General features: G+C 36.6%; 2 protein-coding genes across 3 annotated transcripts; one reads left to right on the top strand and one right to left on the bottom strand.

The window, feature by feature from the left end:
- Positions 1-26,402: 26,402 nt before the first annotated feature.
- GUF1 (GTP binding elongation factor GUF1) lies at positions 26,403-53,945 on the top strand (the record flags this gene model as incomplete). Of its 2 annotated transcripts, XM_079699945.1 has the most annotated exons (17): positions 26,403-26,567; positions 28,486-28,597; positions 28,755-28,903; positions 29,184-29,264; positions 30,163-30,240; positions 31,868-31,951; positions 42,023-42,087; positions 42,615-42,818; positions 44,291-44,430; positions 45,546-45,669; positions 46,020-46,152; positions 46,962-47,105; positions 48,050-48,183; positions 50,504-50,605; positions 51,464-51,583; positions 52,892-52,928; positions 53,755-53,945. In XM_079699945.1, the coding sequence occupies 17 exons, from the start codon at positions 26,403-26,405 to the stop codon at positions 53,890-53,892; spliced, it is 2,010 nt and encodes a 669-aa protein (XP_079556071.1). In that variant the 3' UTR covers positions 53,893-53,945. The 2 variants fall into 2 exon arrangements, with proteins under 2 accessions (XP_079556071.1, XP_079556072.1); XM_079699946.1 differs by lacking the exon at positions 51,464-51,583.
- Positions 53,946-56,386: 2,441 nt separating this feature from the next.
- Positions 56,387-81,235, bottom strand: GNPDA2 (glucosamine-6-phosphate deaminase 2). Its single transcript, XM_079707733.1, is given in 7 exon segments — positions 56,387-57,359; positions 57,361-57,419; positions 63,608-63,782; positions 69,635-69,819; positions 75,613-75,795; positions 76,852-76,953; positions 81,079-81,235. Coding segments are annotated over 7 exon segments (861 nt in total). The 5' UTR covers positions 81,203-81,235; the 3' UTR covers positions 56,387-57,326.
- Between the last annotated feature and the right edge of the window lie 62,944 nt (positions 81,236-144,179).

The raw sequence follows: 144,179 nt of genomic DNA on the forward strand, positions 1-144,179 counted from the left end.
ATAATATTTGTTTGATTTTCTCATAGAGCTTTAAAGTGTGCTAACAGCCTCACTTCTCCCCAAAACATAGACAAAACTCTAAAAAGTAATCTCCTAGTTCTACTTTATAATTCCTAAAAGGTGTTTGAAACATTTTCCTTTTCTCTTGCCCTGCCTGCTGCACTTAGGCTTATGCTAAGTCAGAGGGAGAAAGGCTCAATTCTGCTACAGGAACAGAGTCTATCTTTCCATACACTGTCTACAAAGTTTTTATTCACTTCTGGGAATGAAGAGGAGTGCATGATCTTGATATAGACCTAACGGCTTAGAATAGCAGAGGGAAAAAGAAAGACTTGACAGGAGGAAAAGGTGGGGAAAGAAAACAATAGCAAAGTGGGTAATAGTGTCTCTTTGGATGAAAATTAGAGAATGGAGTAAAGAATCTTTTCAACCTGGCAGATATGGTTTCCAACTCAACATTTTAAACTTTATTTTTTCTTTGAAAAGATTTCTATTTCAAAAGAATGAATTTAAAAATCACTAGCAGTAATCCATATAATTATAATAAATCTATGGGATACTACTTATAATAAATTTCAAATGAAACTGCATAAACAGCCTTAGCTCTAAGGGCCTCATTAATCAGAAATATTCGGGTAACAATTGTCAAATATATCAAATTTTTTTCAGCTCAGTAAAAATACAGAAAGCTTTTCGAAAATTAGATTCATACATCTGATATAATGTCAAGATTTTTCATTAGTAATGTGTATAGAAGTAACTATGATTATATAAACTAAAATCAGAACTAGGAGAGTGTTAAATCTTTTAACAACTTATAATTTAAAGAATTTAAAGTTTAAGAGCAGAACTTTCTCAGTCCATGAAAATATGTTATTATAAAGCATACAGAGTAATTTTACTGGAAAATACAGTAAGTTTTCAGAACATGCAAAGCTTAATGTAATATGACTATAGGTATTAAAGTCCTTATGTAACCCAGCTTCATATTTTGTTTAAATGCCAATTTTTTTAGAAGGATCAGACACATACCTTTATATTATTTTAGTCGAAAGATCCTCCAACAAATGTAGCTTTATTTGAGAAATTTTTAACAAATCAGCTCATGATAAGATGACCTGCTGGCTATATATATAAGCTTCTAAATTTGTACTCTGACACTCTGAACAGATGCTACAGCCAAAAAAAAAAAAAAAAAAAAAAAAAACCTGCCAAAAGCCAAACACAGTATCTTGTAATACTTGTTAAAGTGTATAAACACAGTGAATGGTGTAGAAACAATTTGATAAAGTAAATGGTGGATTCAGTTTCCTTCTGTGACTAATATACCCTTAAACAATGATTTAAAGTCATTTATTTGAGGCAAACAATAAAGAGGCCTTAACACTCCTTCTGTTTTTTAGCCTATGAGGGTAATTCACCCTAGACAAGATTTCCTAATAATATGTAGTAAAAATCAATATATGGTACATGATCTTAGCATGATGATCTTAGCAACAATCTGAAAATGAGTGTTATCAATTTTATCCAAATCTGAACCATTCAATTTATATAAACAATGTTTAGGAAGACTACCCATGATCTACCTCTGATATTTTTCCCTACTTCTTACTTCTCCATCACAGCCCCAAATGGATATACTAATGTGATCTAGGAGCACTCCTCATTTATAGGGCATGTTCTCTCTTATTTTTGACCCAATCTTGACCACTGAAATGCACGTATGATATTGTGGCTTATAAGAAAAATATATATCTGGTCATTCAGTTGACCAAAATACATTTCTCATATATATATTGGGTCTTTGCTCATGGTTCCTCACTCATAGCTCCCAAAACCCTTGGAATTTTCTAAGTGTTGAGAGTGACAAAGTTGTCTCGATATGTTAATGAGGTAATTTTGGGACATCACCTTAGGAATGGGGGCTGGCTGCCAATGGAGCCAATAATGTGATTAGAGGGTTGGAACTGTCATTCCTATCCTAACCTCTGAGGAGGGACGAGGGTCTAGATGTTGAATCAGTTGCCAATGGCCAATGATTTAATCAATCATGACTATATAATGAAGCTTTCGTAAGACCCCAAAAGGATGGTGTTTGGAGAGCTTCTGGATTGGTAAACATGTGGAGGTGCTGGGAGAGTGGCACCCTTGTGGAGAGGGCATGGAAACTCTGCACCCTTTCACCATACCTTGCCCTATGAATCTCTTCCATCTGGCTGTTCCTGAGTTATATTCTTTTAAAGTAAACTAATAGTCTAGTAAGTAAATTGTTTTCTCTGAGCTCTGGGAGCCACTCTTGCAAATAAATTGAATCCAAGGAGGAGATCGTGGTAACCTCTGATTTATATCCCATGGGTCAGAAGTACAGGTAACAACCTGGTCTAGCTACTGGTATCTGATGGGGTGGGGGGGACATTCTGTTGGGACTGAGCTCTTAACCTATGGAATCTGATGCTATCTCTAGGTAGATACTGTCAGATTGAGTTGAATTGTAAGACACCCACCTGGTGTCCCAAGAATTGCTTGGTGCTTCATGGGAACCACCCCCCTGCAACATGTTGGAATTGGTACCACAAATAATTTAGCAACACATTAATTACCATCCCAGGAAACTGTCTGAATTGGTTCCCTTTACATCTGAAGTTTACTTCCAGGAGGTTTCTCCCTAGTTCTGACCCAGGTACCCTGGCTAATACTCCCAATACATATCTGGATCTGGTGGTTTTGTCCTTAATATCAACAACAGGGCTGGAGGTCAAGTTCCCCTGCAGTCTGCTTCTTGCTGACTTTCCTTTATAGAACGTGAGACTCCCCATGTATCCAGATCTCAGTAACTGAAATCTACTGTTCAAGGGTAGATTATGTGGCATTTTGGAACTTTCAAACAGAGCCAACAACAGAATGGTAAAGTAAATTTTTCCACACTATTTTAAAACATTTGGAATTTGAATTTCTTTAATCATAGGTATCTTTTGCCAGGTCACCAGTCAGGTAATAATGAGTCATGCATTTTTTGAGGATCTATTGAATACCAGACTGTATTCTAGATGTTGTAATTACAGAAGTAGATGAACTAAATAGACCTGCATTTCAAGAGTTATATTTTAGCATCAATTCCACTATATCTACAATAAATAACAATGACTAGCCAGGTACTGTTCTATGAATTTAAGGTTTAAGTCATTTAAGTTTCACAACAACCTTATGAAGTATTATTATCCCATTTTACAGAAAAAGAAGTAGAGATTAAATAACTTGCCCAGGTGGAAGCTAGTTGGTGGAAAAGCCAGTGTTCGCAACCTGGTAGGCTGAGTCCAGAGTTCACAATTTATCCAAGACAATTTCATGAATTAACCAAAATCAATCAAGAAGTAATCATATACTATTAAGATGGAGAGTGAAAAGGGGAGAAAACTGGAGTGTTCAGTGAAGTCCTCTTAAGAAGGTCATTTGAATTGAGACCTGGTTGATGAGAAGAAGCCACTTGAAAGACTATGTGAAAAGGATATAAAGCAAATGCTCTGAGATGGCAAGGAATTGGCAGTTTGTAGCTTAGGGAAAAAGCCATGTGGTTGTGATTTTGAATCAAAGAAAAGTTGAAGGAGATGAGGTAACAGACGTAGGCAGAGGCCAGATCATAAAGGCCATGGTAAGGAGTCTAGATTTTATTATGATTGAAATAAGATGCCACTGCAGGTTTTTAAGCATAGGATGATATGATCAATCTTGTGCAGAAGGAGACTTGTTAGGAGGATGTTGTGGCAGTAACACATGCATGATATACAGGTGGCTTGGACTAGGGTAGCAGTGGAAGTGGGAGAACTGGTACAAAAGTCTTAGCAGCTGAGGAAAGTGAAATGGAGCAGGACCCTATGGTCCTCCCCCCACCCCCTGTGTCCTGCCTGCTTTTTGTCTGTGGAAAAACTTTAGCCAAAGAATAAATTTAATCAGAGAAGTGAGAAAATGCAGAAGCAAAGGAAAACAGTCAAAAGAGACCAAATAATAATAGTTTAGTCATTAAACATAGTCAAGGACCTCTAGTTCCTCCTCAAGGGCTGTAGATGATATTCTGGGCCATATCCTGTGAGCTGTCTTACAGATACTGAAACCCACACCAGGTGGAAGAAGTTAACTACATGATGACCTGATGGTAGCCATGACATAAGCTGCCACAATTCCAAGAATTGGCCTCAAAGAAATGAGAACAAACAGACCCTCAAACTGAAGACTAACTGTACCTAAAGCAATCAAGATGACGCTGGTCTGACCACTGCATGACCAATTTCAAGATGGCTGTCAGAGCTGAGTGTGCTGTTTCTGCATGTAGCCCCTCCCTCTGATTGTCGGGGGTTGGGGGGGAATCGGCCTTTGGACGGGAGTCCCCCCTCCCCACCACCATGCCGGTTGCCGACATCCAAAATAAAGCAAACTTTCCTTTCCATCAACCAGGTCTCTTTATTGGCTTTTGAGCAGCGAGCAGCAGGACTCCACTTTCAGTTACAGAAGGATGAATTGAAAGGGTCAGGACCAGAGCAGGTGCTGAAGTAAGGAAGAGAGTTCATTCCAGGGAAATGATGTGAAGTTGTGTGAACTGGGGAGGGTCCAGTGCAGGTGGAGAGGACTAAACAGGTACAAAAGATATGTGGAAAGAAGATTTTATAGGATTTAATTTCTATTGGATAAGAGGGAGAAGAGAGGGATAATTATTGAAGATGATTTCTAGAATCCTGACAACTTCCCCATCCTAGTGTATCAGCATTATGGAAAAAGGCCAAGTTGCTCTACGGTAGCCAAATTTAGATCATCATGCTTTCTATTCCTCCTTTCAAAGCTTTTTATGTGAGAACATAAGTCCCTCCCTGTAACAGCAAGGACTCAGAGTGCATTCTTTTTTCTGATGTACAAAGTCATTGAAAAGTTTGCCAAAGATAATATTTTCAATCTTAGTCCATTTAGTTAAATTTTAAACTTACTTTGTGGTTTTGTAATTTTCAACTTAGTTTTTCTTCATGAAAAACCAGCTTGATTAAATGAATTGCAGAAAAATGAGAAGCAAAAATGGCATATAAAAATGAAATTAATCTAAGCCTCAAGTGAACTGTAAGGCATGAAACATTGAAGACCAAATGACTTCATTCTCCTGACAAGTGCTTTAATGTTCCATTAATACATGCCAGAATACTTTGAAGCTACTCTTATACGTGTAACACTGTATATGTATAAAACATACATTTAAATATTTATTTCCATTAATGAATTACCCAATTGTTATAATGTATGTTGAAGGACAGAGTTGAAATTGATATTATAGTCAGCCTGATAAATTGATTAATTTAGCTCATCTACTTAAATAATTATTTCTGGGTTCTGAATGATCAAAAAGACTGGATAATATGAATAAGGATTCTCACCCGATGTAAAGAGCACCATGTTCTACTCACAGCCACTTTCCTTTCCTTTCCCTTTCTCCTTCCCGCCATCCCTTTCTCCCTTTTCTCTGTCCTCTCTCTAAACTCTCTTCTGGGGTGATCTCATCCATTACCCTGGCTTTATAGGCCATCTATATAGAGAGAGTTCCTGAAGTCACATATGTAGCCCTTATATTTTTTCTCAGCTCCAAACTATTTATATCATATAGACAATTCAAACTTGACATAATCCAAACTGATTTTTTTTTTTTAATCTCTACCTTCCCCAACCCAACTCTCTCTTCTCCTCAGGAGATGGCAATACAAACCACTCATTCAAATCAGAAATCATCTAATCCTTCAGTGAATTGTATTGATTCTATCTGTAAAATATATCTCCCACTAACTCTCTCCATCTCAACTGCTGTCACCCTGGTGTTTGCATTTGCGTTCTCCGACTTAGACTTTTGTTTGTAACTATTCAATAAAGTGAAATACTCCTTTTAAAGTAGCAGATCCAGTAGGTGGTCATACAAGTGTATGTAATAAAGACTGTAAAAATCATACCATTAATGGACAATGACTTGCCAAATCAGGAAAAAGTTTCTTTTGTGGTTGCTGACTGCAATTTGTAGTGGGAATAAGGAGAAGAATCCCCATCTGTAATTTCTTAACCTCTCTCTGGTGATCTGTCAAGTGTCAAAAGATTGTAAGTTGATCAACAGCTGTATCTGAAATAATTTGCCCTGTACCTGACAATTACACATACATATTTATGTTAAATTAAAGGATTAGGGGTTAGATGGTTGGATGAATAATCACTACTATTAATCTCGCCTACTCAAAAACCAGTATTTCAATTGTGTAAGTCTCTCTAAGAATCACATGATTATGACATCCATTACTGTAACCTTTCGATATAAAAATAGAGGCTCCAAGAGGCTGACTTCTGCACAGTCACACAACTAATATGTGACAGAGCCTAATCTGGAAAATCATTTCTCTCACTCAGCCCCATTTCCTTTCATAACTCAGACTGTTTCCCCAAAAAGACTATCAATGGCTGTCTGAAACACTAGTTTTGGGATGTATCTGTTTGAAAATACTAAACGATATTTATTCACAATCTCCAACAAATTATTTTCAGCTGAATAGAGCTGCCAATGAACCAAGAGAAAAATATGTCATCATTTTCTACCTCTGCCGAAAGACAGATGGGCTGTTGGTTATCAGTGTTTATCAAGTACTTATTTTGGCAGTCTGTATTGCAATTTAATGTGCATTATACTATAAATTACTACTCTTATTAAGGCAGAAAAAAATACAATACATGTTGTGTTCCATTGCTTTTTAAAATACATTTTGCTCAGTGTTCTCTACATGTTCCTTTTGTTAATACCACATAAGATTTGTTCCTGATCATCTGCCCTTTAAAGATCATGCTGCTTCTATTTTATAAGCCTGAAACTGCAGCCCTGAATATTACACAGTCATATGAAAGTGGACATAAAATTCTGTTTCGTTGCATGAATTTTAAAGAGTTCAATGTGTCCTATGACAAGAAAAGAAAAGAAAAGAAAATTACAGGGTTTTCTTTCATTAATGCTAACATAATTATCCCTGACTTTTAATTTGGCTATTTCTTGTTAGCTTCCACTTTTGTCTTAGAAGAAAAAATTGGAATCTGGCAGAATTATTACTGAACACTTACAAGTTTTTAGTTTGATAGCAACTAACTTAGCAAAATATAATTTACACCTGAAATTATGAAAATTGATATGAGCAGTAGTTAATTTGTACATTCTTAGTAGCCATATTATTATAATAATCATTTTTAAATATAATGAATTAAACTTACATACAATATAAATTTAGCATACTGATATAACTAATTTTATAGGAAAATTTTCCTAGGAATTACATAAATTCCTCCACAAGTTATCTAACCACACGGATCCTCAGCTCCATCATTCATAAAGCAAGAATAAAATTTTTTCCTACCTCGTAGCTACTATGTATTTTATCTTTATCTCATGAACTTAATTTTATTTTTCCCTGTGTTTCATAATATACCTAAATTATTAATCAATAGATACATATATATAATTTATATGTGTGTATATATGTACATGTATAAATAAATCTGTGTATAAAATATGAGGATTAAACAGGATTTTGAACAGGAACAATTAACACAGGCAGGGGCAAGTTGCAAATGCTCAATAAATGTTATCTGTTATGATTATGATGATTACACTTGTCAACAACAACAACAAAAACACACAAAAAGCTGCAAATAAGAGAAAGTTTACTTGAGGTTTTAAGTATTGCAATTCAGGAGGCATAGATTGGAATAACAACTCAAAGGTGCTCCGAGGTAAATGGAAAATGGCAGGAGTTTATAAAGGCAACTTACAAGACTTTCCACAGAAGGTTATTTTTACAGAACTATGATTGGTGTCGCAGGCATTCAGTCACTTGTTGGTAGCAGGTTGGTTGCTAAGCTGCCGTCTCTAGAGAGTAAAGAAAACAAGTCCCAGGTGGTCTCAGGATGGCCTAATCAAAAGTTTATGTTGCATCCAGATGTGGACATGTGTCAGTTCCACTTCCCTAGTGGTCTCCCAGCTCCATTTTGACATAAATGACTCCATTTTTTTTTTGTTCATGGCCCACAACTTCTAGGTGGAATAGAAGTTGGATCAATAGAAGGTGCCTATATTTACTCTTGTGTTCATTATCCACAGTCACTCAACACATAAATATTTTTAGCAAACTCTACTTTGATAGTATACAAATTTGTATGAAAAATCCATTTTACCCAGAAGATGGTGGTAGGTGGGAAGAGTATTTACATTGTCATGTAGACAGGTTGTGATTACTATAGACATAAAACATTTCTTCAGCATGCATCTCTTATTTTTTAATAAAGAAATACGATTTCTAATAACAGAAAGGCTAAGAATGAACTTTATTGCCAAGATATCCCTTATTATTTTGACTAAACTCCCTTAGGCACCAATCAGTAAAGACACAAGCATATACTGCCTATATTGCTTTCATCAGTGAAGGGCAAACTCTTTCTCAATGCTCTGCCATAATTATACCTTTGCAACTGTACCATTACTGAGATTTTTTCCAAGATGTTCCAAGTTTAAACTGAATATTTTACTATATTCACTGGGTGAAGGTAGTTACAGAATTAAAAAAAAATTATCAGACATGGCCTATATCTAAATGTAACTGTCAATGTACAAATTCTATTTCATAAAACGATATCGCGACCTTCGTTTGGCATGAGGACCTCACGAACTACTTACAGCTTAGAGTTTTAACTTAATATGACGTTTACTCAAACATTGCCTTGACACAGAGGAGCCCTATCAAGGAAATCTCTCTTCTTTGCAGTATTTATATTTTCATTCACAAATATGAGCTGGGGAAAGTAGCGTACAGAGTAACAAAATAAAATTTTGAATACAACTTTATTTTCTTTAAAAAAATCTGGAGTCTCTTGTTTAAAATGGCACTAGGCTACAAAATTACTTCACAATTCCCAGCAGAATACCTATGGTGGTTTAGAAAAAAGATCAGTATTCCACCATCTGAAAATACTTGGAATCACCTGTTACCGGAGTCTGGGCAAAATTTCTATGATAAAGCTGAGGACTCTGTAGTGAGAAAAATGTTTTTTTGGTTTCTTTGCCCATGCCGTGTGGCATGTGGGATCTTAGTTCCCAGACCAGGGATCGAACCCTGGCCACCTGCAGTGGGGCACAGAGTCCTGACCACTGGACCACCAGGGAATTCCTAAGAAAAATGATTTTAACCATTGAGGAACAAGTGCACAAGGACAGCCCACCCATAGAAATGACTTAGGAAGATTCCTGAGACCCTTGGAGATCTAGATTTTACACCAATACTGTGGCTGGACTGGCCCTTGGCATTCTTATGTTGCCAGATGCCCTCAGCAATAATGACAGGAAACTTTGAAAGAAACAAGGTTTATTACTTACAAGTTCTGGAAATTACATAGCACAACTGGGGCCACACAGAGAGGTAGCAGGTAGAGAGAGAGAGAGAGAGAGAGAGAGAGAGAGAGAGAGAACGTGGGCCTAGGGTTCTACATTTATTAGGTTCAAGGGTGGGGGACTGAGGAGTCATGAGCCCACTTTTTATTGGTGAATTTAAAACACTAGAGCAGGACTTTAAAGTGTGGGAGGAGAAAAAAAACAAGTGGCCCAAGTGGTCAGCTATCAAAACCAACTAAGGTCTCTGAAACAAAGGAGGGGATCAGGCATGGCCTGGTTCTTGAACTAATTTTGTGCCTGGCAATATGTTTATTTGAGACAGCCATCTTTGACGTAGAGGCCTCCTCATTCAAAGCTTAAGTCAGGCACTTGCATTACAAAAAAGAAAAGACCCAAATGTCAGGGCTTACACTACAGTTATAGACCCTCTCAATTAAACTATAGGGATTTTAGGAATGTTAATGTTCCACAGCAGCCACGTGAGTGGCCCAAGTGAGAAAAGGGACTGTAGTGGGAAGAAATATTGATTGTGAGGTTGGTTATAAGTCGATCCATAAAAAACTCAAAAAGGGAGGCAGCATATTCACTGAGCAGATACTTCTCTGTACTTTCAGTGGAAGTTGGTACAATTTTTGGACAGTAAGAATTCTTACACAAACTTTGCAACTAGTACATGTTCTTTTTGTTGCAATATGTATATTTGTATTCGCTTATAAAAAGTGCATATGTGTCTTAGTGTCGTCCCCTTAATCCTAAATCTTTCATACCAGGGAGGAGACATCATTCATGAGAAGTGAGAATTACTGGGCTTCAAATCTTAAACTTCAAACCGAAAAGGTACACTTGACCAAGAATGTTGCAGAGAAATCTACATGCAAGGCAGAAGATAATTGGAAGATTAGTTAGTGAGGTGGAATCAGATCCTGGGGACTTTATTTCAGCTCTCTATGCTTCCACGTCTGGCCAGCAGATAAAGTTCTTAGTTCAAGGAACTCACAGCTGTGGACCCTGTAAAGGCACTGTCAACCTTTGCTTCCTGAACCCTTTCTTCTTTTTTTGTTTCTTGTTTATCTTCATTCTGATGGACGCATGTTTTTCTTCAGCTATACTGAAACCATTTATTAAGTTATACCAACCATTCTAACCTGTACACTATTCCTTTTTCTTGAAGTGGTTTTGGATATTCACGATCTCATCTCTTACAGACAGATTTTAGGCATTAAGAGAGCAATGTTTTGGCTCTGATTTCCAAAACCCGGGAGGAAACAACAGAACCACTATTGTGATCATCAAAGTGAGCACAGAATTTACTGACTGGCAAAGCAAGAGAACACACACCTGTGAAAAATTCAATGAATAGTTTTCTGAGGGGAAACTGCAGGAAGCATTATGAGCTAGGGAAGTGGTGGGAGTTCATGGTGGTTATGTTAGATAAGGACTGGTGTTTATTTTCTGGATAAAGCACAGGGGTACGTGAGCCTCTACAAGGTTAGTTAAAAATAAACCCTATGGTACATTGGTCAGGAAAGGGTCTTTCAGTTGTGCCCAGTGTTAAAGATAAAACCACAGGCCCAAAATTATATCACTTGTGCTATAGCTGGTGAAAGTTCAATGTACATGATGGCCTAATAGCTTCAGTTGGTTAGAAGCATTTTTGGTGAAACACAGAATTTAAGCTAAATATATCACAGGCAATTACTGTTATAAGTTGAAAATCTTTCTTTTACATATCTCATTACAGCCATAATTTATCACCTGCCATAATTATATCCAGGGTTTATATTCCATCCTGGGACAATAGTTTAGAGCTTAATTACATTTGTATTTCATCATAGTATATAGCACAGTACCTGGATATAGTCAATGCTCAATGAAAATTATTGAGTTAATGAAAACTAAATAAGGTAACTGAACATTTTTGTATCATTTTTTAGAATTTTGTCAAGATTAATGTATATGCATTATGAATAAAAATTGTGTAACAGGATTTCTTAACATTTTATCAGAGTAACATACTCTAAAATATCACATAACATAGTGAAATCCCCATCAATTTTAACTTTTCTCTTTTCTCTGTCATTTCCAATTTGCAGTTTATTAAAACTGTTTCACTTATATGTTTACTTCTCTGTGCTTCCAATTAACTGATAAATTGATTCAATGATAAATGGAATATCCATTATTCTTGTTCACAGCATTTAACAAAGAAGACTAATAACGAATACATTCCCAAATTCATTTGACAGAATTGATTTTCAGGACTGACCATTTAAAATATCTTTCTCACATCATGTAATGACATTTATAACTTACATGAGCTTGTTTGAGTATATATATATATATATATATATATATATATATATATATATATATAGATCATGTGATATATAGATCATGGAGTTAGAAACAGTAATAACTCATAGTAATTAGCAAAACTGATAAATTAATTGATAACAGCAAATATTAAAGACAAACATTTCTATTAAAAAATAGATGGGGAGGAAGATGGCGGAAGAGTAAGATGCGGAGATCACCTTCCTCCCCACAGATACGTCACAAATTCATCTACACGTGGAACAACTCCTACAGAACACCTACTGAACGCTGACAGAAGACCTCAGAACCCCCAAAAGGCAAGAAACTCCCCACATACCTGGGTAGGTCAAAAGAAAAAAAGAATAAACAGAGACAATAGGATATGGACGGGACCTGCACCAGTGGGAGGGAGCTGTGAAGGAGGGAAGGTTTCTACACACTACAAGCCCCTTCGCGGGCGGAGACTGCAGGTGGCGGAGGGGGAAAGCTTCGGAGTAGCGGAGGAGAGCACAGCAACAGGGGTGTGGAGGGCAAAGCGGAGAGATTTTGGCACAGAGGATCGGTGCCCTCAGGCACACACCAGCCTGAGAGGCTTGTCTGCTCGGCCCACGGGGCGGGCGGGGCTGGGAGCTGAGGCTCGGGTATCGGCTTTCAGTCGGAGCGCAGGGAGAGGACTGGGGCTGGCGGCAGGAAGAGAGCCTGAAGGGGTTAGTGCTAGCCCGGAGGGAGTCCGGGGAAAGGGTCTGGAGCTACCGGAGAGGCAAGAGACTTTTTTCCCTTTTGTTGCCTGGTGCGCGAGGAGAGGGCATTCCCCTCCCTCCCCTCTGCCTGAGTGAGCCAGAGCCCCCGAATCAGCGGCTCCTTTAAACCCGTCCTGTCTGAGCGAAGAACGGACGCCCTCCGGCGACCTACGCGGAGAGGCAGGGCCAGGTCCAAGGCTGAGACCCGGGAGTTGTGAGAGCAGAGATAGGGAAATCTCTCTGTGCAGCCTCGGAGGCAGCGGATTAAAGCTCCACGGTCCATTTGATGTGCCCTGCGTCTGTGGAGTGCATGAATGGACAGCAAATCATCCCAAATTGAGGAAGTGGACTTTGAGGACAAGATTTAAGACTTCCCCCCCCTTTTTCCTCTTTTAAAAAAGAATTATCCCAAATTAAGGAGGTGGACTTAGCAAGATTTCAGACTTTTCGCCCTTTTCCTCTTTTTACAACGAATTATCCCAAATCGAGGAGGTGGACTTGGAGAGCAAGATTTTTGATTTTTCGCCCTGCTTTCTTTTTGTGAATGTGTATGTGTAATCTTCTGTGTAAGATTCTCTCTGTATAGCTTTGCTTCCACCATATGTCCCAGGGTTCTATCGGTCCGTGTTTTTTTTCAATAATTACTTTTTAATTTTAATAACGCTACTATATTTCATACTTTATTCTATTTTACTTTACCTGCTCTTTCTTTTTTTCCTCCCTTCCCTTCCTCCCTCCCTCCCTCCGCTCCTCCTTTCCTTCTTTCTTTTTCTTTCCTCCCTCCCTCCCTCCCACCCTTCTTTCCACTTTCTTTTTCTTTCCTTCCTCCCTCCCTCCCTCCTGTCTTTCTTTCTTTCTTTCCTTCCTCCCTCCCTCCCTCCCTTCTTCCATTCACTCTTCCTTTTGCTTTCATTCCTCCCTCCCTCCCTCCTTTCTTTCCTTCTTTCTTTCCATCCTTCCTCCCTCCCTCCCTCCTTTCTTTTTTTCTTCCTTCCTTCCTTCCTTTCTTCCCTTCTTCCTTTCTTTCCCTCTCTCTTTCCTTCTACTAATTCTTTCTTTCTACTTTTTCTCCCTGTTATTCTGAGCCGGGTGGATGAAAGGCTCTTGGTGCTGCAGCCAGGAGTCAGTGCTGTGCCTCTGAAGTGGGAGAGCCAACTTCAGGGCACGGGTCCACAAGAGACCTCCCAGCTCCACATAATATCAAGCAGCGAAAATCTCCCAGGGATCTCCATCTCAACACCAGCACCCAGCTTCAGTCAACGACCAGCAAGCTACAGTGCTGGTCACCCTATGCCAAGAAACTATCAAGGCAGGAACACAACCCCACCTATTAGCAGAGAGGATACCTAAAAACATAATAAGGCCACAGGCACCCCAAAACACACCACCAGACGTGGACCTGACCACCAGAAAGACAAGATCGAGCCTCAACCACCAGAACACAGGCATTAGTCCCCCCCACCAGGAAGCCTACACAACCTACTGAAACAACCTTAGCCACGGGGGACAGATACCAAAAACAACGGGAACTACGAATCTGCAGCCTGCAAAAAGGAGACCCCAAACACAGTAACATAAGCAAAATGAGAAAGCAGAAAAACACACAGCAGGTGAAGGAGCAAGATAAAAACCTACCAGACCTAACAAATGAAGAGGTAATAGGCAGTCTACCTGAAAAAGAATTCAGAATAATGATAGTAAAGCAGATCGAAGATTCTATTTCCAAGATCCAAAATCTTGGAAATAGAATAGACAATATGCAAGAAACAGTTAACAAGGACCTAGAAGAACTAAAGATGAATCAAGCATCGATTAAAAACACAATAAATGAAATGAAAAATACTCTAGATGGGATCAATAGCAGAATAACTGAGGCAGAAGAACGGATAAGTGAGGTGGAAGATAAAATAGTAGAAATAACTGATGCAGAGCAAAATAATGAAAAAAGAATGCAAAGAATAGAGGACAGTCTCAGAGACCTCTCGGACAACATTAAACGCACCAACATTCGAATTATAGGGGTTCCAGAAGAAGAAGAGAAAAAGAAAGGGACTGAGAAAATATTTGAAGAGATTATAGTTGAAAACTTCCCTAATATGGGAAAGGAAACAGTTAATCAAGTCCAGGAGGCACAGAGAGTCCCATACAGAATAAATCCAAGGAGAAATACGCCAAGACACATATTAATCAAACTGTCAAAAATTAAACACAAAGAAATCATATTAAAAGCAGCAAGGCAAAAACAACAAATAACACACAAGGGAATCCCCATCAGGTTAACAGATGATCTCTTAGCAGAAACTCTACAAGCCAGAAGGGAGTGGCAGGACATAATTAAAGTGATGAAGGAGAGAAACCTGCAACCAAGATTACTCTACCCAGCAAGGATCTCATTCAGATTTGATGGAGAAATTAAAACGTTTACAGACAAGCAAAAGCTGAGAGAGTTCAGCACCACCAAACCAGCTTTACAACAAATGCTAAAGGAACTTCTCTAGGCAAGAAACACAACAGAAGGAATATACCTACAATAACGAACCCAAAGCAATTAAGGAAATGGGAATAGAAACATACATATCAATAATTACCTTAAATGTAAATGGACTAAATGCTCCCACCAAAAGACACAGAGTGGCTGAATGGATACAAAAACAAGACCCATATATATGCTGTATACAAGAGACCCACTTCAGACCTAGAGACACATACAGATTGAAAGTAAGGGGATGGAAAAAGATATTCCATGCAAATGGAAATGAAAAGAAAGCTGGAGTAGCAATTCTTATATCAGACAAAATAGACTTTAAAATAAAGGCTATTAGAAGAGACAAAGAAGGACACTACATAACGATAAAGGGATCGATCCAAGAAGAAGATATAACAATTGTAAATATTTATGCACCCAACATAGGAGCACCTCAATACATAAGGCAAATACTAACAGCCATAAAAGGGGAAATCGACAGTAACACAATCATAATAGGGGACTTTACCACCCCACTTTCACCAATGGACAGATCATCCAAAATGAAAATAAATAAGGAAACACAAGCTTTAAATGATACATTAAACAAGATGGACTTAATTGATATTTATAGGACATTCCATCCAAAAACAACAGAATACACATTTTTCTCAAGTGCTCATGGAACATTCTCCAGGATAGATCATATCTTGGGTCACAAATCAAGCCTTGGTAAATTTAAGAAAATTGAAATTGTATCAAGTATCTTTTCTGACCACAATGCTATGAGACTAGATATCAATTACAGGAAAAGAGCTGTAAAAAATACAAACACATGGAGGCTAAACAATACACTACTCAATAACGAAGTGATCACTGAAGAAATCAAAGAGGAAATTAAAAAATACGTAAAAACATATGACAATGGAGACACGACGACCCAAAACCTATGGGACGCAGCAAAAGCAGTTCTAAGGGGGAAGTTTAGAACAATACAATCCCACCTTAAGAAACAGGAAACATTTCGAGTAAACAACCTGACCCTGCACCTAAAGCAATTAGAGAAAGAAGAACAAAAAACCCCCAAAGTTAGCAGAAGGAATGAAATCATAAAGATCAGATCAGAAATAAATGAAAAAGAAATGAAGGAAACGATAGCAAAGATCAACCAAACTAAAAGCTGGTTCTTTGAGAAGATAAACAAAATTGACAAACCATTAGCCAGACTCATCAAGAAAAGAAGGGAGAAGACTCAAATCAATAGAATTAGAAATGAAAAAGGAGAAGTAACAACTGACACTGCAGAAATACAAAAGATCATGAGAGATTACTACAAGCAACTCTATGCCAATAAAATGGACAACCTGGAAGAAATGGACAAATTCTTAGAAATGCACAACCTACCAAGACTGACTCAGGAAGAAATAGAAAATATGAATAGACCAATCACAAGCACTGAAATTGAAACTGTGATTAAAAATCTTCCAACAAACAAAAGCCCAGGACCAGATGGCTTCACAGGCGAATTCTATCAAACATTTAGAGAAGAGCTAACACCCATCCTTCTCAAACTCTTCCAAACAATATCAGAGGAAGGAACACTCCCAAACTCATTCTATGAGGCCACCATCACCTTGATACCAAAACCAGGCAAGGATGTCACAAAGAAAGAAAACTACAGGCCAATATCACTGATGAACATAGATGCAAAAATCCTCAACAAAATACTAGCAAACAGAATCCAACAGCACATTAAAAGGATCATACACCATGATCAAGTGGGGTTTATTCCAGGAACGCAAGGATTCTTCAATATACGCAAATCAATCAATGTGATACACCATATTAACAAGTTGAAGTAGAAAAACCATATGATCATCTCAATAGATGCAGAGAAAGCTTTCGACAAAATTCAACACCCATTTATGATAAAAACCCTGCAGAAAGTAGGCATAGAGGGAACTTTCCTCAACATAATAAAGGCCATATATGACAAACCCACAGCCAACATTGTCCTCAATGGTGAAAAACTGAAACCATTTCCACTAAGATCAGGAACAAGACAAGGCTGCCCACTCTCACCACTCTTATTCAACCTAGTTTTGGAAGTTTTAGCCACAGCAATCAGAGAAGAAAAGGAAATAAAAGGAATCCAAATTGGAAAAGAAGAAGTAAAGCTGTCACTGTTTGCAGATGACATGATACTATACATAGAGAATCCTAAAGATGCTACCGAAAAACTACTAGAGCTAATCAATGAATTTGGTAAAGTAGCAGGATACAAAATTAATGCACAGAAATCTCTGGCATTCCTGTACACTAGTGATGAAAAATCTGAAAATGAAATCAAGAAAACACTCCCATTTACCATTGCAACAAAAAGAATAAAATATCTAGGAATAAACCTACCTAAGGAGACAAAAGACCTGGATGCAGAAAATTATAAGACACTGATGAAAGAAATTAAAGATGATACAAATAGATCGAGAGATATACCATGCTCCTGGATTGGAAGAATCAATATTGTGAAAATGACTCTACTACCCAAAGCAATCTACAGATTCAATGCAATCCCTATCAAACTACCACTGGCATTTTTCACAGAACTAGAACAAAAAATTTCAAAATTTGTTTGGAAAAACAAAAGACCCAGAATAGCCAAAGCAATCTTGAGAACGAAAAACGGAGCTGGAGGAATCAGGCTCCCTGACTTCAGATTATACTACAAAGCTACAGTAATTAAGACAGTGTGGTACTGGCATAAAAACAGAAAGATAGATCAGTGGATCAGGATAGAAAGCCCAGAGATAAACCCACGCACATATGGCCAACTTATCTTTGATAAAGGAGGCAGGAATGTACAGTGGAGAAAGGACAGCCTCTTCAATAAGTGGTGCTGGGAAAACTGGACAGGGACATGTAAAAGTATGAGATTAGATCATTCCCTAACACCATACACAAAAATAAGCTCAAAATGGATTAAAGACCTAAATGTAAGGCCAGACACTATCAAACTCTTAGAGGAAAACATAGGTAGAACACTCTATGACATAAATCACAGCAAGATCCTTTTGGACCCACCTCCTAGAGAAATGGAACTAAAAACAAAGATAAACAAATGGGACCTAATGAAACTTCAAAGCTTTTGCACAGCAAAGGAAACCATAAACAAGACCAAAAGACAACCCTCAGAATGGGAGAAAATATTTACAAATGAAGCAACTGACAAAGGATTAATCTCCAAAATTTATAAACAGCTCATGAAGCTCAATAGCAAAAAAACAAACAACCCAATCCAAAAATGGGCAGAAGACTTAAAGAGGCATTTCTCCAAAGAAGATATACAGACTGCCAACAAACACATGAAAGAATGTTCAACATCATTAATCATTAGAGAAATGCAAATCAAAACTACAATGAGATATCATCTCACACCAGTCAGAATGGCCATCATCAAGAAATCTAGAAACAATAAATGCTGGAGAGGGTGTGGAGAAAAGGGAACACTCTTGCACTGCTGGTGGGAATGTGAATTGGTACAGCCACTATGGAGAACAGTATGGAGGTTCCTTAAAAAACTACAAATAGAACTACCATATGACCCAGCAATCCCACTACTAGGCATATACCCTGAGAAAACCATAATTCAAAAAGAGACATGTACCAAAATGTTCATTGCAGCTCTATTCACAATAGCCCGGAGCTGGAAACAACCTAAGTGTCCATCATCAGATGAATGGATAAAGAAGATGTGGCACATATATACAATGGAATATTACTCAGCCATAAAAAGAAACGAAACTGAGCTATTTGTAATGAGGTGGATAGACCTAGCGTCTGTCATACAGAGTGAAGTAAGTCAGAAAGAGAAAGACAAATGCCGTATGCTAACACATATATATGGAATTAAAAAAAAAATGTCATGAAGAACCTAGGGGTAAAACGGGAATAAAGACACAGACCTACTTGAGAATGGACTTGAGGATATGGGGAGGGGGAAGGGTAAGCTGTGACAAAGCGAAAGAGAGGCATGGACATATATACACTACTAAACGTAAGGTAGATAGATAGTGGGAAGCAGCCACATAGCACAGGGAGATCAGCTCGGTGCTTTGTGACCGCCTGGAGGGGTGGGATGGGGAGGGTGGGAGGGAGGGAGATGCATGAGGGAAGGGATGTGGGAACAGATGTATATGCATGACTGATTCACTTTGTTATAAAGCAGAAACTAAAAAAAAAAAAAAATAGATGCATCACACTCCTTGGCATTTACCCAAAGGAGTTGAAAACTTATGTCTACACCAAAACCTGCATATTGATGTTTACAGGAGCTTTATTTGTAACTGCCAAAACTTGGAAGCAACCAAGATGTTCTTTAGTCTGTGAGAGGATAAATAACTGTGGTGTATCCACACAATGGAATATTATTCAGTGCTAAAAAGAAATAAGTGATCAAACTATGCAAAGACATATAGAAATATTACATGTTTATTACTAAGTGAAAGAAGCCAGACTGAAAATGCTATATCCTGTATGTTTCCAATTATACGATATTTTGGAAAGGGCAAAACTATGGAGACAGTAGAAAAAAACAGTCAGTGATTGCCAGGGGTTGGGAGGAGGAAGAATTAATTAATATGCAGCACACAGAAGATATGGGAAATCTCTGTACCTTACTCTCCATTTTGTTGTGACCCTAAAACTACTCTTAAAAAATAAAATTTCAAAAATAGATACAATTCAAATGTCATTAATAATTGTTTGATTAACTTTTTGGTTGGAGAAATAAGAGATTGTAGGTTATAAATAATTTCTGGCATTTTTTATTGCCAAAATAATTATACGCTTTAAATACAATAAAATTATCTGCCAAATACTTTTACTTTCCTTTTACTTTCCATTGCATCAGCGTTTCTATATGGAAATCTGCTAAGCAAGTTTTTAGGCTGTGAATGTTAGGCTGTGGATATCACACTATGGTTCTCATAGAATAACAATTACACCTACAGGCCTTTTTGGAAATGCTTCCTTCTAATTGTTACAGGCAGCATCTTACATGGCTCCCATTGGTTCCAGCATCTTGGTGTTCATGCCTTGTACTATACCTTCCCTTGAGTGTAGTCTGGACAAGTAACTTGGTTCTAATTGGTAAAATATGGCAAAGGTGATGTGGTGTTATGGCTGTAATTAAGTTATTCTATCATGCTAGGAGACTCTAATCTATTGCCTTCTTGATTTACACACTTTGATGATGCAAGTTGGCATGTGGGAGAGGCCCAGGTAGCTTGGAACTGGGAGATCTCCAGTAAACAGAGAGGTAGGAAGTGAGGTCCTCAGTCCAGCAGACAGGATCTGACTGCTGCCAACAATCACTGAGTGATCTTGGTAAAGGATCCTTTCCTAGTTGTGACTTTCCTTGAGACTCTAGTTCAGATGAGATCTTAGTTCAACAGCTTAATTGCAGCCTGGTGATAGGCTGTGAAGCAGAGAATCCAGTTAAGGCATCTTCACAAATACCATGCACACATTCTGCATCTCTCATTTTCTAAGAAGGTCAAATAATTTATCTGACAAGCCAAACCGATACCCACTATAATGTCTCCTCTTAATGTCAGATACACTATTTTTCCCTAAATCATTTATTTTGACAAAGAAGGGAAATAGGAGACACATTCATCCAATGAAATGATACCAGAGGACCTACAGCTCATCTTTTTCTGGAAGAACAGAATCAAGTTTCTCCACTAAGACAGCCACTGAGTTTCATTTCCGAGATTTCCCTAGCAATCATTTCTGCAAACGTGTAGGCTTGCATCCAGTAACACAAGCTGTTTGACCTCAGTCAATTTAATTACCTTCTTTGGATCTCAGTTTTCTCATCAATAGAATGAAGTTTTTGGACTATATGATGTATAAAAACATCTCCTATAACTACTGAGATATTGCAGGTAAGTGTACCTTAAAAAATAAATAAATAAAAGGCTACACTCTTAATGTAGCCACAGCAGAAGATTCTGATGGCAGATTACCTGTGATGCAAAGCTGTTTGATATACAGCCTGAATGTGCCAACAATTTCTGCTCACATATTTTATTGCAAACTTAAATCTACTGCAATCTGCAGAGATGCTTTTCAGTAGAGTCCCTAGGCTTTTTTTTTGACAGTTTTTTACTTTTTTCATCTTCTTAGTGCAACTTTAAAAGAGTTTATTCTTCTTATTCTTTACCCTAGATATGACAATTTCTTTCCTTGGGAGCAAGAAAGAAATAAGTTCTACAACTGCCAAAGAGAAATAAGCACAAAATTTTGGAAATGATACTGTCCTTAAGGTAACTAACTCCCTTTCAAATAAATGAATATTTATGTGAAGAGTTTAATAAATCTAAAACTAACATTAAGAATCAAAGCAATTAGAAGAGGCAAATTAATCAGCAAGTTATGATTCACAATGAAAGAATAAAAGATGTCAGGGAAGCAAAAAATAAAGCAGGTAAGAACTAGACGCTAATGTGATTATCTAAGACTAAGTTACAGAAAAATTAATTCCCTTCAGGAATAAATATCTATTTTCCTTGGCATTTGTACACTTAGAAATGCACCTCGCTGGGTTGTTTACGAATCCTTTCATCCCTGTAATGAACATTTATTGTTCCCCAGTATCCATCTTCATTTTTCTCTCCTATCAGCACCTAGTTTTTCCTTTGAAGAAGACCCTGCTGAATTTTTGTGTGAAAGCCATGTGATTCTGACTAGAATGACAGTACACCTTCTGGTAGAAACATTGTAAGAGCTAATGTGTCTTTTATTACTGTCTCTTATTTTGCTACTGTTGTACTTGTTGGGTTTGGATACTTTTTCAGTTTAAACACTTCTAATCCTAATGCCTCCCCCCATTTTATGAAGATAAAAATTATACACCAACATCCATATTAAATTACTTATAAGTAATTTATTTTTTTATAGCAAAATCCATCAGAACTCTTAATGAAGTCCTCTTAAATGAAACACAGTTGCTCACTGACATAGTTTTGGAAGAGGACATAACTTTCACCTTCTTCCTAGTGAAGCTGTGTGCGCCCAAACATACGGCAGTCCAAAGAACACTGAGCTTTCCATTGGGGTTATGGAAGTTAGTTGACTGAGAACCAAAGCTCTGGGCCATTCGTGTGTGACTTAATTTGATGCAGGAGCACCCCATCATCTCAGCAGGTCAAAGACTTTAAACTGGGGCATCAAATAGGTTTCTATACACCCCAAACAGTAAGAGTAAGAATGCTAAAGACAAGTCATTTTAGTTATTTCTAAATCCCTGAATCAATTTTTCATTGAGAAATTTGTGGACAATAAGCTTTGCTTTTAAGGATCTTTTTAAATCATAAAGACCTATATCCCATGAAGTTAGAAAGTAATCGGGTTGGTTTTCATCTGACAAGACCACCACAGAAGTTCAACATTGCAAAATGGAACGAAATGCTGCTTTTTCCCTTGTAGTCCTAGTGAATTTTTTAAATCAGTAGACAATACCTGTGATGAGTGGAAATCAGAGACCAGTTGATACATTTCAAGTGTGAAACATGGACAATTATACTAATCATAGGATTGTTTTGAGGATTAATTGAGGTAATATTTATAACATGCTTAGAAGAGTATGTGACAGATAGTTAGCTCTTTATAAATGTATATAAATAAATCATATCTATTTCATGTTTGCATCCTCATGGCTTAATACTGTACTCTTGGATACTTAAGGAAATTCCTGAATAATGTCAACACACACAATACAAGCTATTCTGTGACTGTAAGGCTTGTTTTTCTCATTTCACAAAAGGATACCCTAAGATATGGCAAGTGCTTTTCTAAACTAGTTTATTTTCTACTCTCTGACCTCAAAAACTCACTCAATACCACTGTTTTTGTTTTATTACCTTTTTATATATGGTTCCAAAACTCTAGCCCTGAACTTTTTCCCAAGCTCCATTTACAACTACCTGTGAGATATTTAATATCTATGCTTCGCATTTTGGTAAACAGCAATTACATTCTCTGATCTAGCAGAGGTAGAAAATTTGGATGCCTCCCTCTCTCTCTCTACATCAAATGAACTCAGTTAATTCTATCTCAGAATGTCTACCAATCACTCCTTAATCCCTATTTGCTCCAGTGACTCCTTCAGGCTCTTACCGTGTCTCACCTAGATTATAACATAGAAGACTCTCCTCTCTCTGCCCCTGTTTCTCTCTCATTACTTCATCCACTTTCCTCTTCAATTCATTTACACACCATTGTCATAGTAGGCTTCCTAAGGAAAACCTGTGTTATTTCCTTACAATCACTTCTGCACTGAATGATAGTGAAACAGTAAGTAGCAAAGACCCTATCCAAGGTCCTTCAGAAACTTGGCTGAAATTGTTCTTTCCATATATAACACCAGCCAATTTTTCTCCTCCTTTCCCCAGATACTTGCTATTTTCTGATATAAAAATATTTATAAAGCCTTAATTTATGGGCACAATTTGAAAAACAATATGAAACTCAAAAAAGTAAATCACAGAAGACTTATAAAACTAACTGAAACGTGAATTCCAAGCTGTATTTTCCACTGTAGACATGTTGGGGCACCATTTTAGCTGGTTAATAGCAGCTCTGGAGATCCAGATCCTTTGTTAACATCATGTCAAGTTTCTCTAAGTTTGTGTGTGTACCTGTGATAACTATTGAACTGATATTAAATATTTATTAATGGTATTACTGTTAAAAATGCTCCAACATATCAGTAACTTTGAAACAGAATTTAGAGGTGATAAAAATTATTGTTTATATATATAATTTTTAAATTTATTATTCCCTTTCTTATGCGCTGAGTTGATATTTAAAGTTCACATGTTGGTCTTAACCCCTAGTACACCTCAGAATGTGACCATATTTAAAGATAAAGTCTTTAAAGAGGTAATTAAGTTAAAAATAGGTCATTAGAGTGGGCCCAAATCCAATATGACTGGTGTCCTTATCAGAAGAGGAGATTAGGACACAGACAGGTATTGAGAGAAGACCACATGGAGACACAGGGAGAAGATGGTCATCTATAAGCCAAGGAGGAAGGCCTCAGAAAAAACCAACACAGCTGACGCCTTGATCTTGGACTTCTAGACTCCAGAACGGTGAGAAAATAAATTTCTTTGTTTATGCCACCCCCTCTACTGTACTTTGTTCTTGCAGCCCTAGCAAATCAATAGACCCTTCAAATATGTTTAAAAACATAAATACAATAGTTGCAGATTACTGTACTATGCAAGAATGTAACTTCCCTATTATACATTCCCTTCTATGGGGAAATGAGCCTCCATTTATATGTTTTTAATTATGTGTGCTCTTCAGAAACCCTTGTCTCAAGTAAAATGCCGAGGTTCTAATCTTGGCCATTTTCCTCTTCTGAGCATTAACTCAATGTCATACCTTTTTACTCATTTATCCTCGCTCAGCAGAGTTTAATGGAGTGGTTAAGGGTGTAGACTCTGGAGCCAGTCCACCTGGGCTCACAGCCCACTTCATCTCTAACTCTGTGACTTTAGGCAGTTACTTAAAAAGCCTGGGCCACATTTTTCTCAGATACGTGTACAGTAGAAACAATCATAAGAGTACCTGCATTAGAGGGCTCTGTAAGGATTGAGTTGATATATACAAAGTGTGTAGAATAGTATTGGGAACATAGTAAGTACAATTATGATGGCAATGATCCCTCTACTTGATTAGGCTCCAGTTATCTCTTTCAGCAAAACCTTTTATCCTTCAAGGCCCAGAAAAAAAATGATACCTCAACTTTGAAACTTATAGTGACTCCACTTCCCCTTTCTTCCCAGGTTGAATACTAAATGATCTTGTGTTGTCAAAGATATTGTAGAGGTTTGAGCTTTGGTTTTTAATCTGAATTCAAAAATAGATTTTTTTCCATTTACCTATTATACAATTTCAGACAATTTGCTTAATTTGTCTGAGCTTGCACAACTAGTACATTACATGACAGGCATGCTCAGTATTTTTCTAATAAATACATATTTCATCTTGGGTCTGGGAGTATAATGTCAACCACATAAGATATTGCAGTATTCCCAAAGTGTGGGACTAATGGAGGTACCAGGATAATTTTAGGTTGAACATAGACATGGCATTACGGACACTGAATCATACAGAGAAAATTCTTCTTTCAATTTTACTTCGATACTGCTGATTAGGTCAAGAAGAATTATCTCAGTTTGGTGCTATGTTTTAAAATTCTTTAATGCTTATTCATCCCCATTTTTAATCAAGAGAGATTCTGAGCCTTTATCAGGTAACATTTATTTAGAATTGAATCACATTTATTATTAATTACACTTATTTTTACTTAGACATTTAGGACAGGTGACAGTGCTTTTTCCATTTATAGAAAATGATACAAATTTTTCTTTTAAAATAAACTCATTCAAGTATAAAAGGTAAGTTGATTTAAAGAAAAATATCACGTATATAATAGCGGTATGAGGACATGGTGAAAATCATTGAGGATGATATGCAAATTACTGAAATTTGGGCAACATTAACTTATATGAATTATTAGAAACGATTGTGTTCAATACATTTCAAGGTAGCTATTAAGTTCATTCTGTAAGATGACAGTAGCAATTAGTGATGTATCAAGTATTGTTTTACAGTAGTCCCAAGAAAGAACTAGAAACAGTACAATGGTGAACTCAACACAGCTGCTGCTTTTCTTCTGTACCAGACCCTGGATATTGCAGAAAAGCCCACGGGAGATAGTGGGAGACAGACACTAGATGTGGTATACAGGTTTCATTATCTCTTATCGTTATCTTCCACCTTAGAGCTCTGCCTGCCCCACAAGGTAAACACTGTTGAAGTGGTAACCCGAAGGTGATAGAGATTGAGGGCTTTCAGGATGTAATTTTTTTCCACCTTCACTTCTGGCCCAAACTTTCCTAGGATACATTATTGCAGTAATTTTACTGCCCGTTTCCATTCGGATGCACTTCAATACTAGCGATACCGCAAACAACATTGGAGAATACACCTCAGCTTCCAGATTTTAAAAGTTACTCTCGTACTTTGCCACTTGGTAGGTTAACCCCCAAGGTTTCGCTAAGAGCACTGCTAACACTGCCCGCGAGAGTTTCCCTCACGTAACTTCCTTACAGCTCCGCGCGGAGGCACGCTGACGTCTAGACGTCATACGACGTCTGGACGTCAGCGAGTCGCCGAGCGTCTTGGGCGTCCTGCCGGAGCCGCTAGTTGGGCGGTGGTTTACAGCTCAGTTCTTCCTCACTGCTTCCGAAAGCGTGTTTGAATCCTGTCTGTCAGCTCCTAGCGGGGGCGTCTTGGAGGAAACAGAGCCGGGGTTGATGGCGCCGTCGCGTCTCGGGACCCTCTCCTGACGATTCTGTTGCGCGGGGGGATGTGGACGCTTGCGGGTCAAGGCTGCTGGCGCAGACGCGCGCTCGCGGCTTGGGCCACCCGGGCGGCGCGTCGGGGGCTGCCCGGGCCTCGCCCCGCGCCGACCCGGGGAGCTGCAGCCGAGTTCAAGGCTCCGGACAGGAGCTACAGCTCCGCGGACCGCAAGGTGACCGCCCCTGAGTTTCTCGTCAGCCAAGTTTTAAAACTTGGGAGGGGGCTCCTGGCGAATTTGGGAATGTGTTGGCCTTCCTAGGACTACCTGTGAACGCAGGCTGCGCTTCTGTGAAGGGCGCGGGCTCCGCTCGGGTTTCTGACTCCATTGCTCACCAGTGTGACCTTGGGCAAGTCACGCCCTAACTTTCCTCATTGGTGATATCAGAACTTTTTTATTGTTTATGCGAGGTGCTGGCCTCGGCATGTATTTAATTTTTAAAAGCCTACTGGGGAAGCTGCTCGTTCCATTTTCGTGCAACTTTTTAGCCATGGGACTTGAGCAAGTTACCTGACCTTTCTGTGACTGTTTCTTTCGTTGTTGAATGAGGTGCTCATAAAACTCCGAATGGCTGTTTGTGAGGCTTGCACGGTGTAAGGCACAGACCTTTTAGCTCAGTACCTAGACTGTAAGGAGTGCTGGGTATGCCTTAGCTTCTGTTTGTTTGATTATTTCGTTTAGCCTCAGCCGGAGCAGGCTTGTGCAGTTCTGACTCTATTCCTGTGGTTGGAGGAGGTGGGGCTTCAGCGACTCTAAAAACTATACTGTCTGATAACTGTGAAGAGATAACAGTTTAGGCAGTAAAGTAACTGAATGCAAGTTATGAGTAACTGCGGATAAAAAAGACTATAATTATTCCGTTTTACCCTTTTCTAAAATGCCTGTGGAACGTAAAATGGATTTATGTTGCAATTCCCAGATCTTAAAAATGGTGCAGGACTGTATATCTTTTGAATTGAATGGTGGGGGGGAAATCCACGGGGCAAACAAATCAGGTTTAGTTTTTTTGCAGAATTTCTTTCAGGTGTAGTTGCACTCTTATTGTGCGCCTTGTATTGGAGCACTTAACAAAAAGAAGGAAACTTAAGTTCATGAGAGTTGTGTATTTCATTGTAATTTCACTTTTTTTTTGCTGGTTAGGAGATAAAAATTTGATTCGAAAAATGAAATGTTTTGAGTGCAAAAAACTGACATATCTACTTAAATACCAGTTTTTAGCAATTTGCAGTGAGTCTCAGTAAAACAGTAAAGGTGTATGCAACTAAAAATCAGAAGTTAACTTTCAAGATATTTTAAGAATTAAAGGGATAAATAAGAGGCGTTTTTTTCCTGATGTGGTCATTTTTTTTTCCCTTCTCTCTCTCCAAATAAGTCGTCAAATAACAAAATCATCTGAATTAAACTTTTGAAGCCTCTACTAGGAGCACAGATTTTTAAGTAGACTGTTGATTAAATATGTGATGGGGGCGAAAACTTCTCCTTTTGTTCTTTCAGCTTCTCTGTAGCTTTTTTGTTTCAAGAGATTTTGTTAGACCAGGTGCTCCAAGGCAGTGGTAGCATTGGTCTGAGGCCTGTTAGGAACCGGGCTGCACAGCAGGAGGTGAGGGCCAGCGCGGGGGAAGCTTCATCTGCTGCCCCGCATCGCTACCCATCACTCGCATGGCCGCCTGAACCTCCCCCTGCCCCCCATCCATGGAACAATTGTCTTCCATGAAACCGGTCCCTGGTGCGAAAAAGGTTGGGGACCGCTGCTCTAAGGCTGTAGAGGAGTTCTACGTATCTTGTGTTCTCCATTCGTGAAAATACATTCGGTTCCTCATTGGCCCTTGAGTGATGGAAATATTATGAGACTTATTTAGCTATATGGTCACCTTTGACAGTGAAACCAATGTTTTTGATGGTCCTGTTGTAATCCATTGCTTGTAATACGACTTTAGCCATACGTCTCTTTACTGTCAGAGGAATAATATAAACAATGCTATAAATGAAATTGTTCTAAGAAGACTAAAAGAACATTCTTTAATTTAGTATACTTGTTTCATATTGTGCCCAATTTATACTCAAAAATGTAATATGTCTCTCCCCTTTCTAGGAAAAAATTGATATGTCTAGATTCCCTGTTGAAAACACTAGAAATTTCAGTATCATTGCACATGTGGATCATGGCAAAAGTACTTTAGCCGATAGGCTCCTGGAACTAACAGGTATTTTCATTTTTTATTCTATACCTAATTAATGGCAATGAATAATTGATAATTACTTTTACCACCATGCTTTTTAAAAGTTTGGTTTTAATTGTATATGTAGTATTGTCTCTTTTTAAAAGCTCATAGAAATATCAATAAACATTTCTGTTTATAGGGGCAATTGATAAAACAAAAAATAATAAACAAGTCCTTGATAAATTGCAAGTGGAACGAGAAAGAGGAATCACTGTTAAAGCACAGACAGCGTCTCTCTTCTATGATTATGAAGGAAAGCAGTACCTTTTAAATCTCATCGATACACCGGTAAATTTAATATCAATTTTTTCTCTATTGTTAAAGTCAGCCTTGTATTAATACTGCAAACAAATCCTATTTTCAGTTTTTGAACTGAACATTAAACACCTCACTTTGCTTTCTGTTTTCTCAGTGTTCTTATGTAGTGTCAGTTGTTTCACAAGCACAGGCTAAAAAAGAAACCTATTAACTTTTTATCCAGTGGAGTCAATAGATATACCATAGTGCCCCTCCCTAAGAAGCATTTAAACTTTGACATTTAGAGGCATTAATATTTTTTGTTTCTCAGGGCCATGTTGATTTTAGTTATGAAGTATCCAGGTCACTCTCAGCTTGCCAGGGTGTTTTACTTGTGGTGGATGCAAATGAGGTAGGTACTTGAATTTTATATGACGTGATATGCTACTTGGTTGTTCCAGGGTTTTCCTTAAAATACTTTGGGAAATAGAATTTTTGTGTTTGAAGAAAATAAGATTTATTTTATTACTTAAAGTTATGTTTTGGTCCTGTTAATTTGAAGTTTTATTACACTAAAGTTGTCTGAAGTTGATTCGTTCATCCTTTTAAAAATGTTAAGAGGAATTGTTCAAGAGATTTTTGAAGTATGTCATGTTATATATACATCCTACCAAAAAACCCTCAATTTTAAGCAGTTCTTAATCTGAGGTTTCAATGTTTTAGCAGAACTTGAAAATAAATCTTTATTTTTGAGGTCATTTTGGGTGTTTTTAAGGTAATAATTTGGAAAGTGTTAGGTTTAAAGAAACATGTCAATAACATTACCAAGTTCTCTGGTATAAATGTAACCATAAAAAAATATTGAGATGAGAATATAAGAGCTATGATATACTATTTAAGCTTTTGATATATTTCAGCTTCTCACAGACTCTTCATTCAAAACCCAAAGATTTTTTCGTTGTTGTATTAAATCTTCCCTGAGCCTGTCAGGGAGAGTCAGTCTCTACCTTACATACGTATACTGGGCTTTACAAAATATGTCACAAGAGTCCTTTGGGAGGTTTAGAGGTCCTTAAGGATCTGTGTTTTACTGCTTTGTCTCCAAAGCTTAATACAGTGCCCTCTAAAAAACACTTCCTGAACTGAAAGAAATTTTCACAGGGAATGATCCAGATGCATGGAAGTATAGATACCATAGTTTGCCTTGTACCTTTGCTTTTGATGAGGATGTGTGGAATGGTCTTGAATTACAACTTTTGCCATAAATGGTGGAATGACCATCTTAGTGTCTTGTGTCTTGGTATTTCCAGGGTATTCAAGCCCAAACTGTAGCAAACTTCTTTCTTGCTTTTGAAGCACAGCTATCGGTAATTCCAGTCATAAACAAGGTAATTTGTTAGCACAACAGTGCTATTTATTATTTTACTTTGTAAACTATATAAAGGAAAAGAAAAGTCAAAAATCTGTGTGTAACTTTTGACTCCCCACAAACTTAACTACTAATGGCCTACTGTTGACCAAAGGCTTACTGGTAGCTTAAACAGTCTCTTAATGCATACTTTGTTATATGTATTATATACTATATTCTTACAATAAAGTAAGCTAGAGAAAATAAAATGCTAAGAAAATCATAAGGGGGAGAAAATATATTTACAGTACTCTATTTATCAATACCCTAAGTTTATGTCATCTGTTTATAAGGTGAATCATTTCTCAGTACTTACATCAATATTGTCTTAGGTGATAGATACAAAACACCATAGGTGTTATATGTATTACCGACACCAGACATCAAAAAATTAAAACATAATGTGAAAAAGATCTTCATATTTATTTGCAGGTATAATGATTAACGCATTGATAATGAAGCAGAAATATGATTGCTTTATGGTATGATACTGTATGTGATTGCTTCATGGAAACCTAGCATATACACTAATGAATGAATCCTTATAAAGTTTTTATGGCATACAGTATTACAGTCACATTCATAACAGTATTGGAAACATTGCTACATTTAAAAAAATATGCTTATATATAATTATAGGCTGATATGCAGTTTCTCCAGTTATGAGAGGCATACTGTATGGTAATGTAATTCTTTGAAAGCAAAGTTATAAAACAGTAAGAAAACCAACACATTACTAATTTTATGTTAAATATCACTCATCTTATGCCTTTGCTAGGGATAGGCTATCCACTTAATACAAGTCTTGCACATGATGTTCTACAAGTGTATTTTTACATATTTATTGAAAAAAAATCTGCACACAAATGGACCTGTGCGATTGAAACTCTTGTTATTCAAGGGTCAGTTGTATATTGGTGGGATTTATTTCTTTGAATTGCATATGATAAAATTGCAACTCAAACTCCTATACCCTGGCATGTAGTTGAGAAGATAGTCTCCCTGAATTACATGGAGTGATGGGGGGCTGTTTCTGTAGTAAAGGGCAGGGCAGGCACAATAGTGTGTTGGACTAAACCATATAAAGGAAAAGAAAAGGACCTTATGAACTAGGATGAAACAGTGTAACACAGGACACTTAACAGTTAAGTACTAAACTGAGCACTGTTGATAAAGCTTAACTTTTATATTTTAAAATTAATAAATTAAGAGTCTTAATTAAGAATCTGCATGGCATTCGGTTTTATTTTTTGATATTGAAGTTAGGTTTAAAAGAAGCAAGGTTGCTTGTAGGTAAGACAGTTTGTTGTTATAAGTTATATCTAACTTATAAAATCGGTTTACATGGTGTTACTGAACTCATCTGCCTTGAATAGCTAACTGCCTCAGCTTCATGCTTGCTCTGCTGTCTGCCTATTTTCAGTGGCCATGCTTGTTAAAATTATATTGCCCTTTTCTAGATTATTATTTTAATACTTTTGAAAATAAAATCATAAAGGGGTCAGTTAGTTTAAAAGCAGGTATGCTTTTATCTATATCCAAATACCACTAATATGCAATACATTTTAATTTAATTATATTAAGACATAATGAATTTTTTTTTTAAGATAGATCTGAAGAATGCTGATCCTGAAAGGGTTGAAAAACAAATTGAAAAGGTGTTTGATATTCCAAGTGATGAATGTATTAAGGTAAAATACTGTTTTTTGTTTTTAGAAGACTTGGTTTTACTTTCAAAAATCGCAGGTAATTGGCCTAAGTATATTATTATCTTACAGTTCTGCACAGTTCTTTTTACTGATATTTCATTTGATCTTTGCCAAAAATTCCTATTATATGGTTAGGACAGATAGAAATTACTCTTATGATACAGTTGAAAGGACTAAGAGTCAAAGATTTTATCACTTTCTTAAGGTTATAGACCTAGTTAGCTAATGTGCCAGGACTAAAATGTAGGCCTCCTGCAACTCTTCATAGTATTATTTCTTGTATGCCATTTTGCCTCTATGGAAATATTCTCTTTGAAGAGCAGGGTCAGACTAATTTCAAGGCATATGTACATATCATTCCTGGAAATATATTTTATTTATATCAAAGTTGATACTATTTTAAATTTGAATTTTTAAATTTACCTTTTAAATGGTGCTTTGGGTGTTAAATAGCCATCGCTGAACTGTGCTGTGCTACATGCTTGTGTAGTAAGTCTGTCAGTGCAGTAATATAATGTTTAGCTTCCACTTTCAATCTTGTTTGAGTTTTGAAAAAGCAAGTTTCAGCTGATGAAGTGGGTTTTTAAAATTTTAACACATTGGATGATTATATAAACTTGGTAATAACTAGAAAAAGCAATAATTTTTTTCTTGGATATATATGTAGAATTTAATGGTTTTTATTATGAAGAGGGACCTCATTGTAAGGCAGTTCTGAAATTATGGTATCATGACTTGGATTATGTTATATTGAAGTATAATTAACGGTTCAGATTTTAATAAATCTTTACAAAATTCATTCATATACTTAATTTGGTGTGTGCCAGCTAGGGACAACAGCAGTGAACAGTACAGGCAAGACCTCTGTCTCGTGTTTATATTCTGCTTGGGGAGGCACTCATTGAATAAGTAAAAAGAGAAGTAAGTATAGTAATTATTGAATGAGACATTTTTTTTTTTTTTAATTTCTATAGGTTTAGCTCATGGTTAAAAAGGAAAAACAAAATATTCAGTATGCACACTAGAGTCTTATTTTTATAACAATACCTATGTGCCTTTAATTTTAAAAAAAACAAATATTTTACATGAAAAAAAGAACTAGGGCTTCCCTGGTGGCGCAGTGGTTGAGAGTCCGTCTGCTGATGCAGGGGACACGGGTTCGTGCCCCGGTCCGGGAAGATCCCACATGCCGCGGAGCGGCTGGGCCCGTGAGCCCTGGCCGCTGAGCCTGCGCGTCCGGAACCTGTGCTCTGCAACGGGAGGTGCCGCGACAGTGAGAGGCCCACGTACCGCAAAAAAAAAAAAAAAAGAACTAATTTTCATCAATTGTTTCTTCTTTATCGTTTGTTATGGTACATTTCAATGACTCTTTTTTTTAAAATTTTTTTTTTAATTTTTTTTATTAGTTTCTGCTTTATAACAAAGTGAATCAGTCATACATATACATCTGTTCCCACATCCCTTCCCTCATGCATCTCCCTCCCTGCCACCCTCCCTATCGCACCCCTCTAGGTGGTCACAAAGCACCGATTTGATCTCCCTGTGCTATGCGGCTGCTTCCCACTAGCTATCTACCTTACGTTTGGTGGTGTATATATGTCCATGCCTCTCTTTCGCTTTGTCACAGCTTACCCTTCCCCCTCCCCATATCCTCAAGTCCATTCTCAAGTAGGTCTGTGTCTTTATTTCTGTCTTACCCCTAGGTTCTTCATGACATTTTTTTTTCTTAAATTCCATATATATGTGTCAGCATACAGTATTTGTCTTTCTCTTTCTGACTTACTTCACTCTGTATGACAGACTCTAGGTCCATCCACCTCATTACAAATAGCTCAATTTCATTTCTTTTTATGGCTGAGTAATATTCCATTGTATATATGTGCCACATCTTCTTTACCCATTCATCCGATGATGGACACTTAGGTTGTTTCCATCTCCGGGCTATTGTAAATAAGGCTGCTATGAACATTTTGGTACATGTCTCTTTTTGAATTATGGTTTTCTCAGGGTATATGCCTAGTAGTGGGATTGCTGGGTCATATGGTAGTTCTATTTGTAGTTTTTTAAGGAACCTCCATACCGTTCTCCATAGTGGCTGTACCAATTCACATTCCCACCAGCAGTGCAAGAGTGTTCCCTTTTTTCCACACCCTCTCCAGCATTTATTGTTTCTAGATTTTTTGATGATGGCCATTCTGACTGGTGTGAGATGATATCTCATTGTAGTTTTGATTTGCATTTCTCTAATGAGTAAAGATGTTGAGCATCCTTTCATGTGTTTGTTGGCAGTCTGTATATCTTCTGTGGAGAAATGTCTATTTAGGTCTTCTGCCCATTTTTGGATTGGGTTGTTTGTTTTTTTGTTATTGAGCTGCATGAGCTGTTTATAAATTTTGGAGATTAATCCTTTGTCAGTTGCTTCATTTGTAAATATTTTCTCCCATTCTGAGGGTTGTCTTTTGGTCTTGTTTATGGTTTCCTTTGCTGTGCAAAAGCTTTTAAGTTTCATTAGGTCCCATGTGTTTATTTTTGTCTTTATTTCCATTTCTCTAGGAGGTGGGTCAAAAAGGATCTTGCTGTGATTTATGTCATAGAGTGTTCTGCCTATGTTTTCCTCTAAGAGTTTGATAGTGTCTGGCCTTACATTTAGGTCTTTAATCCATTTTGAGCTTATTTTTGTGTATGGTGTTAGAGAGTGATCTAATCTCATACTTTTACATGTCCCTGTCCAGTTTTCCCAGCACCACTTATTGAAGAGACTGTCCTTTCTCCACTGTACATTCCTGCCTCCTTTATCAAAGATAAGGTGACCATATGTCCGTGGGTTTATCTCTGGGCTTTCTATCCTGTTCCATTGATCTATCTTTCTGTTTTTGTGCCAGTACCATACTGTCTTGATTACTGTAGCTTTGTAGTATAGTCTGAAGTCAGGGAGCCTGATTCCTCCAGCTTCATTTTTCGTTCTCAAGATTGCTTTGGCTATTCGGGGTCTTTTGTGTTTCCATACAAATTGTGAAATTTTTTGTTCTAGTTCTGTGAAAAATGCCAGTGGTAGTTTGATAGGGATTGCATTGAATCTGTAGATTGCTCTGGGTAGTAGAGTCATTTTCACAATGTTGATTCTTCCAATCCAAGAACATGGTACATCTCTCCATCTATTTGTATCATCTTTAATTTCTTTCATCAGTGTCTTATAATTTTCTGCATACAGGTCTTTTGTCTCCTTAGGTAGGTTTATTCCTAGATATTTTATTCTTTTTGTTGCAATGGTAAATGGGAGTGTTTCCTTGATTTCACTTTCAGATTTTTCATCATTAGTATATAGGAATGCCACAGATTTCTGTGCATTAATTTTGTATCCTGCAACTTTACCAAATTCATTGATTACCTCTAGTAGTTTTCTGGTAGCATCTTTAGGATTCTCTATGTATAGTATCATGTCATCTGCAAACAGTGACAGCTTTACTTCTTCTTTTCCAATTTGGATTCCTTTTATTTCCTTTTCTTCTCTGATTGCTGTGGCTAAAACTTCCAAAACTATGTTGAATAAGAGTGGTGAGAGTGGGCAGCCTTGTCTTGTTCCTGATCTCAGTGGAAATGGTTTCAGTTTTTCACCATTGAGGACGATGCTGGCTGTGGGTTTGTCATATATGGCCTTTATTATGTTGAGGAAAGTTCCCTCTATGCCTACTTTCTGCAGGGTTTTTATCATAAATGGGTGTTGAATTTTGTCGAAAGCTTTCTCTGCATCTATTGAGATGATCATATGGTTTTTGTCCTTCAATTTGTTAATATGGTGTATCACGTTGATTGATTTGCGTATATTGAAGAATCCTTGCATTCCTGGAATAAACCCCACTTGATCATGGTGTATGATCCTTTTAATGTGCTGTTGGATTCTGTTTGCTAGTATTTTGTTGAGGATTTTTTCATCTATGTTCATCAGTGATATTGGCCTGTAGTTTTCTTTCTTTGGAACATCCTTGTCTGGATTTGGTATCAGGGTGATGGTGGCCTCGTAGAATGAGTTTGGGAGTGTTCCTCCCTCTGCTATATTTTGGAAGAGTTTGAGAAGGATAGGTGTTAGCTCTTCTCTAAATGCTTGATAAAATTCGCCTGTGAAGCCATCTGGTCCTGGGCTTTTGTTTGTTGGAAGATTTTTTATCACAGTTTCAATTTCAGTGCTTGTGATTGGTCTATTCATATTTTCTATTTCTTCCTGATTCAGTCTTGGCAGGTTGTGCATTTCTAAGAATTTGTCCATTTCTTCCAGGTTGTCCATTTTATTGGCATAGAGTTGCTTGTAGTAATCTCTCATGATCTTTTGTATTTCTGCAGTGTCAGTTGTTACTTCTCCTTTTTCATTTCTAATTCTATTGATTTGAGTCTTCTCCCTTCTTTTCTTGATGAGTCTGGCTAATGGTTTGTCAATTTTGTTTATCTTCTCAAAGAACCAGCTTTTAGTTTGGTTGATCTTTGCTATCGTTTCCTTCATTTCTTTTTCATTTATTTCTGATCTGATCTTTATGATTTCTTTCCTTCTGCTAACTTTGGGATGTTTTTGTTCTTCTTTCTCTAATTGCTTTAGGTGCAAGGTTAGGTTGTTTATTCGAGATGTTTCCTGTTTTTAAGGTGGGTTTGTATTGCTATAAATTTCCCTCTTAGAACTGCTTTTGCTGCATCCCATAGGTTTTGGGTCGTCATGTCTCCATTGTCATTTTTTAATTTCCTCTTTGATTTCTTCAGTGATCACTTCGTTATTAAGTAGTGTATTGTTTAGCCTCCATGTGTTTGTATTTTTTACAGCTCTTTTCCTGTAATTGATATGTAGTCTCATAGCATTGTGGTCAGAAAAGATAATTAATACAATTTCAATTTTCTTAAATTTACCAAGGCTTGATTTGTGACCCAAGATATGATCTATCCTGGAGAATGTTCCATGAGCACTTGAGTAAAATGTGTATTCTGTTGTTTTTGGATGGAATGTCCTATAAATATCAATTAAGTCCATCTTGTTTAATGTATCATTTAAAGCTTGTGTTTCCTTATTTATTTTCATTTTGGATGATCTGTCCATTGGTGAAAGTGGGGTGGTAAAGTCCCCTACTATGATTGTGTTACTGTCGATTTCTCCTTTTATGGCTGTTAGTATTTGCCTTATGTATTGAGGTGCTCCTACGTTTGGTGCATAAATATTTACAATTGTTATATCTTCTTCTTGGATCTATCCCTTGATCATTATGTAGTGTCCTTCTTTGTCTCTTCTAGTAGTCTTTATTTTAAAGTCTATTTTGTCTGATATGAGAATTGCTACTCCAGCTTTCTTTTGGTTTCCATTTGCATGGAATATCTTTTTCCATCCCCTTACTTTCAGTCTGTATGTGTCTCTAGGTCTGAAGTGGGTCTCTTGTATACAGCATATATATGGGTCTTGTTTTTGTATCCATTCAGCCAATCTGTGTCTTTTGGTGGGAGCATTTAGTCCATTTACATTTAAGGTAATTATCGATAAGTATGTTCCTATTCCCATTTTCTTAATTGTTTTGGGTTCGTTATTGTAGGTCTTTTCCTTCTGTTGTGTTTCTTGCCTAGAGAAGTTCCTTTAGCATTTGTTGTAAAGCTGGTTTGGTGGTGCTGAACTCTCTCAGCTTTTGCTTGTCTGTAAACGTTTTAATTTCTCCATCAAATCTGAATGAGATCCTTGCTGGGTAGAGTAATCTTGGTTGCAGGTTTTTCTCCTTCATCACTTTAATTATGTCCTGCCACTCCCTTCTGGCTTGTAGAGCTTCTGCTGAGAGATCAGTTGTTATCCTGATGGGGATTCCCTTGTGTGTTATTTGTTGTTTTTGCCTTGCTGCTTTTAATATGATTTCTTTGTGTTTAATTTTTGACAGCTTGATTAATATGTGTCTTGGCGTATTTCTCCTTGGATTTATTCTGTATGGGACTCTCTGTGCCTCCTGGACTTGATTAACTATTTCCTTTCCCATATTAGGGAAGTTTTCAACTATAATCTCTTCAAATATTTTCTCAGTCCCTTTCTTTTTCTCTTCTTCTTCTGGAACCCCTATAATTCGAATGTTGGTGCGTTTAATGTTGTCCCAGAGGTCTCTGAGACTGTCCTCAGTTGTTTTCATTCTTTTTTCTTTATTCTGTTCTGCAGTAGTTATTTCCACTATTTTATCTTCCACGTCACTTATCCATTCTTCTGCCTCAGTTATTCTGCTATTGATCCCCTCTAGAGTATTTTTAATTTCATTTATTGTGTTGTTCATCATTGCTTGATTTATCTTTAGTTCTTCTAGGTCCTTGTTAACTGTTTCTTGCATTTTGTCTATTCTATTTCCAAGATTTTGGATCTTGGAAACAGAATGCTGGATCATCTTTACTATCATTATTCTCAATTCTTTTTCAGGTAGACTGCCTATTACCTCTTCATTTGTTAGGTCTGGTAGGTTTTTATCTTGCTCCTTCTCCTGGTGTGTGTTTTTCTGTCTTCTCATTTTGCTTATGTTACTGTGTTTGGGGTCTCCTTTTTGCAGGCTGCAGGTTCGTAGTTCCCGTTGTTTTTGGTGTCTGACCCCAGTGGCTAAGGTTGGTTTAGTGGGTTGTGTAGGCTTCCTGGTGGTGGGGACTAGTGCCTGTGTTCTGGTGGATTAGGCTGGATCTTGTCTTTCTGGTGGGCAGGTCCACGTCTGGTGGTGTGTTTTGGGGTGTCTGGGGACTTTTTATGATTTTAGGCCACCTCTCTGCTAATGGGTGGCGTTGTCTTCCTGTCTTGCTAGTTGTTTGGCATAGGGTGTCCAGCACTGTAGCTTGCTGGTCGTTGAGTGAAGCTGGGAGCTGGTGTTGAGATGGAGATCTCTGGAAGATTTTCGCCGTTTGATATTATGTGGAGCTGGGAGGTCTCTTGTGGACCAGTGTCCTGAAGTTGGCTCTCCCACCTCAGAGGCACAGCACTGACTCCTGGCTCCTCAATTTGGGATGATTTGTTGTCTATTCATATATTCCACAGATGCAGAGTACATCAAGTTGATTGTGGAGCTTTAATCCGCTGCTTCTGAGGCTGCTGGGAGAGGTTTCCCTTTCTCTTCTGTGTTCTCACAGCTCCTGGGTCTCAGCTTTGGATTTGGCCCCGCCTCTGCGTGTAGGTCGCCCGAGGGCGTCTGTTCTTCGCTCAGACAGGACAGGGTTAAAGGAGCAGCCTCTTCGGGGACTCTGGCTCACTCAGGCTGGGCGGGAGGGAGGGGCACGGAGTGCGGGGCGAGCCTGCAGCGGCAGAGGTCGGCGTGACGTTGCACCAGCCCGAGGCGCGCCGTGCGTTCTCCCAGGGAAGCCGCCCCTGGATTCCGGGACCCCGGCAGTGGCGGGCTGAATAGGCTCCCGGAAGGGCGGTGTGGACAGTGACTTGCGCTCGCACACAGGCTTCTTGGCGGCGGCGGCAGCAGCCCCAGCGTCCCATGCCCGTCTCTGGGCTCCGCGCTTTCAGCCGCGACTCGCGCCCGTCTGTGGAGCCCCTTTAAGCAGCGCTCTTAATCCCCTCTCCTCGCGCACCAGGAAACCAAGAGGGAAGAAAAAGTCTCTTGCCTCTTCCGCAGCTCCAGAGTTTTCCCGGACTCCCTCCCGGCTAGCTGTGGCACATTAGCCCCCTTCAGGCTGAGTTCTCGCCGCCAGCCCCAGTCCTCTCCCTGCGCTCTCAAGACATATGTTATCAAGGAAATACATTAACGGAGTGTATTGTTCCAGGTGGAATTACCATACTTAACAATGAAAAAAGTCTTTTTCTCAGAGAGGAGCTGTGATGCAGAGTAACTTAGGGAATTCTTGTCTGATGAACTGAGACTTGAAGGAATGAAGAGTTGGGAGAAATGCATTTCTGGAAGAGGGAGGAGCAAGTGTAAAGGCTTGGCATGTTTGGCAAGGTTTGGCATGTTTAAGGAACAGAAAGAAGCCAAGTTAGATGAAATGGCTTTGTAGGTTAGGCGGGAATCAAGTCATTCTGGGACTCTTGCTGTGCTAAAGTGTTTAAAATTTTTAAGATAATGAAAGAATTTTAAAGCAAGAGAGGAAAATAAGCTGATCATTCAGGTTGCCTTATAGAGAATGGATTAAAAAAGGGTAAGAGGAGATATGGGGAAACCAGCTTGTAGTAGTAGGCCAGGTGCAAAAGGGTGGTGGCTATGTGCTGCTGATGTTGAAGAAGTGGGCAAATTTGATGTGTATATTGTGGATACAGTAGATTTTGCTGGTGTGTTATGTGTAAGGAAGTGAAATAAAGAATCATGGAGGGTTTGGATTTGAGCAACTGGTTGAATACTTGTATTTGTTAATATGGAGAGGACTCGGGGAGGAACAGACATAGTGGGAAAATGAAAAGCTCTGTTTTGGACATAGTGGGTTTGAAATGTCTATTAGACATCCAAGTAGAGATATTGCATAATTCTACAATTCTGGCATTTGTGGAGAGGGCTTAGCATGTATGTAGTATTGAGGCCACAGAAATGGATGCCATTTCCTAGGGAGGAAGTGTAGAAAAAGAGGACCTAGAAGCCAGACTACATTATTATCAATTTGTAGGGGGTTTTGAGTAAGAATTTAAAAAGGATTAGAGAGTAGGATTCAGAAGAGGAGGATGCAAGGATTGAGTTTTCAGAGAGGTGAGAATACAGATTGTAACAAGAGAGAAGGCAAAGAGGTTGTGTATACAGGTGCAGATGGATTTGTATGTTTGGGTAAAGGAGTTTTTGATGTTTTCTGTTTCCTTAAATGAAGTAAGAGGCAAACGTATCTGAGAGTGAATTGGCCATAGGGAAAATGTGTAGATTGAAAAGGAAGGTGGTGTGAATTATCTTACTGAGTGACAATGTGAATTTAGTAAGGGATGTGTCCTGGGACTACCAGGAAGTGTTAACTGCACATTGAGATCTGTGGTCATGAACTTACAGAAACCAACCAGACCAGTTACTTGACTTTTCTCCAGCAATGTTAAGTTGCTCTGATTATAAGCATAGAAAAGGCACATAGCTGGATGCAGTCACAGTTGAGGTTTTACCAACTGCTTAGGATAGAGAATAAAAAGTAGTTAAACAGAGTGATTACAAACAGTGGACCCTTGGAGTCTCAGCTGGGAAAAGAGGCAGGGGGCTGAATGGGTAATGAAAAAGAAAGTAGCCTATTCAGTGGATTAGAGGTTGTGATCTTAAAGGATTGTTGCAAAGAATGTACTAGAGTCTAAAGCAGTGGTTCTCATTAGGGGGTAGTTTTGCCCCTAGGAAACATTTGGCAATGTCTGAAGTCCTTTTTGTTGTCACACTGGGGGATGGATGCTACTGGCATCTTGTGGGTAGATGAGAATCCATGGATACTGTTAAGCATCTTACAGTTCATAGAACAGCCCCCCAAACAAAGAATTATCCAGCCCAAAATGTTCTTAGTGTCGAGTTGAGAAACTCTGATCTAGAGGGACTTTAAAAGGTAAGAGGAAGTATTCACGGAATTGGGTTTGAAATAAAGATTTCAGAGATAAGTTCAATTACTGGTAATGACAAAGGTGAGTCAGATGCACATGTGTTTTGAGTCTTTTGGCCTGTATTTTCAGTGTGAGAACAATAGTAATAATATGCCCTACAGTTACCTGTATGATATCCACATATATTGTTTATTCACACAGCAACCTTGAGGTTTAGGTAAAATATGAAAAATCAGTTCATTTATCAGATGAAGAATTTGAAGCTTAAAGAAATGTGTATTGTTTGAAGTCATTTATTACATGTGGAGTGATGATTATAACCCAGATTTTTTTGAACTCTTAGTCCACTGTTCTTTCAATACCATAATCAGAATGCTTTTGTAATTTAATACCAGAGAATCACCTAACTGTAATGGAAGGGCAGTTGTTAATATGTTATATGCTTTGTGCTTCCTTTTACCAAGTTCTTCAAGCAAATTGATAACTTTTAGAGTTCTTTTTCCCTTCTAATTATAAAGCTCAGTCACAAGGATAGAAAAGTGAAATCAACTTTTTCAGTGTTTGTTTCACATACATATTTTTAGATTTCTGCTAAACTTGGAACGAATGTTGAAAGCGTTCTTCAGGCAGTCATCAAAAGAATACCCCCGTATGTATTTTGCTCTTTTTATACTATTTGTTTAACAGTACAAGGTCCATCAATTTGATCTGCTATTTTAGCTTAGTAGCTACAGCAAATGTACTCTTTGCAGTCAGTGAGAATAAATTTTTAATTTATTTTTAGTAACATATAGAAGGCAAATACAATATAGAAAAATAAAAGAAAAAAGGATGATAGGGATCTCTTTTAACAATTATTGCAAAAGACTTGAATACATTGGTAATTATTGGTTTTTTTTCCTTAATCCTGAACAAATATATTTCATCAGTTTCATAAGTAATTTAAAAACAGTCATTTAAAATGTATTTAAAACTTGAGGTCAAATTAAAACTAATATGGGCATTATATCTTATAGAAAGGTCCTTTTATTTTGGCTGTCAGTTAATCAACTTTTCTCAAGTACTAGAATAAATTAAGCATAATATTTGAGTTAAAAAGGCATTATATTAAGATTTTAATTTATTTATTATTTAAATTTAATTTATTAGTGTTTGTTCTTTACTTATTTTTAATAGTCCTAAAGTGCATCGCAAAAATCCCTTGAGAGCTTTGGTATTTGACTCCACCTTTGACCAGTATAGGGGTGTGATTGCCAATGTAGCATTATTTGATGGAGTGGTTTCCAAAGGAGATAAAATTGTATCTGTGCATACTCAAAAGACATATGAAGTTAACGAAGTAGGAGTTCTGAATCCTAATGAGCAGCCAACTCACAAACTGTAAGTAATCTGCATTAGTAATTAAAAGACACTTGTATGTGTTTCTGTCACAGCCTTTCTTAAATTGGTGCGCTTAGAATGATCCCAATTTGGTGATTTAAAAAAAAAAAAAACCTGATCATTGAATGCAACTACATAGTGAATCCTCTTTGAAAAAGAATCTCATGTGTGAGGGACAGTAGGAATTTGATGTATTTTTTTATTCCTTTTGACTAGCCACAACTAATTTTATATTCTGGTTGCAGACTGGGTCCAACATTGATGTACTTGATGAGACGGTGAAAGAGATAGTTCTCTCATCCATATCCATATCCATACTGGGTATCAATTTTTGACATTTAATTTTTTTGTAATTAGATTTTTCAACATAAAATAGTGAAGAAAATTCGATAATTGTTTTCTTTAGTGTGGAATTCATGGTAAAACTTTGATTAACAGGAATTTATGGCGTGTGAGGTTAGCAAGGTAGTGTACATGATAAAACTGAGTTCTGAGTTCACTTATAAAACAAATACTTATTGAGTGCCTATTCCATCAGTACCCCAGATACTAAGATAGATTACCTTGGGCACATAGTTTTCTAAGGTCTTTGTTTCATCATTTGTCAAATTCAAGGTATGAACCAGGTGACTATATAGGTCACAATTGATAGTTTAATGTTGTATGTCTAAAACTGCACTATTTTGTCATTTTTTATGTAATTGAAAGTCATAAAGTCTATTGTAATTTTCTCAAATATTTCTAAAATGTGTCTGTATTCTTATTTAGGTATAGTTGATTTACAGTATTATATTAGTTTCAGGCATACAGCATTATGGTTCAGTATTTTTATAGATTATACATTAAGAGTTATTGCAAGATAATGGCTATAATTCCCTGTGCTATGCAAAGTCTGTTTATACTGTGTCGCATATATATTGACAATTACTGCATCTTTAGTAAAGATTTTTGTACCTCATCCTAAATGGAAATTATCATTTAGGAAGTTTGCTTTAAAAAAAAAAAAGCTACAACTCTGAAATCTTGGATTTGCTCTTTTCCTGCAAGAGGCACATCAAACAGATAATCAGATTTGTTGAGAGTTCACATTTTTTTGCTTGGTTAAAATTGTTCTTTTCCTTTTTAAAGGACATTTGTAATATAATTCACTAATAAAACAAATATTACAAGGAGCGTTTTATGTTTCTGCATTTATCAGTGTCACTGTTGTTTAATATGCAGAGGTGGGCAGAGTCATTAAGAAGGTCCCTAGGCTTATTGTATTGCAGAGGTCCTTGGTAATGGATTGTAAGGCATGGGATGTTCTTTTGCTGATGATTCTTAGAGTTGAGAATTGATATGTAGCACTTAGTTTCAGTTTGATGAGGTTTTGTTTGGAAAGTGTGATCATTTCCTAGGAGAGTAGAGCTAATTGTGAGTGTGCACATGAAACATGAAAACAGTAAATATTTCCATATAATAATTTTATTTAGATATGCAGGACAGGTGGGCTATCTGATTGCTGGGATGAAAGATGTCACTGAAGCACAAATAGGAGATACATTATATTTACATAAACAACCAGTGGAACCCTTGCCTGGGTTTAAATCAGCGAAGCCAATGGTATTTGCAGGTGAGGAGCGCACATATTCAAAGGATAAGGGCCAGTTTACTCTAAATTGAAATAAAAATTATTAGAAATTCTCATTTTAAAGAACATCTAATTCCTGTTAAAATAACTCTGTTTACTCTGTTACTCTGTTTTTCTTAATTTTTTTTTTTTTGTGGGTGTGCTATTTACATAGCGGTTAATTGCATATGTATGGTGAAACTTTATGTGGGAGATAATTTCCTAAATTTTTTTTAGGACTTCTTAAAAATTAACCTTTTAAACAAGCCCTCTGATATATTAGAAGAACACAGTAATATGAACTTCCTTCTTGTTTCACTAGAGAGTAGGTCATTGTATTTGAAATACTTTTCTAATTAGGATGTTTTTATTACTAATTATCAGTGGACATTTACTGAGTGCCTTCCCCTTAGCTGGCCTTTCTTTAATACTGTATTATACTAGTGTAGACATGGCAGAGAAGAGTGTCACCTCATGTATGCATAACTTCAGAACCTCTTATTTCTGTATTATATTCATACATTTGAAAAAGGAAGACCTGATTGAAGGTCATCTGGTTACTCTGTACTGGGTATCCAGTCCTTGTTTTCTCCCTTTTGTATTTCTCATTGGAAATTATAAATGTTGTTTAACTCTCCTTGCCCCTGTTAAGACAAAGTCAGTCATCTGGATTTTGAAGAACTTAAGAGGTGAGGACTTGGGTTTGAAGTGAAAGAGAATCTGATGAATCAGTAGTTCTTGTTGTAATTCCTCCCTCTGCTTTTTATCTGCTAATGGAATTTCATTTGTGGTTGTGGATGTCTTGCACTTTTATTTCTTAAACACAATGTATTTTCCTAATAGGCTTAATTCCCATGGTTCTTTTTTGTTTTCTCTGTATTTTTTGCAAAAGCAAAAACATCACTTTGAGTGTGAATCTAGTGGTAAATTCAAAGTTTATGAAACTCGCAAAATACTTTGAAGCCGATTTAACTTAATATTTATAGTTTTCTTAGCAAACCAGTATTACAGAAAGTAATTTAAAAGCTAAGCGATTAATTTTGAACTTGGCAGCAGTGCATATTAGCTTTTCTAGGCAGCGTTTCACATGTGATAATTAGAAATCATTGTGTCCCCAGGAATGTACCCTATAGACCAATCTGAATATAATAACCTGAAGAGTGCTATAGAAAAACTGACTCTAAATGATTCCAGTGTGACAGTTCATCGGGATAGTAGCCTTGCCCTAGGTGCTGGCTGGAGGTAAGATTCAGTTATGTTGTAGTGTTCCATTTTTATTGAAAAGTAAAGTTTAAATGGTTTATTGCTCTTTAACATTTCTGAAGATAAGTTCATATTAGTGTAAAATGAACTAAACAGTGTCTGCCTATTTCTCACTGTGGATTCATATTCTGTGGGTAAGTTTTAAAGCTATTTTACCAATGGAAGATTTTATCTTATTTAATGAATTTATGTTAGCATTTAATTATGATGTGATAGATTGAATGACTCTTTTGATTCCACTCCTCCCCCACAAAGTAGCAGGATATTCATCAAAGAAAATACAGCCCGTGGGACATAAACATTTTGGAGTTTGGCTTTTTCTCCCCCAGGTTAGGATTTCTTGGACTTTTGCATATGGAAGTTTTCAACCAGCGACTTGAGCAAGAATATAATGCTTCTGTTATTTTGACAACACCTACTGTTCCATATAAAGCTGTTCTTTCATCAGCAAAATTGATAAAGGTACTGTTGTGAGTCGGCATACAAAGGAGAACTCAATAAATGTATGTGTGTGTGTATGTGTGTTCAGAATACAAGAGAAATATTTTAGTACACCAGTAGCTGAATAGCTATTAAAACTAAATATTTCTTGATTAATAGTAATAAATGTTGAATTACCTTATGATGGAGAAGTTACTTGAGAACTAATTTATGCAGTATTTTTCTTAACCTGATAAAACCTCCAAATTATCAATACTAGTCTGTTACTAAGGGTAAAAAGTAGAGTTCTGAAAATACTGTTCTAAATTCAGCACAAAGATTAAGAGTATAATTTCAGTCATAAGTAATTCATCTGGTGAAAAGTAAAGCATTCTCTGCTATGTGGTTGTAGGAAATTTTAGATTTCAAGTTAACAGTAGAGACAATATTGTATTCAGTCTAAGTGGCAATCTATTCATTTTAAACAAATATTAACTTTGGCATCTGTAAATATTTTCCAACAAAATTAACTTGGGAAACTACTTACAGTACCTTATAAGGGGCAGATTAAAATGTATTCTTCCATCATATTTTTCTAAGTGGTGTACACAATGTGTTTTAGTAAATGTCAATAACCAGAATATATTAATGATGGTTATTAATGTTAAAGTACAGTTGGAGAGGTTTTAATCTAAAGTGTGTTAAGATAATATTCCAACCTTTAAGAATTCTTTTGTGTTTATTCCAACACATTCAGTAACAGTAAATTCTAATATATATTATAAATAACAAATTTTAAAGCATTGTAATAAGATTTCTTTTTGACTATTGGTGATTTTTCTTATTTTTAGGAATACAGAGAAAAGGAAATTACAATCATCAATCCTTCACAATTCCCTGATAAGTCAAAAGTAACAGAATATTTGGAGCCGATTGTTTTGGGCACCATTATCACACCAGATGAATATACTGGAAAAATAATGATGCTTTGCCAGGTATAAATGTAATACTGTTTGATACAAAAGTAAACTTTAGTCTTCTCAAACAGTGGTACCCAGCTTAGGTTTTGAATTGTTTCTTTCAGCAGTGCACATTGAATTTAACAAAAGAAATTTTCATAAAGATCTATATCTTTATATATTTTACCTATTTATACATGTAGATATACATATATATAATTACAGTATTTTTGATTTTTAAATAAGAAAATAGAGCCAGAATTTTTGATCATCTGTGTTAGTTTATTGAATTGATATTTTAGCCTAAAGGAAAGGAATCTGATGCCCTTTTAACTTGAGTAGATAAAAGTATAATTTCCTTTCGCCTTTTTGAGTATTTGAAATTGAGTATCATTTGAAAGATAATTATAATACTTTAGAGACCTTTGTTTGGAAGGTATTCCTCAGTTTGCTTTAGTTCTTGCCACATTGTAATAAATGATTTAATCCACAAATTTGATATAATCATAGTCCTTAAAAAGTACGTATTTGAAATATTCTGACATATATTGAAAAGAACTCTCAAATGACTAGTGGACTTGAATTTTAATTGTCTTGTCACAAAAAAATTTAACTTTAGTCGCTTAATTTCTCTGGGCCTAAATTTCTTTTACTTGTAAAATAAGAAATTAGAACTTTGACTTTATCTGTAGCTAATTTGATTTATTGTTAAATGAAATACTGTATAATTAAAAAAAGACAAAGTAGTTTGATAAAGACAAAGGATTAAAAGCTTTCGTAGCAAATATATTGTAATTGAGATACAAAATGGTTCTTCCTGTATTATAAATATTGGTCAGATGTTTTTACTAGATCATTAAAAAAATATTCCTTCATTTTGCCCATTCTTTAAAGTTGATAACTGACATCTTTCTATATTCATTAAATAAACCATTATTTGAATAGGTTATCATTCAATACATTTTTTATTCCCTTTTCAGGCTCGAAGAGCAGTTCAGAAGAATATGATGTATATTGATCAAAATAGAATAATGCTTAAATATCTCTTCCCTTTGAATGAAATTGTGGTGGATTTTTATGATTCTTTGAAATCTCTGTCTTCTGGATATGCTAGGTAAAAATTTAATGGGAAACTCTGATACTTGGACAATTTTTTTTGAAATATTGACCAGCAAGTGTTTACTAATATTCCACTTATTTAATCTCAGTGATCTTGAAGATGGTTGAGAATCACACTGTAAGGTTAGAAAAGCTCGGAGCAACCTTATAGGTGTTACAGAGTACTTGTAATTTGCGTAATGGAAGAATGAATTTCTTTGATTCATCAAACTATTACTCCTCTCTTAATGGAAAAAATTTTAGTGCCCTGTTCATGAGAGGAGTTGTACTCCTGTATGTCGATTAAAAATTATAATAATTTGAAAAAGCTACTGTGACCTCAGTGACACTTTTAAAATGTATTTGTATGTTATGTAATCCTAGGAGCATCTGTGTACATTTGGAAAATAGAAGTACACATTTAGTCTGTAAAAAATGCTAGGTGTGCCCCTGTATTTGTGAACACTTCAATAATTTGGTCTTCTCAGGAATAAGTGGTCTGCATCATGAAAACCATTATCTTATCCCATAAAAGTACATGGAGGAACAGCCTGGTAAAACTGAAGGAAGAGTATAGCATTGTGGGAGTATTTTTTGTTAAGGCAAATAACTCTAGGTGCCCTTAGTGTCCTAAAATCCTACATTACTGGATAGCATATACTAGGATATAAAGGCAATGTAAAATATAATGGGGAAGTTGATGGAAAAGTGAATGTTCACATCTGTAAAACATGCATGAATGTGCATTCATACTTAAAATTAACATTCAAAGAAAAATCCCAGCGTTTTGAAGAACATGCTCCAGTGACCTGGAAGTTTACTTTGTGAAATGAGCTTTTCAGTGAAGAGAGTCAGCATAACTCATGATACAAAGGAATATTCTTTGTTTATTTGTATTGAGAATTTATTTTTTCTAATACGTCACTGAATTTTTTCCTATGTCTTCTTTCAGACAAGAGCTTGAGCAAATAAGTAGCAATGTAATTTAAAATAAACTGAATTGAGGCAGCAAGTTGTTAAACAATTACTGTAATTAAAAGAATGATTACTAAGTGTTTATAACACTTTTAACAAAAGTCTGTGAATTCTAGTTTGCATTTGGGTACCACTTTCTGAGTTAAGTGGTCTTAAAAATCTTTTAGCTTGGAAAATTAAATATATTTCACATTAAATGAGAGAACATGGTTTATTTTGAACTATGTAAAAATAATTCCAGGTTCCAAAATTAAGGTAATTCTTATGTTCAAAAATGCATGTGGATAATTTTTCACATTCTAAAAAATTGAAATTCTAAGATTTTGGAGCATAGAAAATTATAAAGCTGTAAACAAGGTGGAAAGTCTAGGGACTAAGTCTATGTCTTATCTCCTCTTATTCTGCATAGTACTTAACATGGTACCTTTATATAGTATATGATTAATGATGTTTGTTGAAAAAAGAGAGGATTTTGGCAACACTTTAGACAGTAATCAGGTTTTAGAGAGTATTAGTGTCACTTAGTGACCTTCCTGCTGAAAACCTTTTGAAGCCAAACATTTGCAACTCTAGGCACCGGTTTGTTTAAAATTAAGGCAGGAGGAATACACATGTTCTCGTCCATAATTGCGGAGACATGAAAGCATAATTGAAATTTTCTTTCTCATAAGACATCAGTTTTGTAAGATAAACCTGTTTTGATCAGCACTTTAAGCTTTCACCATATTGTTAATAGAAATAGTTGACACTTACTAAATGCATATTGTGGTCAGCTAGGCTCTGTTCTTAACACTTTTTATGTATTAGGCTGTTCAAGTGCTTTACATGTATTAACTCATTTCATTCTCAAAAAAGCCCTGTGAAGGTTCACACTGAAGAGCCATATATGAAGTCCAGAAGTCTCATTTATTAATGGCTGCTTAGCACTGTCAGCATTTATTTAACTGGTAATAGAAAACTAAAAAGAAACCCAACTTATGAGTCTGAGAATGACTCACTAGAATATACTGTTGTCTACAGCCAGCCAGCTGCTAGGAGGGAACATTGGGTAGGTGACATTTTCTTTCAGTGATCCATTTTCCTAGCCTGGCTTCACAGTTTTTTTCCCCTTCCTTCAGTAGAGCATGTTCCCCTTGATTTTTGTACCTAATTTCATAAATGTAAAAAGATGAGGAAGTTTGTTCCTTACCGTGGTCATGTAGATCCATTCATCTGAAATTTATATGTAACATTTTGTTTGAAAGTTAGATCTTTTGGGAAGGATATGGCAGGAGGTAGAAAAAAGATATTTTGAAAAGAAAAAAAAATGTAATCTCTTGGGAAATATGTTTATCTATTACTTGGACATTTTTCTTTGTTAGTTTTGACTATGAAGATGCAGGCTACCAGACTGCAGAACTTGTAAAAATGGATATTCTACTGAATGGAAATATTGTAGAAGAGCTAGTAACTGTTGTACACAAGTAAGTTGAATAGAAACTAATCACAGAATGTGAAAGTACCCACTTTTTGACATGTTTTAATTTAATTATTGGTTGCTCATTTGTATTTGACAGCTACATTTTGAAAACTTAAAGGTAATTAAATTTCCATGTACTAGTTTTTCCTTCCATTCTTTTTCCATGCTTCTCTTCCCAGACTGTTAAAAGGAGAACAGAATTACAATAGCCAAAATAGTAGTGTCATGGAAAGAAATGTTTCCCTTACCACATGAGACGAAAGAAAATGTTTTTTAAACTATGATAAATTTAGAATTGAGAAAAAGTTTTTTATTTTCATTAAAACTTTTATAATAATGAAAAATGAAATCCCCTGTACATCCAAGAAATAGTGGATGGGTTAAAATAAATTATGGGACACCCATATAATAAATCTATTAAGCCATTAAAATTATATTGTAGAGTAATATTTGGTGATGTAAAAAATGTCTATTAAGTAAAAAAGGGTAGAATATATCATAAACACTATGATCCAAACTGTAAAAAACAAATATAAATATGTATGCAGAAAAATGACTACAAGGAGGGATATATGTTTAACAAACATTCTAGAATGTTTTATAGTGGTATTCTATGGGTGAGGGAAGCCCATCAAGGATGGTTTTTATTCTCTGATGTACGTTTTGCTAGATTTTCTGTAATAGATTGTTACTTTTGCAATCAGATAGGTCATATATGATTCAGAGATTAAGTGATGCTTATGTTAAACAAGTTCCATTTGTATCTCCTTAATAGCCTTCATTGACTATGCATATTAACTAGAAAGCTACTTTAAATATTCTTATTTAGGATATGTGAATAACTGCATTTTTTCTATCTCAGAGACAAAGCATACTCTGCTGGCAAAGCCATATGTGAACATCTGAAGGATTCTCTTCCTAGGCAGCTGTTTGAGATAGCAATTCAAGCTGCTCTTGGAGGCAAAATCATTGCAAGAGAAACGTGAGTTGAAATTCATTTTTCAACCAACCCTGGTTGGTTTTAGCAGTGATATACATAGAAAATGAAAGAATATTAAAAAACATTGTCCTAAACTTTATTCCTACTTATAGATACATTAATCTCTTAATTCTACTAAAGTGATGACTGTTACTTTGAATTACTTATATGACACTTTTGGGTGATAATTATTTAGTTATTAATATATATGCTGTGAGGAGTTTTATTTCCATTTATTTTATTCAGTGACCCCACTGAATTTCATGGTTAATGAATTTCTGTGAAGTTTTTATGGTTTTATCCCTTTAAGTAGATTATAAACTAATAGGAACTGGAATTAAAAAGGTTTTGGAGGTAATTCTTCCAAAAGACAAAACTAAATTATGATTTTTACTTGAAGCATTTAATATCACTTCCTCAGAGCTAGTCAGGTTGTAAATTGTAAAGGTGAGAGAGGAATGCTGGTATCATATTAGGCTTCAGGGGCTTGCAGTAGTCTTGGGATAAATTGTAAGCCTGTATTTGTAGTGAATTTCATTTCCTAACACCATTTTGCTTTAGTTATTTTGTGTTTTGTAACTGCCCAGAGATTAGGCAGAGTGAAGTTTATTTATAATAAGGGAACATCCAGGAAAATTCAATTTAAAACAGTTAGCAAATAAGCATTCAAACATAAATGTGCTGAGGTAGAGAATACCTTAAAGAAAAAGAAGACTTTTATATCTTCTTATGGAATACAAAAAAGTGGAGCTATTTTCGAATTTTGATCCTCCAAATTTCTCACATACATTATAGAAATAGATTTGTTTATTGCTGCTTAAATGACTATATTAAAATTATTTCGTTTTCCCTGAAATGGGTTTTATAAAATATATCGTTCTTTACATTCCTAGTCACTCTTGACCCACATTCGGTAGAGTTAGTAATGAGATAATAACCATTTTAGTTTTTTTGGTAGTGGTAGTAGTAGTAGTATTTTTAGGTTGAGCTGGAAATGACCTTTTATAATTGTTGTAATCAAGCTCACACCATGCTTAAATTTGACCTCTTCAAGACTGCCCACAAGCCTTGACCTTTTTTAATTCTTAACAAAGTTTGTGTTGATATTCATGTTGAATTAATTTTCTATTTTATTCCAAATACATGAAAATAAATACAAAAGCATTTAAGCTATCTAATTATTTGCTTACGGCAATTTTATATAAGCGTGACCTGATCTTAATATGTTTACTAAAGGGGAGATTGATTTTGAAAATAAGTACTTTTAAATAGTATAAGTTATGTACTTATACAAAACTTTCTCATTTACAGTGTGAAAGCCTATAGGAAAAATGTTTTGGCAAAATGCGTACGTATCTACATGTGTTCTATTTTGTAATATATCTATTTTATAAGTTTAGAATCAGGGGGTATAAATACATTGGTTTCCATTGTTGGTTTTTATAATACCCTTTATCTCATCTCCACGTTTTCTTTTTAAATAGGTAAATTTCAGCTTGACTTTAATAATAGCATACTCATTTTGATCACATTTTCCCATCTTATTTTTAAAATTTTCCTTATGTGCAACTATCTAAGAACATTTTTATAACAGTTATGATCAGGATAATGTTTTATTGTTTTAATTTATAAGGACAGATTTTGAAGACAATAACTATGTCTTACAATGGGTGTTGAAACTGAAATTGAAATCCATCTCTCCTGCATTACTTTGCCAAGTTTGCTGTTTCATCTATTAAAAATTATTATGAGAATTAAATGATAAATGCTTTTTCTAAATCCTTAGCATAGGGACTGACACATTTAAGCCTATGTGAGTCTCTGTATTAGACTACAGCTATATAATCTAAAATTTCAAGCCCTTGAATCAGTAAGGAGATGGATAACTTTCCCTTGACATGCATAATATCGTACTGGGTTTCCTTGAGGATCTTCATCTTCTTCCAAAAACAAATAAATAAATAAAGCCTTTATCATTCTTTTGAGAAGACAGTAAAATTAGGATCTGCTTGGGGGTAACTTTGGAAGTTACCCTTAGGAAGACACTTTGCAGGTGTCTACTTCATGGATAATAATTGTAAAGTTTTTGAATTGTATTGATGTCTCTAGGTAATTGTAGGATTATTTTTTCTGTGGAGTGATTTGGACTTGTAGTTTTTAAAAATGTTTTTCAGTATGGTGGTGATATTACCCGAAAAATGAAACTTTTGAAGAGACAAGCAGAAGGAAAGAAAAAACTAAGGAAAGTTGGCAACATTGAAGTTCCAAAAGATGCTTTTATAAAAGTTCTGAAAGCACAATCTGATAAATAATTGGTGGGAAAATATAAGGAATTTTCATAAATTAAAAATTGTGTATCTTTTAATTTTTCTTCGTAATTTATAATATGTTGAACACAACAATGAAAATTATAAAATTTGCTTGTTACTTTCCAGGTTTTTAGTTTTAAATAACCTCTTGGCTTTTCTTTGAAAGACAGTCATGGGTGGATAAGAGCATAGGTTCTGAAGCCATATTGCCTGGTTTCAAATTTCTGTTCCACCACTCACTAGGCAAAGTGACATTGGCCAAATTACCCTCTCTTTGTCTGTTTACTCTTTAGTAAAATCAGGATTATACTATTACTTACCTTCATAGGCTGTGAAGATTAAATATGTTTAAAATATTCAGAAGACTGCATGACACCTAGTCAGTGAGTGCTCAGTGAATCTTAATTTTTCAAGCATATTCCTTACTCACACTAAAAGGCCCCGTACTTAAGATTCTATCTAGTTTCAAGCCCAAGATGCAATATTTTCATAATCACCTTAAGTATCAGCTTGTTAGATGGATATATTTAGAAATATATGAATCTGTTATTAAATATTCAAATAACAGCATCTAGACATGTGCTCTAGTTTTTCATAAAATTTGTACAAATGTTACTTTGAAACTAGACAGTTTACATATGCATATAAATTCAAATGATAGGGGCTGTCTTATTCTGAGAATTAAAATGCATTTGTGCAAAGTGATAGATGTTTGATATTAGCAGCAGCTGTTATTAATGACAGTTTAATGATTGCCTAGATTTCATAATTGAGGAGACTGAGTAAATAACTTACTTAAGGTCACATAGCCAGTAAACGGTTCTTACTTTCAAAGCATGTCTACTCAGTCAATAAACAAACCAGAGGGCAGACTGTATTACAGTAAGATAAAATAATTTAGCCATTGATTTTTGTCCTTTACTTTGAATGAATTGAATGAGGTTAATGTCTTCTAGGGATAAGACTATCAGTGATAAATTTTATACAAGGTTGTTATAATTATAAATTCAGATAGTGGGGATTTACCTAAAATTGTGTATGGAGGTTAAATAACCTGTGGCTTAGTCCTAGTTACGTAAGTTAATCAGCTGTCTTCCCTATTTCTTCTAGCTCTGGTACAACAGATGAATTATGAGATCTCATGACCAAAGTATCAATATTTTAGAAAATGGCAGTATTTTTGAAACTAGAAAAGCATTTTAATGTAATTTCTAAGACAAGATGTTCTACCATTATTGCCAGGGGAAAGTTACAAGTTGGTACCTGGCACATAGTAAGTACGGTGTGTCTACTATTTAGTATTTGTGTCTTATTAGTATGCTTACAGTTTGGATACTTTTTTTTCCCTTTTAACCTCTGACTTTTTAGGAAAGTTTTACTTGTAGTAATAGTAGTACAAAAAGTATTTTCCAGATTTTTTAGCATACTCTTATCTCCCCTGGCCACTCTCCTAAACATGATTGAGAGTTGTGTATCCCCCAGAGGGCCTTATATTACTAAGATTTTTGTGTACATTAAAATAACATAAACTATTAGTATTAGAATAGCCACCATTTACTGAGTTTAATATGTGACAGCCACTGTGCTGAGCTCTATAGACAATTCCCTCATTCAATCTACATGGCAATGGAGGTACAGGCACCATTACCATCCCATTTCACAGGGGAAGAAGCTCAGACTTATGTATCAGTATTGTCCAACAACATCACAGCTCTTGACAGCTGGGATTCAAACAGTGGTTTCTTTTTCCAAACCCCAATTCTTAGCTACCATGCTTTTTATTGCCTCTTGTGGAAATATCTTCAATAGACTTAGTTTTTTGCTTAATAGCAGCTTAGCTCCTGAGTTAGGGAGTTAAAGTGGCAGGAAAGCAGTTTGCTGTGGACCTTGAGTATATGGACTTCGAACTTACAGGGCAGTGATGGAAAGGAGATTTTAGACTCTGTTTCAGCTAGCACATTTAAAGCACAGAAATAACAGCTGAACCGTGCACCAGTCTTTAGCTTTTTCACTAAACTATATGACCTTCTAAGGTAGTTTGCACTAACCAATACTTTATTACCAGGCGTGGGACTGGGAGATAATACTGATTTCACTTACTGTTCAAAAACCATTTATAATACTTAAGGCTATTAGTTCATTATCTAGAATTAAAGCAGCATATTTTACCCTAACAGTCCTATTTTTTTTTTAATTTGCTATTTAAATGTTTTAAGGAACTTAACTGTAAATACATTTCAATCACATAGGCAATTAAAGCAGGTATGTAAGTGATGCTTCTACTAGGTGGACTTACAAAAAGCAAAATATGCAGAGAAAAGGAAGCATATTTTACTCCCCAAGGAGCAGAACTAAGAATTATAGGCAGAGACACTTTTAATTTAAATCTAATTGCATAATGACAACAAATAAAAAGTAAACGCAAGCGCATAGCTACTGTTGTTAGAATCTTTCAGATGTATGTGTTCAATTTCACTGTTGGAAATAAAATTTAGATAACTTACATTTGTTTATTATAAGCTTTATTTGAGTTAAAGATAGAAAACAATATACTTTTATTTGCAATTTAATAATGCAAGTTGTTTGGCAATCTAAAATAGTTTACAGTAATTTTATATTATACTTCATCATATGATCCTTTTAGACATTATATATATGTAAGGAATAAAGCTAACCATTTATGAAGTTTAAGGATAATCAGAAAATTTTCTTCAAAAAAAATAATTTCCTTAAGTGTGTTGCTAGGTGTAAAGCTTCTAATTGCTAAAATACTTAAATTAAGTGCATGAACCCAAGTCGTTAACTAAAAATAAGAGCACATTTGTTTAAAAAAGTGCTACAGAAGGTGGTGCACAAAAAAACATGCACTTATACATACTTTCCAAAAGGATGTAAACTGTACTTTTAGGCACTGCAGTCTCTTCAGATTTTCTGTACCAACAATATACAGCAGGACTTTTGATGTCCAGATGCTACTGCAGGAAGATGACTAAGGCAACCACGTGCAGAAAGCTTGTGCAGAGAGAATATAAAGATAGCATTCCGGAAGTAAAGGCTTGCAATGATAGTGGTTTGATACCTGAAAGGCTTGGAGTGTCTTCCTGTGATTAAAAAATTAAAATCTAATAATGCCACTGGAGTCATATACATGGTACTTTATGTACAGAACTGTCACCTTTAAAATGACTTAAAATTTGTAAACAGGCAGACATTTCATTTCTGTGCTATGTTAACAGAGTGACTGTGGCTTCTGTAACAACTAGCTGATCAACTGTGAGAGCCAATTACATCTAAACCCTAGTATAAAATGGACACATTGTAAATATGGAATGTTTAACATATAGATATTAGACTTCAAACATGACAATATTCAAAAATTCTCCAAGTTTTATCATATTGCATAGCTGAAAATTCATCTATGTATAAAAGTGTTCTGTTCATTCAAGCAGAATTTTGATCCAGTCTCCTTCAATTTGCTTCTTTCATACTGTACAGTGGATCCACAAGTTTATTGTGCACATGCATTAAACCTTAAAGAAAAAAAGCACAGTTCTAGTTGTATTTCTGATTTTGAACTATATCTCATTTAGAAAACAAAAGATTTAATATTAAAATACAAGTATACTGGCTCCCATCTAATACCAAATAGTTAAATTTATTGGAAAAATGCAAATAGAAATGTTTCAGAATGTTTAGTTTTAACTACCTAGCAAATATCAATTTAGTTATTTATGAAACCATGGATCTGGAATGTGTACAGGTTCTTTGTGAGTAACCAGAAGTAGGAGCAGTTCTTGTCTTTAGAACTTCCTTCAGTACGACAAAATAACAAATTTGAATACTAATTACATCTAAAAGTCTGTTGAGTTTGACCCTCTGTCAGTTAATCTAACAGACTCCATCAAGGGGCTCAGAACTGTTGTTACATTAGTTCTCTAATATATTACCCTATCCATTCATCTGGCAAATTATTTTCCACTATTTTGACATGTGTATTTACAATAGGGGTTGATTACAAGCCAAACAGAGAGGTTTACTAAAACAATAAGATAACCTAAATATCAATTTCCAAGTAAATTTAAATTTCATCTTATAATTGGTATGCTTGTAAACTATCCTTAATTTTATTAAAGCTTCTTGGGAAGTATATTCCAGTTACTCATGTCTTAATGCACATGTATCGTATTTCTTTGGGGAAATAAATTGTCCCAATTAATGAACTAAAGATTTTATATTTTTCAGGTTAAAGAAATCAGTTAAATTTACCAGGTTGTTAAGAACATGGAGGCTGGGGAAAGGGACTCATAATGTGGTTTTCTTAGGAAATGGGATTACTGGATCGAGGAGACAGGGTACTTGTTAGTAAGAAGGTGTACTTTGTCAGAAAGGCTGCAAAAGCACTCTAAAATCCAAACTGTGAAGACCCACTTTTAAGAGATAAGCAAAGGGACATGCAGAGAACACTTAAGTATACATGTAGTAGGAGAAAAACCAGGAGTGGAACAGTCTTAAAAGGAGGAGAGAAATATTCACTCGTGAAATTGAAAGAGAGAATGCTAATTAACTCAACAGCTCACTTAAGTGTCTCATCAGCACCTCAAACTGGTTAACAACATCCAGACCCATTTTCCCCTTCTAAACCATTTTTAAAAAAATATTGGTATATGGTGTTATCCTCTGATGAGCTGCTAAAGCCAGACAACTGAAATTCACTGTTGATTTTTTTCTCTTTCCTTTTTAAATTCAGCAGCAAGACTGGTGGGCACTACTTTCAAAATATTGATATATCCCAAATTAGCTGCATTTCTTCATCTCCACAGCACTGCCCTTAGTCGAAGCCACTTTCTTCTCTAATCTGATTACCAACTCAGCACCCTACTTTCATCACTTCCCATTGTCCAATTTTTCTAAAAACAGAAGCTAGATTATACCATTTCCCAACTTAAAATTCTCCAATTGCTTTGGTCACTTAGAATATAATTTAGATTTTATTCTGTTGTTTTCATTTATCCTTCTGATCTCATGTCCTCCCCACTCTCCCCCTTTTGTGTTATACTCAACCCTGGCTTTGTTGCTATTACCTCAGAAAGGCTAAGCTTGGTTATAGTACAAGGTCCTTATATTTGCTGTCATTCAGCCTGGAATGCTCTTCTCCCTAAGCAAAGCATGATTATTTCTTTTTGGCTTCTTGGGTCTCAGCCCAAATGTCACCTTATAATGAATTACTATTTCACTTTCTTTAGAGCAATTTTCACTCTTAGAAAATGTTTTTCCTACCATGTCTCCAACTAGAATCTGAGGTCCAGGACCTTAAATTTACTGCTCTAAGTCCTGGGTCTATAAAGGCCATGATACATGTTGGAAGCTCAAGAAACATTTACTTTAAAAAATCTGTGAAGACTCAGTGAGATGGTCTGTGGAAGCTTTTTTTAAATTTAAAATGAATCTAGAACATATATTGTTAAAAAGGAGGCAGGAGAAAAGGAGGGAGCAGAGACCAAGATTCTGTAGTTCAAGGTCCTGAAGACAGAAAAGTATCAAGGGCACTGGCAGAACGGCCAGACATGAAAGGAAAGGATGCTTAACAATTAGGATAAATTTAAAATCTTGGAGGTAGGACTGTGGAGGGACTGAAGTTAAGCCTTCCATGCAGCTGGAGGGACAGAAGGGTCAAAAGGTTAAAATAAGTAATGGGAAGAGTTTGAAGAAAGCAAGGAACACAGCTAACCCAGGAAATATAAGAATTATGTATAAAAAGTACCAAACTAAGCATAAAGGCACTTGATCGGTTCTGCCTCCACCTCAGGTATATGGCAGCCATTTATCCATCTGGCCTTATTTATAAAATGGAGTAACCTCAGCTCAAAAATTTAAAAAAGAAAGCAGTGTACTCAACGTAGTGCATAAAAGTCTTGTAATGATGTTTGGTATATATGTCTGAGTTAATGTAATCTCTGATACTTGAATGTTTCTATAGTGACAGTTCCATAAAGTTATACAACAACCCTTCCATGCGTACCAGTGCAGACAAAAAGCCTGTGATAAAAATCCATGAGTATGTGGACAAACCAACAAATACTTCATTCATTAGACTGTTTTATGCAGACTATTTCCGAGGCTGGATTTGAAGCACACTGATTTATTGGCATTTGTTCTTTGCTCAAAAAATGTTAACACATAAGAATATTTTTCTCAGGGCTAATAACCCCTCCCCCCCAATACCCTTTTGAAAGGCCAGTGATATGCAAGCCCTCATTTGCCTTTTCACTCTTAATTTTGTTTTTAAAGTATAAGCTAGCCCCATTTTATTGGTATACTTTGTTCTCTATTAAGAGGAACTTTTTCTGCGACTGTGGTAGCTCATCCTTACACCTGTGCTATTGATTATGGCATTCTCTTCAAATCTAAGTGTTACCATCTTCTACAGCTCTCAGTCCCATCAGCTCCATTCAAGTTTTCATCAACTACTATTTAACTATAAAAATCTCTCCCTTAACATCCCTTGGACTTCACAGTGATTTATGTAATTTAGCACTTAAACTGAAATGGTATCAATGTCATGTGTCATCCATCCACCTGCCCAACTACCTAGAATTTACCAAGTGTCTCCAGTGTACTAGGTAGGTACCCTTTGAGATGCTGAACTATTGCAATGAACCAAAACTAAAGTCCCTACCTTCATGGAGCTACATTTTATTTTCTCGAATCACTTAGTGAGCCAGTTTTATGAAGAATGCCAACTACTTTCAGGCAGGGATACTTGTACTTCTTTCGGGTATAACAACACATGAGACAATGTACTTGAAGGCACTGTAATCCATGTTTCTTGGCTGATGACATTAACTGGAAAGTATAGTTTACATTTACCAAAAATAAACATTAAAGGGTAATTTTTTATACTGTAAAAGGTATCTGCTAATGAAAAATATTTACCAGATAATTATCTCTAAATAGAACCAATCTTATTTAAAACAATATTTAACTGAAAAGTTTAACAACCAGTATGTAAAAAGCAGCAAAATGGAGATTGGAGAGACCTAAGAGAGGGGACAACAAAGACAGTGGTAATCTCAGCCATGTGGTTTAGAAGATCTACCTCTTCCAGAGTATCAGCTCTTTGAGGATCATTCTACTTGATAAAATTCATCTATCATTCACTTAAAGCTTTGATCATGGAAAGAATACATGAGAGCTTAAAAACACACAAAACATCAGGATAAACTTTAAAAATTCAACTCCTTTGTAAAGTTTTTTTTTAAAACTAAACACTGGCTGTAACTTGTACATAACATAAAGCTAGTTCCAAACTAAAAATAATTTTGGAAATTTTAGTACTTTCTGAATAATAAATCAAGAGTTTACTATGACTAAAGGTAAAAACTGACAACGTTCTACACAAGAATGTGATAAAAATAAATAACTGCTACTTAAATCATAAACAGAAGTCAATTCTAATGAGTACTGATAAAAATGCACAGACTTTCTGATGTTGCCTGAAGAAGAAAAGTTAAATATAATAGATTTTATAGTTTGGTTCAATCTGAATTCATTCAACCTCTATCAAGCTATTGGAGCTATTGGAGTAGGGCCTAAAAAGGATAAAACAAAACAAAAAGAATGTTCACCATGATGATGATGTCTTGAAAATATATTATCTCAGGACATAAAACATAGGTTTTATTTTTTAAAAAACAAAAAACTAGAATAAAACAAATTATTAAAATGTTTTCCTGTGATTTACTTATATCTTTCAAAAGATATATACTGAAATAAACTTCCAGATGCTAACGATTTGTATTGTTTTAGATGTAGTTAATCTAGACTTCAAGAGCTAAATAATTAGAACCCTTTAAGATTCCTGTTGACACTTTTAAAGGGATGGCAGAAGAAACAGTAGTGATGTGAATGGTATTGTAAGAATTACAGATTATAACTAAGGGATTCATCTCCTCCAGTATATCTTACAGTGATGTAATAATAAGGATATGGCAAATACATAAAACTACATTTATAACATGTATAAATTTATGAACAGTCATTCTACCTAATATCAAAATACCTTACTGTAAGATGAGGTCTATATATATAGCCCAGAACAATATCGCAAATCCATTTTTCTCCATATTGAAGGAGGCATCCTGACAGAGGCTGATGTCCTGAATCTCTTCAGAAATATATACAGCTCCACTGGAAAATAATTTCTAAGTGACTTTAACATCCCTACTAAGCCTGTTAATTCACCTATAAATGGAATTATAAGAGTACCCATGTCATAGAATTGTGAGACTTAAGTAAATCAGTAAGTATAATATGCTTAGAATAGCACCTGGTCATATAACTATTGGCTATTATTATTAAATGTTTACTTCACTAAAATGTAAAAATTTTCTGATAAAAAGCAAACTGACAAAAATCAGACAAGTATAGGGGTTTATCTGGGGATTACTGGTGCTAGAAAATGGAAATGTTAAATGAATCTCCTCAAAACTGTTATTAAAATATGTGGATAATGAAGATTCCTTCTATTAACTTTTTCAAGGAATCTAATATTTGTGACGAAACCTGGACTACATGGAAATATATGGGTAAAACACCATCTAAGAGCTCTATCTTATTCACAACCCATAACTGAGCTATTCTCTGCTTTTATCTGTCAAATTACTAACAAGCTAACAATTTTCAGTTTAATTTGGTATATCTGTGACTTGGTTAAAAAACTGGTAATTTAACTGATAAAAATATAAATGACTGGAAGTAATCTAAGTGCTTAACACTAAGGAAACCTTTAACACCTTTTATTAGAGTAAAAAAGATTTAAAACATATTTTCATTCACATAGTATCAGTAGTACACTTATTACATACTTTGTGAATTACTGAACTATATATATGACTAATTACATAACATTTTCATACCAGCTATATAAATACAGGTGCTTTGTAAAGAGTACCTATTTATACAGCTTGTTTATGTGTGTGTATTTATATGTGGAGTTGACTCAAGCAGGGAATGGCTTCTAAACTGAGTGTATTCAAAATTGTCCTTGAAAATCTCTTAAACACCTATCACAGCAAGTGTATATGGTTTTATATATATATATATATATATATATATATATATATATATATATATATACGTGTGTGTGTGTGTGTGTATATATATACATGGTATGGTAAAGTTTAAAAATTACTGAACTAGACTGTAGGAAGAAGCAAAAGGATAAATATGCAGAAGTCTGGGCAAACTCCTGCTTACTTGCAGAGTTTATTCCATACTGTTTGACATTTAGCAAAATTTATTGTGAAGATTAAATGAGATAGTGGGCAACCCATCTTATCCCCTGATTTCATTCTAAACATAGCTGAGAGGTTAGGGTGGGACAGGTAAACAATGAAAAAATTAGAAAGGACATACATACATTTCCTTTTGGGCTATTTAATCTTGTATATTCAATAAGAAAGTAAAATATTTAATTTTGGATTTCAAGAAACATCTTGTTTACTGAAAATATAGATTGAAGAGGTTTTCTTCAAGAAAAAAAATTAGGAAATTACTCTGAAAGCTAGTATTATCCGAAGTGAGACATTTCTAATCCTCAGCACAGTGCCAGTTTTCAATAGGCCACAATGCAGGATGTAACTCCCCAGTCATACTAAGTTTTAATTGTCATCTATAATGGAACATTCTCCCAGTCTGCTTTTGAAATTTCAGTGCTCACCTTTAAAGTATTTCACAGTTTTAACTCTTAATTCTAAAGTAGCATCTTCATCACATACAAAAATAGTTCGGGGATGTTGCTGGAAAGCTGAAACAGTCCACATGTGATTGACTCCTTCTTCTATTGCTTTGTAGAGAGCAAATGCCTTGTGTGCACCTGTTATGAGGATCATTACCTGAAAAATCGTGAACATTACTTGTCAATTCTTAAAACATGTTCCAAGTGACTAAAAAGCTCTATTTTTTTGTAAACAGAATTTAGCACCAATATTTTTCTGAGGGTTAAAATAAAAATAAACAGCTCCATATTTCTTCATAGTTCAAGGTATTTATTTCTGCTCTTTAAGGTAATAGGCAAGCACAAAGTGTATCTCTACTTCTGGCTGAACAAAGTAAAATAGTGTCTTGTAATGGAGTATTATTGAATATACCATAATGCCTATGATAATTAGCACATTAAATACTGATGTGCAAGAAGAGACCTGGGAGAATGAAGAAAAAGAAACAAAGGGCTGTTTTTGCAAAAGCAGAGTTACAGATCAACAAAGAATTTATATAACCAGGAATGATATACCAAATTGCTCTAGTCCAGATAAGCAATAGATATTACTTTGGAAAAGCAAAAGACTCTGAAATAACAGATATTTTAAAAGTAATCTAGAGAAATGAGCCTAAAGACTGTTTCACTGAACGGGTGCTATCTAAAGCTGTTTTGGAACAAAACTAGATTTAAAGAAGGGTTCAGAATCTACTTAAATGCAGGAACTGTCCTTTAAACACACATAACTGAGACCATCCTTAGGTACAGAAAATCCAAGCTCTTTGTCCCAAATCCCTGATAGCCTATGAGATAAGTCAAAGAACGTGTGCAAATGTGAGTGTATAGGTGTCTGAATCTTTTAACAATTTTAGCAGTAAATCAATCCTGTTTTTACAAGTTAAAGTTTATGTAATGTAATAAATCTTTAAAAATGATTTTTTTCCTCATTAACTAAAAAAAAATGAATGTTAAAGTGGTTGTAATTCTAAAATATCTGTAACAACGTAAAAATTCTGTATTTCACATTTTATAACCAGACCTTCTAAAACAGGGAGGAGGGCTTCCCTGGTGGCGCAGTGGTTGAGAGTCTGCCTGCGGATGCAGGGGACACGGGTTCGTGCCCCGGTCTGGGAAGATCCCACATGCCGCGGAGCGGCTGGGCCCGTGAGCCATGGCCGCTGAGCCTGCGCGTCCGGAGCCTGTGCTCCGCAACGGGAGAGGCCACAACAGCGAGAGGCCCGCATACCGCAAAAAAAAAAAATAAATAAAAAAAAATAAAACAGGGAGGAAATTAAAGATTAATGAACCAGATATTACTGTATTTCTTTGATCACGATTATTACTTTTCATTTTCAAGCTATATTTGATTAGTATCAAAGCCCATGAATGAAATAAGATATGAATTCCTATTGTTTTTATTGATACTTCTTGTTCTTAAGTACAGAGATCTAGGCTCAGTGAAGAATTAATATGCCATCACCTATAATTATAAGCATTTTAAAAAAATTAGCAATGCTTGATATAATAAGGTAAGCACAGCACTGATTAATGGGTTTATTAGTTTTCCTTACTGGAAATTAATATTTTTTTCTTAAGACTGATACGTGTTACAGAGGAGTTTGAAAAAAAACAACAAAATATTCAAGTTCTTTGCTCCATCCTGTCTTCTAATTCAGAATCTTTGGGATTAGGACCCAAGAATCAGGGTCCCTTAAGTGACTAGTATGCAATCTGGCAGTATGCAATGCTAGCACTTGAAAAGGCTTTTTAAAACTATTTTAACACACACTACATTAAATGAGAATATGTAGTGATTGCTGCATGATGGATATTTTCTGAAGTTTATTTCAGGAGTTTTAAAATGTGATTTGGTGGTTTCAAAGTTAAACACTGAACTTAAGCACTTTTCGTGAATTATGTCATTTAACTACCCACATCAACAGCATGAGATAAATACTATTCTTACTCATATTTTACAGATAAGGAATGAGGCACAGATATTCTGTAACCTGCCCAAGGTCTTGGTAAGGCTACTATATAAACAAGAGGTCTGATTCCAGCATCCATATCCTTAACAACTACAATAAGACATATATAACCTAATTGAGAATTAAGAAGAAATATCTGGAAAATCAGAAATTGAAGAAAATTCCTCTTGGAATATAATTTGACGTTGATAATACGTGATTATTTCTACTCTATCTGCTCCACTATTCTCAAGGAGTATTTCTTGTATTGTGAAAAAGCTTAAGAGCAGCCCTATCTGAAACCAAATCTTAAGGATAAGCAGAAAAGGGGGCATTTCAGACAGCTATGGGGTGGTCAATAAAAAGCTAGTAATCTGGTAAGGCTGAGCACAGGGAAATGAAATGGCTGAAAACTGAATTTTGATAATACAGAGCATTTTATACCAAAGAGGCTAGATATCATCTTGTGATGAAGCAGCAAGGAATCAGAGACTCTTCTTACATGCATGAGTAATAACTATGTTTTTGGAAAAAAAATTCAGGCTGTAATACAGAACAGGAAAGGTAAAGAATGGAGATAGCCATGATTTAGGATACGTTTGCAATAATCCTTAAAAAACTGATATAGACCAGAAGTAAGGCAGTTCTGATGGAGGGCTGGATCCTTATTTATCTCTGTTCCAATGGAGGGCTGGATCCTTATTTATCTCTAAGTTAAATGGTGGAATGTGGTGACTGATTAGATGTGAAGAAGCTGAGAATGACACACGTTTCAAGTTCAGATAATTTTCATGGAGGGTGTTGCTATTCACCAAGGGAGGGAGACAATTTTGGTAGAAAGATGAATATAAATTTTGAACAGTTTAAGTATAAGGAGTCAACTAGAAATATGAAATCTGCAGCTTCAGAAAAAGAATTGGCTAAAGATATGTACTGGTAGTTATCACTGTATTGAGCGTAGTTGACCTTTTTAGAATAGTACTAAATCTACCAAGAACAGGGTTCCAAAGTGTGACTGCTATTGATGTGTTAATTAAAAAAAAAAAAAAAACCTCACACAAAAAAGGTCATTGCCCAGAAGTATGCATAGTGAATATGCAGTGCTAGGAGATGACTCCCTAGGTAACAACATTCAAAAGGCAGATGGAGGAAAAAGAGCCAGGGAAGCATACTGAGAAAGAATGGTCAGAAAGAAAGAAGAATGGTAGAGGTTTATGACGGAAGAAATAGTCCATAGGAATAAATGATGAAGCCCAGTAGGATAAGACCTGTAGAAAAGATGATGGTCTTAACAATTAAGAACTTATCACTGGTGACTGCTGTGACATTCAGTAAGTCAACAAAATCAAAAGAAGATTTTTAAGTTTTACTGGTTTTTCCTTATGTCATCACAAGAATAAACATTCAAATTATTATATATAATAAGCAATTCTAAAGATGCTACAGTAATTAAAAACAATTTGTGTCTTTTCTTTTGAAATTACCTTTAAACTATAAAGTATTATCTTTAAATATATCTCAGTAAAAACAAATTTTAATCCTTTGAGGGTAAATTTGACTTTTGTCAAACAGCCAAAAGTCAATAAAAATCAGATCTGGTGGTTCAGGTACACAGCCAAGCTGTGGATAGAACCAACTTTGTCCAAAATGAATTATGGGCAAAAGTAATTCATTCAAACTACTCTCAAAAGTTACTGAATACCTATTATGTGACAGGCAGTGTACTGTGCTAGATATAGATGACTCATAAACACTTGGAGATTATAAACTAATGAGGAAAGGTATTAAACAACGAAACATACAGAAACAATTATAAACTGCAAAAAGTGCTATAAACAAAAACTGTGGTAAAAGAATAAAAGAAAATAATTTTGATTAGAAGAATTATGGTCAGAAAATGGAACTCTGAAAGCTGAAAACTGGTGCCATTTTAGCTAAGCAAGGGCTAGAGAAGTAGAACATTTCACAATTAATTAACATCAATGTAAGGCCTCAAAGCAAGGAAGGAGTGAAAATTGAGGGCAGTGACTTGTGTGGTTCATTACCTAGTGGATAATTCCCAAGTCTTAAGAAACCTGTAATAACTTCTGGGTTGTCACTTCCAGGGTGTGTACAGAAGGTCCTCATTATCTGAGGTGCCAAAATGTGAAGATACTTATTGATGCACTGACCACTTAAAGGTTTGTCTCCCATTCAAACCTACTTTCCACTCAACAGTGGCATCTGTCCCACACATGGATTTAAATTTTAAATATATTTGTAGTTATTGAAAATGACATTGAAGAACAGCTCACATCACAGTTAAAACCACTGGCAGATGAAAATCTGTACACATGAAGCCCATTAAAATTGAAGATAAAGAAAGTCATTAAGTATAATCATGTGATACTTGTTTCAAAAGAATGCTATGAAAAATCTAGCAGCACTATTTACAATAGCCAAGACAATGGAAACAACCCAAGTGTCCATCGACAGAGAATTGGTTTAAAAAGATGTGGTACATACACACACACAAAATGGAATATTACTCAGCCATAAAAAAGATTGACATACTGCCATTTGCAGCAACATGGACGGACCTAAGGAATATCATACTAAGTGAAGTAAGTCATACAGAAAAAAACAAATACTATATGCTATCACTTATATGTGGAGTCTAAAAAACAATACAAGTTGATCTATATAAAACAGAAAAAAACTCACGTAGAAAAGAAACTAATGTCTACCAACGGGAAAGGGGGTAAGTTAGGAGTATGGGACTAAAAGATACAAACTACTATATATGTAAAACAGATAAGTAACAAGGATTTACTATATAGCACAGGGAACTATTCAATATCTTGTAATAACCTATAATGAAAAATAATCTGAAAAAATATATATATAACTGAATCACTCTGCTGCACACTGGAAACTAACACAGTATTGTAAATCAACTATAATAAAGCACTAAAGTCCTTGGGAAAACTACTAAATAATAAAAGTAGTTTTGCCATAATTTTCTTTACAGTCATGCTGGGAATGAACACTGTGAGGTAAATAGCATCATATAATTTTGTTGGAAAAATCAAAAGAAAAAAATCAATGTTTGAATAATTCCGTTAATTCTAAGAATTAGCATAAGAGTTGCACTGTAACTTTAATTTTGTTATATGTAAGGAATCGTTTTGCATAGCTTTCAGTTTCATATTTTAGAACTAAGATTTCTCTAATTTTTTTTCAATTTATTTACTATGAAATTTCAGTCTTTAAAAGGTCTTTTTTCATAAACCAATTATCTTTAGATGAGAAACTCCATTTTGAATGACAGTTCTATTTGTGCATTCAAGTCTAGATATATTTACATTAAGATCAGTTACTTATTCACCATACCTTGTCTGTACTCTTTCCTCTGAACCTGTCCAATCCTGCTGCCAGAAGGGAATGGAGTTTTGGGTTTCCATATAATTTAACCACTTATAATCATGAGCTGACTATAATTTGGTCTGTTATTCTCAGGGCAGGAAATGACAGCCCAATTAAAAACCAAAAAACTTGAGTCTACTGTTCAGAACTCTTGCCTTCTTAAACATACCAAATTTAGAACAGATCCAGCCCTAAAGGGGTTCTTTTTCCACTGGAAACCAACTGAGCTATCCTCCTACAGTCAAGAATCACATTACACTAAATTATCCTAAGCCTCCAAAAGCAGTTTAATGTTAATTACGACTGCATCTTTGTTGCAACAGTCCTTTCACAAGACTATATGATCAGTGTGATTTGAGGACCTCAAACTGTGAAACAAGAAGAGGCAAGTAAAGCAGTACCCCAAAAGAGATGGAGCCTAATTTTTAGTTTACAGCTCCAAAGACTTAATTTACTTGAATTCTAAACATGGCAATGAGCCTGAAAGAAATTACTGAAAGCTAGACAATTTATACTGTAAATAGGATAAACCCAAAATAGTACTTATTTGACACCACAATTTCTCCAAAGTCTATAGACATCCAAGGAAAAACATCAAAGAACATTTAATTCTTACTTCTCTAGCATCCATCACTGTCCCCACACCAACTGTTAGAGCCATAGTTGGCACTTTTGATAAATCTCCATCAAAATATTTAGCATTTGCCAAAATGGTGTCCATTGCTAGAGTCTTTACTCTTGTCCTTGATACTAAACTGGATCCTGGCTCATTGAAAGCAATATGACCATCTGGACCAATTCCTTTCAAAAGAAATACATATACACACACATATATACATAAGTAAATAAGGTTTCTCAAAGTTCAACATGATTTAAAGACCAAAGAAATAGTCATAAACACGCTTACCTTGTTTTATTTGATAGCTGAATTTCTAATGCTGCAGTAAAAGATTTGTTCCTGTATTTGATTCAACAAGTATTTCAACGTTTTCCATATGCTTAGCATTGAGCTAGCATGATTCTAACAGCAAAATTATCACTTTATAATAATAAAGCAATTTCACATGCATCCCCTCAACAACATATTTAACAATCTTGTGATATAGTCAGATTAACCATGTCTATTTACCTCACCTCCCTCCTTTTTTAAGCTCAAAAGGAAACTTTGATGCTAAAGGATAATATATGATTTGTTCAAGGTAATAATTTAGTAAATACTAAGACAAAACTCAAATCTAAATCTTCTGATTCCTAACCCAGTGGTCTTTATATTCACACTTGAATTTGCTTGGTTCTAGTCTAGATGGGACAGTTAACTACTGGACCTCCCTGTAGTACAGTTTCCTCACTTATAAAAATGTTTAGATTGGACAAGATATTATCTAAGGCAGTAGTTTTCTTCAAACGTTTTTGACTGCAACCTACTGCAAGAAATACATTTGACACTGCAATCTAGTACACATATAAATACAATTAAAACAAGAATTGCATGAAATAATACCCTTACGAGGAGCCATTCAAGCTTTTGATTTTGTTTCATTAACAAAACGTACAAAGGGAAATGGTGGATGTGACTGACCATATTGATTTCATGCCCTAATAATGTGTGACAACCATAATTTGAAAACTCTGCTTTAAGATTTACTGCCAGCTGAAATATTCTAGGACTGCCTCTAAAATATAGATAAGAATATGACATTTCTTATTTGAAGGAAATTGGTGGTAAATCTTTTCATAAAATCAAGAATCTTTCTATGGCATAAGTAAATCAAGTTTTATATACATGGACCCTACTTGCTAGTCAGATTTCTGGCAACTTCAATCAAAAAAATAAACCCACAAGTTCTCTGGGTCAAAATACCTGTTATACTTATATTCTGCATATTTAATGATATATAGGTGTATCTTATTGGCTCTTAACACACAATTCTAACAACTTTTTCCCAGGCTACAACAAAGTAAAATACGACAAAGAGTAACCTGGTTTTGAATGAAGAACTGAAAACCTTAGGACGCAAATATGAACTACCAAAGCACAATAATCTAGGAATTTTTAACAATATAGGATTAATTTTTAATCTAGTACATAAAGCCAGACCTATATGTGGTTAATATGTATGGTTTGTTTCCACTATTAAGTATATATATGCTTGTCTATTTTAAATCACAGATATGCATCTCTCTCTAGATTTGTAAAACTGTTCTGCTTTTCCTCTTTAAGTATACATCTGCTTAAATGTTTTTATTTATATTTCTCTATAGAGGAAAGGCTGGAACCAGAAAAATAAAAGAGTTCCAGAAAAAATAGGAGGTCCTCAAAGATCAGTATTAGTGGTCTCACCGGTGATTTGGGTCACACAAAAGTGTACAGCAAAGCTGAAATTATCAGGAATGGTTCATGATGGAAAAGGGTCAATACATTCCCTTACTATCAGTAACTATCAAAAGTTGAGCTTTTCCTGATATAAAATTATATTTTAAAAATGTTCAGAATGTTTTACAAAGCCTTATAAAATTTTCTTAAAAATAATCATGAACTCTAAACACCATGGTTAATTCTTATTCAGTCTTTAAGTGTAGACTAAGATATCAACAACTTTTTTTTTTTTAATTTATTTTATTTTTGGCTGCGTTGGGTCTTCGTTGCTGTGCACGGGCTTTCTCTAGTTGCGGCGAGTGGGGACTCTCTTTGTTGCGGTGCGCAGGCTTCTCATTGTGGTGGCTTCTCTTGTTGCGGAGCTCAAGCTCCAGGTGTGCGGGCTTCAGCAGTTGTGGTGTGCGGGCTCAGTAGTTGTGGCATGCAGGCTCCAGAGCACAGGCTCAGTAGTTGTGGCACACGGGCTTAACTGCTCCACAGCATGTGGGATCTTCCCGGACCAGGGCTCGAACCTGTGTCCCCTGCATTGGCAGGCGGATTCTTAACCACTGCACCCCACGGGAGCCCGAGATATCAACCCCTTTATGAAACATCCCTAAAACCTCTGAGTCTGGATTGTGTGTCTTTCCTGTGTCTATAGTTCTGTGGGCTAGAAGGTAAACTTCATGAGAGTAGACTTTCTCTTCTTCATAACTGTATCCTTACTATTTAGAACACATGACACACAGGAGGCCCTCAATAAATAATGGTTGAATAAATGAATGGATGGTTGGTATTCTTCAGAATGTCCAGTATAGTTTTTGCCCCCTTCTACCCTGCTCTGCTCCCCTCACAACAGGGGCTAGACCAATCGTAACACCGTATATCTCATATCGTTTAGGCAAAACTGTTGTGATCTAAGGACAAGTACTTAGGCCAAGCTGAAACAATCAGAATTTCTCTCTATAAATCTGAAACTTGACCAGGAACACAGAAAGAAAGAAGGCATCTAGAGCTGAGGCATTTGATGACAGCACTGCAAGAGAGGATCAGGTGAGTCCCTGCTTCAGTTGATCTGAGGCTCCTGGTTCTTGTTCTTCTAAAGACTTGTTTTTTCCAACTCTGATATCAATTCTGTGAGTTACCCCAGAATTATTCCAATAAATTCACTTTTGGTCTCATTAGTAGACTACATTTACTTGCAAATCAAAGAATCTAATCGTGTAACCAAAGTAGAGGGTTAAAAATTTCTCCAGTGTCTTATTTTTACCTTTTAAACACAAATTATCTTAAGATAATTTTAAAGTTAATAATGCTTTTAGAGTCTATTTATAGATTTCCATGTTTGTGTACTTTATTGCCGGGTATGGATCAGGAATTACATGATATACCTTATTCTTTCTCCCAACAATTCTGTCATCAGATGAAGAACTTCTGAGTATGTATTCCCTCCTTTCTCCTTTCTATAGAGGGAAGGGAACTCTTGCTCCATTTCCCAGTAGTGAGCAATGGTGGATTAATACTCTGGAGCTCTCCTCTGGTCTTACTATTTCCAATTCAGAGGGGAGGAGTAGGAAACCCCATTCTGGCCTCAAGCCCAACCTGCAATCTCTAATCCAACTTTACCTTTAATAAAGCTGATATTTTGATCCCATTTGGCTCAGTTCTTAGTGTTTTTATTAACCAAACCCTGGAACAAAAGAAGGGTAAGTGGTAAGACCCAGATACCAAGCCTCATCTTGAATATCCAATGATAACAACCTAGATCAACAAAGGTGAAGAATCAAATGAGATTCTTTCATGAGACAGATCCAATAATAGGGTATCCCAAACAGGGAAAAGTTCAAAGAAAATGTAATAAGCCAACCCTCCATTCCCTATACACACTTATATGTCCCTTGGATAGTAAATATAAACTGTCAGACCCTGGATTACCCCACGACTACAATGAAGGTGTTAATGGAAGAGGAAAGGAAATCCTGTTAAATTTTTTTGCAAGGGGAGAACTACAGGAAGTTTAAGACAAAAATTGGTTAAAAAACAAAATAAAGTTCTTTTTAGTAGTAAGAGTCAGTGATAAACATAAATAATTATGATTATGCTCCATTAATTTCAAAGGTAGAACTAAGGTGGGTTATTGTGAGGAAATGCACTGAAAAACTTTAGCTACAAAGAAACAAGAAGTGGCTTAAAGCTATGGGGAAAGAAGAAAGCTTACTATAAATCTCTGAAAAGAGAGATTAAACCTTAAACATTACATTAAGCTAAAATATTATCTGGAAAGTAGGCAAAAGGACAAAATGGAGTTAAAGAGTTCTTATCAGTTTTTTTTCCCCCAAGTAAGTTCTACTTCCTGGCATTGAGACCCCAAGGGATTTGTCACAAGAATCCTTATGTAAGGTCAATAAATTAGCAGGAAAAACTAAGTCCTCACATAAAGAAGTAAAAAAATACTATTTATGTTATCCATTCAGCCATTTTTAATACTAAAGTTTTAATAATTGCCATATCTTTTTGTATAATGGTAAATGAGTGAGAATATTTCTTGATATAACTAAGATAAACAGTTTAGGTATATTATTTTACAGTAATTCTACTTGATTTTGGTAGAGTTTAGAAAATCTAAAGAATGTATGGGTAGCGCACTCCTTAAACATTTTCAAATATCTACTGCCTTGGCCTTGATATTGGTAGGCGCAAACGGTAATTATCTCAGAATTGAGCAATACGGACAAAACTGGAATGCAAATGTTTTCCAGGAATAGTGAAGTAATATTAGCAAGTTTTATTTAAAAAATAGATACTTTCTATTTTGAAAAGCAAACTAGTCTAACTTGGATTCTCGCTCAGATAAAAAAAACATCCTGTCTATTTAAGAAAGTAATTGATATTAGTTCTGCTAGGTAGAGATAACAATTTCCTCAGAGAAAAACTTCAGTCTTGCTGGATAGCCTTAGAGGTAAATCAGTAAAAGAGCAGGACATTCAATGAACTAAGGAAAAATTACTTCAGAAACTACACCTCAAAGACAGAGTGGAGTAACACTTAATGGATTACCAACTACATACCAAGCACTGCACAAGGCATTTTATACATGTTATAATGTGGTTAATTCTCGTCAATTCTGAAATGGTTAATATAATCCTGTTTTACAAATAACTTAATTATATTGAATTAGTATACTGAACTAATTTACTGAAATCAATAAATTTCCTAAGATCTCACAGATAGTAAGTGGCCAAAACAGATGCTAATTTTTGTCTGACGATAAAACACAATTTTCTCCAAAGGCAACCAAACACCTCAACAATACGTGGCCACCTCAACCATAAATTAACCTTAGTACACAGGTCTATTGAAAATCTAATTCATATAATTTTGAGCAGTCTTCTAATAAATTAATTATAAGATATACCTAGATCTAATGGATATATCTATCTCTATATATCTAATGTTAATTTAGAGCTTTAGTATGTTTAGTTGAATACTAAAGAATCTGGCAAAAAAAACAATTTTGGTTTCAGTTTAGATGATGTACTATTCATATGCTTCATACTGATGGCAGAAAACCGTATTGTCATTACAAAGGAAGAGATTCTTTCACCTCTTCAATGGTAGATCATGAACACACAATATACATACACATAGGTATGTTTGTGTGTGCACATATACATATAAATTTCAAGTGGAATTTAGTTAAACACTTACTTTAGAGTTTATTAAGACAATTATAAAGCTTAATTCATATTAACTAAAGGCTGATGATAAAAATCTTACATTCTTAACTAATTTCTTAGTAAAATGAAGCAATTTGAATGATCAGTAGAGAAATGTTAAAATCCACCTGTTCCACATGCAAACTTTCAGAGATTTAACGCTGTAATTTGATAAGAAAGCTGGGTTGGGGTTTTAAAGAAACAGTAAAAGAATAAGAGTATCATTGAGGAAAAGAAATTTATCACTCGTTTTCTAAGATGTGGTAAACTATCAGTTCTAAAGAGATAATTAGGCAGGGATTAGGACCTATTTCTCAAGCCATAATTTAAACAATCCCCACTTGCAACATTAAGATTATTTTTTGATGAAAATAAAGTAAAATAAAAATCAATAGCTGAATAAATGGGTATTACAGACAGTCACAGATGTTCTTTACATTACAGGAAGGTAAGTTTGGGGTTTTTTTTAAAGCACCTAATCCAAATATTAATAAATGATTAATGACAAAATGTTTTACATACCTCCAACAAAAAGATCAATTCCTCCAGCTTCTTTTATTTTCTTTTCAAATGCATCACATTCTGCTTGTAAATCTGTAGCATTCCCATCAAGGATATGAGCATTATTAGGATCTATATCAATATGCTTAAAAAAGTTATTCCACATATAAGAATGGTAGCTTTCAGGATGATTTCTGGGAAGTCCTAAATACAAAGTTAATAAATAAAAATGTAACTATTTCCAGAAATAAATCTAAAGTTTACTTTTCTGATTAAGCCATAAATGCTATTTAAAATATGTAACATTTCTATACCATATTCAATTTAAAAGCATTTTTATATGGAATATATGCTTATTATGTGCCAGGCATTATTTTAATCACTGTACATGTACGTATTAACTCAATTAATGTGTACAATGTCTATGGAAATAACTATTATCAATCTCACTTTATAGATGAACAGAAACACATTAAAGTAACTTTCCCAGGGTCACAGAGCTCACAGAGGGACTGGAGCACAGAAGTCTAGTTCATGTGCATGTAATCACTATATTCCCCTTCTCAAATACAAAATTTTAACCAATAAAACTGATTTATATGTTAAATCCAACATAAATTAAATGGCCACACAACTGAGATCTTGATCTACCTTCTTCCTCTGTTATTCCTATTTACATGCAAGGTATACTAAATTACAACAGTTCTTTGACAATGACTCAGGCTACCGTTAAAAATGTGTACCTATAAAATTTAAATTTTAACAGAGTTTATATGTATCACTGATCTTTCTAGTTAAGCAAGGTCACAATAAATTATAAAAGCTTCAAGGCTACAAATATAAGTAGCCTTATATTTAAAAAATATTTTACTAATTACTTTTACATACATATTAATTTATCCCCACAACAACACTGGTTTTAACTTTGCCTTAAGAAAAAAAGAAAAAGAGAAAAAGAGAGAATGAGAAATGTGACTGAATTGGCTCAAAGTCGATGGAGCCAGGACTGGTAAGTGGCATAGCTGAAGACGAATGCAAATCTTCTGATTTCTAGTCTCATGGTCCTTCTGTCATGCCGTCACTACAAAAATAGTTTTTTTAATATAAACTCCCAACCCCACTGCAAGGTAATACATTATACTCTAGAAATATATTCATATTACATTCAAAGCAAATTTAAATAATGTTAATATTCTCAACATATTTATTTTATTTAAAATATAACATGTCCAAATAATATATTCAAATAATATAGCTTACCTACATATTCATCCATGTTAAAGGTCTTCACATATTTAAAAGAAAGGTCTCCATTCTTGTGATATTCTATTAGTTTTTTATAACATCCTAAAGGTGTACTCCCTAAAACAGATAAAGATTCCATTTTCTAACATAACTTGAAAAGCTAATTTAAAAAAAAGTTTTTATTAACCTTATTCTCTTCTTACTTAATGGTATTTTATATTTCTAATTTATTAGGCAAACAATTATTAATTTAAATACACATTCAATTAACAAATATATGTTGAATTAGTCTCTCTATAAGGTAACCTAATATTTTAGTAAACTAGAATTTGCTGAATAAAGCTGGGAATCTGTCAGCAGAAATTATAGCTTGGAAAATTATTCTTGTGTCGTTGGATATTTGGAATTAATGGTGTATATTCCAGGATTAGAAACTTCTAGAGAGCACATGTGAATCAGAAGAAAAATGAACGTCCCACCTTTAGAGAAAAAGCTATTTAGAGAGGGATTTGTAGCATAAATGATACATAAATAGGTCAAGTATTGACCATTCAATGAAATCAAAAGGGAAACCAGAGCTGAATTTAAACACTGCCTCTACTTTCAAAATAGAAAGTGGCAAGGATTGAGTGAGGAGGTTTATCCTTTAAGTTTTTAACTGGAGCTCCTGTTTCTCATTTTGTGTTATTTTCAGCATATATCAGCTAAAATGTATAAAGTAAAATGATTTCTAGGAAATGGGATCTTGGCTTTGGATACTTCATCTGAGTTCTTAACGTTATTGTTTTATAAATGTGATTCTTCTATGTTTTATAAAATTAAGATCTACTTGATAGTGCTCCATGAAACGACAAAATAAAGATAAATGAATTTAGCTACTTGAGGATGGCCTCCCTTTGTTTTTTAAATTTGCTGTATTTTTTTCATTTTAACTGCAAATTCGAAGACTAGATTGACTACATTCTTACAACAAGCAACCTGGCCCACACAATCCTGGTCAGAGTATTGGTTTCTAGTCCACCCACCATCACAAAACAAAATAAAACACCCAAACACAAAATTTCTACTCAAGAGGCAGGGAGAAGTATGGCAGAACTAAGCAGTCTCTGGCAAAAAAAAAACACCAGAAAAACAAAAAAAAACAATAAATACAAAAAAAATCTAGAGTAGTAAAAAAACTGACTCTCATTTAAGATGACAGAATAATAGAAGTGGCTAAATATCACACAGACAAGTTCACAGAACAGAAGACTAATAGGTTTTCTTAAAGTTAAGCACACATATTGTTTTAAATTGTCATTAATAATTTAAAATGTATGTGGTCAAACTTTACAATTCCTTCTCAAAGAACTACAGCCCACTAACATGAAACCTGGATAAAAGATGGATAAGTATGCTCTTCTTTCTCCTTTTCTAGAAGCATAACAAATTTTCTGTGTGTATCTTTCAGTGTCAAGAGAATAGTTATAGGACTCCCTCCGTAATTTAAGGACATATGAATAAAAAAAGAAGTTGTCACAGTAGTGATAAAAAACACATTCATTTTCTACTTTTTAATCAAAGTGGCTGAATAGAAAAAAAAAACAATGGAAGATACGGTACAGGGTGAACTGGTAAAAGAAACTTCATTTTAATATATTTGCTTTGCAATACTCATTTACTAACATAACTAATTTAGCAAGTGCTTACTATGATTCAGATAAAACAAAGATTATGACTGTTTCTACCCTAAAAGAACTCACAGAATATGGATAGACAAGTACAAAGTAACTATAACACAAGGAAAAATATAAATAAACTATAAGAAGTCTGGAGCAGTATAGTGAATCAAAGAAGAAAACACTACAGTCTTGCTCGTTGGAGGAAGTATGAAAGATGGCATTTCAACTGATTCTTTGAAGAAGTGAAATTCCCGTAATCAAAGAATGGGTTAAGTTGTAATTGAAAATAGAAAAAAGATGGGGGAGGAGGTTCAGAGATGACACTTGTATGCCTACCATGTGCTAGATGCTATGCTGGTGTTTCATACATTAGCTAATGTAAATCTCACAAGTTTGGGAAACTGGCATTATCTTTCCCATTTTGAAGGTGGAAGAATTGGGGTAAAAAAATTAAGGAATGTGCCAAATATCACATACACGGCAGTGAAGCCAGATATTCAAGAGATTCTGCCTGGTTCCAGAGCTCATAAAGTTCTTATTATACAGTATGCTAGCAACATGAGTGAAAGTAAAGCCAGCAAGTTCAGGCCTGTTCTTTGAACTACAAGTAGTGTAACCTGCCTATCCTGATTCAGTGTAGAGGAATAGTGGGAATAAGTCTGGGAGTCAGGTTGGGCCCACAGCATGCAGGCCCTTAAATGTCAAGCTTGTCAACATTACTTCAATAAATATATTACTGAACAGGGCTTCCCTGGTGGTGCAGTGGTTAAGAATCTGCCTGCCAATGCAGGGGACACGGGTTTGAGCCACAGTCCGGGAAGATCCCACATGCCGCGGAGCAACTAAGCCCGTGCGCCACAACTACTGAGCCTGCGCTCTAGAGCCCGCGAGCCACAACTACTGAAGCCCGCGCACCTAGAGCCCGTGCTCTGCAACAACAGAAGCAGTGATAAGCCTGCACACCACAACCAAGAGTAGCCCCCGCTCGCCACGACTAGAGAAAGCCCACACACAGCAGCGAAGACCCAACACAGCCAAAAATAAATAAATAAAGTAAATTAAAAAAAAAAAGATATATACTGAACAGATATTCCCCAGAATTGTGCTTGGTGGGGCGTAATTACAACATAGCATGTTGTTTACAGAAATGTATGTTCAAATTTCAAAAGCACGGGGTGGGGGAAGGTAAGGATGGGGTATGATTAACACTGTCATCGGTCAATGAAGGAGAAAAGTAGAAAACGTTAACAAAGGTTTTCCAGAGATATACCCTTGGCAGATGTATTATTAGGCAGTAATACCATCCAAAATAAAGCAGAAGAATTGTATATCAAAATACACAAAAACATGTTTAGCACTGCTGGCGTTTATGGCTCTGAAGCCTTTCTGCTCCCATACTCAAATTACTGTTTATTTCTTCATAATTAAGACAAAGTGATTAAGGCAGCTAGTCTGAGCATGGCCCAGGTTTACAGAAGGCAAACTGATACAGAGGCCATGTTCAACGACTGGGGCTCACATATCAGAACTGTGGGTGCTGAGGGGCCCATTTCTGGTGTGCACAATTTAAAAAAATTCCTCTTTGCCATTCTTACCAACACCTACTGCCGAAAAACAAAAAGCAAAACAACAAACAAACAAAAAAATCAACTTGGTGAGCTAACAGTATCTTTCATGGAAATTATGCAAGTGAAAAACAATTACGATTGTAGCTTTTCTATAGTTGACATGTATGGGGGGAGGAGCAAGAGGAAAAAATACTGTTTAAATAAAACACACTTATGAGAACCTTAAATTTACATAGTGTTTACAGTATACAAGGGACTTGCTCTTATTTGAGCTTCAAAACAGCATTGTAAGCTATTAATTTCCTTATCTTCCTTAAAAGTAAGGAAAACAAGATTATGGTGTAGAATAAATGCCCTTCAGTCACCAAGAAAGTAGCAGCTCTGATTCCAGGTCCAATACTCTTTCCTATGTAAGTCAACAATATCAAATAAAGTACCATGTATCAGTGGCACTACCTGGTTATTTTTTAAGAAAAGCCTTAACAGAGAACTAAATCCAATAAAGTGTATAATTAATGCTTATGTTCATTCTGTCATGAAGACATACCCGTCTTCAATTTTTCACCTGTAATACTTCTAAAATAGAAAATAATCACAGAAATAGCAAAGGGCTAATAAGATAATATGAGGTAAAATTAAGAGGCAGTAGTACGTATTTTAGGTACCTCTTAATGATCAATGAGAAGGCTAATCTCCCAAGAAATTGCATGAATAGTGAAAGCAACATCCCTAAATACAAACAAAAGACTACTAGAAAAAGGTACAAAAAATATTATGACCATGACCTGAGCTATATTTCCTTTTCCATTCTGGAGTGGTAGGTGAGACAGAATTTTAACAAATAGTAATGAAACTTAGATACCAGATATGTCTGTATCTATATATTTGACTTTATATCCTAATATGTTAAATCAGTGATATGACAAGAAATAAACAGGAAACATATTTTACTAAGAAAAAGCCTTCAATCCCACAACCTTGAGTACCTAATATGGAAAAAAATGGTGCATTACCTGTTGGCAAACCCAGTGTAAAATATCTGTCCTGTCCAGGTCTGAATTGAATGATGCGATTACAGATGTATTTGGCTGCCCATTCACTAGCCAAGTCATAGTTATCAAGAATTACAAGTCTCATTATAGTGATGCACAGCTTCCAGGACAATAAGTTCAAACCTGAGAAAATTCCATTGTAGAGAACTTTAAGTAATTTACAGTCAAACAGAAGTAAAATACATTGATGACTTTAAAAAGGCCAGTACTTAAGAAAGACATGCATGTATACAAATACAATCTGTACTTTTAAAATAGTAATAATGGCTGTTCTCTTTTGAACAAACTTTGAGTTCTGGGCAGTGGGCTAGGTCATTTAAGTACAAATATTAATTCTTACAACAACCTTCTGAAGTACACACAACATCCAGTTTTAGATGAGTAGAGGGACTGACACAATTTGATTGAGTTCACACAGTTACTAAATGACAAAGCTGAAATTTATATCAAGGCAAATTTACCATAAAGACATCACACTGCACTATCTCTACAGGTATACTATATAAAGCAACATAAAACAAATCTAAAGGCAAACAAAGCAGCACTCATTTATTGATTGCAAATTAATGGTAGTTATGATTACTCAGCACCTTTTGGGTTACTTACTAAAATCCAGAACTCTCCCTATGAATGATGTAATAACCAAACCTCCCTTCTGTATAAAAGTGATACCTGCACTTTAAAAAATTTCAATCAATACAGAAAGATACAAAGAAGTTAAAAAAAAAAAATCGACCCAAATCCTGCCACTCTGAAATAATGCTCATTACTATTTGGTATACATCATTCCAGGTATCTATCTAATGCACACATATAAATAGGATGTATAGAAATAATTTCTAACAATAGGATCATACTAGACATGCTATTTTTAACAAAAAGCATAACAAATTGAATTCTTTCTGCATTAAACCGAAGCAAAAGAAAATAAAGTGAACTAAAGAAACTGCTGATCTCTGGGGGGAAAAAAAATCTTCACAAAAAGAAATTTCAGTTCCTAAAAGAATACTCTAAGGTTAAGAAAAAATATTATACAAGTATTAAGAGATCAGCATTATTTAAAAACTGTATGATTCCATTTTAGACAACGTGGATTGACCTACTACCATGAAAGATGTGAAAATTGCATTCTTACACTTCCTCCCACCCCGATTTCTGTAAGATGTATTACAGAAGATTTATAACATTTACAATGTATTCTACAACCGTAATTCCCAGATTTTAATCCTTAGCTTTATATTTAAATGGATTTGTTACCCACACCAATCCTTTCACAAATGGTTTCAGCAGTCCTGAATTGTGTACCCACAAACCATACATACAGAAGTCAAAATCTTTACATTAGTGGGAGTAGGAGGTCTTATTACAATGAAAACACTGATTCTAAATATGTCCTTAAGAACATGATGATTTAGATTCTGGCATAACAAAAACTTACAATCACCATGATCTAGAGTTATGGCACAATAACAAGAGATAAATATCATTTACAGACAATAATTTACACAGTAAGTCAATGAATTCAGTCCAACAGATGGACTTGGCCTCCATTTAAATTCATTAATAATCTAATGGCAGAAACAATTTCAAAGTTACACCAAAGAATCAGAAACATTTCCTGGCTGTTTTAACCATCAAGAGATATACTTATCTCTAATAAGAGTATTCAGCAAAATGACTACTGATAAAAAGAGGAAAAAAAAAAAAAAAAACCTGTCAGGTGAGGAGGGGGAATGGCATTAGAACTTTCCAAGTGTCTTCTGTGTTTTGGGGCATACTATTTCTTTTCTCAGTTCAACACACTTGTGAGGGAGTGCCTATTCAATGCCAAGCACTAAGCTCTGTAGACACAAAAATGACAAAGATAAGGATCCTACTATCAAAGGGCTTAGACTCACTTAATAGTCTCTGGGGAAGAACTTATCCTCATTTTTCAGATAAAGAAAACTGCAACTCACAAGTTTATTACTGAAGTTATAAAGCTATTAAGTGGTGGAGGGTCTATCTGACTGAAAGATACATGCTTCCCAAAAGTGCCTTATAAGGAACAATCACTTAGGATGCCTGTTAAAAAGATTCCCCAGACCTTTCCCTGGACATGGTGTCTCAAAAGATATGAAATGGGGTCCACGGAATCTGCACTTTTACAAATATCACAGGTGATTCTTACAATCAGGATAAATTTGGAAAATAACATCATACATGATGAATTCATTGCACAGAGGTTCAAGTAAGCCTCTCAGACCAAGTACAGGCACGTTTTGCTTTCTTAAACTCTTCCGCAAGTCCACAGTTCAGTTCCAAAAGTCCCAAATGAATCACCTCACCCAGAGAAAAGTAGAATGCCACATGTGTTCAGATTTTTAAATGTGTCTTTTTCCAGTTTTTGCCAATCCTCACACATCTGAACTGCTGCTGCGGTCGACCATTCTCTGACATCTTAACCCGATAAACACTCAAAAAATGACACAGCACCACCCCTGCCCTCATCTTCCTCTAGTGCTGATTCATTTTGGGTGTGCGTCCCTTGGACAAAGAGCTGCCAAACACAAACCTCAGAACTTTAAAGCTGGATGGGAACTTCTAGACGACTTGGGTTACACAGCTATTTTAGAATCTGTACTAGAATCTGGAATCTAGGCTTCCACAATCCCTGCTCTGCGCTTTTTCCCTACAACACACTACACCTGACCTCAAAAGATTCCTGAAGCCCGACCAGGAAGGGGGCTCTCAGAGCAGGGGTCCAGGTCAGGGTCCCGACGAGGGGCGAGAAGCAGCAGAGAAGGCTGTGGCCCCTGCCCGGAAGGCTAGGGCTGCAAACTCACCTCACCTGCCTAGCCGCTGGGCCCGTCTCTCCGCAAACCCTAACGAATGCAAATGGAGCCCGCCAAAGAGCAGGAGCCAGGGAAGCCCTGTCCCGAAGAGGACGACCAGTCAAGTTGGAGGGGAACAAAGCTGGGGACACCACGGCCCCCGCCTCGAGGCTCCCGGGACCCCCATCCGCCCCGCGTCCCCGTCTCCGCATAGAGCCCACCGGTGGGTGCAACGACCAGCCGAGTCCCCGCCCGACTCCCCTTCCTGGTCCTTCCCGTGGACTCACCTGCGGACCCACCGGCTCTTCCGACGCTGGAACAGCGGGAACACCCTTCACTCAACCCGGAGAAACACCAGCCGGCGCGAGGAGCGTGAAGCCTAAGGACCCGGATGTAAACCTAGGCGCTGATGGGAAGGCGGAGCGGCCTGTGTGTGCTGCGCATGCGCGCTGGTGCTGCGCATGCGCGTGCCTCCTGCTCGCCGGGGTGAGCTGCCTAGAGGTCTTTGTGAGTTGCGCGAGACCGGAAGCCTTTACTTACCGTGAGTCTCAAGTTGTTGGGCCATCACCTCGACGGTGTTCGTTTTTCATCTGTCAGAGGTTGAATGGGGTAGATTCTTTGGGTTTATGAAATTTAGCATGTAGGACTACAGTGCTCATACATAAGCATAACTTTAGTCGCTGCTTATAATAGCAATATGAATTCATGTCTCTCTACCCCAAGCTATTGAATGTCTACTTTGCAAGCACAATGACAACTAAGCGCCTTTTTTTTTTTTTTTGCGGTACGCAGGCCTCTCACTGCCGCGGCCTCTCCCGTTGCGGAGCACAGGCTCCGGACGCGCAGGCTCAGCGGCCATGGCTCACGGGCCCAGCCGCTCCGCGGCATGTGGGATCCCCCCGGACCGGGGCACGAACCCATGTCCCCTTCATCGGCAGGCGGACTCTCAACCACTGTGCCACCAGGGAAGACTTAGAGCTTTTTATCAATAAGCTCATCAAAGTTAAATTTAACATGCTGCAGAAAGGCAAATCTTGGAGTGGCTCAGTAAGCGAAAACTCTAGAAGGAAATTCTGATGAGATAACGAACTTGTGCTGGGATTCTAGGAAAGGGGTAAAGGAAGCAGCATCTGCTTTGAACTGAGTATCATAGATCTTTGTTCATGAGGTGGATGGAAGGAAGCAGGGCCGGGGAAGTTATTGTTAAGAAAGCAGCAGTCACTCAAAGGAAGGGTCGTGTGGCCTCACCAAGTCCCATTAGAATCACTGTTTAGAGTTCTGTTAGGAACTCAGCCTGACTACCAGCATGGGGTGACAGGCAGACTCAAGTTTCCTTGGACACTACAAAGTTAAGATAAATGTGTAATGCTATGATCCCAAATTCCTTATCTGAAGTTCTGCACCTGGGTTGTAAATCCATCCTGCTTCTCTGGATCAAATGAACCCCCCTGGCTCACATTTTTTAGGCAAGAGTAGAATGTTCCATTCTCAGATAAAACTTCAAACAGCAAAATTTCTCACAAACTGGTACTAGGGGACAGAGTTTTTTGGCACTATAGCTTTGAGTTAGTTTACAAACACAGTTTTAAATACCACCCCAGTACTATAACTTATCATCTAACAAAAATCTAGTGTGCATCTACTGTAGTAAAAAAGACCTACAAATAATAAAAAGAGCCTTGCAGGGAATATTATTGGAGCATAGAGGGATATTTATGAAATGTATTCTTTCTCAATGGTTTTACTTCTTCATGTATTTCTGACACTAGAAAAATAAGTTCTGTCCTTGCTGTAAGTGCTGACAATGGTTAATTCTGCTTTGATTGCACTGTTTCATGTCCTGTCTTCCTTTTCTCCCAGGTTGGTGTTTCTCACCTCTTGCAGCCCATATGCCATGCTTTGTATAAGATTAAAGCAAGAAATTACTGCCATCAAAAGCAAAATATTTAATACTAAACAGAAAAAAATTGTTTTTGACAGGACAGGGACAAGTACGCTGAGTCACTCATTTTTCCATTCAATAAATATTTACTGATTATGTGTCAGACACCAACATGAGGAAAACAGACACACAGTCTTTGCTGTCAGTGAACTAAGAGTCTTGTGAGGATACAGACATTACCCAGCAAATCCTAATAAAGGAAAGTAGTCTCAGTCATGAGACTCTAATTGAGATATTCCTTTATGTTTGGGGATGACCTGAGCATAGAAAGAACCTGCGTCTTGTCCTCCAGATAAAGCCCCAAGGAATGATAAGATTAACAGAAAGATCCTCTGAACCAAGGTTTTAGATGAAGAGTTTGGTAGGAAAATTTTAACAGGCTATCACCCAGGGAAGGTGACAGATTTACAGCGGTATAAGAGCAGTACAGTAGAAGTAGCTAGATAGGTGACAGGAAAATATGCCTGATGACAGCCCTGGTCTACTACAGGTCACAAAGAGAAGCATCAAACAGCAGTCATACCCTGTCATCCTGATAGCTGGCACAGAGCTGAAGTTAGCTGATACAGAGCCTGAAATAGTGCTTCAGTCAACATGTATCATGCAAATGGAGGCCGATGGACAAAAGGTGTTTCAGCAGACACCAATGGGGATATATACTGAAGACCAAAATACAGAGGAAGAAATACCTATCCATTAAGTGGATGTCAGAGAAGAGAAAATGGCCCCAGAACAGATGCCTCCACCGATGTAGATGCCAGTAGCCTCCCCACCTTAGATGCCATCCTAAGTCAAAGGTGGGGAAGAGGGATAGAAATGACAGAATTTACATTTGAAATGACTAAGGAAACACTAAAACAATTAAATGAACCTGAAAGATAACTGTTTTAAGTTTCCTGCTCTCATGAGAATGGGGCTTGAGGAAGAGATTTAAGTAAAAGTTACATTAAAGCTGTAATTATATAGAGATATTACAGAAAAATAAGAAATGACACATTGGAATTTATGGCCTATGCAATTTCTATATGCTACAAAAGGTTTTAGCAGGGTATACCATGATCAGATTTGTATGTAAAACAAAAATTACCCTGTATGCCTGTAAAGAACAGATTGAAGTTGGGTCAGGAGTAGATCAGGGAAAGCTGGATTTTGCCAGAATGAATACAGAGGGGGATACTGTAAGCCCAGGAAATAGTTTGCACAAAGGTATGCAGGCAGGAAAGTAAAAGGCATATATATGGAATTCTGAATGACTACCAAGTGGCTAAGATAGGATGTATTTCAAAAACTAGAGAAAATGAATCTGGAAGGCTATGCATACAAGTTGGACTTTATATTGTAAGCAGTGGGGAACCACTTAAACTTTATGCATGTAGTAAGAGACTAGCAGATGTGCAGATGTGTTTTAGGAAGAAGGAAGTAGAATGGGTGGGGATTGTATGATAGCAGCAAAAATCCAGACACAAAAAGACTCTAGGCTCATTTTGTATTTTCCCTGCCCCAGCCATAGTACTAGGCATTTCACTAATTGCTGAGAGTTTTTGGTTTTGCTTTGTTTTATTATGTTTTTTTATTAAGAATGTTAGGTTTTACCAAACACTTCCTGCATCTATTGAAATGATGGTGTGGTTTTCCATTTTAATCTGTTGGTGAATTATGGTGATTGATTTTTTTTTTTTTTTGCGGTACGCAGGCCTTTCACTGTTGTGGCCTCTCCCGTTGCAGAGCACAGGCTCCGGACGCGTGGGCTCAGCAGCCATGGCTCACAGGCCTAGCCGCTCCGCGGCATGTGGGATCTTCCCAGACTGGGGCACGAACCCGTGTCCCCTGCATTGGCAGGCAGACTCTCAACCACTGTGCCACCAGGGAAGCCCGTGATTGATTTTTGAATATTAAATATACCTTGCATTGCTGAGATAAAGCTGACTTGGGCATGGTTTTTCTTGTCATGTTCACAGACTTTCAGTCAGAAGCACCTAAACATTTGCCTGGATAGTTTTTGACAAATGACTCTTTCCCCAAGAGTGGCTTTAGTACTAGGCAAGAGTTCTGAATTAGACAAAATAAAACAAGCCTTTCAGTGGCTTCTTCCAAGGTTCTTCTGTCTTAGAGAGGTAAAATAATAATGGCTGTTTTGGGGAATGAGGGTTTGAAAGTGCTCCAGCCCAGTTTTTCTCCCTATAGTACTTAGAATGTAAACTTGTTTTTGTTTTTGTTTTTGTTTTTCCCAAGGCTACCATAGTTCTGGGAGCAGGGGATGGGATACGGGTAAGTTAAAACAAACAAAACTGACTGTTCTTATTGATAGTCCTCCAACTTTCATGAAAAAGCCTCCCAGGTTGCTGAAAGACTTTCAGTAGTCTTCACAGGTTTCAGAAATGTAGATTTTTATAGTTTGTCAGTTTTCTTTTTGCTTTTATGGGGGGATAAATTTTTGGATATCCTTACCCTGCCATTTTTGCTGAAGTCCTCAATTGATTACTTTTTGAGTAAGCATTGACAGTTTGTCTTTCAAGGATTTTTAAAATTTATGTTGCCAAAATTATTGGCATAACACTGTAACATTCCGTTGTTACCTGTGCAATCCTTAGTGATTTCACCGCTCTCATTTCTGATATTGGTAAATTGTATCTTCATTTTTTTTCTCCCTAATCACCGTGGTAAGACATTTATTAATTTAACTGAGCTCTTCAAAGAACCAAATTTTGGATTGATTGAGTTTTGCATTGCTTTTTGTTTTCCATTTCATTGATATCTACTCCGATCTTTACAATTTCCCAAGGTCTGCTTACTTTGGGTTGAATTTTCACTTCTTTTTCTAGTTTCTTAAGTGGAAGCTAAGATTATTGTTTTGCAACCTTTGTTATTTTCTCTCATATACTTGTAGTGCTGTATATTTCCCCTCTTAGAACTGCTTTAGTGGCATCCCACAAATTTTTATATCTTGTTTTTTCATTTTCATTCAGCAGAAAATTCTTTCTAATTTCGTTTTTGATTTCTTTTTGACCCACAGGTTATTTAGAAGTGTATTCTTAGTTTCCAAATATTAGTTTCCAAAGCTATCCAGATAGCTTTCTGTTTTTTATTTTACTTCATTTTTCTTCAAAGAACATCCTTTGTATGACTTAATTATTTTAAAATATATTAGGATTTTTTTGTGGCCCAGAATATGGTATATTTTCAAGTTCATTAGAAAAAAAATGTGAATTCTATTTTGGGGTGGATTACCCTGTTAGGTAAATTAGGTAAAGTTGGTTGATAGTGTTCAAATTTCCTATATCTTTACTGATTTTATGTTACTAATTTTATGAATTAATGAGAGAGTAGTGTTGAAATTACAGACATTTGCGTATTTTTTGTTTCCATTTTATCAGTGTTTGGTTCATGTCTTCTGATGCTCTGTTATTAGGTATATAAACATTTAGGTTTATTATGTACTCTTGATGAATTAAATACTTTATCATTATGAAAGGATCTTCTTTATCTGGAGTAATATTCTTTGTTCTGTAATCTTCTTTGTCTGATATTAGTATCATCATTCCAACATTTTTTTGATTAGTGTTTGAATGGAATGTATTTTCCATTCTTTTAACTTATTCACATCTTTATGTTTAAAGTTAAAAAAAACAGATTTATTGAGGTATGATTGATATAAAAAAACTGCACATATTTAAGGTGTATGAGTTGATGAATTTGGGCATATGCATACACCTGTGAAATCATCATCGTAATCTAGGAAATAAACATACCCATCACCTCCAAAAATGTTCATATGTCTCCCTCTTGCCTTTAGTTAACATGAGATCTACCCTCTTAACTAAAATTTTAAGAGTGCAGTACAGTATTGTTAATGTAATAGGCACTATGTTACACAGCAAATCTCTAGAACTTGTTCATCTTACATAACCGAAACTTTATATACATTGAACAACAAATTCTGTTTTCTTCTGCCCCTAGCTTCTGGCAATCAACAATCTCTTCTCTGCTTCTATGAGTTTGGCTATTTTAGATACCTCATATACGTAGAATCATGCATTATTTGTCCTTCTATGACTGGCTTAATCACAGCATAATGTACTTCTAGTTCATCCATGTTGTCTCATATGGCAGAATTTCCTTCATTTTAAGGCTCAGTGATATTTCATTGTATGTGTATATCACATTTTATTTTTTATCCATTCATCTGTTGATGAACATTCGGATTGTTTCCATAGTTTGAATATTGTGAATAATGCTGCAGTGAACATGGGAGTGAAGGTATCTCTTGGAGATCTTCATTTCAGTTCCTTTGGATATATACCCAGAAGTGAAATGGCTGTATCATATGGTAGTTCTGTTTAAATTTTTGAGGACTCTGTTTTCCGTAGTGGCTACCAGCAATGTCCAAGGGTTCCAATTTCTCTATATCCTCACCAATATTTGTTATCTTCTTTGTGGGGGTCGAGGGGATAATAGCCATCCTAACTGGTGTGGCAGGATAGCCACTTTGGTTTTGATATGCATGTCCCTCATAATTAGTGATATTGAGCACCTTTTCATTTTGGTCATTTTTATGTCTTCTTTGGAGAAATATCTATTCAACTCCTTTGCCAATTATTTGAGTCATTTGTCATTTTGCTATTGAGTTCTAGGAGTTCCTTATATATTTTGGATATTAGCCCCTTACCAGATATGTGGTCTGCAAATATTTTCCCCCATTCTGTAGGTTGTCTTTTCATTCTGTTTATTGTCTCCTTTGCTGTGCAGAAGGTTTTTGATTTTATGTAGTGTTGCTTGTTTATTTTTGCTTTGCTGCCTGTGCTTCTGTTGTTATCTTCAAGAAATCATGGCCAAACCAATGTCAAGAGTCTTTTCCCCGATGTTTTCTTCTAGGAGCTTTACTATTCAGGTCTTATGTTTAAGTCTTCAATCTTTTTTGAATTGATTTTTGTATCCATTTCATAATTTTACGTGTGGATATCCAGCTTTCTAAGCACCATTTGTTGAAAAGACAGTTCTTTCTCCATTGTGTACTCTTGGCTCCCTTGTCAAAGATCAGATGACCACTTATACTTGGGTTTATTTTGGGGTTCTCTGTTCTGTTCCATTGGCCTATATGTCTATCTTTATGCCAGTTCCATACTGTTTTAATTACTATAGTTTCACATTATATTTTGAAATTGGGAGGTGTGATGCCTCCAGCTTTGTTGTTCTTCCTTAAGATTGCTTTTATTCTTTGGGGTCTTTCTGGCTTAATATCACTTATAGGATTTTATTTTCTATTTTTGTAAAAAATACCATTGGGATAACATTGAATCTGTAGATTGCTTTGGGTAGTATGGACATTTTAACAATATTAAGTCTTCCAATCCATTAACGTGGGATGTCTTTCCACTTATTTATGTGTTCTTTAATTTCTTTCATCTGTTTTTTTTTTTTTTTTTTTTTTTTTTGCGGTACGTGGGCCTCTCACCGTTGTGGCCTCTCCCATTGTGGAGCACAGGCTCCGGATGCATAGGCCCAGCGGCCATGGCTCATGGGCCCAGCTGCTCTGCGGCATGTGGGATCCTCCCGGACCGGGGCACGAACCTGTGTCCCCTGAATCGGCAGGCGGACTCTCAACCACTGCGCCACCAGGGAAACCCTTAATCTGTTTTTTGTAGTTTTCAGTCTTTCATCTGATTGATTAAGTTTCTTCCTAATTACTTTATTGTTTTTGGTACTATTGTGAATGGGCCTGTTTTCTTAATTTCCCTATATGGATAGCTCTTTGTTAGTGTAGAGAAACGAAACTGATTTTTACCTGTTGATTGTATACCCTGCAACTTTACTGAATTCATTTATTAGTCCTAACAGTTTGTTTGTGGAGTGTTTAGAGTTTTCTGCATATAGGATTAGGTCATCTACAAACAGAGATAATTTACTTCTTTCTTTACATTCTGGGTGTCCTTTATTTCTTTTTCTTGCCTAATTGCTCTCACTAGGACTTCTAATATTACATTTAAAAGTGGCAAGAGTAGGCATCCTTGCCTTGTTTCTGATCTTAGAAGAAAAGCTTTTGGCTTTTCACCATTTACTATGATGTTAGCTTTGGGCTTACTATATATGATCTTTGTCATATTGAGGTAAATAACTTCTGTACCTTGTTTGTTGAGAATTATTTTCACAAAGGTGTGTTGAATTTTGTTAAATGCTTTTTCTGTATCTATGATGATAATCATGTGATTTTTGTCCTGTATTCTGTTAATGTGGTATATTATGTTAATTGATTGGAATATGTTGCACCATTCTTTTTTTTTTAACATCTTTATTGGAGTATTATTGCTTTACAATAGTGTGTTAGTTTCTGCTTTATAATGAAGTGAATCAGCTATACATATACATATATCCCCATATCTCCTCCCTCTTGCATCTCCCTCCCACCTTCCCTATCCCACCCCTCTAGGTGGTCACAAAGCACTGAGCTGTGTTGCACCATTCTTGAATCTCAGGGGTAAATCCCACTTTGTCATAATGTACGGTTTCTTAATATGCTGTTGGATTCAGCTTGCTAGTACTTTGTTGAGGATTTTTGCATTTAGTTCATCAGGGTATTGGCCTGTAGTTTTCTATTTTTCTCTTTTGATTATTTGTCTCTAATATTTATTATTTCCATTCTTCTAATAACTTTGGGTTTGGTTTATTTTTCTTTTTCTAGCTCTTTGAGGTGTAAAGTTATGTTGAGCTCTTTTCTTATTTTCTAATGTGGGCATTTATCACTATAAACTTCCTTCTTAGAACTGCTTTTGTTCCATCCTTGTTTGATTTATTTGTTATTCAAGAGAGTGTTATTTAATTTCAACATATTTGTGAATTTTCCTTCTTCTGTGATTTCTAGTTTTATTCCATTGTGGTCAGAAAAGATATTTGATGTGATTTCAGTCTTCTTAAATTTGTTAAGACATGTTTTGTGACCTAATAAAATACAGGGTATTTTCCATCTCAAACACTGTAGTTTTCATCTCTAAAAATTTGATGGGAGTTTTTTTTTTATTGTCCATGTTTCTACTTAATATATTCAATCCTTTCTTTAGCTTCTTGAACATATAGAATATAGTTAAGATAATTTTTTAAGGTCCTTGTCTACTAAGTTTATTATTTGTGTTATTTCTAGTTCTCTTTCAATTGATTGATTGATATGTTTTATTCTAATTGTGGGAACAGGAACTACGTCTGTCTCTATGAGTGCCTCTGACACTGTTTCCTCTAATCTTTTCAGGTGGTTCTCTCAGTCTCAGATAGTTTCCTTAGCTGTGTTTGCTGATCAGTACTCAACTGAATACTCCAGGAGAACACTCTTCAGATCTTTAGAGTTCTCTCTGTGCGCATCTTGCTTCTCTGTAGTACTCTGCCTTGCAAACTCTAGCTACCATGGCTCCCTGGATTCTCATCTCTCAACACAGAGACACCATGGGTCTCTGCCTGCATTTCCTTTCCCTATGCTACAGTGTGGAAATTTTCTCTAGACATTAACCTGGGACAATTGTAGGGCTCACTTTTTTTGTTTCTCATCACTCAGGGATACCGGTCCTTCATTGCCTGATGTTTTGTGTCTTGAGAGATGTTGTTTCATTCTTTTTTTTCTTTTTTTTTTTGCGGTACGCAGGCCTCTCACTGTTGCGGCCTCTCCCGTTGCGGAGCACAGGCTCCGGATGTGCAGGCTCAGCAGCCATGGCTTACGGGCCCAGCTGCTCCACGGTATGTGGGATCTTCCCAGACCAGGACACAAGCCCGTGTCCCCTGCATCGGCAGGCGGACTCTCAACCACTGCGCCACCAGGGAAGCCCTTTCATTCATATTTTGTCTAACTTTTTAGTTGTTTAAGTCAGAAGGTTGAATCAGATCCCTCTGACTCCATCTCAGCTGGATTTAAAGAATGGCTGGCTCCTCAAAACACAATTTAATGAATTCTTATTACCCAAATTCTGTCTAATTCTGAAACGTAAGTTGCTGTGGCCAGTGAAAAAGCAATAAATTTTCTTCTGCCTGTTGTTACAACCTATTTGCTTCCTATAAAAGTGACTATTAAACTTTCAGAGACTTCATTGAAAAATCATTATCAAGAATTACATATTGCCATGTCAAGCATAAAACCTGATAGAAAAAAGATGTTATGTTCATGGAATCAAGTTCAAATTTCTCAGAAAATAAAAATAAAAAGATTTTATTTAGAAGTTTTATACCAATTAAAAGTTAATATCTTTCTTAATACTTTATATTTCATTTTTTTGTCTGACTTTTGTAATATGAAGAAATTAATAAAATTTTCCACTAGCCTGACATAGATGCCCTCAAAACTCCTTTAGTTTACTTCAGTGTGCTGTACATATTTTATCTTTCTCTTTGTGTCCCATTACATGAAAATGTTTGTAACCCCTCACATGAAAAGTGAGTCTAAATCTTGAAGACCCTTTGCTATAAGTAGCAACTGTAGAGGTGGGGATGGGTGTGAGTGAGCTCATGACTATTGGTAGGGGGCACCCAGAAAGTTTGTGTGTGTGCATAAATGTGTGTTTTAGTTTTCCTTGTTCAGAAGTTATAATAAAAACAAAAGGAAGGTCAGATTTGATTTAGAAAGATCATTTTATAGTCATCATTGCATTACTAGACATCTTGTAGCATACTGATTGCAAAAAATGGCTTCAATCCTCTATCTCTCCTTAGATCCACACTCCATCTATTATGACTGTGCTTGGCGGTGGCTTATTTTACATGATTGTTATAGCAATTGCTAACTGATACACATCTGTTGTAATGCATTGGAGAAAGAATTCAATAATATGAGGATCCTTCCACACTCAAACGTGTTGGCAAAGCTCTCACAGATGTTGGATATATCTGCTGAGGTAGGCTTCTTGACTCCCAAGCAAAGATGTTGCCTTACCTTTTGCACCATGCAGGAGTGAATGTTTGTCAGATCAGGTACCTTGGCTCATGACTCTGGTCTCCATGGGCAAGGCAGGCAGTGAAAGCTGCCTTAAAATTTCATAAGCTTTCATTCATGATTTTAGCCAGATATTTGAATATATGATAAAATGAGGCAAAGCATTCCCAGGGCAAAGTGGAAAATGCTCCTATCATCCATTTTTAAAAGGAAATATGATACATAGTCTGAGAAGGCAAATGGGGGATTTAGATTTTTAATATAAGTGGGGTTTTGAGTCAGTCATTTGGTTGTAAAGAGAGACTGGGAAACTTGACTTGAAGCTACCTTTGCAGAGCAGGCTCTTTGTTTTAAATTAGATTTTAGGTTTATGTAGGGTTGTTTGGGGTTTGATATACTCGGAGGAGGGGTTAAAGTCACCATGCATAAGACTAACCTTAACTAGAGGCCCCCCAACCTCCAAACACTGAGGTAGAATAAGAGAATACTCTTATATTAAGAATAAAAGGGGTTGGGCAATTGAGTAAATGAGAAATGCACAGTGGTCCTCACACTTAGGAATGAGGGGACAACCTCCTGATAATTGTTAAGGGTGAAACAATAGTCTATGTGTAAAAGGTAGAATGCTAGAATGGATGATTACTGATTTAAATGTTTCATTGAAATCAAATTCTCAAGATCTGCCTACTATGGTTTATATCTTATCATATCTGCTTTTATTATACAAAGTTTCATTCTGGGCCATATTGTCATCTATCTGCAAGCCATCACAATTAAGTTTCTGCTCCTTAAAATTAAAACAAGAACTTTTGTTTTCAAAACCCACAAAAAGTAAGTAAAATTTAAGAAATTTATGTCAGCTCTGAGATTTTCAGAAGATTTCTTTAGATAAGAATCATAAAAATGCAGATGGTAAGAATATATAATTAGATTTAGGGAATTTCAATTTTAATAACATAGACTAAAGCACTGTCTCTTGTCTATAATTTAATAAGGAAAATTTTCCTGGGATCATAAACTATGAAATTATAACCTCAGAGGCTTCTCAATGACAACTAACACTAGGATTAAATAAGAGCTTTAGAATTAAACATCACAGCATCATTTTATTGAAGATTATATCTTTGTAAATAGTAGCTATAAAACTAAATCAATGGATTATGAAATTTTTACCACTAGAAGTTAAGGAGAAGAGTTTATGGGCAAGCTGAATCAATAATTTAAGATTGTAGACTAAAGAAATTAGTGGCAATATTTTCTAGCTGATAAAACTATTTGTACCATATAATGAAATGCTAAATCTTCATACAGAAGTTTTCAAATGGCATGTAAACTTATGTAATAATTAAAGTAAGTCCTAAATAATCTCCATGAGGATAGGGACCTTGTAGGTTTTGTGTGGACTCAGCACCCAGCCTAGCACCTGGCCCATAGCGAGTGTGTGATGTTCACCGTGTTGTACTGAATATTTCAATTTTTTTTTTTTTTTTGTGGTATGCGGGCCTCTCACTGTTGTGGCCTTTCCCGTTGCGGAGCACAGGCTCTGGCCGCGCAGGCTCAGCGGCCATGGCTCACAGGCCCAGTCGTTCCGCGGCATGTGGGATCTTCCCGGACCGGGGCACGAACCCGTGTTCCCTGCATCCGCAGGCGGACTCTCAACCACTGCGCCACCAGGGAAGCCCTGAATATTTCATTTAAAGTTGGAGCTACTATGCTACACTTAGACACAAGAGGGCATGATGGAACCTGGTATAGGACAGGCTGTGCTGATTTTCTTATAAACTGTGGTTTTTGATTTTTCCAGTTGTTCTTTATGAATAGCAGGTCACTCTGGCTGACCTTCTATAGCATAGCAGTAACATATAGTAAGGACTATTAAAAAGCTGTAATTTACTGAAATTTATATTTACTCCTATATAAAACTTAATAACTACTTTCATTTATAATATTTAAGAGATTTACCAGAGAACTGAAAAAGAAAAACACAAAATAGAGTGATGTAAAATTTTAGGATTTTTTAAAAATAGCAACTCTTCCATGCAAACTGGAACTCTATCTCAGGTCACTGCCATAGAAATCAGGCTTTTATTTGGATAGCATATTCTTTACATTGCATTTTTGCCCATTTTTGTGAGTAGTGAACTGAAGCAAATTAGTAAAAGAAAATTAACCTTGATGAAGAAAATGTATTCTTCAGCATATAAAATAGTGATGATAAGCAAGGGGTGGAATTGGAACAATAGCCCCCAATATTTTATATGTTGGGGAGATGGAGGGAGGTTTATTGAACATCCCGGACGCTTGGCAGGTGGCTGTGCTGGTTCTATAAAGATCCAAGGCACAGACACTTCCTGACAGTTGTATATTACAATTGTATAGCCATTATAGATCACTCTTACCCCCCTGTTTTCCAGCTCTCTCCCCATGGGCTTGCACTGCCCTCATAAAAAAATAAAGAGCCTAATAGATAGCCAAAAAAAAAATCACTTGTCTATAACGAATTCCCTATATATTTATCTTACTTGGCAATGGTCACCATGCCAACATGGCTAAAATTGATAGGCATTCTTCATCTTCTTATTTGATCTCTGGGAAGCATTTAGTACCATTGGCCTCTCTTCCATCTTAAAATATTGCTCTCTCCTCTTTTCTTTTTACTTTCATGGACTTCCCTTTTCAGTCTGTCAAATGGGCTTCTCTTTCCAAGATTCCCTCTTTGACCCTCTCTGTAATCACACTGTGTCTGGACACTTTTGCTCTGTGACTTCACTTATATTGTTCCAAACTTATATAACTCTAGCTTAGCTCTCAGTCTTGAGCTCTAGACCCCTATGAATCTGAGCTCTGGGCTTTCCAACTAGAAATTCAAATGTGTTCAAAGATATAGCTTCACTCCCTACCCCAAACCTGTTTCTCTCGCATTGCTTCGTCCATGAATGACAATACCATCCAGACAGTGGTCTAAGCCAGGTGTCTAAGCAATCCTTTAGAGTTCTTCTTTCTCAGCTTCCACAGCTAATTAGATCCTCTGGGAGACACTATTGGTTGTCTCTCCAACAGCCAATTCCAACCTTCTCTTCACTGTTATTAGAACCTACCTCCCACTATAGAAGCTGAAAGAGCCAGATTTTGTTCTCTCAACTTTCCTTGCATTGAAGGCATGGGCATTTGGCCCAATCTGATTAATGGGATTCTAGGAAAGATTTTCCTCTCTGATTAAAAAACAAAGAGATGCCTGTACAATGGAGGTCTCCCCTTCTTTCCTGTTGTGGGCATTGCTGTTTGAGGATCCAATGCTCAAGGCTGCTGCTTGAGACCATGAAAAAGAGAAAAACTATGTGGAGAAGTCAACCTGGAGTTCTGACGGGCATGTGGCAACTGTGCCTGACTCCGTTCTTCTTATGTAAGAAAGTGACTCCCAATTACTTTCGTACTTACACTTGAAATTTTCTGACTTAATGTTGTAAAGATACAGCTTGAAGGCCAATTGATTTTAGCTCCTAAATATCTCTTGAATCTGCCTCCTTCTTTCAGTCCCTTGGTTAACCCCTCTGTTGGGCCTTTTTCATTCTTGCGGGGATTGCTGCAACAACAGCCTGACTGATGTAACTTCTTCCACTCTTGTTTCTTCTTCTCCAGGACCACTTTCCCTCTGATATCAGAGGGATTTTCATTTCAAACTTCAAGTCAAATCACACCTCTTCCCTTGTTACAAAATTTTCAGTGGTTCCTCTTCAATAGTAGTTAAGTGATCAGACAGTTCCTAAGCCTCAGCTACTACTTCAGCTGCTAGATCGACTTCCCACATTTCCATAAATGTGGTTGGTAAGGAAACAGTGAGCTTAAGTGGATTGAGATGTTTATCACTCATGAGACATCAGGCAGCACAAGCTTCCCCTTTGCTCTCCCCTCTTGTCATGGGGGTGATGCAGAGTGGATCCTGGTGGACCTTGCAAACATACTGGATGTAGGTCACAGCTGAGCTTAGGAAACCAGTTTTTTTTTTTTTAAGATTTATTTATTTATTTATTTTTGGCCTCATCGTTGCAGCACGTGGGTCTTAGTTGCAGCACGTGGGCTCTTCATTGTGGTTCGTGGGCTTCTCTCTCTAGTTGTGGCACGTGGGCTTCTCTCTCTAGTTATGGCGTGCGGGCTCCAGGGCGCATGGGCTCTGTAGTTGTGGTGCGTGGGTTCCAGAGTGTGTAGGCTCTGTAGTTTGCAGCACACAGGCTCTCTAGTTGAGGCGTGCGAGCTCAGTAGTTGTGGCGCGCCGGCTTAGTTGCCCCGCGGTATGTGAGACATTGATTCCCTGACCAGGAATCGAACCCATGTCCCCTGCATTGTAAGGCAGAGTCTTTACCACTAGACCACCAGGGAAGTCCCAGGAAACCAGTTTTATAAGGGGGTTGCAAGCTGCAAGCCAATCTGTCTATTCTTTGCTTCCAAAGGAGACATTACCTTAAGTATCTTGATCAGGAAACAAATCTGTCCTTAAACCTGGAGAGAGACACTCTTTTAGTCTCTGAGGATGTTTATTGTATAAACATCCTTGAAAAGATAACCTGAGACATGCAGAAATGCAATGGAGAATTGCTCCCAACTAATAGGAGCTAGGTTTGAGAATCAAACAGATCTGGAATTAAGTTCATATGTTAATTTGTATTAAATTAGATGGCTTCCAGATTTATTTCTCCAGCCCCAGAGTCTTTTCCCTAAACTCTAGTCCTATATATCCAACTTCCTACTTGACAATTTCTAGTTGATTTGAACGTCTGATAAGAATATCAATCATACAATATCCAAGTCTAAGCTCCTGGTATTTACCACCAAACCTCTTCTTCCCAAATATTAATGGCAAATTACCTTTCTCCAGCTTCAAATCTTTCCTTGCTCCAGCTTCAAATCTTGCTGTCATTTTTGTCTCCTCTCTTTCCCTTACACCCCCATATTCAATCCATCTGCAAATCCTGTTGGCTCTACTTTCAAATATATTGAGAATCTGACAACTTGCCACTCTTCTACTGTTATCAGACTTGTACAAAGCACTACCTCCTGCTATCTGAATTATTGAAAACACCTTCTAACCAATCTCCCTGCTTCCTCTCTTCAGATTGTTCTCAGCATAGTAGCCAAAGCGATCCTGTTAAAACATATCCTTCTATGATCAAGACCCCATTTTCCTATCTGGAACAAATACCAAAGACCTGACTATGAACTACAAGGTCCTGTGTGATCTGCCCCCTCCACCATTACATCCAGATCTCATCTTCTGCTCTTCCCTTCTCTCCCTCAGCTTCAGCCACATCAATCCCCATCTCAGGACCTTTCTACTTGCTATTTGTTCTTCCTTACATGCCTTCCCCTTAGATATCTGCTAGCCCAACTCCATCACTATTTTTAAGCAATTACTCAAACGTTGCCTTCTCTCGTGTATTCTCTGCTACTTGACAAATACATCTGGATGCCTAACAAGCATGTCAAACTTACCATGTTCAACAAGAGGGCCTTCCTGAACATCTTACTTAAAATTTCAATCTCCACCACCTTCTGTTTCACTTCCGTGTTTCACTTATCTCTATCTGCTAAACTGTGTGTGTGTGTGTGTGTGTGTGTGTATATAAAATATACTTAATTTTTATTTTCTTTGTTTTCTGTTTCCCTCCCTAGAGTATAATTTTCTTGATGGTAGGTATTTTTATCTGCTGTCTTCACTACTGTAATCTCAGCATCTGGAACACGCCTCTCACACAGTAGGTGCTCAATAATTATTTGTTAACTGAATGAATTTTGGCTTTATCCCTTATTTTCTGCAGGCTTTGGAAAAGTTAGTTCACCTAAGCCTTATCTTTCTCATCAGTAAAAAGGGAAAAACAATAGCACTACCTTGTCGGATTATTCTGAGGGTTAAATGGTATAATGTGCATAAAAAAGTTAACATGCATAGTGCCTGGCACACAGTAGGCAATCTGATTCCCTAGGGCTGGAGGTACCTCACCATCCCCCTTCCAGTTTGTATTAGCCACGAATCCTCATAGCATTCTGTGTCTTACATTGTACATTAATTGTTGAAGTTATTGTCTAATTCTTGTTTGTCTGCCTAGCTTGGTGTTTGACTTATAGTAGGAACTGAGGGGAAAAAAGTAATTTGGTAGGTTACAATTTGCTTTAAATACATTATCTAATTTGATCCTTAGAACTAACCTGCGTGGGGAATAGACTGGTAAAATCATAAGAAAAAACTGAGGTTTAGCGGGATTCACAGCATTGCCAAATCTTATCTGGTGATGATTTCGTTGTTGTTGTTTAGATAAAATGAGTCTCACATTTTCTAAATGGTACTGAAATGAAAGCATTTTTGAAACAGGAGCAATCCATATACCCATGAACATTATGTGAGTTCTTCAGTTCCCAATTGTGTTGGACTTTCCCAGGCTTAATTTAAACACATTTTTACCATTTTGATGAAATTGTGTTAGAAGTGAGATATCACCTTTATTCTCCTCATTCTCTTGTGCTTCACTTATTTGCCTATTATTGGTAGATCAAACAAAAAATGCCTAATTTTGTTAAGTAGTTTGTTCTTAAAGAAGAGATCAACTCACAACACAAGCAACGTTTTTCTTCTCAAAAATAAAATATAGCTCATTATTATGTGCTATTTGAGGATTTAAAAATATATTTTGCTTCTAAATTATGTCTGAATGACATTAATTAAAATAGCTGTATAATCAGTATTTAAATATTCATTAAGTCTTTGCTAATATCTTTTCTAGTAATTGTTTTGACAAAGTAATTTATAGAAAACATCACTATCTTATCAATTGAAAATTATCATCTTACAAATAAAGATAGTTTGGGAGTACCGATAGATGATTGAAATAGGAAAGATATTTGACAAGGAGGGAACAGTTTCTTGGCATCTGGGGAAAGCTGGAACGATTTTTCTCGGTGTATTAGTTTCCTGTTGCTGCTTTAAAAATTACTACGAACTTAATAGCTTCAGGGAGCACACATTTATTATCTTATCGTTCTGGAGTCAGAAGTTTGCAGTGGGCCTCACTGGGCTAAAATTAACGTGTCAGCAGGGCTGCCTTATTTCCTGGCTGTTCCAAGGGAGAATCCACTTCCTTAACTTTTCCAGCTTCTAGAGGTTCCCTGAATTCATTGGCTCGTGGCCCCCTTTAATCTCCAAAGCCAGCAAAGTCTTTCTTATGATGCCATCTTTCTGGCTCTGACTCTTCTGCTTACCTCTTCCACATTTAAGGGACTGTCATGATTAATTACATTGAGCCCAGCTGGATAATCCAGGATAATTTCCTTACTTTAACTTCAGCTGATTAACAACCTTAATTCCATCTGCAACTTTAACTCTCTCTTGCCATGTAACGTAATGTTCACAGGTCCTGGAGATTAGGATATGGACATCTTTATGGGCACATTATTTTGTCTACCATAGTGGGTAACTCAAAGATAGAGACCTAAAATGGTATAAGATTGTACCATATAATTATGTTTGTTTGTTTAGGTAAGGAGTTAAGGGGTGAATACACACTACAATTTAATACTTGCTCACATCTCAGTTTGCTATTTATTTTAAGAAGTTATCATTTTAGAAAGTTCTGATCATGCTTTGTGATCCAGATTGAACCTATCACTGGCAATTATCTTCGTTAACAGTACTTATTTTTCTGCTGGCTTGCCACTTTTATTTTTTTTAGCAAATGATTTTGCAGTTATCAATAATATATGCCAATTGGATATGAACTGTCTCATACTTGATATCCCTTTCTTGTTACCTTCTGACAGGTAGTGAACAATGTTATTTGTTATACTAATTTTAGCTCATATAGATTTCTACCCACCATCAGGGGAAAGGGTTTGCATTAGAAATAGCAAGAGATGCAAAAACAAATAAACAGCAGTTTTCAAACACTTAAAGCATTTACAGAACTTTTTCTTCAAATTATATATTCTGTGGAAGTCTGTAGACCATTATTTGAAGCACATAAAAACCGAACTGTGTTGTTGGAAGAGAGAAAGCTCCAACCTCACTCCTCACTTGGCAAATCCATCTTGAAAAAGACTAAATTCATGTGCCCTCAGGAAAGGTACTAGGAAGTTAAGGATGAAACAAATAAAAACTTCTATTTTGTATTTATTTTTATTAAAAATGTTTTCCCCAGCTTTATGAAGATGTAATTGACATATAGCATTGTGTAGGCTTAGAGTGTATAATGTAGTGATTAGATACGTATATATATTGCAAAATGATGCCACAATAAGGTTTATTAACACATCTGTCCCCACACACAGATACAATTTGGGTGTGTGTGGGGAGAACTTTTAAAATCTACTCTCAGTAATTTTCAAATATACAATAGAGGATTGTTAAGTATAGTCACCATGCTGTACATTGCATACCCAGAAATTATTCATGTTATAACTGGAAGTTTGTACCCTTTGACCACCTTCACCTTTTCCCCCCATCTCCCACCCCCTGTCCCTGGCAACAAATAAAAATTTTAGTAGAAGGCAGAGTGTCCAGGGTAGACAAAGAGTGAGGTACAATGTGGACTGGAAGTCCAGGAAACAGAAAAATCATAATAAGCTGCTGGAATCTGTGGTACTGAAGTCATGACTTAAAGTTCAAATAAGATTTTGGACAAGCCGAGACAAAAAGGAAGCAGCACAGCAGAGAGTAAAGAGCTGAGTGAGGGCAAAGAAACCAAAGAAGACAGGCCATGTTTGTGGATAGCACATAGTTCATCTGGACACCAGCACAGGCTGAATTTAAGAGAAGACTGAGAATCTGAGTCAAGACATGGCATGGGGCAGGCTGGAGAAAAGCCTTAAATAGCAGAGTGAAAAAACTGAGTTTATTTGCTCATGGGAATCTTGCACTAAACACTGGAGTCAGGAATTAGAAGTAGGTTGGATTAAAAAAGCGAAGCTCATTTATAAAAAGCCATTGATAGTATGACAGTCTCCTTTGAACTAAGCAAAGAATGCATGTTGGTGAGCCACGACGACTACTTTGACTTTCTGTCATGCCGTGTAGTGTGTCCTAGCTTGTGACAATGAGTGTGCTCAGTCATATCTACTGATCCCAAAGATTTTCTTTCTTACAACCCACTCTGCTATTTTCTGTAATAGCACACTTGAAATTTTCCTGTTCCTAGAAGGGCATTTAACTTAATTGAAACATAGAGTTCAGTGAATATAAAGCCTATTTTTTGATATGTTGCATCCTTGACAATGGTTTCATTGTGGTGAATTCCCACAGGAAGATCGATTTGGCAGATGTGAGCAGGACTTTATATGACTTTAGACCTCAAAGGAAATCACAGCTTATTTTCATACATTCTGTCAGTGTTTGTTATAAAAGTTCAGTAGATTCCACTGTCATATTGTACAATGTATAGTTTTTTTAGTAACAACTTTTTCTTTTAATTGAGTCTTAAGCTGAGTATTTCTACCACATTCTTTCAGTTGCTATTGCTATGTTATTTGTGTAGATTTCTGGTTCACACCACTGGGAAAACCATGCATGGAAACTTTTATTTATTTATTTATTTATTTATTTATTTTATTATTTTTTTTTGTGGTACGCCGGCCTCTCACTGTTGTGGCCTCTCCCGTTGCGGAGCACAGGCTCTGGACGCCCAGGCTCAGCGGCCATGGCTCATGGGCCCAGCCGCTCCGCGGCATGTGGGATCTTCCCGGAACGGGTCACGAACCCGTGTCCCCTGCATCGGCAGGCGGACTCTCAACCACTGCGCCACCAGGGAAGCCCGCATGGAAATTTTTATTCACTTTCTGGGGAAAACCCACCAGTGAGGGGCCCTTTTGGCTCTATCTCTGTAAATGGCACCATCATCCCCTCAGTTTCTTAGGCAAGAAACCAGGGAGTCATCACCGATGTTTTCTTTTGCTCTCTCCCATTAATTAGATTTTTTTTAGGTGGTGACAATTATCTACCCTCTAGGCTCCCCACCATTTACAATGTGACTTAAGCTCCTCCCATCAAGAGATAGATCTACTTCTCTCTTTGAATTTGAGTAAGGCTTGTAAATCTTTGGAGAAATGCTTTGTAACTTAATTGATTAATATATGTGCTATTTCCAAGCCTAGGTGTCAAGCAACCTTGCACATTTCTGCTGTTCTCACCTATACCGCCTATACCTCTGTTCTGCCACCATGAGAACAGACCTGGGCTAGCCTGCTGAGGGACAGAAGACCATGCACCATGAATCAATTGATTGATCCCAGCTGAGGCCCCAGACATGTAGGAGAACCCAGCCAAGATCAGCAGAGCTATCTTACAGCTGATCTGCCGTGTGCAATGTGCTGTGAGCTCTCTTACAGCTCAGTTCACTGAGACACATGAGCAAGGTCCTTCCAAACTTTCCTGGCCCTAGCTAATCCATCAGTTTATGATTTAAGTAAATGCTTGTTATTTTAAGCCACTAAATTTTGTGTGGTTAATTATGCAATGAAAGCTAACTGATATATCCTCCTTCACTTAATTGTTCTCTGTGTATTGTAGCTTTTACCGCCTTAATATAATTTCTCTGCATTTCATTTTCTCCTCCTTTACTGCCTTCTATCTCAATTTTAATCCCACCTCATTTCTACTACTAGAATACTCATGTTTTTCTTCTACTTAAACCCCTTTAATGGTCATCATTTTCAATGGAATAAAGCACACACTGCTTAAGGGAGTCACCCTGATGGCTATGAGCCCAATTTATTATGTCAGACTCCCTGGCTCCCTCACTTTCTGGCTGTGTGACCTTGGGCAAGTTACTAAAGCACTCTGTGCTTCAGTTTCCTCATGCTTAAAATGGAATAAAAATGAGCCATTGCAAGTAGAGTCTAGAATAGAACCTGGCACATCATAATTATGAACATTATATGTACTACAATTTTTAGTCCTTAGTATGAAATATAAGACCTTCTGTGAACTGGCTCTTTTATTCTCTCTCTAAAGTTGTATGTCACTATGACTTCTTCACAACCCAAGTCAAAGCCTTTGGTTCTTCCAATATGTACCATGTTGTTTAAAAGCCTCCATATTTTTATTCATGTTGCTTCAATGTTTTGAGTGCCTGGTTCCTGCCTCTCTTTTCTCTGGCCTCTAGTCCCCTTCTCTGACTATATGAACTTCTTCTCTTTCAGTGCTTACCTCAAGCAGTGCTGTCTTGATGAAGTCTTTTCTAGACTCCACTGGTATAATTAGTTATGTCCTGATTCATGCCCCCATAGTATCCTGCCCATACTCCTTGCATGGTATGTATTGGCTTATACAGTCCAGACTGTCGGTTCCTTTTAGGGAAAAACAGTGTGCTATTTGTTCTTGTTTCTCCATCATCTAGAACAATGCCTGAAACATAGTCTGAACTTCAGAAATGATGATTACAAATTTAGGATACTATAAAGACACAGAGGAAGTAATTGAGAAGAAACAAATCAGGCTCTAATTTTCTGTTTCCAAAATGCTAAAGTCACAGGTGCTCTTGGAGTGATTGCAGATAACTATAGGCAAGGAGGCCATTGGGGTGGGGCTGAATGTAGGCAAGAGTGTGTGGGTAGGGCACTTGTGGGTAATGCTGTATATCCTTGTGGATCTTGAAGAACTTGGAAGATGATAATATAACTAAAACACTAGGGAAAAGCTGAAGTCCAGGAGCATGGCATTACTAAAGACACGTAGAAACTGCTTACTTTGGTTAGAATAGACAGGTTTCTACCATTTTAACTACTATGAATGAACGCAAGGACAATTTAAAAGTTGGGATCTTTGACAGTAAGATAATTTTCAAGTTACGTATGCTGTGTTCTAACTTCATGCTTGTTATATATATATATATATATATATATATTTTTTTTTTTTTTTTTTTCGGTACGTGGGCCTCTCACTGTTGTGGCCTCTCCCGTTGGGGAGCACAGGCTCCAGACGCGCAAGCTCAGCGTCCATGGCCCACGGGCCCAGCCGCTCTGCAGCATGTGGGATCCTCCCAGACCAGGGCACGAACCCGCGTCCCCTGCATCGGCAGGCGGACTCTCAACCACTGCGCCACCAGGGAAGCCCCTATATTTTTTATGAATATTGTCTCTTCTTATAAACTTAATGTTCTTAAAAAGGAACGATGGAATGCTTATGATCATATATGCTATAGGACATAGGAAAGTTGGGATGGGAAATATTTCATGAAGTTGATTTTTCATGCATTTAATGAGCCAAGTTTGTGAGTTCCAATGATTAAAAAAGCACTCCAGTAGAATCACTGTTTGAAAACCAAACATCATATAATACCTCAATGGAGAAAGTTGGAACTCTATATCAGTTATACAATAACTCCCCGTAGCTTCTCCCCCAACAACTGGAAACCATCATTCTACTTTCCGTCTCTACTATAGGAACTTCATATAAGTGGAATCGTATAGTATGTCTTTTTGTGATTGGCTTATTTGACTTGGCTTAATGTCCTCAGGGTTCATCCCTGTTGTAGCATATGTCAGAATTTCCTTCCTTTATAAGGCTGACTCATAAATCATTGTATGTATATAACACATTTTGCTTATCCATTCATCCATCAGTAGACACTTGGGTTACTTCTAAGATTCAGCTATTGTAAATAATGTTGCTGTGAACATGGGTTCATAAACATCTCTTTGAAACTCTGCTTTTAACTCTTTTGGTTAGATATCTAGAAGTGGAATTACTGGATCATATGGTAATTCTATTTCTGACTTTTTGGGAAACTGCCATACTGTTTTCCACAACAGCTGTACCATTTTACATTCCCACCAACAGTGCAAAAGTATTCCAGTTTCTCTACATCCTCACCAATACTGTTGGTTATTTATTTATTTGTTTGTTTGTTTATTTATTTATTTGTCATCCTAATGGATGTGAAGTGATGTCTCATTGTGATATATATGGGGTAAAATTTCACTGTAATTTTGATTTGTATTTACCTAATGTTTAGTGATGTGGAACATATTTACATGTGCTTATTAGTCATTTACATATCTTTGGAGAAATATCTACAGAAGTCCCTTGCCCATTTTTGAATCATGTTTTTTTTTATATTATTATTGAGTTTTAGGAGTTCTCTATCTATTCTGGATTTTAATCCCTTATCAGATATATGATTTTCAAATATTTTCTCTCACTCTGTGGGTTGCCTTTTTACTCTGTTCATAATGTCTTTTGATCCACAAAATTTTAAATTTTTCATCAAGTTCAGTTTGTCTCTTTTTTCTTTGGTTGCCTGTGCCTTTGGTGTTATATCCAAGAAATCATTGCCAAACCCAGTACTATGAATCTTTTGCCCTATGTTTTCTTCTAAGAGTTTTATAGTTTGAGGTCTTATGTATAGGTACATTTTGAATTATTTTTTGTATATGGTGTTAGATAAAGGTCTAACTTCATTCTTTTGCATGTAGATATCTAGTTACCTCAGCACCATTTGTTGAAGAGACAGACTGTCCTTTCCCCATTGAATGGTCTTGGCTCTCCAGTTGAAAATCATTTGACCGTATAGGCAAGGGTTTATTTCTGGGATTTCTATATTTTCCATTGGTTTACATGTCTGTCTTTATGCTGGTACCACACTGTTTTGATTATGGTAGCTTTTTCATAAGTTTTGAAATCAGGAAGTGTGAGTCCTCCAGCTTTATGTTTTACACATTTTTGTGACACCCTGATCCATGGGCGCACTTGACGGATCCTTCAAACACTTGTGGATTTAATGATGGAACTGCAACTATCATCTAATGTGGGACATGCTGGGAAATTTGCTCTTACCTTGCCAAACCTAGAATAATTTCCACAGAACTATTTTCAACAAGAAAATATCAAACATATTTTTCATAATATAAGTTATTCCAAATACTGCTTACTAGTGAAGAATGAATTGATTTATTCTCACAGTGTTTTGCCCTCTTTTATATTCATTAAAATTCAGGTGATTGGTATTACAGAAAGAAAATCTTTTTCAGTTTAGTCATGGATTCTGAGCATAAAGTTTTTCCAATGCTAGAAAACTGATCTGGCACCATTTCTTATCCATAGCAAAATAGCATGATCTCTTTATTACAGTTTTGACTTAACATTATGGTATGTATTAAAAGTCTAAGGGAATATGATAGAAGATGTTAAGGTTGTATTTAGCAATGCCATGATATAAAGATATGAAGACAAAGTGATTAGAATCTAAGGAAGTAAATATCAGAAGTGATATACATTATAAATCACCTTAGTAAGAGAAGCCTAGTGCTAGCCATTCTAGTTTTATTGAACCATAATTTCTGTTTGTTTTTAAATTTATGAGCATAATATTTATCATCTTCTCATTTTTTTTTCTGATTAAAACTTAAGAGTTTCAGAACTTTAAGGCATCTGAAAATTCATTGTATTAGTTAAAGTAAGACTTGTGTGCTGTAATAAATAGAACTAACAATAGTTTAGTGGCTCAAAGAAAATAAGTTTCCTTTTTCCCTCATGCTGTAGTCTGAGATGAGCATTCTAGGTTAGCCTACAGCTGTGCTCTGGGCAATCTTTCAGAGTACCAGCTTCCTTCTACTTTGCTTTTGATGATTCCCTTGGGCATTGTCTTTACCAGCTTGAGAGAAACTGGTTTCAGACATTTCCTTATTCTAGTTTGTGGAAGAGGACTTGAATACAGGAGCTCAGTACAAGGTTTTATAGGCCAGGCTGGGAAGGGGTAAATGTCACTTCTGCTGACGTTCCATTGGTGAGAGCTCAGTCACTAAGCCACACCTGGCTACAAGAGGAACTGGGAAATAAGGTCCTGGGTAGGCACTCATGTCAGCTATAGCTCTCTTACTATGTAGAAAAGGAAAAATGAATTTTGGATAACAAACAGTGTCCTTCTCAATCACCCAGGCCAAAGCCCTCAGTTTCCTAGTGAGGGTAGGGAGACTGGAGAGCAATTAATCACTTACCACCTATGTGACCTTGGACATACAGCCTTTACCACTTAATCAGCCATCTGACCTGGACTACCTAACCTTTACTACTTACCACGGATGTGACCTTGAACACATAATTTCTACCACTTACCACCCATCTGACCTTGAATAATTAACCTCTGTCATTTGTTTCTTATAGACATTGGACACATAATCTCTACCATTTATGTGACTTGGTGTCATGACCTTTACCACATAACACCTTTATGACCATCTTGTAATTTCTACCACTTATCACCTATGTGACCATGGCCTATAACTTCGATAAGAATATTTTTCTCATCTTTACCTCATAGGATTGTGTTAGACAAGGTAATTAATATAAAGACATTAGAAAAATGATGAACACATAGTGCTCAATAAATATACTCTGCTGTTGCTGCCATTACCACCATTACCACTCATGTTACTACTATTTGTATTACCTAGCTAACAGAAAACTAATAAACATGATAACTAATGAATGTTTCAGGGCCTCCAGGTTATTATATAGAGTTTAGTTATTGCTAAGCATAGAAATGCTTCTGAATTAAAAAGTTATAGTCAATATAATGTCACCTTTACAAGCATTTAATATACACACTTTAATAGTATGTAGTAGTTATAGTCTCAGATTAAATGGGAGAGTAACACATTTGTATATTCTGGTTCTATTTGCCAGTTTTAAGATTCAGTGACTCATTTATTGGATATTGGTCCTATAGGAGAAATTAGAACATAAAAAGATAATTTATTCTGAATATAATATTAGAGTTAAATAAACTATCAATATATTTTATTCATCCTTTTGTTATGCTAACATCACAGGGAAGCTAAGTGACCCTGATGATTATTAGCTCAAAGCATAAACCATTTAGTTGGAAACAGAAGTCAAAGAACTAAAAACTCCAAGTAGCTGTTTGCCAGATTTTCCAAAATGAAATTCAGTTAATTTGTAAATATGTCCTTAAGTGCAAATGATTTTTTCCTTCCTGCATGGAGCAAAATAACTTGGACAGTTGAAAAGTCCTTATGAACTAAAGAGAGTAAACAAATCACTATCAAAGTCAATGCATTTCCCTATGTTTTATAGACATCACAGCAAAAATTTTAAACATTCAACTTCAATTGATGCCATAGCTTGTTTTGTCTTTTCTCTAGATCAGTTTATGTATATATTACCTAGAGTTCCCTTACAAAGTGTGTTGATACCTCAGTTACCCTAAATGAGAGTTCATGCTTGTTGATTGCATGTACGGTGTGATTTTCAGAGAGACTATCTATCTGTAAATGTGCAGTTTTTGATGTATATTTTAAAGCCTAGCAATTATTCAAAGAAATTTTCATAGAATGCAGAAGATCCTTGATATTTGTAAATTATGCCTGCACGCACACGCATACACACACACACACACACACACAGATTTAATGAATTTATATTCTGTTGAAAATGAACCTGAGAATGAAATGAAGTGTTATTGCTGATGATGGAAATAATGAGAAGATACAAAGTGACTTATTAGAAAATAGAAGCTTGGACTAAATTAAGAGCAAGCAGTCAAATCTGTGGTGGCTTGGCTGATGTCATGAACAAGTCCACCATGTGTTTTATGTAGAAATGTGAAAATAAGAACCCTGAAATTATTTCAGTGAGTGCTCCAGGAAGAATTAGGTTTTATAGGTTTATTAGTGGAAACACTGAGAGCTGTTTTGTAAAATCGATAAGGGTATGAAAAGACACCAAATTTTTACATTTAGTCATGATATATTATGAAGTAAATTATGTGCATATGATATATAATGAAGTAAATTATGTAAATTTTATTTAAGGATTTGGGGAGTCTTTATAGCCTCAGCTTATGTTCTCTGCAGTGGCAATATTTATTTAGCAAAGAATAATCATTTCACTCGCCACTGATCTCTTACTCACTAAACACATACTGTCAATCTGTAAGCCTAGACATTGGATTGTGTTCTGTCTGGATTTTGCTGAAGTAGCGCTAACATGAAAATGTAGTTTAAGGCCAACTATTTAAAAAAAAAACCTCTAGTAGTATGTTTATAGTTACAGCTTTTAAATCAATTTTCAAATTAATTGATTTTCAGAATATACTGAAAGTGAAAAATGTGTCACTACAATTAGAATTAAACAACAGTGTGTATTTAATTGTGCACAGTTAGACAATAACTTTCTAATTTTCATGAGAGATTTCATGGAAATGCAGGTGAGAATCATCCAGTTTCTTTCATTTTATTTTAGTAAAGGTATGTTTACTTGAAACTAATATTCTACTATCAGTCAAAACATTTTCCTGAGTAGTCTCACTTTATTTCAATTCTTCAGTTTGCAGATACTAACAAGTTTTACCCCTGGGGGTCGCTATTTATCTATATTTTGAAAAAACAGATTCTTGATGAAGTGATGTAACTGGATAACTGTAGTGTGTGGTTTACAGTTTAAAGAAACATTGCTGCAGGAAAAGTCTAAATTTAGACGAAGTTTCCTAGGGACTAAAATACCAACCTTTGTAAATTAAGTGATTCCACAGAGGCAATGATTTTTCTAGAGATTTAATTCAGAGATAACTAAATAGTAATTATGTTCAAAATAGCCATGTATGTATCTCAGGAGACTTAAAAATGCTTTACCAATCTGAGGCAGTTATGGGCTGGATGCTTTCCCAGTCCCCAGGGAATGGTGGAGGAGACATGGGGCTGGGAAAAGGACAAAGGACTCAGGCAGGAGAGTTAGGTTCTACTCTGGCTCTGTTTTTCACTGACCAGGGATCTGATCCAGTCTCTTATGCCCAGCTTTTCCCTTTGTAAAATTAAGGTAGAAGGCTCTGCATTATTTCAATACTCCTTTCTGGTCCTATCTTTCTAAGAGCCCTTGTCACTATCTGTCAGATTTTAAAGTTTTCAGATGAAAGGGAATGAAATTATTTTTACTATTTCATGTACATGGTAGACAAATTTCAAGATAGCAAAACAAAAGTACTATTTTTTTTGTTGTGGTGCAGCAGAATGAAGTGACTATCACTAGAATATTTTCTTTTTCAGTGATGTGAAGGGGGAACTGATACCCTGGAAAGTTTATAGCTTTTTAGGTCAGGTTAAGTGCTTTTTATCAATTTTGCTTAAAGAATTATTATTTTATCAATGCCTTTTTTTTTTCAATTATTCACTTGGTGCTGATTGATCCAAAAGAGTAAAAAGTCCTGGCCCAAGAGCTGCTGGATTATTTTTCTTTCCCAACTTGCAGCCAAGAAAGCTTCACTCTCAATGAACCACGTACCCTTCATTTTCAGGCTTGGTGCTGTTTCAGTCTCCAGGACTAGTTCTGTGCTAGGTGTCCCCTGATCCTGTGCCTCTGATCAATGATAACAAAAATACCTAGTGTTTGTAGCACACTGTAAAAAGAATTTTACACGTTAAATTTTTTTCATAACCACCCTGCGAAATAAAGCAAGTAGTATTACCTACCTAATTTGGGACTTCTGGAAATCAAGATACAGAAGGAGTAAGTGATTTATCCACATGATATGTGCAGTTTATAAGCTAACCATGAATTGAATCCAGATTTTCAGTCTCCAAATGTTTACTTTCTGAAGATCCAGATTCTCTTTTATACTAAGTTCAGTTCACAGAATTCTGTTCTGACATTTTTCTCGTGTTTGAGGCTCTGGACTAGTAGATTGTCTTACAATGCCATCTATTATGGGCTGAATTGTGTCCCCACAAGATTCTTATGTTGAAACCTTAACCCCCAGTAACTCAGAATGTAACTGTATTTAGATAGGGCCTTTAAAGTGATGATTAATTTAAATGAGGCCATTAGTGTAGGCTCTAACCCAACTTGACTGGTGTCTTTCTAGGAAGAGAAGTTTGGACACACATAGAGACACCAGGGATGTTCATGTACAGAGGACAGACCATGTGAGGACAAAGCGAGAAAGCTGACCATTTTCAAACCAGGGAGAGAGGACTGGGAAGAAAACAAACCTACTGACACCGTGATCTTGTATGTCCAGCCTCCAGAACCGTGAGAAAATTAAGTTCTGTTCTTTAAGCCACTCAGTCTTCTGTGGTGTTTTGTTATTGGAGCCTTAGCTGACTAAGACACCATCCATCTGAAAATAATGACGTAGTATCTAACATGCCAAGCACTGTGTTGCTCTTTGGGACTGAGAGATGAATGATATAGGCCATGTCCTCAAGGCCCTCATAATCTAGTGTAATGTGTGCTTACAGTGGTGATCTGTGGGGAGGGGGAAACAAACAGCTAATACTATAAGGTGTGCTGAGTTACGACAGGGAATCCATAGAGAATCATGGAAGTACAGAGAAGGAGGCTTTGTCTCAGCCTGAGTTAAAGTGGGGTAGAAGTAGAGGTGGGGAGCCCAGAGAAGGTAACTTGAAGAGCAGTGAAAGTTAAACATCCCCTCACCCCACAAACTATTACATAGGATCTAGTCATGGTCCTGAACTCCACCTGGGTAAAGGCCAGTTATCTGCTAAGATATTCTTGATTTCAAATATGTACGTAAATTTTCAGGATTGTTAGCCTCTGGATTTTCTTTTCCCTTACTCTGTCAACAAACCTAACACAGCTCTGATACCTACTGTTTGCCTGAAGTACCTACACCTTCCTTTCTGTCAAATTCCCTTTGGAAGCCATGTCTTAGCACATCCAACTGGTTCTTGCCATAGCTTGTGAAAACTTGCAATTCTGTGTTCTACACATGTGATAATTTCTCCTGTCCAGCAGAAGTTAACCAGGCCATTGTAGACTTTGTTCTAAGATCTAACAGTATCTGTATAGAATAATCAAGCCAGACTATAGGCTTCCTACCAAATAGCCCTTATCTATGGGAGCATCATGAGTTTTTGCAGCTCATCTTTATCTAACTGTCCGTAGAAAATTAGAGATAAACATGATGTCATCAGTTTGGCTACACTGCTGAATACAGAGAAAATATTGTCTACTGTGAAATAGGTTTACAATGTCCATAAGTAATGTAGGACTTGAGAGAAGATGGCATCATGGAACTTGTGGTTATCTATATGGAAAATTTTTATATATCCATATGGAAAAAATTGAATTTAACTCCTTCTTTACACCATACACAAAAATTAATTGTAGGCGTCTTTTTTTTTTTTTTTTTTTTGTGGTACGCAGGCCTCTCACTGTTGTGGCCTCTCCCGTTGTGGAGCACAGGCCCCGGATGCGCAGGCCCAGCTGCCATGGCTCACGGGCCCAGTCGCTCCGCGGCATGTGGGATCCTCCCGGACCGGGGCACGAAACCGTGTCCCCTGCATCGGCAGGCGGACTCTCAACAACTGTGCCACCAGGGAAGCCCTAGGCGTCTTTTAGATTTAAGTTTGAATGGTAAAATAGCAAAACTTTTAGTATAAATAAAGCTCACCTGGAAGAATTCTGAGTATCTTTGAGACTAAACTTCACAACATCGTCCTATTTCTCTGCTTGTGTGACTGTGCATTGAGTAAGGGTAACAAGGCATCCTGCACAGATATCAGAGCACATTAAGAGGAGTGAAGGTTCTCTTCAGAAAGAGAAGGAGGAAGCTGGAGCTTCAGACTTTAGCATGAGCTGCTGCTGAGTTGAACTCCATCTGCAAAGGCTTGTTCCATCTTGTTCTTGGTCTGCAGCCATAGGCTTGGCTTAATTAGAATGGTTAGGGGATAATGTTTTGAATGTGGCCACTCAAAAAGTGGTGCTTGTAGCCCTTTTGAAAAATTATTTCTTATTTTGAAGACAAGCTAGAGATTCTTTACACTATTGTAGAACACACCAAACAGTGACTTATGTTTCACAGTCTTTTATAGGAGAGTTGTGAACTTCTACTGTTAACACTGATGACTCTCACCTAGCACATTTTCCTCGCATGGAGCTTAGCAACATTGGGGTGGAAATAGGCTAGGGGAGGGCTCTCTTATGTCTCCAGAACTAAGGCTTATGCCTTAACTTGTGCCTGGTAAATTGTATCAACTATGAATATTTAAATCAGAAATCTAGGGTACCATCTATTTCTGGAGAGGCCCTCCAGTTAGGAGTTCATAGTTATACTCTAAGGGAGGCTTTGAAAAAAATCCTTCAGTACTGCCACTGTCATGATGAGGTTGGGTGAAGGTAGCAGGACTCTTGAAAATACTTCCAGCCACCTGACGTGCCTCTCCTGTTGCTTTCTATTGTTTTACTTCCCCCATGCTTCTAATTTGTCTTCCATTGTGTGGTCTTTCCTGCTCATTCCAATAATCTTTCAAACTCAGTTTTGCTGGAAAATATTAAATGGTACGTTATAAACCTAAATAAATGACAGCAGTCTGGATTCAAATATCTAATCCTTCAGTAAAATCTGTTAGCACCACTAATTGCCAGATTTAAGGATACTATATGTTGCTTTCTCTGGATATCAATGAAATAGTTTTTATCCACCCTCCATTCCTACTCCCTTCTTTCTGTCCTTCTTCAAAAAACAAATATTTTTTGAGAGTCAGTTATTTCTAAGTAATGAGAATACATAAGTGAACAAAATTAAGTCTCTCATTCAAATGGAATGACATGAATAATAAACATTAAAACATTATAATATATTAAATAATTATATGTATTGTTAATGAGGTCATCGAGAGGATGTGACTGATGGTTAACCTGTGAGCTGGATCCAGGCAATTGGAGGCTTAACCTCTCCCCTGTCCTTGGAATGTATGCTCAGCTCACCCATACTAGGAGCCGCTTTAGGGATGCAACCCTGAGAGAGTAATGTGTTGTTGAGACCATCTGGACTGAATACATGACTGAACCCCATTAAGGCCTCTATATAAATGCTTAAGATGCTTATGGGCATGTGCTGAACTCTACTCATCTTGAGGTTGCCCAGGACAAGCCTTGTATGTAAATTCTCTTGCTTATCAAAACTGCCACCTACCAATCTGGAGTGAACTGCCTCTTTCTTGGGTCTTTCTTTACCTTCCCTGTACAGGGGCCAGTTTCAAACTTCACCATGGGAATTCCTGAGGTTGCAAACCAACAGTTGGTGAGCCAGCCAGGGAACTGAAGAAATGAGTCTTGGGAAAGAGGTATCCATAGTAGAAATCTGGGGATGGTCATTGACCTCTAAGTGGGGGAGGGCTGACCTGTATGCTAGATGCTTGTGGACTGCAGAGTGAGTACTAGGATGTCCTGAAAACCCAGGCTGGTTTGATGCACCTCTTTGAGGAACTGTGAAGAAGGGAGACAAATGGCTGGGCAGTGCGCTGGCCTCTACTGTGGGCAGGTCAGCTGGACACTGATGCTCAACTAGAGGCTGAAGCATGAGTTAGAAAGTCAAAAAAAAAGCTGAGATTAGAGAAGGTTGTATGGTTGTCCACTGCTCTGCTAGCTTCAGGGCTGGCAGACAAGGTGGGAAAGCAGGATAATAAATTGGAGACCTTAGTGAGATGTTTTGCAAAGCTAAGGAGGGCACAAGGTGCCACAGATTAAGGTCCAAGCACTTGTAACAAAGCCTGGTTGAGACACTAAGAGGTGGAATCCTTGGGAAAGTGATGAGAGTGAAGAGGAGTATTTTATGGAGATTGACAGTGCAATGGAAGAAGCACCACATGTTGTCTGACCCCTAATATAGAGGAAAGCAAAAACACTGCATTAGCACTTCAGCCAGCAGGGCAGCCCAAGTTCAGAAAATGTTCATGATGAAAGAGTATGCATCCACTGAGCTTATTGATATGGCGGCTAAGTTCCAACAAAAGGCCAGGGACAGTATCTAGGCATAGCTAGTATGGCTATGGGAATTGGGGGCCATGGCATTTCTCTAACCAGGCACGAGGCAGAGAAAATGAGCAACATCACCACACATGATGCCCACCAGCAGCACCTGCATGGTAGTCAGGAGGTTCAAGGGACTCACTTCCTTATAGATTGGATTATTTTATCCTGTAGGGAGGCTTGGCCCAATGAGGGCCTGGAAATCTATGGAGGTGGAGTATATTTTTAGGGAGGTAGGAATGAGACAGGCCATCTACACCCCTGTCTTTGAAGACCCTGATTGGGCCACATTCACTGCAGGAATGAAAGCCAAGATCCTCCAGTTCTCCTCAGCACCTGGTGTGAGACCTGATATTCATGGTGGCCTAGCCATAGGACAAGACGTTTATAATGTTGGACAGTCCATTGCTGATCTGGGGGAAACTGACAAATCCTGGGAACAGGTATGGACTGTGGGAAAGACCCGAAACAGAGAGGGAGCTTGAGAAGCCAAAAGCCTATCCCAGTTGGCTGTAAAGTGTCTGGTAAAGGTAACTGGGAGCAAATGTGGTTTGACTTCATTGCTGCAGGGCTCCCACCTGAAAAGACAGACCAGCAACCCAACACTGTGTTTTTGGCCTGTAGAATGCCTTAAAACCTGAACAACAGTTCAGACCTGCCCCAACTACCCCGAGTGCTCCACAGGCTCCAGCAGAGGCATCATGGGATGAGTGCTTCCCATGCCCTGGGTATAGGATGCAGGCCAAGGTTGCCTCCAGGTGAGGGCCATTGGGAATGATTGGGGCCCCATGTTGAGCTCACTATTCACTGTCCCCCAGCAATATACAAAAGGCTCTGGTTGATACTGGAGCCAAATGTACTCTAATCCGTGTAACCCTCAGAATTTTCCTGGCCCCCTCAGAGCCATCGATGGTTATGGAGGACAAACGGTTATGGTCAGTGAGTTTCCTTTGATGTTGCAAATTGGATGTTTTCCCCCATGGGAATACAAGGTTTATATCTCTCCAATGCCAGAGAGCATAGTGGGCATTGACATCCTACAAAGTCAAACTCTGCCAACCTCTACTGGAGAATTCCACCTCCAGTTTAAAGTAATCAAACCAGTGCTGAGGGGAAATTCCAACTGGGAACTGGTAAGTCTACCACCCCAAGGAAGAGTGGTAACTGTCAAGCAATATAAATCACCGGGGGTTAGGGGGAATACGGTAATAGGAGAAATTATCCAAGAGCTGCCCTGAACAGGTATTGTACACCCTGCCCATAATGCTTCCAGCAGCCGGGTATGGCTGTTGAACAACAGTTTTAAAGATGAATAAACAATTGTAATAGATGAATAAAGGAAGGTAAAGATAGGGTGACTGGTGGAGATGGGGGGTTAGGTGGTGCTGTTTTATAGGTGGTTGTCAAGAAGGCGGCACTTGATCAATACCAGAAGGTAACTAAGGAATGAGCCATGTAGACACCAGGAAAAAGAGGATTCTGAGCAGAAATTAGCAAGTGCAGGTGTCCTGAGGTGAAGTTTGCTTGGTGTATTAAAGCAACAACGGAGTCCAGTAAAATTGGAGGAGAGTGAGTGAGCCAGTAGTGGTGGTCATAAGGCCCAAGAAATGTCATGGATCATAGGTAATGGATTTGGGAATTTACTCCAAATAAAATGTGAAGCCAAAGGAAGGTTTCATTATATGCAGAAAAATTTTTAAGATAGATTTTTGCTAAACTTTCTGAAATTCCTAAAATTGATTAACGCTTCTAGTTCCAATTCTGCTGGGTTTTATAGTCATAAGTGGAAAGAATTAAACTTTCATGTAGTAAACAAATATAGGTAAACAATATTCTGGGGAGATATGTGATTTCCCAGAAGTAAATGATAATAGCATTCTAAATTGATAAATAATAGCACTATAACTCTATTCTGGCTGTTCTGAACTATGTGTGGAAGCTTTTGGGCACCGTCAGTTACTGCCAGGAGTTAGGGTGAAACTTAAAAATTATTTAATATTTCCTCTCATAATAAGCATTATGTATTTAAGCATTACCAAACACTGTCAAAATAAATGTGGTATTTTCCATAGTGAGCTTGTAAGACCAATCTTTGCTCTGCCACATACTTTACTCTTTTACCTTGAGCAAATTCCAACAGCATCTTTGAGGCTCAGTTTCTTTATTCCTAGCATGGGCATCATAGGATCTAATTTACAGATAATGTCTGTTAAGCACTTACCCCAGTTTTTACCACATAGTAAACATTTAAAAAAAGTTGTAGCTACAACAACTATATTGTTTTTGGTCTCTCCCAGTATTGTTGCATATTGTAACTAAAATAGGTTACCGTATTTGCATTCTGTTCACTAAAGCATACTTATTAATGTTTATTGATATACTCTTTTTTTTTTTTTTTCAATACGCGGGCCTCTCACTGTTGTGGCCTCTCCCATTGCGGAGCACAGGCTCCAGACGCGCAGGCTCAGCGGCCATGGCTCATGGGCCCAGCCACTCCATGGCATGTGGGATCTTCCCGGACTGGGGCACGAACCTGTGTCCCCTGCATCGGCAGGTGGACTCTCAACCACTGCGCCACCAGGGAAGCCCCTATTGATATACTCTTAATTTTTTATAAATTCTGAGGATCCAAAAATAATATGTACAAGAATAAAACAAAGAAACCCCATAAACGCAAATAATTTAGACGGATAAGCAATACATTCTTTTATACAAATCAATTAACATGAAATTTTAATTTCAGAATAGCCAGCCTTTGCTTAGTATTATTAGGACTTATTTTTTTGTTGTTGTTTAAAGAATGATTGACAATGCCTATTTGTTCTTGACTCACCTGGCATTTTGCTGATAATATATGTTCAAAAAATGCTTGGCAAAGAAAGTGTGTGTGTGTGTGTGTGTGTGAGAGAGAGAGAGAGAGAAAGAGAGAGAGAGAGAAAGAAAGAGAGATTTAAAAAGTAAGCCACAATTGGGACTCTTGTACATTGCTGATGAGAATGTAAAGTGGTGCAGCCACTATGGAAAACAAAATGGCTGTTCCTCAGAAAGAATTATTATGTGATCCAGCAACTCCACTTCTATGTACATACCCAAAAGAATTGCAAGCAGGAACCAAAACCAAAACAGATACATGCCCACCAATGTTCATAGCAAACATTATTCACAGTAACGAAAAAGTGAAAACAACCCAAATATCCATCATCAAATGATTAGATAAACAAAATGTGATATATACATACAATGGAATATGATTCAGCCTAGAAAGGAATGGAATTCTGATAAAGGAATGGAATGGGAAAACCTGGAAGACATCATACAATTTGAAATAAGCTAGATTTTAAAAAATATTGTATTATTCCACTTATATGAGTCACATAGAATAGGCAAATTCACAGAGGCAGAAAGTCTAACAGAGGTTACCAGAGGCTGGCAGAAGGGGAAAATGGGGAGTTTCTGTGAAATGGGTACAAAGTACAAAGTTGTGTAAATGGATAGTGTGATGGTTATACAACATTGTGAATGTACTTAATCCCATGGAATTTTATGCCTGAAATGGTTAAAATGGTAAATTTTATGTTTGTGTATTTTACCTCAATTAAAAAAGAAAAAAATAGTCTGTTTAGAATTTTCAAAACCAAAATATCTTCAAAAATAAATTGGCTAAATATTGCCCAGATAAATACAATTATTTATTTAGTGATACATGTTGTTTTGTACATTCAATTATTGAAAATTTATTACATATTATGGTTGTTTTCCCACCTCATTTCCTAGAACATTATGTACCAGCCATGCAGTTTGGGGAGAGGGGTATGGAGTATTCCTATTTTACACCCTCCAGAATTGTTTTAACCTATCATGGTAATTTGGTGCTTCTTGTCACAGAGATTGCTTCAGAGATGGGTAGTTGCCCAGGCATAAGACAACGTATTAAGGGCTACAATATTAATGTCTATGAAAGGAGCATAGCTGTAGACTAAGTACCTCAACTACTGAATGCTTCCATTCTCCAAGAGATGGAGATTTGACTGTGTCATGGACATTTTTTTAAAAATTGAAGTATAGTTGTCTTACAATATTTCAGGTATACAGCAAAATGATTCAGTTATACATACATACATATGTGTATATGTATATATACGTATATGTGTATTCTTTTTCAGATTCTTTTATAGGTTATTACAAGATATAGGTTATCCTTTTTTTAGCATCTTTATTGGGATATAACTGCTTTACAATGTTGTGTTAGTTTCTGCTGTATAACAAAGTGAATCAACTATACATATACATATATTCCCATATCCCCTCCCTCTTGCGTCTCCCTCCCACTCTCCCTGTCCCACCCCTCTAGGTGTTCACAAAGCACTGAGCTGATCTCCTTGTTCTATGCATCTGCTTCCCACTAGCTATCTATTTTATGTCAATGCTAATCTCTCACCTCGTCGCAGCTTACCCTTAGGTTATTGCAAGATATCATGACTGTTGAATATAGTTCCGTACTGTACAATAGGTCCCTGTTGTTTATCTATTTTGTATATCCATTAATCCCAAATTCCTAATTTATCCCTCCCTCTCTCCCCCGTTTGGTAACTATATATTTGTTTTCTATGTCTGTGAGCCTAACTTTGTTTTGTAAATAAGTTCACTTGTATCATTCTTTCAGTTTCCACACGTAAGTAATATCATATGAAATTTGTCTTTCTCTGTGTAACTTACTTCACTTAGTATGATAATCTCTAGGCCCATCCATGTTGCTGTAAATGGCATTATTTCATTCTTTTTATGGTTGAGTAATATTCCATTATAGATATATATATAATTTTTTTCTCAAAATATATCACAACTTTATAATAACTGCAATTCCATAACTTTCTCTGGCTATTAAATGTTACCATGTCTTAAAAATTCTTACAGTTCTTACAGGAGTACTGTTTCAAAACCAAGTTATAATTTTCCAGATATAAATAAATAAGTTACATAAAAACTGCCATTTAATTTTATTGGTACACTTACTAAGTTGTCCAAGTTTGTCCAGTAAAGGTCTTTTTATTAATGATTCATAAATTCGTCTGAACTTTAAATTTTCTCTTTTAATAGATAGATATGTACTCATCTGTTAGCATTTCTTTTGGTTTTAATTTTAAGTACTGTATTTATAGTTACTTTTGTAGGTTTTTCTTTTTTGTGTATTTGGTTTTTTATTGAAGTACAGTTGATTTACAATGTTGTGTTAGTTTCAGGTGTACAGCAAAGTGATTCAGATATATATATATATATATATATATATATATATATATATATTCTTTTTCCGATTCTTTACCCTTATAGGTTATTACAAAATACTGAGTATAGTTCCCTGTGCTATACAGCCTTGTTGATTATCTATTTTATATATAGTAGTGTGTATATGTTAATCCCAAATTCTGAATTTATCCCTAACCCCCCTTTCCTATTTGGTAACCATAAGTTTGTTTTCTATGTCTGTGGGTCTATTTACGTTTTGTATAGGAGTTCATTTGTATCATTTTTTTTAAGATTCCACATATAAGCGATATATATATTTGTCTTTCTCTGGCTTACTTCACTTAGTATGATAATCTCTAGGTCCATCCATGTTACTGCAAATGGGATTATTTCATTATTTTTTATGGCTGAGTAATATTCCAGTGTGTGTGTGTGTGTGTGTGTGTGTGTGTATACACCATATCTTCTTTATCTGCTCATGGACATTTAGGTTGCTTCCATGTCTTGGCTGTGTAAATTGTGCTGCAATGAACACTGGGGTGCATGTATCTTTTCGAATTATGGTTTTCTCAGATATATGCCCAGGAGTGGGATTGCAGGATCATATAGTAGCTCTATGTTTATTTTTTTAAGGACCCTCCATACTGTTCTCCATAGTGGCTGTACCAATTTACATTCCCACCAACAGTGTAGGAGGGTTTCTTTTTCTCACACCCTCTCCAGCATTTATTTTTATAGACTTCTTGATGATGGCCATTCTGACCAGTGTGAGGTGATACCTTATTATAGTCTTGATTTGCACTTCTCTGCCACATCATCTTTATCCATTTGTTTGATAGACATTTAGGTTGCTTCCATGTCTTGGCTATTGTAAATAGTGCTGCAGTGAACATTGGGGTGAATGTATGTTTTCAAATCAGTTTTTATACGGATACTTTTATGACTTAGCATCACAAAACACAACCAGTCTATACTAAAAACTATGTTTCAGGGAATTCCCTGGTGGTCCAGTAGTTAGGATTCTGTGCTTCCACTGCAGGGCATACGGGTTCGATCCCTGGTCAGGGAACTAAGATCCCGCAAGCTGCATGGCCAAAAAAACCAAAACCAAACAAACAAACAAAAAACCAAAAAAACCCAAAAAAACAAAACAAACAAAAAACTATGTTCCAAGTAAATTCACTGGCATGTTATGAAACATTAGAGGCTCACCTGTCCTCAGGAAAGGTGTCAGTACTTTGGTAATTTTTAGAGTTTAAAAATAACGTGAGAGCTACTAGAAAAACCACTGGCAAACAGACGGAGAAGCATGTGAAGCTATAATAAAATTACCTGTATTTCCTTTCTCTTTGTTTAATATGCTAAATGCAGAACAGTGCTGGGTGTATCCCTAGGTTCATTTAACCTAAACTCTGTAATTTTGCCCAAGAACATTCAGAGCAAACAGTGTCCACCTTCCCCCGCAGCCCCTCTTACTTAAAGCAAGAGAATCTTCTAAAGCAAACAGAGACAAATTGTTCTCAGTCTGAAACTAAATCCCTTTTGGTGGAGGTGGAAAAGGCCTTTGACTACAAAGAATACAATAGCCAGTTATTTTGGTACTGTTTTCTCTGTTCAGTAAGTGCAGGCTTGTGTCCTTTCTCCTCCCTTCCTCCCTTTTTCCATTATCTGTCGAAAGAGGAACAGCAAAAATCAAACAAGCTAAAATAAAATAAAGTAAAATAAAATCATGGGGACAAATGATTGAATCAGATATAATCTTAAGGAGACAGAGTTTAAATTCTGGTTTTGATGTTTTAGTTATACAAGTGTACACAAGGTTCATTTTGGTTTAGCTTTTGTAAAGGTATATGCTTTTGTATTCAAGGAGAAGTATTAAACTGGAGTTTAGGAGGTGAAATTACTTTCTATAAATGCATGGAAAGGAGGTTTTCACGGAAGCATTACCAAACAGGAATCTTAATTCAAGGCATTTGACCACTATCATTCTGTGTCTAATTGGGGGGAATAAATTACTGAAAATTGTTATACATTTTTCCAAATAGTGCTTTGGTAAGTCACAAAAAAGGCATTCAAAGGGACACAAATTGTTGAAGGTTTTAAAAGAATAAATAGAAGTAACTGGAAACTAAACCCAGCAAAACTGTTGAGCAGACGTGGGGACCACCGTTTAATAGGGATTTTGGAGAAATGTGGTTTCTCACTACTCTTCACTTGAACTTTGAGCAATTGTTTTGTGCTTTTTAGCTTACATAATGTACATGACTTGAAATTTCCTGTAGACAAGGGAACATTTCTAAATGCTTAGAAACCTAACAGCATGTCTAGAGGAATTATTTCTCTAGGTTAGAAAGAAAAGGGAGAATGTGCTGGCAGTGATTAGAAGAGTTTCTGTTCCTTCAGAAGATGATCAAAGTTTGTAATGAAAACCTCTCTTGCAGCTGTCCAGCAAACGTGCTGGGTGTGTGGTAGGAGGGGCAAGTGTCAGAGACCTGAGGCTCCACTGAAGATCTCCCAATCTAAGCGACCCAAGGTGACTCAAGGCTCTGGGTAAATGACTTACTCTGCCTTGTTTGTAACTCCTTTTCCACCATTTGTTTTCATTTAACTGTATTTATTATGCAAAGAAAATGATGATAAGAGCAACAATTCTGAAAGAAATGTATTCACTCAAAAATCCATCTCTTAAATCATTTTTCATTATTTGTTTTTTTCTTTGTTCCTTTACAATATTTATTGTTCATGTGCACCTATGTCATTTATAAGTAGTTGTAATCACTTCAAAGATACGGTTTTGAATTCACCCCAGTATTTCACCCCAGCATCTGTTTATGAGAATTATTCCATGTTCCCATTTGTTTTACAATAATCTCATTAATGGCCATGACTGCCTGTTTCTGTAGTACTTGACAATTAAGTTTTATCAATCTTTTGTAGCCACAAATAATATTAAGGTACTATAAATCCATTTTTAGAGAATAAATGTTTCTGTAAAAATATATGTCAGGAGCCTGAGGTACAGGGTGAGACATTAAAGCTTCAGCTAAGACCAAGACTTCTGAGAAAGGGCAGAAGTATGTGAAAGAGACATACAGGAGAATTTATGGAGCCTCCTTGTGAGACAATGGAAAGTTAGTGGGGAAAAGAGCCAATAATACTGATATGTTCACCATTGTTTAGCTTTTTTCCCCATTTATTATTATTTTATTTCTTATTTTAAATTTTTTCTATATTTTCTCATTTTAATTTTCTTATTCTTTTATTTTTCTTAATAAAGATTTAAAGAGGAAACATATGATAACAATTGTTCTTAATAAATATTGCCAAATTATTTCTAAAGTAGTTTCTCATTGACTTTGCCATTAACATAAAATAAGAACAATCAATTCCTCCAAATATTATTAGCAGCCTCCATATATTACACAGCATATAAATGAACTCAAGAGAGTTTATCATGGTGAGCATAGGGTGAGGAAAAGGATTGCCTGAATTGCTTTGGAGATAAAGACAACCGGGTGGGTATATCTGACTATAATTATATTTGCTAGTTGTATTGTATCCTTCATGACCTAGCTATTGTGTTATTGGTTAAAAATCTCTCCTCTAGGAACCTCTTCCCGTCCATTCAAATGGTTACAGTGAGAGTTGCCATATTATTGTTACACAATTTTATTTTCCATTGTCACCATTGGTTGGACCAGAGATGAGACTTTGACCCATTTGGGCTATTGAGTTCCTTCGCTGGGAATATAGGTAAACACTGGAATCAATTTATCCTTGTTTCCAAGACTGTAATATGGGAGACCCATGGGTTATTGGTTGTTTGTTTTATCACATGGATTGTGAAGGAGGTGAAGCTTGTCTGCGGGAATATCATACAAGAGGAATATCTAGAGAGAGAAGCAGACACCAGGTGGTGAAAGAAGCTGATGGCATTGGAGCCCATGTTCCAATTCTTTCATGATGTTTAAATCTTGAATTCTCTCTTCTTTTCTTATTTACTCTTGAGGCCTCTTGGATAGATGCACAGTACCACTGTGCACTTTTCTGCCTGTATGGTGATCTGCTGGGGAATCTTACCTTGGAATCTCATGCTTCTCTGAGATGAACTTTGCTCTTGGTTAAGCCTCCATTAACTATCAGTTAATTCTATTAGCCTCTTGTTACTAGAAAAAATAATTATCTTCTAAACTAATTCACAATAATTTGCAAATACAGGTTAATAGTTTAATGTACATTCCCAAACCTGGTAAATCAGAATCTTCCAGAAAGATATTACAATTTTCTATTTCTTTGTTATGCCAGTTATTACAGAGAACTTAAGGAGAATCACTCAGCAAAATGTGAAGCATTGAAATAGTCTGGACCGGCCTCTCTCTATTTTCTGCCTTTCCTTTCTGCCTGCCTCTCTCTCTCTCTCTGGACCGACTACCTCTCTTTTCTGTGCTGCATATTTCTTCTTTTCCTCAGCTGCCTGTATGTGGCCCAGGCAGGCGTGTGGGGGGGGACCTATATACAAAGCTGACAACTTCCATATTTGGTCAGAACTGAACAATACAACTCCACTTGGACTTCATGATCACTCAGTAAAAAGTAAAGTCCCAGGAGTCCCTGCTAACACCAGTCTTCACTCTTCATCTACTTACAGCTTGCTACATCCTGACACAGTCACATGATAAGTATGTTTCACTTTTAGATCCACTGCTAACCAACGTAAGTATCTCAATATTCCCTGTTCCACTGGCTGAGGGAGACAAGTCTGATTAGCAAAACTTATCATTTCCCCTGACCATGAGTCATGTACGAACTGATGGACTGGCTACCTTGGTGTCAGGTGCTCAGTCCTGGTCCCATTCCAATGACAGGAAGTGTGGATTTACAGAGAGTGAACTCTGGTCACCTAGGCATAACAGAAATACTTTTAGCAGAGGGATTGGGCAAACATTATATTAAATGATTCAATTTTTTAAGTGAAATCTTGATTGATCTTAACTACAAAATGAGGTAAGAAGAGATATAATTTTTTTTAATTTAAAAGATTTAATAAATTTCTTTCTCCCTTCCTTCCTTCCTTCCTTCCTCTTTTGTACAAATGTTCACACACACACACATACACATACACGCGCAGTCTAGATAGTTGCAGTTAATGATCTTAATTTTTCAGAATTAACCATGTAATAACCCACAATTGTTTACTCGGCTCTTTGGAGGCATGCTTAGTCTTAATTTTCTGTCTTTTTTTTTTTTTTTTTGTCTTCCCCTTCTCCATCAGGAAATAATATAGGATAACACAATAGAAAGAGCACTTAGAGACCAGCAACTTAGATCCCCTGACAATCACCAACTAGCTAATTGTCTTTGAGAAGTCATCTAGGTTTATCTAACACTCTCTCTTTCTCTCTCTCTCTCCCTCTCTCTCTCTCTCTCTCTCTCTCTATATATATATATATATATACACACTATATAGTATATATATATATATTACAGATATATATACACATATATAATATATATGTATGCATATATTTATATTTATAAATATGTCATAATATAATAATGTTTATAAATACATTTATATTTACCATAGACAAAAGGAAAATGTGATGACTCTAATACTCAACACATGCATTTATAAAATTGTCAATTTCTCAAATATAAATTACTATGGGTTCAAACTTTTAAGCAGTAATACAAAAATGAATAGATTACATTTATAAAATGTACAATGTCTACAAAATTAGGAAGACTGTATGGCCCCAAAGGAGAATAACATTTCTATTTACTGAGATGAAGGAGCTATTCCTTCCATGGGTCCTCATAGAGAGGGCACCATATAAATGTAATAAAAAATATTTCTAACTGTCTCCTGAAAGTAATTACAGAAGTAGTCATTTCTGTCATGATTAAGGGAATAGGCTCTGAAAATTGCACTCAAGTTTTCATATCACCATTTTCAAGCTGAGTGACCTTGAGCAAATTACTCAATCTCTTTGTGGCTCTGCTTCCTCATTGGTAAAATAGGGAAAACAATCGTTCTTCACTCAAATGTGTTGTGAGGATTAAATTAAATCTCGTGCTCATGATTCTTAGAATATTGACTGGCACATAATCAACACTTAATAAGCTATCATTATTTCTGAAATACAGTTTATTATTTTTTTAAAAATTATTTTAAAATAGAATAATAGCCTAACACCAAATTGCATTTCTGTTACAATAAGGTTTTTTTTTTTTTTTTTTTTTTTCGGTACGCGGGCCTCTCACTGTGGTGGCCTCTCCCATTGCGGAGCACAGGCTCAGGAGCCATGGCTCACGGGCCTAGCTGCTCCGCGGCATGTGGGATCCTCCCGGACCGGGGCACGAACCCATGTCCCCTGCATTGGCAGGCGGACTCCCAACCACTGCGCCACCAGGGAAGCGCACATGATAGGTTTTGAGCAAGCCAAATGTTTCAGAGTTCTGTGACAATCAGACCCAATCCAGGGAGGTACTTTAAAGTAGACAAATAAATGGACCACCTGTTCTTCAGACAATCATCTGTAAATAGTTTTGTTCAACTCAGTTTGTGATAGCTATTGATCAGCAGTGATTTTGTGGTTATACTCTTTGACAAGTACTTGGAGTGCAGTTTTTCTGAGTTAAGTGCAAAACTCATGTTTTGAAAGGGCTAAAAGACAAAGTTGAGAAGCTCGATAAAAGCTCGTGTCTTAATAGAAACCCTCTATCTCTGCATGGAGATGGCCAGAGGCTACCTGTGGGAAATAACAACATTCTAGTTAAACTATAATCTGGGGTTTGACCCAGCACCTAGATGAATGTGCGATTGAGGCTCACTCATTTTAATCAGAAAGCAGAGGTACAATGATTTCACCTTGGAATGTTTTGAAAGCAGGTATAAACAGATGCTCACCTCAGCCGTAAATAAAGACTCTATGAGTGAAATCCTCACAGAATATTTAACCTAGAGCAATATCCCTTTCTTGTATGGGCACCAAATATATGCCAAAGTAACTGAATGGACTTAACATACTGTATAGGTTTATTGATGAAGAGCCATTTAAGAGTTATAGAACATGTACTCAAAATAATCATTTTGTTTATAGAATGTTTCATGGTACAGTTTATGTTTAAAATTGCATAAACTGTATAGTCTACTGGCTGTAGACTAGATTGCTGGAAGGCAATGGTGAAATCAGGAAGATAAATTAGGATGCTATAGCAGGAAAATAGATGAGACGTTTATGGCTCACAGTGAATCAGTTCAAGGATATGTAAAAGCTCCTGACAGGGAACCCATAAGTTTCATTCCCAATCCTGATGTTCATATCCCCAGTTTCAGCTGACTCCTTCAAGGAATATGAGAAACCGTTGTTAAAAATATCACCAAATGATCTTTTAAACCTTAGCAGTGCATGTGTGCCTTTACTGGAGCAATGTACTTTTTAAAACAAACCCTACACAGTTTGCCAGGGATCTGAACTGGGCTCAGAAATAAGAGCTGTCAGTAGTAGGAGTAAGGTGACAGTCCCTTTGCAGTTGACACTGATACCGATGGCCAAACTACCCTTCTTTTTGCTAATTTTTTTCTGTGAATTCTGGAGATTTAAAAGTTCACAAAACTGTCAAAGTGAACATATAATTACTCGGAACTCCAAGTCTCTTACTGGAAAGTGATAGGGAAAAATTCCATCAGCATTCTTATTTTTGGCTGTCCAACTAGCCATGTTTCAGAAAAGAAACCATAATCTTTGAAGCTTACTTTCCAGGAAAACTACTACACTAAAATTAGAAAACTTGTGAATCAATATATTTACATTGCCCATCTGGCAATATTAGGAAGTATTACCAATACCGAGCACTCTTTAAAGGCAGATGAGGTTATATGGCCAAAATATTAATTTTAAATTCAGAACTTTATTAAGAACTTGGAAGGGTCTGAAATTTTATCCTATTTGCACACTAACATGTTAGCCTGCTACAGTTTCATGGATACTGGTAGGAGACATGAAACTCTTGGGTCAGAGACAAAGCATTTTATTACTCTAGGTGTGGCAAACAGCATGAGTCTTAATTTGCATTGACCCCTTGCCCGACCTCCCACCAAGCCCCACAGGAGCCATGCAGAGGTGGGCCCAGGTGGATGCTCTGCAGGTAGTGCATCTGCATCACAGCTGAGGGACCTCAAGCTTAGTAAACCTCAATCTTTTGTAAAATGGATGCAAGCAAACCTGTCCAATCTTTGCTCTAAAGGGAGATATTATCTTTATTTTACTGGACAGTAAGAAAATCTGCCCTCTGCTTCAGAGGCAGTATATCTATCTTCCATGGCTCTTTGCTATCCAAACATCCTTCCAAAGATAGCCCAGTAAAAGATCTATCAGTAACTCTTCTCATAAGACATACAGAAATGTGAGAGACATATGGAGAATTTTGTCCGATCAATGTTTATGAAAAAAGCCACACAAGTAGCACCAAAACACAATTTTAACTATGATAAATTTATCTTAATTGTAAAAATTTTTGTTATAAAAATTTTTTAGCCATCAATGTCTGGTGTTGCACTTATATCTCATTTGAGCACCTGGGTTGAGAAGCTATTTGGTATATGATGTAGTCAGCTTAAATTGGGCTCTTCCATGTTGATCAATCAAGAACAGACAAGTGTTCTTTTTGGGGTCTTCAAAGCAGTAGAAGAAGTTCAGCCAACCTTCTTTGTGACAATTCCATTCTGTCCCTTCCATCTGCTTCTGTCCTCCTCTTCTTGGCTTTTCACTACATTGATATACAGCTAGATTAAAGGTCCGGTAGCCTGTGGGGAACAGTAAGGGGGCTACAAATAGATGGCACATGGTGGGTTTTTGTTTTTTGTTTTTTGTTTCTGTTTTTTGCGGTACGCAGGCCTCTCACTGTTGTGGCCTCTCCCGTTGCAGAGCACAGGCTCCGGACGCGCAGGCTCAGCGGCCATGGCCCACGGGCCCAGCCGCTCCACGGCATGTGGGATCTTCCCGGACCGGGGCGCAAACCCGCGCCCCCTGCATCGGCAGGCGGACCCCCAACCACTGCGCCACCAGGGAAGCCCGGCACATGGTGTTTTTTTTTTTAATTCCCACTATGTATGCTATTGAGAAAATTTATGACCATATTGGAAATTACATGCAGAAAACCAAAACAGCATGTTCTAAAAAGCAATTTTCCTGAATTATATCCCATATTCTTTTCTCTGAACTTGGAAGAGATACTTCAACTGTTTATAAGTTAATGATAAATACTGTTAGTAAAGGATATCTGTATCTGTAGATTTCTTACTGTGAATCTCGGTATTGTAACTAATAATCCGTATATTTCAGAGTTAATCATGTGTTAAGCTTCAGCTCCACAGTGGCTTTTGGTGTTTACTTGGCTATTTGGAGATATGTTAAGTCTTGCTTTTCTTTCTCCCAACTATTTAGCACTGTATTAAATGAATTGTAATTATTCCTTCCTCTTATTTCACCTTCCTATCCATCAACCTGACCACTAAGCTCACACCACACATTTTAGATTTTTTGGTATACAGTGACTCAGATTAAAATTAAAATTCTGTAAAGTAAATGGAACATAAATAGATAAAAAGTGAGTTACTGTATTTTTTTAGAGATAAATCTAATTTTTTTTTACATTTTTTTGATGTGAACCATTTTTAAAGTCTTTATTGAATTTGTTACAATATTGCTTCTGTTTTGTGTTTTTTTGGCCACGAGACATGTGAGATCTTAGTTCCCCAACCAGGGATCGAACCTGCACCCCCTCCATTGGAAGGCGAAGGCTTAACCACTGGACCGCCAAGGAAGTCTCATTACTGTATTTTTTTTTTTTTTTTTTTACAGTACGTGGGCCTCTCACTGTTGTGGCCTCTCCCGTTTCGGAGCACAGGCTCCAGACGCGCAGGCTCAGCGGCCATGGCTCACGGGCCCAGTCGCTCCGCGGCATGTGGGATCCTCCCGGACCAGGGCACGAACCCGTGTCCCCTGCATCAGCAGGTGGACTCTCAACCACTGCGCCACCAGGGAAACCCATCATTACTGTATTTTTTTAAGGCTAAAAATATATGATATATGATAATGGAAGTCACTAAAAAGAAATTGCTGTCAAATTAGGATTGGGTGAGTCAAATGTAAATTATTAGAAAACAAAGGGATGAGAAACACTTAAAAAGATGTTGTACTTACACAACTTACAACCGACTCTAAGTTGTATTCTAGTTTTAAAGAAACCTATAACTGGAAACCATGGAGCTTTTATTTCGTATGTGGTTTATTCATAAAGAAGGCACCGAATTACCGTTATCAGGCCTCTATATAAGGACTAGGTTTTGGTAATATATCAAAAGATTGGTGAAAGAGTATCTGTCTGTCTGTCTGTCAGTCTGTCCATCTATCTTTGAACCCTCCATTTTAACCAACACATCTTTCTGATAGAAGGTAGGGGGGCTTCCTTCTTCCCGGGTAGCAGTTGGTGGCATGGGCACACTTCTGCCCCTTCAGAGGCTTTTGCATATGTATATTCTGATCCAGTTTTAAAAATATAATCTTTAAAAAAAATTTTTTTTGGCCGTGCCACGTGGCATGCGGGATCCAAGTTCCCCAACCGTGGATCAAACCCATGCCCCCTGCATTGGAAGCTCAGAGTCTTAATTACTGGACCACCAGGGAAGTCCTAAAATATAATCTTTTAAGGACAATTTACTTCTACCCAAATTACTCGGGAAAGGGTAAGAATTCTTATACAAAGCTGGTCAAAGTAGCTTTCTTTTTGTTTTGTTCTTTGCTTTTTTCACTTAACATTGAATTGTGAGCATTTACTCCTATCATTTAGTCTTGGAAAATGTGATTTTTGGATAGCATCATATTTCATCAAATACAGTTCCCTTTAAATTTACTTTAGTACCCAAATGTTGGACATTTAGGTTACCACAAATTTTAAATTTTAACAATTTAAATTATCAGATATCTGCTATGATTATCCCTTGTGCTTATGGTCCAATTATTCCTTTGGATAAGTTACTAGAGGTTGAATTGCTGTATCAAAGGGTATGAAAAATTTTAAGGCTCTTGATGATATATGTAGCCAAAGTACTCTATAAATTGTATTCCAATTTAAATTCCTTCCAGCCAGTTTTTTGCATCCTATTGAACAATAAATATTAATATCTTTATAATCTTTGTCAAATTGTTAGGCCAAAATGGTGTTATTCTACTTTACTGTACATTTGGTTCTAAGGGGAACATTTCCTCACATGTTTACATTTGTCATTCTTCTCTTGCATGAACACTACATTCTTCAGGAAGATATGATTGTCGTTTATCTTTTTACTGCAAATATCTTCCCAACTTATGCTTTGTAATTTTATGGTGTTTGAAAACACAAAACACTCCAACAAAGCTAGAAGTATAGACATTTCAATGTCACTATGCCAGATTTTTTTAAAAATCAGGAAACATTTAAATTATTAAAGGGCTTGCTTGTAATTAACAGTAAGTAAATCAAGCAATCCCCAAATTACTTGATTAGAGTTTATGAGTTTTAAAGACCATCATAAAAAGGTAAAGAAAATGATGACTGATTATGGCTTTGCTGTAGCAAGATACTGCTTTTGTAGTGTGAAATATGATTACCCTCTTGAAAATCAGAGTAGTAAATTTATTTTTCTTTGTCATTTAGCCATCCAAGAAAACCTCAAACACCCACAATGCAGTTATATTATTGACATTGTGTTGTTATGTCTTTTAGTTGTCTGTGTGATTTTCTGAAAGATAAGGTCTCTCTAGGGCAGGGCATACTACAAATATTTTTCAAAAAAAAAGTAAAAGAAAACAAACAAAAAAAGCCTGCTGCATTTCATAAAACAAGCATGATATATATTTGCCAATTAGGTTTAAAAGTAAATCTCAGCAGAAATGTAATCACTTTCATTATATGAAAAAGAAGTGAGACATAAATAGATATATAGCATGTGTTACACAGAGTAAATCATACATATTACATTAGGCAATCAGGTCCGTAGAGTAAAATGACTGTCAGATAAGCTTATATAACCCTGCATTTGACTGGTGTTTCCCTTAGTGGTATCATTATGGTAGCTAATATGTATTGAGTGTATTCTATGTCAAGTGCTTTACAGGCATTATTTTATTAATGACACATTCACAAACTCTCTGAGGTAGATTCAATTAGTGTCTCCATTTTATCTATGAGGGAATAGAGACTTAAATTTACTTAGATATTCTTTTATTTCTTTCAACGATGTTTTGTATGTATCAATGTACAAGTTTTGCACTTCTTTAGTGAAATTTACTTCTAAGTGTTTCTTTTTGGTGCTATTGTAAATAGCATTATTTTCTTAATTTCATTTCAGGTTGTTTATTGCTAGTATATATGAATATTGTACAGTTGATTTTAGTGTATTGGTCTTGTGTCCTGCAACCTTGCTGAACTCCTTTATTAGTTTTAATAGTTTTTTGGTTGATTCCTTAGGATTTTCTATGTATAAGAGTGTTATCTATGAAGCAAGATGATTTTGTTCCTTCTTTTCAAATCTGGATGAATTTTATTTCTTTTTCTTGCCTAAGTTACCTGGAATGAACCTTGGGAACACAATGTTCAATAGAGTGTTGAGAGTGGACATACTTGTCTTGTTCCCGATCTTATGTGGACTGTTGTCAGACTTTTGCCACTAAGTGTGATGTTAGCGATGCATTTCTCATAGATACCCTTTTATCAGGTTGAAGAAAGTCCTTTCTCTTCCTAGTTTTTTTTAAACTTATTTTTATTGAAGTATAGTTGATTTACAATGTTGTGTTAGTTTCAGGTGTACAGCAGCACAGGGATTCAGTATATATATATTCTTTTCCCTTATAGATTATTACAAAATATTAACTATAGTTCCCTGTGCTCCTTAATTCATTATTGTGCTCTTAATATTAGGGACTCATTTACTCTCACATCTGAATTTTAATCTATTATTGTAGACAAGGAGGTCTATGCCACCCTAATCCCAGTTCAAGGCAGGACTTTTGCCCAGCTGTGGGCAGTGCAGTCAGCCAAGCACTTTCATATCTCAGTTCCTTTAGGGTTGTGTTCAATTGCAAGAAGGAAACTTCACTAAGGTCATGCACTACCTAGGTATCTGCATTTGATGGCTGAGAAAGGCAAGTATACACAGGTATAGAAAGGACACACAGGTCCTTTCTGGCCCAATGTGAGAAACCACAGCAGACAAACTTTGCCCCAGAGCTCTTCATTGTGTTTGCCATGATATATCTTTATCAGGTATATTATGTTTTACTCTGTTTTCTGTCTGGTCCCTTTTTTTCCCCCATTCTCTTCACAAGTGTTGATCCCTAATTACTATCTTGAACCTCCAAACTACATTCCAAAGTCTACTTGGAAGGAATTAATCTACTAACAGTTGGGATCAGGAGTGTCTAAGAAAGCAGGTGATAAGATGGGGTTTGGGGGCTTGATCACTCACAGCCTGATTGGCAATGAGGTCCTCATCACTGGTTATACATGGAAGTATAATTGTTTAACTGGTAATGAATTGAGAAGGTGTGCCAATGGAAGGTAATGTATGAGAAGTTTGAAATGTATAGAGAAAATAGTAGATATAAAGATAATGGGATTGGATGGGTATTGCTGAATTCCACTGGTGTTCCTCAGAAAGACAATAAAGATATGAGAGAAAATAAAAGGCAATAGAAAGCTAGATGTGAATCCAAAGGGCCTCTCTTTTTGCATACAAAGAAGTCCTCAACTCTTCTTGTCAGAGAGTGAAGAAAGTAGAGGACCAAGGACTAACTTTCAAAGATGATTAAAACCCAAGTAAGTCAAGTCTGTTATGGCAAGATTAGGACCCTGATTAGGAAAACCTGGGGCCCTGACAAAAAAGGATGGAAAGATCTGGGTGAATTCTCTGCAAGGTTTTGTTTCTCCAGACTCATCCAAGATGGTGTAAACATCTTCCTTTAGGACTCTGCCTGCTATAAGACAGAGCACAAGGCAACATCTACCTCCTTCCCCCACCCTCCCCACCATGATCTTTTATTATCTCTCCTCCTGGCCATTCCTTTCATGACTGTAACTAGGGTTAAGTGATAGCATACCTCTAGCACATATACTCTGGGTCTGATAAGGGAACAAGGGACTATACCAAAAAGGAGAAGTTAAATTTAGGGGCATATATTGGCAGGAGTGGGGAGAGTCTGCATGGGAGAAGATTCTAAGGTTTGATCAACATGGTCCTTAATATAAAATTGGATAAAGAAGAATTTATGGATCTGAGTGGGGATGGTGAGAACTTGCTATTAGCGTGGCTCCTAGAAGTATGAAAAAATTGACGGCCTGTGCTGAGTGAAGTTGAAATGCCAGAATTGCCATGCAGGTGTTGGGGAAGAGATTAAGACTCTGAAGAGTAGGAATAGTGGAATGGATATATCAATACTACATGTGGCCAAAATCCCCTTCAGGTGATTATATTCCACAGGAAGGCTCAAAAGACACACCATTTACTAAGCCCATAAGGAATGTGCTGGCGAGTGCATTAGCTTCCCTTAAAAAGTTCACTGGTGACTCTCCCCTGTAGCCAGGACTTAACATAGGGTAAGACATTAACAACTAGGCTCTTTCATGACCATGGTGATGAGAGGATTCTGAAACAATGGAAGGTAGATGGTGGCGCTTAACCATCAAAGTCTCAATTATTGTAGTCACTGGAGTGGCAGCCTGGAGAGCTTGACATGAAGAGTTGGGATGACAGTTACTTGAACACATAATCACAAAGGGAAAAACATATGGGCATCCAGTAAGAGTACTGTTAAAATATATAACAAAAAGAAAATGAGAATGGACAAGCAGGAGGCTGAGACAGTCACCGAACAAAAATTCTCATTTTCAGACCAGGAATCCACTGACTGAAGAAGTTATCAGACCTCCAGGGGGAAGTATGCTGCAACACAATTCAAATACCTGCTATACTTATTCCTCCAGTTCTTCAGTATTACCTGTGGCCATGGACTCACACAGTGACATACAAGGTAAAGGGTCATACCAGGCATTTGAGAACTCCTTGATATAGGGTCTGAGTTGACCTTGATACTCTGTCACCATGGCCCCCTGTTGGAGTGGGGAAATATGGGACCAGGTAAAAAATGGAATGCTAATCAAGGGCTGGCTTATGAGGGGTCCAAACTCACCTCATGGTCACTCATCCATTTCTTGACTATATAATTGGAATTGACATACTTGGCAGTTGACACTATCATATATTGGGTCTATGGTATATGGGTTAATGGCCAAATGAAATGCCCGCTCCCCAGCCAAGATAGTAAATCAAAAACAATAGTACATCACAGGAGATGGAGCATGGATGGAAGAGGTTAGAGATTTAGGATCTAAAAGGTAAAGGGGTGGTGGTACTCCTATTAATTCATCAGTTTAGCCACTGCAGAAACTACATGGATACTGTAGGGTGACTGTGCATTAGTGCAAGCTCAAGTAAATAGTAGCTCTAATCACAGCCACCCTGCCAGCAGTAGTGATTTTCTAGAGCAGATTACTCTAACCTTTATCTGCATAGTTATGCTCCATGTATATGTTAACTCTCTTGTTCTCTGTCATAATGTAGTTGTTCCCCTCTAGGCCACACACGTTGCAGGGACGCTCACAACTAGTGACTGAATAAGTGAGTTATCTAAGGCCTGGGCATTTTGGCCTGACATAGAACCCTGTGGGAGCAGTACTCCCTCTCGAGCTCCCACTAAGTTGGACAAGACTTTCTCAGGCCTGCATTGTAGTTAAAATTCTTCTTGTATCCAGTCCTGCTTCCTGTCTTTCAGAGATCCATGGATTTTTGTAATGTATTTTTAATCAAATTGTTTATATTGAAAGGGGGTGCTGCAAAAACCTGTTTTTTGTTTGTTTGTTTGTTTGCTTGGGGCCCTGCACACTGTAGAGTCAGCCATTGGGTAACACTAGGGGACCCAAGATGACCCAATCCAGTCAATTTCTTGGCTAGTCTTCTTAGTCTACATTTACAATTCTGCCAGAGAATTCTGGCATCTTATTTCTTCTCCCATATTTATGACCCACTACTGCCCACTTGGTGTAGCAGTAACATTCATTCTTAATTTCTAGAAATGAGAAGTCTTATTTAATAAAAAAATAACAAATAAAGGGGTGGTCCTGATTGTAACTAGTTTTGACGGTTGATATATTCCTTTTGTGTGTTCAGAAAGATGCCATTCACCTCTTTTCTGCTTCCTAAAACACCTTAATGCTACTTTCTTGGCAGGCATTTAGAACACATGCACATAAACCATAGTTGAAAAACGGAATAGCACCCTCTGTATTAATTTTCTAGCTAGCAATTTGTTGAGGTTGTATTTATTCTTATAAAACTATTGAACTACTGCTCAGGGTTGGCTCAGTTTTGATGGAAGTGATTGATTCCTTGGCAAGGTTTTCCCTTCTTCTACCCCATGCTGATAGCAGCTGGGTCAGAAACACACTCAGCATTGCTTTCGTGCTTGACAGTTATAGTTTTGACCATGTTAATTACCATCCTGTCGAATTGCACAATGGGGACACTCAATAGCACTGAGAGTGATTATAGCCTCGTCTTCTTCAGGAAGACCTTATTGGAAACCGTGTGCAATTTGTAATGAAAGTTCTAGTCATCCTTGGTAAATGTATCTGTTTTCTAGTATAAAGCTCTATTTTACTTTCATCTTAACTAAATATTTTACAAGTTAGGTATACCTAGGGTTGGGATCCTAAGGGTCTCATGTTCTGTGGTCTGTGACTGTTCGGAATGAAAAAATAACAACATTGTAAGGATGACTTAATCTTTTTTTTTTTTTTTTGGCTTCTCTTGTTGTGGAGCACAAGCTCTAGGCACGCAGATTCAGTAGTTGTAACACACGGGCTCAGTAGTTGTGGCTCACGGGCTCCAGAGCGCAGGCTCAGTAGTTGTGGTGCACGGGCTTATTTGCTCCGCGGCATGTGGGATCTTCCCGTACCAGGGCTCGACCCCATGTCCCCTGCATTGGCAGGCAGATTCTTAATGCCTGCACTACCAGGGAAGTCCCAAGGATGACTTATTCTTATAAAACTTTTAAATAGATGAAATAAAATATATTTAAATGAAAAAATAATTTACATCTTTATATTTAAAATATATTTTGTTCAAGACTACAAAAATATACAGCTCAGTGAATTATTCTAAAATGCAAAATGAACAACCAGGAAATCATGTCCACCACCAATTACCAAACTCTGGATCACCAGAGTTTATATATGATGTGAGGTAGAGGTACATTTTGTTTTTTTCCCATATCTTATCCAATTGTTTCATGGTCGTTTATTGAAAAGTCTACCTTTCCCACATTCTTCTACAATGCTACCATTATTTTGAATTAAATGTCCATATGTTCATGGACCCCTTACTGGGCTGTTTTTAAATCACTCCAGTTGTCTGTTGGTATATCCTGGCATTAATATCACACTGTTTTAATTAAATGTTGCTTTAAAAATAAATCTTAACATCATGTGTTAAAGCAAATCTTTCCCCTTCTATCTTGAATAGTATCTTGACTATTCTAAGACCATTGCATTAAATTTAAATCCTAGAGTAATTTATTAAAGTTTTTATTTATTAAATTTTTTAATAAATAAATATATTAAATTTTTTAAAGTTACACTCACAAACGCCCACTCCATTGTAATTGTTTTGATTCTTTGGCAGTTTGAGGAGAATTGAAATCCTCATAATATCAAGTCTTCTCATGAGTAAACATGTTAATCCCTACATTTATCTAGGTCTTCTTTAATTTCTCTCAATAATGTTTTATTGTTTTGTATGTATAGGTCTTAACACATCTGCTATTAGATTTGCTATCAATATATTTCATAATTTTAATGTTCTGTAAATAGTATGTTCATTAGCATTTTTATTTTCTAATAATTTATTGTGGGAATTTATGGAAATACAATAGATTATTCCATGTTGAATTTATAATAATTAACTTTTCTAAAATGATATATCAATTCTAAAAACATATGTATAGATTGTTTTATATTTTCTTTATATACTGTCATATTATAGAATAGTATGGAATAGCGGTTAAGATGATAAGTTCTAGAAGTTGGCTGATTTCCAATTCCAGCTCTGCCACTTTTGGGGCAGGTCTTTGGTAAGCTATTTAAACTTTTCCGGTTTTGTTATTTTATCGTAAAAATGCTATAATAATAGAATCTATCTCGTAAGGATTTTGTGAGGTTTAATTAGGTGCTGAGCCAGAGCTTTCTGAGGAAGCTAGCTAGCAATACCTAGGAAACCAGGAATGGAAACCAAGAATATATCTATATATAGTTAAATCAAAAAATTTTAGAGTAGTTTTAGATTTACAAAAAAATTGCAAAGATAATACATAAAGTTTCCATATATCTCGCATCCGGTTTCCTTTGTTATTCATATCTTACATTAATATTTATTTCTGTGCCAGGATTCTGTCCAATACCACATGATAACATTTAGTTGTCATGTCTCTTTAGGCTTCACTAGACTGTGACAGTTTCTTAGACTCTTCTTGCTTCCAATGACCATGACAGTTTTGAAAGTACTGGTCAAGTATTTTGTAGGATGTCCCTCAATTTGAGTTAAGCTTATATTTTTCTCATGCTTAGACTGAGATTATGCATTTGGGGAGGAAGACCACAGAGGTAAAATGCCATTCTCATCACATCATATCTAAGGTACATGCTATCAGAATGTTTGCTGTGGTTAATGTTAACCTTGACTAGATACTGTTTGTCAGGTTTCTCTGCTGCTAAGTTACTTTTTTCCCTCTTTCCATACTGTCTTCGTTGAAAGGAAGTCACTATTGCAGCCTACACTTCGGGAGTGGGGAGTTATACTCCACCTCCTTGAGGACACAGTATCTACCTTAATTATTTGAAATTCTTCTGCATGGGAGATTTGTCTCTTCTTCCCCATTTATATCAGTATGAACTCAGAAGTATTTATTTTATATGTTGGGTTATAATCCAATACAACTTTATTTCATTCAAATTGTTCCAGCTTTGGCCTTTGGGAGCTCCTTTAATCAATTCTTGTGTCTCTTTGATAGATATATCACTATCAGTGTAGGTTTCCTTTTTCTTTTTTCTTTTAAAATAAATTTATTTATTTATTTAAATATTTTTGGCTGCGTTGGGTCTTCGTTGCTGCATGCGGGCTTTCTCTAGTTGCGGCGGGCGGGGTCTATTCTTTGTTGCGGTGTGCGGTCTTCTCATTGCGGTGGCTTCTCTTGTTGCCGAGCACGGACTCTAGGTGTGAGGTCTTCAGTAGTTGTGGCACACGGGCTTAACTGCTCCTTGGCATGTGGGATCTTCCTAGACCAGGGCTCAAACCGTGTCCCCTGCATTGGCAGGCAGATTCTTAACCACTGTGACACCAGGGAAGTCCCTTCTTTTATCCTTTTAAGCCCTCATATAAAATGTGAAAATTTTAAAGTGCTTCTAGTGGAGAATATAAAAAACAATAAGCCCTGAAGAAATTCTAAAGGGGCGAGGCTTTATTTTCTTCAGAAAGGTAAAGTGAGGGAACACCTAATTGCCTTAAATTATATGATGTGCTATATCTTACTTGTTAGAATTAGTACCACTAATCACAGTTCAAAGGGAAATGGACAAGAACTTAGGAATTTTTTTTTTTTTAATATGTAGTTGTGAGACTTTAGAATTGCCAAGGCTATCTTTCTCTGGTTGTTACACTAGAAAAGAAAAAAGGGAATTCCCTGGCAGTCCATTGTTTAGGGGTCCTCTCTTTCACTGCTGAGTGCCCAGGTTCAATCTCTGGTCCCTGGTTGGTGAACTAAGAACTAAGATCGCATAAGCCACACAGCAGCAAAAAAAAAAAAAAAAAAAAAAGAAATTACAAAGAAGAAGAGGTTTTAGGGTAACTGTAGGAGGAACTAATTTTTAGCGTGTACTTATACTATATTCCCAGCACTTTTCATCTATTATATCATTTGCATACTAGCCATCTTCCTCAGATTTTCTATGCTTAAATTCTGGGGAATAAATTCAAAAGTCTGTTGTTCTCATGCTACACTGAGATTCTGTGAATCATCAAAAGCCAAGTGAAGAATTTCAGGAAGCAAGAAACATTAGTTATTTTTATAAAAAGAAGTCAAGTTATATCCAAATTCCATAGGAATGACTTTCTTGCTACTTTGCTACTCCTCTTTGTAAATTTCTAATAATAAGCAGTGAGGTACAAAGAATAAGATATAGGACACAGCTTGTTCCAAGTATATCAATTGTGAAGTGTCCTTTTCTCTTTAGTTAACAAAAGCACACTTCTAACTTCTGTAGTCTAACCTGCCATTGCTGATAAACACGATTCACTGGTGAAATGAGTGGTTCTGTGGACCTTTGACTCATGTGATGCATGATGCTTGGAGACTCCAGCTGGGGCCAATCTATTCTCTCTGTTGTGCTTCTGACCTTAGATTATCACCTGTATTTGGTTCAAGTAATGAGATTCTCGGGTGGAATCATACAGTTATTTTTCCCCAGAATTTAAGAAATCTCAAGGACTAGTTATGTTATTACCAGTCAAGGCAGGGATTCTTGGTTTCCAGGTCTCCTTGCTCTCCTGACAACTTAATAATTCCAATCTCTTGCTTCTGACTTGGAGCCCATAATAAACTGAGGTTCTGCAGCTCCTGAAATATTTTCAAAGCCCCCAGACACGCAAGTTAGGCAGTTTCTCTAGGAAGGGGTTTTTAATCCACATTGAGAGATGTAAGTACCTGCCTGCATTTTTTTTTTTTTTTTTACGTTACTCGGGCCTCTCACTGTTGTGGCCTCTCCCCTGTGGAGCACAGGCTCAGCGGCCATGGCTCACGGGCCCAGCCGCTCCACGGCATGTGGGATCTCCCCAGACCGGGGCACGAACCCGCGTCCCCTGCATCGGCAGGCAGACTATCAACCACTGCGCCACCAGGGAAGCCCCCTGCCTGCATTTTAATGAGCCTTTTTTTTTTTTTTTTTTGCGGTACGCGGGCCTCTGTTGTGGCCTCTCCCATCGCGGAGCACAGGCTCCGGACGCGCAGGCTCAGCGGCCATGGCTCACGGGCCCAGCCGCTCCGCGGCATGTGGGATCTTCCCGGACCGGGGCACGAACCCGTGTCCCCTGCATTGGCAGGCGGACTCTCAACCACTGCGCCACCAGGGAAGCCCCTAATGAGCCTTTTTAACACAATTTCTATGATGTTGGTATATTCGTTTCCTAGGACAGCATTAATAAATTACCACTTAATTTGGTGACTTAAAATAACAGAAATTTATCCTTTC

Source organism: Hyperoodon ampullatus (assembly GCF_949752795.1).
Source record: "Hyperoodon ampullatus genome assembly, chromosome: 1".
In the NCBI taxonomy this organism is placed as follows: Eukaryota; Metazoa; Chordata; class Mammalia; order Artiodactyla; family Ziphiidae; genus Hyperoodon; species Hyperoodon ampullatus.